Here is a 144179-nt window from a genome sequence, read left to right on the forward strand (position 1 = left end):
AATGACAATCTGCCCAAGGGTGAAGCATTTGGGTATTTTCAGTAATCCAAGCCTTATCTTCTAATTGCCCTCACCCTTAAACTTTTCCAGTCACTGTCCCGTGCCCAGGTGGGGTGCAGCATTCCCCATCCCACCTCATGTCCCAAACCCCTACTGATCCTTTGAGTCCTGAAAACAATGGAGCAATGCCTTTGCTGTTCACGAGCTGGCTGCTGTCTGTCCCCAGCTGCTGATCCTTGGTGGCCCTGGGAGTGTGGAGTGACCAGCACAGGCTGCAGATCCCCCGTGTGCCCCACAAAGGCGTGGCTGTGCTGGCAGGAGCATCCCGGGCAGCAAACCCTGCAGGGACAGTGCGTGCTGAACCACAGCTCCTCAGGCTCCTCTGGGGACACTGTCCTGCTGGGGACACTGTCCTGCTGGGGACACTGTCCTGCACATTGTCCTGCTGGGGACACTGTCCTGCTGGGGACACTGTCCTGCACGTTGTCCTGCCGGGAGGGCCCCGTGCTGCTCGCCAGCCTTGGGGAGCCCCTGGAGCCCCCCAGGCTCCCCACAGCCCCAGCAGGAGCCCGAACCCCCTGGTGTCTGTGCAGCCCCCAGCAGCGAGGTGACACCTGGGGTGACCCCTGAGCCCCCAGCCCCAGTGCCACCGTAACAAAGCAGGAGCCCCCTGGGACCCTGCTGAGCACCCCACAGCACGGGGCCATCCCAGAGCCCCGTCACAGCCACTGCCACCCCCAGGGACACCCAGCACCTGCTGCACTGGGCTCTGCTGCCAAAACCTTCAGCTGCACAGCCCCAAACTTCCCAGCATGTTGCCACACACCCCATCCCTGTCCCCTGTCCCACACCCCAGCCCTGCCCAGCCCAGCTCAGTGCCCTGGGTTTGGTTTCCTTCATTGCCAGCCCTGCAGGGCCGCCCAGAGGAGCTGACTCTTGCAGCTCCAGGCTCCCAGTCCTGCTGGTTACTCAGGAATGCTGCTGGGGGCTGGAGGTGAGGAACCTAAAGGCACTCTGCTCTTTCACTCCCCTACAGCATGTGCTTTAGACAGGTGGGTGCGCTGCCACTGGAAAGGACTTTCTTCCAGGCACGAGAAGACAAGGATGTTTGTAGTGATAGCATAGTCAATAAAACAGGGAGATTTGGGATCAGGAAACTCACAACCTGTGCTTCAATAACCCTTTTGTAGACATAACACCGTATTCTGGACCCAAAGTGCATGGGCAGCTGATATAATATCAGATTTATTCACTTATTATCACTATAACTGCACTGAGTGACATCCATGTGTTCAGTTTAATGGAGAACTTCCCATTCCTTCCCTCATTCTGGCCCACTCCCCACATTTTCTGCCAGTCTTTCCCAGCTGTGGCCTAATTACAATGAACCTAGAGTGCTTGATTTATATTTATTTCCCTCTCTTATCTCTTTTATTCATGGTTTTACCTTTACCAAAGTGTTGCCATCATTTGGAGACTCTCATCAAATCTTGATTTCCTAAGGACCACCTAAAGTGGTTTTCAGCTCTTCTCATCACAATGATATGAAAAGCAGATTCTTTTGGGGGTGATATCGTTTTCTCTGTCTATTGTCTTGTCAGCTAAATTCTTACAGGACAGATTAAAATCTTCAGCTTCCTTTAGGAAAAGGGATAGTATATAAGACTTCCTTAAGTGCTCCTGTGTGTGTCTGCCTGCCAATAATGAAATAATGATAAAACACCTTCAGCAGTGCTTCACTCCTCTCCTAAAGCCCTTTGCCCACCAGAACACCAGCAGCTTCCAGCCCAGCTCATGGTTGATCCCTAGCATGGTTGATAACAGGCCTTGTAGCAGGTGATGGTTATGACAATAAATGACAGAGATGATGGGTATAAAACAGAATGACCCCTCAGTGGCCCTGCTCTTGGGAACAGAGGTGCTTCTTTCCACGCCCTGAGCAGAAGCAGTTCCCATTCCCTGGGAGTGAGACCCATCCCCAGCCCCAGCTTTCCTCTGGCTGTGAACATTCCCTCCTTTCCCTTCCCTTCCTCCCTGGTCTCCAGCAGCCCAGCATGCTCTGCCACCTCCCTCTTTTCCAGACCCTGAGTTCCTGCAAGTTTGGGCTGAGGTAACTGGTTTCAGCTCCCAGGAGCTCTGGGGCAGCACAAACAAGCCAGGGGAGCTGCTCTCAGAGGCTGAAGGACACAGCAGCCCTCCATTCCCCGTGCTGCACACACTGAGCTCAATCACAGCCTAATATGCATTGTAAACAGAATTTCTCCCTTCTGCTACCCTTGCACAGCATGAGAAAACCCCCCAAGGAACCCATTTACCTCTAGTTTGGGACATCCCTTTCACCAAAACCTCTCCAGGCAACATTTTTCCATGGTAAACACCAGTCTGGCCACCACACATCCCATTTCTCTTATCCAAGGTCCCCTTTTTCTTCTTTTTAGTCCTTCAGTAATGGACTTCTGGCATTTCTGAGTAGGTTGAGGACACGAAGTCACTTCTCACACAGCAATATTGCAATGGCTGCAGGGCTGAACTGTGTTGGCTCCTGGCTTGTCAGCTGGTGCCAGGAAACAGTGACCTGAAAAAACCTCCCCTGTAAACCTCCTACAGGATCAGGGAGGATGGGTAAGTCTTCTCTTTTCACTAATTTTCTAACAAAAATAACCAATGGAAAGCATTTAATTCCACAGTTCAACTTGCCACATCACAAGCTGTTTGCTTCTCATTCTTCTGAGGCTATCAGAAAATCATTCATTTTTCTTTGGCATTTCCAAGTGAATAAGAATAAAAGGACCATCACAAAAGAAAAATGACAACATGGACAGGAGTAGCCAGCACCAAAATGGAATCCCTGGTTTAATTTTGTGAGACTCATCAAAAAGAATCATCTCTTTTTCCCAGTATTGCTGTTTCTTCAGACAAAACCAAGGGAAAAGGTCTGGCATGGCTGCAGAAACTGAAGTCAGACTCTACTGTGGGCACTCCAAACAATAAACACCTAAAAGCAAAGGGAAAAACGAAGGCACATAAACCCAGAGAACAATCCCTGGCTTTTGGCTATTCCTCTGACTCTCCCATATTCAGAAAAATAACTCCACCCTCTCCATGGGGCTTAGGTTGGCAGGAACCCCCCGAGTGTAGAACAGGGTATTCTGCACTCATCTGGCTGGGAGGACAGGCAGCTCACATCACCAATCTGGGGCACATGACCAGCCCTGCACAAAGCAGCTGAGGGGAGCAGACGTGGCCTCCTAACAAACACAAAGCCAATCTGCACTTAATGAGTTTAGGGCGACCTCTGAAGTACAAAGTTGCTTCTCAGTGGCCTAGTGCAGATTTCAGTGCAATTAAAAATCTGCAAGTCACAGGAAACCCAGAAAAACACAAATTGCTATGCACAGTCAAAGAGCCAGATCCACTTGTACTAGAAACCACATTGTATTTTACATTTATGTGATTTATTTCATTCCTTAGCCGTATCATGAGCCTATAAAAACCTTTTCATTAAATTAATGCTCTGTCTCCTTTTCCATGATGTGCCTGATTAAAATGCCACTATATACTTTCCTCCCCGCTTTCTTAAAGGCCTAATCCCATAATACTTTATAAAGATCTTATGTGGAGATTGAGCTCTTTTTTTCCCCCAAACCTTTCATCTTATTCAGTTTGATTAGGGTCATGGGGCCAGGCTCATCCCAAGCATAATTCCACTGGAGTCAAAAGAGCCACTGCACTGATCAGAGCAGACCTCGGAAGCAAACATTTGGTGCCCTACATTTGGCAACACAAAAGGATAATGTTGTATTTATTCCCTTTTCAGTCTGAACCACACTGTGATAGATAATTCGAGATGCTAATGAGTCAGACAGCTTTTCACAAGAGCAAATACCCCAGATATAACACACTCCTCAAATTATCTCCCTGTTCTTCATCCTTTCTCCAGACCTTCCAGCCACTGCAGTGAACGCTTTGGATGTTTGCTGCTTCAGCTCTCAGGATGGAAATTATCTCTTGCAAGTAGTTTCAACCAATCCAGCTGAGACTAAGCACCTGGAATCTCCCTGTGTACACAAAAGGCAGAATTCACCAATATCATCTTAAAGATCTTTGTTTTCCTACCAACCATGCAGCAATTTCACAGTAACTTACAACTGATTAAAGTTGTCCTACATGCACGAACTCTGCTAGCTGTAATTTGAAATAAAGTTACCTAAGGACAAAACTCACTGAACTATTAAAGATCAACAGTGTATATATATATATATATATATATATATATATATATATGTATATTTTCATTTTCCCACCCAGAAACATTTGCAGAGTGCTGTAAATTCTGTCCTGTTTAACAAGGAGGCCTCGTACACAGGGGCTTCACTGAAAATCTAAGGCTCTTCCTCATTTGGAATGAAAATGAAAAAAAATGGAAGCTTAAAGGAAGAAGGGATAAGAAAACTGTGAAAGGCCTTGGAGCTGCATTGTGTCCAAACTGCAAATATTTATAATTTTTATGTCATCCTATAAAACCTGGATGTTGCAATCCATTCTATTTAACGTCCTCTTTTAGGAGGTTGATAGCCCCCATTCACTTCACAAACTCCAGGTTTACTGCTTTCCCATTCTGCTAATAATAAAAAGGTGCCACAGATAATTAAAAACAAACTCAGTTCCAGCACTCATTAGAGAAGAAAATATGAACTTCTGAAAAGCTGTCATATACAATAAAGCAGTGTTATCTGCCTAGAATTACTACATTGATTTCAAATAGATAAGTCTTGAGAACAAAATCCACCAAAATGCAGTTAAATTAATTGCTGTTTTACAAAGGGGAGCTTAAAAATGGAGTAATTAATTGACCTACTGCTTGTGACAATTTCCCTGTAGTTAACAATCACTCCTGCAGAAGATGAAAAAACAGCCCTGTTTCATTTGCAAAGAGGTGAATCAAATCAGTGCAAACTAACACTGCCAGTGCTTCTGTGACAGGGGAATTTTACAGGAGAAAATAATGAATATCCATGAAACGGGGTGAATTCACTTTTATCTCTGCAAGTTCACTGCACCCAGCAGCATTATTTCAAATTAAGACTGGGGTTCTCCCAGTGCCCTGACATTGGGAATATTTAGCCCTGGGCTCCCAGTTACCTGGTGGAAAACAGTATAATTTGAAATTAATTGGAAAAGTCATCTTAGTAGTGGAGATTCAAAAAAATATATGGGTTTATTCACTATAGGGACATTTTATTTACTTGTTCATTACTCTGAAACAGATTGTGCAAAATACCTTGAAACAGGGTTTATTAACGTAGCTGCAATTGCCTGATTTGTCATGCACAGAATTCCTAATAATTTAAACTAATTCTAAAAAAAGCCCCAGACAAACAAACAAGAGATTGCACTCATATTCCAAAGACCACTAGAGTCTGCAAAAATATCCAGGCACATTGTGCAAGTGCTGCTTAGAATGTACATAAGGCACAGAGGGAATATTGGGGTCCATTGGGATTTGGGAAGAGGAACACGTGGGTGGCAGTGCCCCACAGAAGAAATGAAATAATGACAAATTCTGACCAGGTCACCACCCATGGAAAGGGCACTGCAAGCCTGAATGTCAGATTTCCATGGCAATGCTGGGTTAGGAACAGGGGAAACACCCCACACACAGGATGTGGGCACACAAAATTCCCTGTCAGAACGGAGACCTCTGTCCTGTCCCTGCCCTTCCTGGGCATCCCCAACACTCAGCTGGGATTTTGGCTGCTCCTCAGCATTGACTGATTTTGGAAAACGGGAACTGACTGCAGTGTAGCTCTTCCTAAGGTGTAATTATTCCAAATCAGCATAAACTGGACCATTCCCTTCCCACTGTGTTACCAAAACTCCTGCTCACTGCAGTTCATCTGCTCCCACACTGCTGCTCACTGCCCTCAGCTCCTCTGGGTTTTCTTGTCACTCTTGAAGTATTTGATGGCTCAGAGGAGTTCTGAGCCATCTACAAAGTTGGACATTTCAGTGTCCGCTTCAGTCTCCAGATTATCAGGGAAAAAACAAACCTATTTTTTCCACTTGCCAGAGGGCAGGTCTGGATGGGATACTGGGAATTAGGAATTGTTCCCTGTGAGGGTGGGCAGCCCTGGCACAGGTGCCCAGAGCAGCTGTGGCTGCCCCTGGATCCCTGGCAGTGCCCAAGGCCAGGTTGGACACTGGGGCTGGAGCAGCCTGGGACAGTGGGAGGTGTCCCTGCCATGCAGGGGTCGCACTGGAGGTATTTGAGGGCCTTCCAAACCCAAACCCTTCTGTGACCCTCACTTTGCATTAGACAGCCTCTGGCAGCAGGACACAGACTCTTCCCAAGCCAAGCAGTGACCATTGCAGTCCTTGTTTCATCTACACTGAGGGCAACTGACTTTTTAATTTTTATTCAACCTTTGGTACACAAAATCACAACCTTTTAAAAATGTAAATATATTACATGCCCACTGAACCTTTTTCGCTCTTATCCCTTATGGAGATCTTCATCCAACTCCAGCAGCCACAGAAGAGAATTTCCCCCAATAGAAGCAAACCTTATCCTAGCAGACCACATTTATTCCTGTGCTCAGGGATTTTATCCTTTAGGTGAGCCCCTGCACCTCCCCAGGGAGTGAAATTGTGCTTATCAGTCCTTTGTCCCCCTCTGGGACCCCACCTCCAGCCTGCCTTGAAGCTTCAATGGGCGTGCCAAAAATATTAGGACTGGAGTCAGCATGGGTGGAAATTCTGGTTTGGAGCCAGCTTTAAGAGCAGATTTCAGAAATACAGCCTTTGTAAAATGCCTCCTCATATTTGTAAAAGAAAGTAGGAGCAGACTATTCTTTGTTTAATGTAATTTTTCTTGCAATTTATAAGCACCAAAAGATTTCAGATCAAAAGTGGACCCTATAAAATTTCACAGGTGTGAGAAAAATACAAGGTGTGAACACCTTATAAGTGTGGGGAAAATTCTCTAGGTGCTGTGGGTTTATCCCTTCAAAATATTTTTATTTCTATGAACAAGGACACTTGAAATTCTCCCAGTTTCTATGAGCCCTTTCAGTGCTGTGTCAAGGCTTTTGATGACATCCTGATTCATTGTTGAAGAGATATCAATGTGTGATTTTTTTGTAATGTAATTCAATAAATTTGACTAGTAGTGACTCATTAATATAAAATATCATCAAATTCTCTTTTAAAAAGTGTAATTTGGGGGTCCTGGTAGATGTTTGGGGGCTTATTGGTTTTGACTTTTTAAAAAAAGTTGAAGTCCACAAATATGTGAAAAAATGTATGAAAACATCCCAAAGTACAATCAAACTTATATTTTCACATTTGAATATTCCATTATTCATTCCTCCCTTCCACACTGGTTTATGAAATGATGCCAGTGGATTTTACTTGAGGAGAGTTATTCCAATACCTGGATACAATGTGATCCCTTTTGATGGGCAATGGTTGGGGAATATGCACCCCCAGATCAGATCATTCAGTCAAACACAAACCTCAGAGATTGCTCCAGCTCAGGATTCATTGCACCCACTCGAGGCAGACAAAATATATTTTAGCATTGCTTCTGACAGATGAAAATAGAGCAAACAAAAAGGATCAGATTGCAGCTAACAACATGCAAAATTAAAGAATATAACAATTTTAAACTTTTATGGGAGTGCTGATTAGCTTTTGTTCTAAAAGCTGCAAAGAGATTTTGCTGTTAATCTCGTTACTCATCCACCCAGCAAAGAGAAGCAGGGTGCCTCAGGAGCTCCCCCCCCACAGGATCACAGCCACTGCACCAATGCTGCTTGGCAAAAATGCCTCTTTGTTTTAAGTGGCCAGAATCAAACAGTAAGAAACTCAAATTATCTCTAAAGGCATCGATGACTGTGTAAGCTGATTATAATAAAGTGTGTCCTATGCATTTTCCATTTGAAGGTTAAATTCTCAATTAATTTTTCAGCTTGTTGCCATCTCAGCTGAGTGTGGTTGCTAATTGCAGTGAAACAATAGTTTCCAAAAGCTTTGAATTCATGTGCTGGATTTCAGACACAGCCAGAGATCCCTGAGAGTGCTGCAGCACAAACCAGAACCACTGCAAAAACCCCAAATTCAAACACCAACACAACTCCCCAGATTTTTTTTTTTTTTTTTAAATTCTGGAAATGTAAGAATTTGTTATTCTTGTTTATGTTTATCCCATCTTTTTCAGACTCATTTATTTTTTTCTTTTGAAAGCGAAAGACTTCAATAGCCAACATCTTAAATACTCTTCCACAAAATGTGTAGAGAATAAAGAGAATGCACAAAGCAATATTTCAAATCTGAGTACCTGAATTAATGTTATCTACAAATAATAGGTTTAAAAATCAAATGTACTGTAAACCCAGAATTAATTAGCATCCTACTGATGAAGAATATTCCAGAACATACTTTTCTTTGTTAAAAGCCTTTTAATAGCTGCCTACTGCACCTTTCACAGTTTTATGCCAGTGAGCATCACAAATGGATGGTAAAAAATTTCTTCTTTCTCTTGGTATTAAAAAATTCCAAATACCCACAAAAATATCTATATTCTCTCCAGATTCAAACTCCTTCTCACCCTACATTTCATCCAGGGCAGAAGCAGCTCTGGACCATGAGAACTCCAGGGTTGTTCTGTCACTCCCTGAGGTTTTGCTGAGCCTGTCTAAATACATCCTTTGGGTCATCAATGTCAATAGGGAATAGTGACAAAACAGCTTCAAACCTGATGGCATCCTAGGAGGAAAGATTGTTTTTGAGAAATCACAAATTCTGATGGAACCTTCCCTGCTCAAGGCTGGAGCCCAGAAGAAAAGCAGCCAGCTTAATTCAAGTATCTTACAAAAGCAAAAAAAAATAACATTTCCATGGCAGCACAACTAAATAATTTCATAAGCTACAGGTACAAGTGAGGCAGCTTGGAATGTTGTCTTTTGTCAGTCAAAGTGACAAAGTTGAGGCCTAAAAATCTAACATCTAACACAGCTGGGTCCATCCAGCTGCCCGGAGCTTCCGGCTCTGCCTGCTCAGAACAATTCTCACGATTCTCACCTGCAGAGTTGCAGCCCCTGAAATGGGCTCTGTCCATCTTTAAATCAAACGACAGGTGAACAGACTGCAACCTGCCAAACAAACAGCATTTGAATAGACTTCAGATATGTTCATTTCTCCCCGCCTCACCAGAGCACAGGCGCAGAACTCTTAAATCTGAAATCTCTTCTCACAGATATCCTGCGAGTCAGTCAAAACGGGTAAACTGAGGCACAGAGTGCCGGAGGGATTTGGGGCGGACCAGGATGGAAAGTTCTGCCTCAGGGTGGGTTTTCCCAAGTTCCAAAGGATCATTCTAGCCCAAAATTTGTCCCCTCTGTCCCCTGGGCACCAAACCTCCACGCACTGACCCCAACCACCACTTCCAGTGGACATAAAGAGATTACAGCTAAAAAATATACAATAAATGAGTCTGTAGAGGGCTGTTAATTAACCTAGGGAGCCTTCAGCTATGCTGGGTTTTTTGAGAGGAGTTGGGGGCTTTTTTAGTTTCCAAATTACATAATTTCTTTACATTTAGACAATCTGTATGAAATTCTGTTGCTAACTCACCAGTGTTAATGAGGGAAGACATTCACACTTTTTTAAAGCTGACATCTTTATTATTCCTTTATTTACTCAAATACAGTGAGGAGGCAAAGAAAAAAACATAAGCACATATAAAGAGTACAAAAGAAGGATGAAAAAATCTAGGAGTTAAAAAAAACACATTTAAAAGATTGCAAGGCAGGGAGAGTGGGAAAAATTGCCTAAAAATAGTATATCACATGAGGTAATTTATATCCAAAGGTGGATTATAATTTTGGATTTTACATCACCTAAGGATTGAGTTTGCTCTTAAAACCCACCAGCTCTCCTGTATGTGGAAAGGTTCCTCAATGTCAAGCCATTAATCTTGTGACCCTTAAATCATTTCTTGGTTTAAAACTGTGAAGAGAGACCTTCACTCAAGCACCGTTGCAATCAATGGAGAAAGCATTAATCACCTAAGAAGTGGTGTTTTGAGACTCGTGAAATTGAAATGAATCACGATATGAAAAAATGCAATTATTTTTGAGGGCTTTGTTTTGTTAATATCCAGTCACTCAATCTGCTCTCTCTGCCTGTGTGTTTTGGGGAGAGGGAGGGGTGCCAGGGCTGTTTGGTGCTGGTGCCTGCTCCCTCCATCCTGCCCTGCACAACTCCCTTTCCCACCCTTATCTTCCCAGCCAGCACCTCAGCTCCGTCCCACACGCAAACAAGCCTGAGCTCCCCATGGCACACCAAGATGATTATCTGTCCTGTGAGTGATTTTGTTTTTGTCTGAAGAGGCTCTGCTTTCCTCAGAGACCCACTAAAACAAGCATTCGACCTTGGAACAAATAAAGAATTCACTTGCTGACTATTTATTGACCTATTAGCTTTGAAAGGCTAATTTATCTAATAGGTCTGGATCCTGCAAAGGACTCCATAAATTGATGTTCTGAGGAATGTGCCAGTGAACCAGTTTGCAAGTATGGTTTGGGACAAGAGTAAAAGCCAGCTGAGGATTTCTGCAACTCCCCTTCTCTGGGGGAAGCAAAGCAGCTCAGGCCAAAATAAACATTGACTTCCCAGCAGCCAGACCAGAGCATCACATGGGACATCAGTCAAGTATATTATTGAGCCTGGAGAGCTGCATAAATACAGGCTAGCAGAGCTACCCAAATGTGATGGCCCTGACACACACATTTGAAAACCACTTGCAGAAAACTGTTCAGATTTTTACCACTTGTACTGATGGTAAATAACACAAAAGCTTTATGGAAAGGGAGAGCTCAATTATTTTGAATAAAGTATTGTTTTACATCCCATAAAGTCACGAACTTGTTGGCAAAGTGGCAAAGGAAGGTGTTGGGTTTTGTCTGGAGCAGAACCATCAGGCCGTAAAAAGGAGAATTTTTGATTTCTGTTGTGGTGGTGATTTTGTTGGGCAAACATGACGAGTTCCTGGCTCCCTTCCCTCCATGATGCCTGACTCCTGACAGACAGGGCTTTCCTTCCAGGCTGCCAGGTTTCCCTGGGCTCCCCAGAGGGGATTTCAGTGCACACAGCCTGTCCCTACCCAGTTTCCAGGAGTTCTGCCTGTGAGTGTCCAGCTGCAGCTGCCAGGGCAGGGAGCAGCTCAGCAGCTCTGCAGGAACAGCCCGGGAGCATCTCCAGGACGCGCCGTGTCCTGTGCCCGAGCACCACCGGAGAATCTCCTTCCCAGGAAATAAACACCTCTGAAGAAATGCTCAGATTGCAAACTCAGACTGAACAAATGATGCCCTCAGCTGGGAGCTCTAAAGGCTGCTGGCCAGCACAGTGGCACCAAATTCCCAGGTAGGGACGCACAGGAATCTCTTGTCAGAATTCTGAGCTCTCAAAGGATGCAAAGGCATCAGAGAGGCCACCTGCACCACCCCTCCAACCCCAAAGCAGCAAAGAAGCAAAAGAAACAACCACAACAAAAGGAAATAAATTATTTCTGTCACTATTAAATCAGTCTGCCCACAGACCTGGGATAACCTAAATTCCCCCCAGGAGACAAGAAGATCTTTGGAATAGGATGAAACTTCAGCCAAATGCCAGCCAGGAAATTGTGACACCACCAAGGCCAGAAGCCCCTTCAGCCACAGGAGCTGTGGGGGAAGCTGGGTGGTTTTGGGGGGTTTGATCCCCTCCCACTGTAAGACTTCAAACTGGTTGCTCCAAAACAAACATTACAGGTGGCTTGAATATGAAAGCCAAGAATGGAAACTACCATAAACTTAGATGATGATGAACTTAGAAATTATAAATTTGGAAAGAATGGTCATTGCTGTCTAGTAGAAAAATTCAGATTTGATGACAAATATCACTAACGCCTTGCACTGTAAAAAAATTCAATAATTTGGTGGGGTTTAGAGTGTTAAAAGCAGCTTTTAAAGTAGTTTTGGTATATGTAAAGTTCATTTGCCTGAAGATGTCGGGTTCTATGTAGAAAATTTCAAAGAAAATGCAAAAGTACATAATTTTGTTAGTTCTCCTCCTGGCTAGGCCTTCTACCATACAGGGACTAAATTTCCCCTCTGCTACAAAATTAACCAAAGGAACTCCAGCTGAATCCTGCAGTCATTTTTCATCCTAATCTTCTGTGAAGAGCTTTCCTCATGGCTCAGCTTCCAGGGTGTCAATTGGAAACCCTCCTCTCTAAACAGCCTTGATTTAATGGGACAGAAATCTGACTGCGAGCTCCAAACACAGAGCCCCTGATCTGCTACAGATGTTTTCACCTAATGCTTTTGAAATCCATTCATTTAAAAATATTTAGATTTCAGTTCTTTAGAAGAGGCAAATTAGCACACATGCAACTAGAGAAGTACTTTTGCTATAGAGACCAAAGCAGTATTTACAAAATAATGTACATATTTGTCCTCATTTTTTGATAAACATCCCCCTTTTCTTTTAGATAGTGCTCAATAAATTCTTACCCTCCTCTGGCTGAAAATCCCTCCCTTTCATTCAAGGTCTGTGTACTAACCTGGATATTGCTGTCAGAGCTTACCAGGGATTTATAGAAGGCCACATTACATTCCCAGAGAGCTGCAGTTTCTAATTTCATTTACACATCACAAAGTCCCCCATGCTAAAGAGCAGCACAGAGAACTAGAGGCCAAATCTGGTCACTGAACTAAATGTTTATCTTCTGCTAATTATTTTCAAATGACATGTAATGGAAATAATTTATTTGTTGGCCTATTTTTATCTCATTAGCAACACTTGTAATTTCAATTAGGTTAATTAAGTAAAGTTCCACCAGCCAGTCAGCCTCAATCTTTTATTCCTTGCAAATTTTGCTCCTTCTCTGACGAGCCAAGCAGAGTTTTGTTGTTGGGGTGGTGATAGTTGTTTTGTTAAACAGAGGGATTTGCTAAAGCCTGGTGGGGCCGGTTCAGTCATCAAATGAGAAATGCAATTGAGAAGAAGGAAAAGGTAAAAGGTGTGAGTAGAAGAAACCCACAGGGGAAGAAATTAAGTGAGAGATCACCAAAAAGAGGAAATTGCTCATGGTGACTCCACTGGGTGAAGGATGCTGGGTCTTACATAAGCCAAAACCTAACTTTTAGCAAGATGTTTTGCTTTACATTGAGGGCAGACTGGAACCTGTAGCACAAACAATTCCAGCTCTGACTGGAATTCTTTCATTCTGTTCATTTCCTTCTCTGAATAATTTATAGTGCTAACTTGTTTTGTTCTCTGAATTTATTACTCAAAGTCCTGTTTGGTAAGAATTGCCACTGCATGGGAAGGCACTGAAGATCAGCTGGAGAGAGAAGCAAGGGGCTGCTTTAGGCTGCAGGCTCCAAACCTCAGCTGCAGAGCAGAAATAATGATCTCACTGCTTGCCACAGAGCTGGGGGAGTTCAGTGTTACTTTGATATGTGACATTATTCCACATACACATAATGAGTAACAAGCACAAAAATAAAAATAAAAATAAAAAAAAAAAAAAAAAAAAAAGAGCAATAACACTTAGATAGTGATTAGATACTTTATTTAGAGGTGTTTTTTTCAGACTAATACCTGGTATAACATGAATTTCACCAAAGCCACCTTCAAACAGGGATTAAAGCAGCAAAGCCTATTTGTGTGTAGTTCTATAATGAGTGTACAGCAGCAGCTTATGCATTTTAAGGTCACACTTTCACACTGGAAACCCTACAGCAGATCTGACATGTTCATGTGATTAAAGCAGGATAATAAGGACAATAATTTAAAAAATAATAGCCTATTCACTACTCTGGGTGTGTGCAAAAAATTTAGTCTTGAACACAAGCCCTGCACGCTGTACAAAAGTCCTTGTTAAAGACATTAAAGACATTAAAGATATTAAAGTGTATTTCAAGAACTGCTTATTGATTGGCTTCCACAATACACCCAATTCTGTACATTTCTGCACAAGTACATCTAAAAAAAAAATACTTTTGAAAGAAAATGTTGAAACAAAGAGGCATTTTTTCCTTTGGCTCTTTTCTTAGACTGTGAAAGCTGTAGCCATGCAAATATCCAGCTGCCTTTATTTTTAATAAGCACTTACATGGGGATAACTTGGTACTGCTGAGAAACTTCAGACAGCTCTTGGAACAGATGGAAGATTTACAGTACCTGAACATTGCTAAATACTATTCTTAATACTGATCTGAATTGTAATTCTCATTTTCATACCAACCAGGTAAACCTGAATTAATTTTATTCTACTCAGTGATTAATTACTAGACCAGAATTCAGCTTTTATTTATCTTGAGCTTTTTATCCATTTCTAAATTGAAAAACCTCCACTGAAGACTATGCTTATCTACGACATAGACCATTTAACAAAACAAATAATAAGAACTGATATTTTATCTTAGCAGCTCCTGAAAATTTTCTAAACATTCTTAGGATGACACATCAATTCCATTTTCATCACCTCATCTTGAAGCATAAGAGCATCACAGGTACAATTATTTGCTTTCTTGATGGTATTTTCTCTTCTGTCACGGTGCTGTGATGAGTTCAGACACTCAGGAATAAGGAATTTTAAATCCAGAGGAAAATCAGTGATGAAGTTGTGGTGAGGGGGGATATTCTGGAACGATCCCACCCTCCACACAGAGCCTCAGCACCGTGGGTGCATCTCAGCAGGACAGGATAATCCTTTCTTTGGGATCCATTCCAAATTTACAATATCATGTAACTCGGAACAGAACTGTAGCCCTGGGGATTATCTCAAGGGATTTGATTGAAATTAACTTTTCTAGAGAAACCCCTTAGCATTCTTTGGGACTCAAACATAAGCCAGCCTTATTTCCCACACCTCTCACCTCATATTTCTCTGTGCTCCTAATAGTCTGGCATTAAATGCTCTACAAAGGAGGAATAGCAACCTAGACATGGGATTTTTAATTTTGCTAATGCTCAGTCACAGCCCAAAAGACCAAAAATGCTTTATTTGATGCCACTGTATCCTCACTGAGCTTTTTCAAGGACTGTGCCCCAAGGAATATAATGGACTTCTAACACATTTGTTAGAAATATAGAAAATTCCAGGATTTTCCCTCTGTGCTTTGTGGAAAACCATATTCTAGCATGGGGGGAAAGGATTGGGGGTGCTATCTTTCTCTACCTCCTTTTTTCAGTGCAACATAGAGTGGTTTTATAGGTGAATTAATGCAGTTACTCCCCTTTGACAAAAGTAGAGCAGCAATTTAACAAACAAATAATATGCCAGTACTTGTGAAATAGAACTACCTATTGGACCTCCAAAACAAGCATGATAAAAACCAAGTCTCTCATGAAAAAGTATCATAAATGGCACAATTTCTTTATTTTCAAGTAGTTCTAACCCTGACTACAAATATAGGGGCCAAATATTTATATCACACAAAAGATCAGGGGAATTTTTTTCCTTAAACTGATGCTGACTGGTTCAGGTGAGTCTTAACTCTGCCAAAAATCTGAAATTAAGTTGGGCCCTACAAAAGCTTGGACCAGCTGATAAAAACATAGATAAACACAGAAATAAAAAACAACAAATGCTGAGCCTCAACTCAAAAGTTCCAAGAATATTCAAGCATCTCATTTAGGTATAAATTTAGATTTTTAACTCTTTCTTTCCTTGCTCTTTGCTGGTCTCTTCCTTTGCACAGCAGATGGTTCAAACAGAAGATACAACTCCTGAGTCCTGTTGTCAGTTGCTCAGACTGTAGGAAAAAACCCTTTGGCCTTTCAAAGTAGTCTGAAATGTGCACATGAGCAGAGATGAATCAATATATTTCTCAAGCCCATGTCATTAAAATACTCAGCCATTTCTTGCTCTCCTTATCAAATGTTAATTATTGACACACAAATACCTTCAGCCAGGGATGCTCTTCAGGATGGCTCAGGGTTGATTCACTCAATACTCCTTTTGGTAAGAAATATTTCAGTGGAATGCTTATTATCTGAGGAATTTCAATTATTTTGATAATAGGAATTTTAATTATTTTCATAAGAATTTGTTTTCCTTTGAGTGGCATGTGAAGAAAGCATGTTTGGGTTTCTTATATTTATGACTTCTTAAAGGTTTTATTCTTATGTCAGTAAGGCTTAAAACTTTCCCATTATCTGGTGTTCTGACACTGAACTTCTGAAAAATGTTAAATGGTTTTAACAATGCCAAATAAATGCATTCTCACAAAAACATACGCAAAAGCAGTAATTTTTAATGGTATTATTATGTAAAAACATCACACTACTCATCAACATTTTAAGAGCTCATTGAAATAATGAAGTGGCTCCAGTTATTTCCATTAAAAGGTTTATAAATAATATCTGCTGTTTGGTGCATTAGGAGAACATAGCTGGGTAATAATTGAAATGTCAATACATCTTCCTGGTGAAGGTTTCTACTTCTGAAAGAAGCATCTGGCTTCCTGTAGGAAGGACATGGAATTCCCACCTCGTGCTCCCTTCCACTGCTCATGATTTGAACAGTGGAGCAAAGCAATTCTTGCCATTCCCACTCAATTGTTTCTCCAATAGTAAATAGAACCACCTGCAAGGAAAAAACCCTTTTTCCCAATCACTCACTAAATACAATCTCTTTAAAGACACACACAACCTTAGAGCTCTTTTGCCTGATTTTTCTTCCCTTTTTCATTTTGACTCATTGGCAATCTAAGAAAGGGGGAGCAAACATGGCAAAGATAACTCAGACATGAAGCTGCTCCAACAGCATAATAAAATGATGAAGTGTCAGGTCCATCACCTCTATTGTTGTGAGTAGGCTCCTCATTATCCTGAAATCTTTCCTTGCAAAGAGTTTCCAGTTACATAACGGGATTTTTCATCAGCAATTTAGGACATTGTGGAGAAAAAGAAGAGCTTTCAGAGGCTGCTGTCTCTGGCTGTTCCATGATGCATCTTCTCCTCTTCATTGAGCACATTCTCCTTCGGAGTCCCGTGGACACTCTGTGGAACTGGAATGATGATTATGGAACTGGAATGATGATTGTTTTCTGTCAGAGACTCAGAGACAAAGAAAAAATCTGGGATGGAATTTTCCACAGCAAATTTGAAAGAGTAGGAAAGAAGTTTAATCCCACACACCAAGCTGCCTTGCTGTCCCATCAGTGTCCTTCTGCACCCAGGTGAATGGTAAGGATTTTTATGGTAAAAGCACATTGACCTTAATCCTCCTCAGCTCCTCCTCTTTGCCCAGCTGACTCAAAGTTCTGTCTGATGCTACTGAAGAGTTTATGAATTCCTGGTTTTCACTGCTTTCTCCTGGAGCCAAACCTCTCAGGTGCTGATGAATCAGAGGACATCCTGTGAAAACCAGGTCTGATTGAAGTCTTCTTCAGTCTCAGACATGCTGAGCAGATAAGGGCATTTTACTCCCTGAAAACTGATGAGATTTTTCAAAATATGCCAAAATGAAGTACCCTGTATTTTTTTGATACCTAATCAAAGTTGCACATCAAAGTTTGCAAAAGAGATGAATACATAGGGAGGGGAAAGAGGGTTTATTATTTAATAGAGTATAAAGGTCTCTTAAGTCTTTCTCTACATCAAAATCTGTCAGATGGTTTTAAAAATGAGATCTTACATGGCTGATGTCCTGATCAAAAATTCAGAACAGCATTTAAACATGAATGTCTGCAATGGCACAACACAGAAACCACGCAGGTAGATTTATTTGCTATTATTGCTGCATTTCTGTTCTCTGAGTGGGATCCATAACAGGAAAAGTCACAACAGAAAAATTCATCAGGACCCAGCACACTGGTGTGAGTCCAGTCCTTACTGCTGTTGATAAGACAAAAATTTGGTTTCAAGTATTCTTATGCAAATTTCCTCTGCATGAAAGAGTTTTCAATGAATGTAAATCTGGCACTGCTATCAGTGAAAGTGGCTTGAAATGGATCTTTCCCACCTAGAAAACAGATGGCACCACAATGGCATGGATGGGAATGGAAAAGAAAGGAAAACAACAAGAAAGCCAAAGAGATTTGGGTAGAAAAGCAGTGATTTGAAGAGAGGCAGAAGCCCTTGGCAAACAGAGCTTGGCGTTTGAGGCCAAGGCATAGAAAGGCAGGGAATCTGTGCTGCAGCACAGCCCTGGAGCTGGGACTGCACAGGAGCTCCCACACACACCTGGCACACCCTGAGCTGCTCTCAGCACAGCCCTCACCCACCTCTCCCCCTGCCCTGCTGCAGGGCCGGCCTGACCCGGGCGGTGCCCAGCACAGGGGGCACTCGGGTCTGCAGGACACCACCGCCCACGCTGCAAAGCCCTTCTCTTCAGAGCTAAACGCACGAGCAGGGTTTGGCTCATCTGGCAGATGTGTGCAGGTGTATCCTGAAAAGTGTCCAGAAGCATCCTAAGAAGTGTCCAGAAGCATCCTAAAAAGTGATGCTTCCCCATTCCCACTGCCCCTCTCTGCTGCGCTTCTACCAACAGAGAAGGGTTTGAACAGAGGGAGCTGCACCCAGATCTCAACAAAATTTTCATTAGTTCAATGGCTTTATAAATAAATTACAAGTGGAAATGTTAGGACTATCAATGAAATGTATTCCATCTTTTTATTTTTAAGAAATGCACAATTTTTTTCCTCCTCCAAACTAATTAGGCAGACAACCCATGCTGCAAGGTACAGCTGCTTTCCTGACACCTCTGAGTTCAGCTGACTCTGAGCTCCATTTGCTTGAACCCTGTCCACACTTGTTTCAATGGCAGCAGCCTGCAAACACAGAAAAATACCCACTTTAATTAACTTTTACCTCTTTCCAGGGGGTGTTAAAAGAAAACCAAGAACTATTACAGAGACAAAGTGAGCGAGCCTTCCAGGCAGTGAAGGCTATTACATTCAATTGTTTGGCAACACTTCTATTCAAGACTAACAATTTCAGAGACTTATGTTCCTAATAGAGCAGGCTAAAACTCTTCTGATGAACAATTTGCCATCAAAAACTGCTGATTTTCTGGATCAAAATGTTCTCTGGGAATGTTTACTCCACTAAAACTTGTGACAAGCAGGCAGGCTGGCTGGAGGGCTGGCAGCTTGGCTTGGAAGGCTGCCTGGGAGCTGGGCTGGAAGAGAGAGGCAGGCTGCCTGCCCGGTGTGTCCTGCCCAGAGCTGCTCCCTCCTCACACAGGTCACACACATTATGCAGTATAATCATTTTTATTAGTGAATTTGTCAACATTTCTAAGCAGAAAACACAATAGATCAATCAAATGCAGTGTGTTTCAAAATGTACTTTGGTACATTTGGCATGAAGATTCTTTTTTTTTTTTTTTTTTTTTTTGTGAAAAGTAGCTTAAATATTTTCTGGTGTGAAGTACTTATATTTTTGTTCTAATTCAAAGCAATAATAAAAAAACCCAAGTGAAACATTGGAGCTTCTGCAAAATGGGAGGTCCTGGTTTCAACCCCACAAACTACTCCATATTCCCAAAGAAAACCATATTAAGCTATGGTCTACAGACAGAATTTGAAGACAGTTGCTGCACAGTATTACGTTTACTTTTCCAATAATGCAAGGAATTGGTTAATTTGTCAAAGCTTAAGGATTTACAGAAAGGGTTACTCTCTTTTCTTATTCATTCTAAGCTGATTTACTATCTTAAAAAGTGAACTGTTACCTTTAAAATTACCGTAGCTGACACTGGCAGGACTTGGAAAACCCAGATTCTGGTTGGGGAGTTAAAAGGCCTTTGTTTCTACCTCATATTTTCTCCCTTATTTACAATATATATATAGTATTATATAGACATATATTGTATACATATATTTATAAAATTAATACATATGCTGCCAGGAACTAACTTCTATCTCCAAAATCCTGACCACACTTCAAACTATAGTAATTATAACTTGAATTAATGAAAAACTTGTAGACGTTGCCCTCACTAGAATAATCATTCTTAAAATTTCCAGTGAACTAAAAGAAGTTATTGTGACTTAATTTTCTTGAAAACTTTCAGGGAAAGTCTGGTTTTGGTTGGTTTTTGGGGGGCTTGTTTGTTTTTGGTTTTGTTTGTTTGTTTTTGGGGATTATTTTGTAGGTGTTTTTTTGTTGTTGTTTGGTTTGGTTTGGGTTGGTTTTTTGGTTTTTCTTTATGGCACTGGAATCACATATAGGTTTTGGACATTCTGTATTTTGGACATGAGATATATTTAAACTTTATTGTTCTGTACAGGCCACAGCCATGAACACACAGAACAGAACCCAGAGAATTCACAGATTTGCTACCCAAGATATTTTACACCACTGGTGAGTTGTTTCTACGAGAAATAAAATGTCTTTTACCAGTTTGACACCACCATTTTGAACATCTCCACAAACATTCAGCAGCAGCAGTAGAAACCTGGGTTTGAAGTACTAAAAGCTGACTTAGAACTAGTGAACATCTGTTTGTCTGGGGCTCCTTCTGTTCTGAAAACCCCTGATTTCCATGATCTCCAGAAGTCACATTTGTGTTCACAGCATTTAAAAATAGCTTTTTCCTTGCCCCACGCAGCAGCTTTGCTCCATGCATTGCAAATCCTAAATTTAGCAGCCATGAATTCACGTGGAGATGGAAAGGTGACACAAGCACAGTGATGCCAGCAGGACATATAGATTAGGGACTATTTATAGACCAAAAAACCCAATAAACCCTTGCCAATATTGCCTGACCCACAAGGGAAGGACAAACCTGAAATTTCTTTGTCTGTTATTTCCACATAAAACCTGAAATAAATTCTACCCCTGCAGTACCCAATTACCATGGAAAATACAATATGCACTGCTGATACAAGGGCTCTGCTGTGTGAGAAATATTAAAAAGATCAGGAATAACAGAAATAAAACACCTACTTGACAGAACTCCCATTGCAAGGAGTGGTGTAGGTGATTGACATAGGTGGTTCACCCAGCTCAACTTAGAGCCATAAAAATTACAAGACAGAACTCCTAAATTAGGCATTTAAGCCTGCAGGTAAAAAGGTAAATATTCTATTCCCTCTTAGTGTCACCTTCCTTTGAGTCAATATTGATTCAAGCTTCCTATCACAACTGTTTTTGTTTTATAAAATAAAGCCACCTCTGGAGTTAATCACAACCAGGCTTTCGAAACCTGAAGAAGAAATGCCATGAACATTTCAAACACCAAAAGATTCCATAAAACTCAGTTTGTGCTGGGTTTCCACCACACTTGATATCCTCGATTTCCTAGTAGGAACCCTATGTGTGACTTTACAGGGGACTCTTTAACAGCTTCCACGGGAGGCAAACACAAAATCCCAGCTTCCTGTTTTCATTCCTGGACCCCACCTGGGCAGATAAAGAATAAGTTTCTGGTCAGAAAACCAACACCCAACTGAGCTGTTGTGCAAACCTTCCAGTGGAGCACATGGCATGGCCAACATCTGCTTTGTGGATGAAGCTCAACCACAATTACAGGATGAGGCCTCAGCCTCTCACGTGAGGGTTTTCTTTGGGTGTAACCACTGCAGGATAAAAAGATGTGACAGAGCTGGCTTACCTTCTCACTGGTGGGAACTTTTGCTCAGGCAGAAACAGGATTTCTCCAAAGCCCTAAAAGGCCAAATGTTCCTTTCTTCACTCATGTGAGGGAAGAGATGACATTTGAGATTTTTTTGGACTAAAGAAAGCAGAATTTACCTAAAAGGCATCCACTTTAAAAACTGTTAAGTTTTTCCTCCTCCCCACTCCATCCCCCAAAACCGTTTTACACCTAAGGATCTCCAGCTACCTGCAGCAGACCCTCACCTCATCGAAATCACCACAGTCCCTACAAACATAACCTGAACTGATATAAATCACCATGGTCCATACAAACATCACCTCAGCTGATATAAATCACCATGGTTCATACAAACAAACAGGATTCTGAACTTGCCATCAAGTGCAGATCTGCCACAAAACTTGCCCAGATTTAAATCTTGTCCTGGAAAACTCAGGAATTATTTGGAAAATTTGTTAGATAAAGGTGTCTAGCAATGCTCCATAAGTTTATAATTCTGCACTTTGCAACACAATTCCCAGCCATAAGTAGAGTTGACAATGACCTTTGGTGAGAAGAGTTCATGATAAATCCATTGGCTGAGTTACCTGGGAGATTCTCTCCCCTGCAGCTTTAAAAGAAAGGGGTTTCTGCCCTGCACACCATTAGCTGAAGAGATACAGAGTCTTTAAATATTGGAAATGACATGAAGGAAACAAAATCAATCAAACAAAACCAGATTTAGCACCCAGGGCAGCCCACAGGGCAGTGCCAGCTTTCAGAACTGAGACAGTGAACTTCTAGAGTTGTACTGTTTAAACTGCACAGGGAGCTCTTGTGGGTCTCTGTCTTCTCTTAATCAAATATAAGTTTTACTGACTCATTACTGCCAATTAGGAAAGATTTGCCTTTAAAAATGTATTGAATGATGGAGAACAACACAAACTCTTATGAAGCACAATATTAGATGTCAGACTCTCAAGTAAACTCAGAGAATGGATAAACAAGAGTAAATATTCACGTTTTCCATCAACTGTGTGAGATCATCAGAGCCTCTAAGCTTTGCTTATCACTGAGGAAGCATTTTCTTCAACCCACAGATTCAGGGCTCTGACCTGAACTCCTTTCCCTAGGAAGCAAGGAGCACATGGGGGATTCAGGGGTGTTCCCCTGAATTGCTGTAATCATCATCACATTTCAAAGTCAGCCACTATGCAAACCTCACCCAGAATCACAGAATCATGGAGTTGTTTGGGTTGGGAGGGACCTTAAAGCCCCTTCAGTACCACCCCTGCATGGCAGGGACACCTTCCACTGTCCCAGGCTGCTCCAGCCCCAGTGTCCAACCTGGCCTTGGGCACTGCCAGGGATCCAGGGGCAGCCACAGCTGCTCTGGGCACCTGGGCCAGGGCTGCCCACCCTGCCAGGGAACAATTCCTAATTCCCAGTATCCCATCCAGCCCTGCCCTCTGGCACTGGGAGCCATTCCCCCTTGCCCTGTGCCCCTTTGCAGGCTCCTGTAAGAGTCCCTCAGGCCTGCCTGGCACAGGGGATTTTTCTGATTACAGCTGCCTTGCTCACCTGTCCTAATACAAAACACCCACATTAAATACCTGTAACCCTAAAATCTTTAAAGGCAGATTTTCTTCTTTCATGTTCCCCTGAACAAGCTTCACTGTCCCATTAACAGAGATGTTTTATTTTCTAATGGTGTTTCTTCCATGGAGTGTTTTTTGTTGCTGTTGGGTTTAAAAAACAAAACCAACCCAAGTTCAGTTACAATTTTGACTAAATATCATTAAACATTACGGTCTTGTTTCTGGCATTTAAAATGCTTGGGTTAACATGAAGTTTGGCCTGTTGAAGCCCATTGTATCTGAAGGACCCCCAGTGTTCACAGCTAGGCTTTTAACACACAAATTCTCAGACTCACATAGAATTATTTTATTTGCACATTACCTAAACTGCACCTTTAACATTTTAGACTGGATTTTATTGCTGTATGACATACAGTGACAGAGAGACTTGACCAACTACATCCCAGATAACCAGAGAAAAACCTTTCCTTTTTTTTGCCCACTCAAACATCTTTTTATTCCCCCATCCCTCCCTAGTCCATGACTTTTAGAAGTCCCACTAAAAGGAACAACTCAGGAACTTTCTGAGAATCCATTTTCTATGGCAGGAGAAAAAAACAAACAAACAAACAACCCCGTATTTAAAAATCAGATTTGAAAAAAGATAACCTAGAAATGTAGCTATGGACAGCACTTTTGTCTGCAAAATTCTTCAGGCTCAAAGAAACTTCCAGGCAGAAGTTAAGCCTGAACAAGGAGCAGCCCAGCAGATAGGTCAGGATATGACCCCACTTCCTGGCAGGAATTAGAAGCAGCATTCTAACATTTGAAGCCTCAATCAGTTGGTTTATTGACTTTCTGTGGCTTTCATTATCTGCCTTTTCACTGATAGATAAATGAAATTAAAGGCTTATTTTATCTTGATGTAGAATAAAAACAATTTAGGGCTTATCAGAAATCTTGGCTTTCAGCCAGCAAGTATTCTCTGAATTAGCTGACAGGATGATGTGAGTATTACTTGTTATCTTTATACTTTTTAAAGTTAACTCTTTCTACAAAAATATTGTCATCAACCAAACAACCAAAACAAAATAATAAAAAAATTAAAAATCCAAATTCCCTATTTATATGATTATTCTGCATACACATCCTCAAATCCTTGCTGGGAAAAAAAAATAATTCAATCTTCCTTACTTAGAAAAGCAGTGCCAGCAATGTTGATGAACATGTGTGCAGATGCTGTAGTAGTTCTTGTTCATAAGGGCCATTTCCAAAATCAAATCCATGCCCTGGGCATGGAGTTTCTTTCCTTTATCCAACATCATCACCCTCCCAATATTAGTGACAAGTCACATAAAGATTCCTGGTGATGTTAAAGGGCTTCTCAAGAGCAACCCACAATTTATAAGAGCATTAAGCTGATCTTTAGAGTGTGTTTGTGGAGTGCAAATGCAAATGGGGTTGTTGCTAATGTTTCATAATGTCCCATATTTCAGCAGGCAGCCCCAGCCCGTGAATTTCCCATGCACCACAAACGCTCTGCACTAATGAAAATGAGGCAGAGGAAGCTCATAAGTCTCTTGTTTGTGTTCTAGCACAAAACCAAATCTCAGCATTTGCAAAACCCCCAGAAGCACAGCTACTAAGATGTATTTATTATCAAGGAGTGTTATTTGTTCCATAATTTAACACTGAAGCTGCATTTCTAAGGGCAAGCCCTGTTTTTTCAGTGGTTGCCTCCTCTGCCGCAGCTCCCTCTGAACAGGAATCTGTTTCTCTGAAGTGTCACATCCCACAGCACAGCTGGGATGAAAACCTTCCTGACATTCTCAGGAAAAACAGGCAAAGAAAGGGGTGAAAATCTGCACTAAAAGGTTCCTTATCTATCTATCATTAAAAAATAATATACATGGCCCAAAAAACCTTATGTGTCTATACAAACCCTTCTGTACAGCTCCAGCCCTCCTCAGGTGCAACTGGAGCTCCAAGGAAAAGACTTTCTAATATTGAAACACCAATGCAGAGAATTGTCAGGGGCTGAACAAAACAGGCTGTAAAGGGTAGGGACTCAACTGCCCCCAAATTCATGGCAGTGGGGAAGGCTGGTTACCTTGACCTTTTTGAGGTTTTTACTATTTTTTAAATTCTCTTTCAAGCAATGACTATTCCATTGAGCAGTAGCTTGAAATTGAAAAAGTACACAAGAAATAACATGTATAGGAACACCCAGCTCTGGCTGCAGATGTTTCCCCCCACATTTCCTGGGACTCATCCTCAGTGGCTTTCTACAGGCTTTAAAAAGCAGAAACAATATTGTCCTCCAAACCAATTTTAGCTTCAAAATTTTCCACAGTTTCCTGGCTACTCTCTGCCTAATCTGCTCCCTGTGTCGAGCTGGTGATTCAGTTCGTACCTCCTAGGGTATGAGCAGGACAGAAAACCCTGCTGTGGAATCAGGGGTGGATATGCATTTCTAAGGAGTTTATATTCAGAAGGAAAAAAAATGTCATCCTTTAAGCCATCCTTTGATCAATTTATTCTCCAAGCACTCTGAGTAAATTTATCTGACCTTCCTGTTAATTTTGTCAAACAATATTTTCATCTGACAATGGCTGCGCTCTTCTGATTATTTCATCCTCTGGAGTCAAATCTTGTGATCTTCCTACAGAAAAGTCTCATATGGGATTCTGAGAGTGTTTGTCCCTACAAGCATTCCAGAATTCTACTTAAAATAAAAGAAGAAGCTGCATCACAAACATTACCATAGAAATAAAATGCCACCGACAGAGTTATTAGTGAGAATGAAAAGGAAAAGCTAATTCATAAAGATAACTCCCAGTCTTCAGTCTGTAACAGACACAATTCTAATAGAATAGAAACCGTTTTTATTAAGCACTGAACAAACCATCAAAATAATATTACTGTGTCCTTTATTTAAACAGGGGCCACCATAATTGAGATGAAGCTCCAATAAAGAGCCTGACTCTGCAGCCTTCATAGACATTCAAGAACACCTCCTTTGAATTTGTCACATATTTTCATATCATCCCTGATTTCCTTTTGCCCAACCACCCCATATTGTCTGCATGGCATCCTCTCCATTCACTGCAAATGAAAATGTGATCCCAATAAGTCATCAGGACTGGGAGCAGCAGACCTTATCTAGAAGCTATTTTCCAGCAAGGCAGCATTGTGCTCTCTTTGTTTTAATCTCCTCTGGTATATTAAAAAATATCCTGCTTTCCTCAAGGAGGAGAAACAACTCCTACCACATAATAGTCTGAGATGCAGACATGTCTAAATTAAGGGCACAGGAGCTGTGATGAAGCTTTGTTCTCCCTCCTGCAGCTTTTCCCATCTGCAGCTTTGGAGAAACAACAGCTCAACGGAAGAACTGGGAGCAAGACCCAGACTAAATTCTGCTCTTGTTTCAGATTGTGCTCTGCCTTGAGCATCTTCAGGATGCCATAAATTCATCCTAATAATCACCTTGTCCCTGAGCCTTGCTGCAAATTCCAGGAAGCTCCACATCCCCAGTCCTCTGCAGAAGAGCCTTTACTTCATTTCTTGAATTTCCAAGCTAAACTGCTATCTTGGCATGACTAGGATAACATATCAAACAATGAGAACAAAACAAGTCCACAACAGAGAAATGTTCTCCATCTACTTATATCTATGCTGACAAAGTCAATTTTAACTTGGAAATGAACATTTGAAAGACTCTCTAATGGCCAGAAAGTTCAGCTTTTGATTGGATTTCTCTGAATGCATTAGATACATTAATCTGTAGATTAATATATAATAGATATATAATATATATTTGCCACATCTTAAGTATTTAATTACCCCAAATCATTGGCAAAAAACCATTCAGCTTCTCAGTAACAGCAGAACTAAAAAATCTCCCTGATTTAACAATGCTGGTGGACAAGTCTTTCTGTTCTCACCCACTGTTGAACAAGTGCATTAAGTCTCCAGTTTTACCACTGGATAAAGGGAAAAAAAATGAAGAAACCAAGGAAAAAGAGCAATATACACTATTTTATACATTTGGGAAAGGTAATTCTTTAATCTTGAACACTTCAAATTTGCATTTGGACTTAAATATTTTGCTCTTGTTAAGTATTTTCAAATAATTCTTGTTTGGCACAAACAAGTTTCAAAAGAAGGGCAAAATGAAGATATGTTTATAATGGTTCAAATTTCATCCCACGGTGGCCCCCATAACATGTAATCCCTCAGACACTGTCATTTCAAGGTGCTCATAAATATGAACAGGGAGATCCAAAAGCCCTTTTAGCCTTTTTTTTTTTTTTTTTTTTTTTTGACATATCCAGGAATCAAGCAAAGATAAATGCAGACAGAAAAGAAGCTTTTAAATTTTTACTCCCCCACCAGTCCCTGGTTTGATCATCACTGTACCAGAAGACAATACCCTGTAAAGCACATTTTCCTTTTGGGAGCCTGCAAGTTCAGGACTTTTTAGAAAAAGAGAGGCAACTGAGCCCCTGATTCTTCAAAGCTTTCTCCAGACTGGCTGTTTTAGTACCTCCTGCTACGTGAAATTATAAACAGAGATGAGTTCCCCAAATCCTTTATTGTAGCAACACTTCCACAGTGATTTAAAAATAAAATAAAAATAAAATCATAAAAGTTCCCAAGTAAAACACAGATGTGTGATACCCAAATTCTTATATAGTCTTGAAGTGCCTGAGAATGAAATTTTTATCACTCTCCATTAGATCTTGTATAACAATGCTGGCTTCTGCAGAGGACCCCATTAGATTTTTCTCCCACTCATGATGAGAGCACATCAATGGAAACTTCCAGGCTGAGACAGAGAAGTGCCCTGCCCAGACCCTGTTTGCAGTGCCCAGAGATCTTCCTCATCATCAACTCTATAAAACTGAAACAGCAGACAGAAAAAAATCTTGTATGGAAAAATGAGAACAGGATCCAATGATCCTTTGTGATGAAACCTGTATTTGTTCTGTAGGTGTGTGAAGCACCACAGATAATATTTTTTTTTTCCTTTTCTTTCATAGCTATGCATATTAATCTATTAAAATCTGAGCAAGCTGAGGAACAGCTGGGTGGTTAAAGAGGATCAGTGTTCATGGAGCAGGAGCAGTTTGAGCTCTCTGGGCAGGGCTGGCTTGCAGCAGCCAGGCTGCAGGACATGGGAGCAGCCAGAGCTCCTGGGGGTGCTGCCTTGGGATGGGGCTGCCCAGGGCTCCCAGGCTGCTCCACACCCGGTTAAACCCACCCAGCCCTCACAGACAGCCCCTGGCCCCTCTGTGTCCCCCCACACAGTGGTACTGGCACTTGGACACCAAAGCCAAACCAGGGAAAAAATATAAATACCAGTGTCAGAGCCTGCTCTTCTCAACCTGGGGAGTGCCCAGCACAGCTTGAGTCCCACTGAGGTCAGCAGTTCAGGGAGCACAGCTTTCATCGTTTCTGTCAAAAACCAAAGTGGGGAAGTGAACATGAAAAAACCCAACTTTCTGACTCCTTTCCATGCTGCCAGGGAATGGCTAATGGCTAAATGTTGAGGATTTTTTCTCTGTGCCACAGAATTCTCCCCACACTCACCTTCTTTTAAAAAGCTGGGAAACACAATTATATTACTATTTCTTAAGACTTTAAGTCATAGAAGAAAACTCATATCAAAGTTTCATAAATCCATATGATATTTTGAACAAAAACCTCCAATTTTATGCTGTTCCTTCTCATTTATGTTGTCAGATGTAGCGTGGCATTAGGCTTAAAAGGTAGACAATACAGGCAACACAGGAAGCAAGAAAAGCAATTAAATTTTGTGTGTTTACAAGTGAAAGTCTGCTGTAAATAACCATGTCAAGTAGATCTTGCTGTGGGTAGGTGGGATCTGAATACTGAGAACTAATGGAAGAAATGGCAATCAGCAACATACTGCACAGGGCAGAGCTGGAATGAGAAAAAACTAGATTTAGCCAAGCTGGAGGATGCATAAAAATAATAAAAAAGAGAGAAACAACAAAAAGTAAAGAAACACTGATAAGATGAATTGGGGAATGTAGAAGGTGATGGGGCAAGAGAAGAGGTCACCATTCTGTGGTTTTTCCTGCTGCTCTGGATTTCCTCTACACTTTTTCTATATTCTGCAAATGTTTGATTCCTCATTTATGAAGTCAGGTGCAGCAGTCTGCTCACACAGGCAGCACTGACCCTGGAACAGCCAGGCTGGAGGACCTCCCACCTCCACCAGGAGCTTTACTCTCCAGGGGGAGAAGTGGTGTGCACACACCCTGCCAAGCCTGAGGAGAAGAGCAAAGAACCCCTACAGCTTGTCCTGCACAGAGCTCAAAGGTTCCCACAGGGCTGGGGGCATTTCCTCCTAAGGCTCCTCATCCACAGATATTCCTTTCTCCCAGGCCATGCCAGTGATGAAGATCCTGTTACCCTGCCAGTCTCCACCACACAAGCAGTGGGAATGTCAGGATGTAAATATGTACAAATGTCAGGTATAAATATGTACAGATGCTAGATGTAAATATGTGCACACATCACTGTGCAATCCTGACAGCATTCCTGTGAAACCCTCAAGGAGAAGTCCCAGCAGACTTAAATCCAATTGTTCTGTCATTCCCACTCCTCTTCCTTTGGAGAAGAGAGCATCTGATCAGGGATAAGAGTGGACTTTTTAAAGGTAAGGAAAATATAAAGTAATATGAAATATCCAGTGCCAAAAGGAGCCAGACTGCAAGTTCTGTACTGATAGTCTGGCTTGGCATTTAGAGATAATACAATAACACAAACAGCAGCATTCATTGCTAAATGTTTTGTCAGTAGATTCATTTAAAATCAGCACATTTTGGTTTTTTTTTAATACTCATAAGGGCTTTCATAGCATAAAAGACCCTTCTAGTTCTACTCAAATCTTGCACTGCCTGATAAAAAAATCTCACCATGAGAGAGAGTTGGCCACAGCTCATTCTCTAATCATTGCCCTGGCATTAAGAGTAGTGAGAAATCAATTATAATCACTGCTAAATAAGGGGGTCACTATCAATATGCTCAGAGCCTTGACAGAAATGTGTTAAGAGCTCGATTGTTAAATATAATTTCATAAGGATATCTTTCCCGTGATCTGTATAAATGTGAGAAGGAAAATAATTGATGTGGGAAAGTGTAAAATTATGAATAAAAATTAGGTTTATTTAACAATTCCCAATATAGCATCCTCCCTGCAGTTAAGGTACTGTCCACAGCTGAAGAGAGAAGATCACTGGAAGCTTTGCAGTCAGTCTGATGAGGCTGCAAATACAAATAATCCAGCAGGTTTGGGGTCCAATATAAACACCCCAAAATGTGTGTTTAAAGCATCACACAGTTTTGTCTAGTTCAACTTGATGGACAAGTGACCATTTGGCTATTTCAACTTGAGGTTTTGTTTTCTAAAGTTTCATTAAAATATAGACTGTTTTTACCCTATAATTATGCACAAATATCATCTACTGCTGAATAAAAAGGGCAGCTGAAAAGTACAAAACAATTTTGTCCTTTTCCCCCCCTCTCATGCTCCCTCCTCAGCCTCTGTCTCGTGTTTGCTGTTAAGTCTCCTCAGATGTCAGGCTCTAATCATCTCCCCTCTGGAATACTCACCCTGAAATCCATATGATTTCACTGGTAAATTCTGGTTTAGTTCATCCTACTGTTTACAAAGTCCTTAAAAAAAGACTATCTGACAATAATTCTACAATACAAAAAACTGTGCCAGGTGCCAACAGTACCATCAATAGGAAAATAAATCAGGTTATTTCAATATCCATCTTATATTTTGCTGATATTCAATTGGAAATTTGAAGTCTCGAACCTGTTGGCATTCAAAAATGCACCTTCAGAAGAAAACAACAAAACTGAAGGAATTCTAAAGAAATATAACCCAAGGGCTTTACTTCACTTCAAATTTTTGTCCACCATACAGTGTGTAGTGTTGGTAGAGTTTGGGGCTTTTGGGGCTTGGTTTTAGATTTCCAACTACATATCCAGATTATAAACTGAGCCAGCAGCAAAAAAAGTAGTCCTATATTTTAAGGAACAGGATTTCCTTGTATATCTGCATGGACGCTGACCCACAGGAACCATGAGAAAGCCTGGATCATAAGGATGGTTTCTCTTTCTGCCCTCCCAGTAAATATTTTTCCTCAATATATGCCCCAGTACATCCACACTGAGCATTTTTTCCCCCCTATTAATGCCATACACACGGCTCCTGCTCAAACTCAGCTCCTTGCTTTTTCCAGGCATTCTCAGAAGAGAAATCCCAGTTCAGAACAACCTTAAGGTGCTTTCTCATACTCCTAAACAACAGAAATGCTTCCCTCAGCTCTGCTGCTCCGCTCCTACATATATTCTTGATGTCTCTAGCTACAACTTCATTTATAGAAGTGCCCATCCTCCAAAGCTGGCAATTGAATTGTGAATAGCAGCTCCAAAGGTCTCCTGAGAGAAGCAGGGCAGAAGCAGCAGAAGCTGTCCTGCTCTTATAATTCTGCCTCTAGAGCAATCAGGATCTGGAAGCACTAATTCACACAGTTCCTCCTGCCTGAGGGAACAGCAGAACACTTCTGTGCTGCTTGGCACCTCAGCCTGGAGGTTTGTCTGGGTTTATTCTGCAGAGGAATGCTGCTCGCTGGGTGTGTGAGAGCACTGGGCAGGTGGAATGTTCTGTGCAGCAGGAGGCTCCAGGCAGGGGAAAGGTGCCACAGAACCACACCGGAAGCATTGAGTGCTGGCTTTCCTTGGATTTCTTTCCAGACATCTGTATTTCATCTCTACAGACAAGAATTGTCTCATCTGCCCTTGACAAGACATAAATTAAGACACACTGCAAACATTTTCTATTTAAATAATGGCAGAGATTCTCATTTCAAAGGACATTCCATCTTCCCTTACAAAACATTAGCATATGCTTCTTAAGTGCTCCTGAAATAAAATTTGTATCACCACAGTCATGTGGCATTACTCTGCCTGCAAAAGCTGTTCTCAGCTGCCTCCCAGTAAAGGCTTGAACCAGAATTTCCTGTTTTGCAAGTGTTTTCTCTCTAAGGTGGATGATTTTACCTCTCACTCCTCCCAGAAATTACAAGACAATCTAAAAACATCCTCCACTCCTGTTTGTGCTGGGAGAATCTCTTTTACACCAGCCCTCCTTCCAAACAGGAAAGCAGCATAAATTCCATAAACAGAAGGGAACAAATTCCTGGGTTCTTCTCAATAAATAAATACAAGATTTGATTTTTCATCGGCCTTAAAAATAGAATTATTTTTAGCATGCTTATTAAAAGCAGTGAATTAGTAGAACAAAAATGAAGGAATTATGTGGACATTATAAATTTTTGTTTACAAGCCCTAATTAATACCAGTAATTCTTGACAAGTTATTGTGTCTCAGCTTGCAGAGCCCCTGACCTTGGCCCTGCAATGTCAGAACCACCATCCCCAGAAGAATGTGACCTTTTGTATTTGGCTTTAAATTACCCAGTGTTTCACCTTCCCAGGATACAGCTGGCTTGATTAAATAAAGGTATTCATATTCATAATATTACTTTAAGAGGCAGGGATAAACCAAACCATTTCTATACTTTCAGACTAGTCTCTATTCTACTGATATTCCAATAATAGCTCCTGTGGGCTCGAATTAAACTCCTATTTCCACACCAGCTCTTTAGGAGAGATTCTGTTTCCATACATTGCAGAATTATGCAACTATAATTAATTTAAATCTTAAATAAATAGGCTTAATTTCTGAGTCTTATAAGCAAGCAAGAGCACATTATTTACCACACTGTTCAGCAATAAATGGAAATACACTCAGATTCTGGTGACTGATTTAGGACTTTAACAATTCCATAAAGAATAGAATATTCACTTAAAATAGGCAATGTCCCTTGGGTTTTTGTGCCAAACATTGATATGGAGTGGCCCTGCTACAAAAACAGCAATGCTGAGCAGAGATCCCCCCCAAATTTAGGTTCAATCACACTTGAGTGGTTGAAAAAGAGCCTTGCTATTTAAATGTGATAAAAAGGAGGGGGACAAGGGGGAAGGAGCAAGTGAGAAACACAACAGTAGTTAAGGCAGGATCCATTTGGGAACAGAAAATCATATTTCTTTAGAAACAGTGATTTTGTGCTGCAGATTCAACCTTGATGGGGGAGTTCTGTAGGAGTCAGAGTTAATAAACAGGAGTTTCATTGGGAAGACAAGACATGGAGCCCCAAGAGCCCAGGACATGAGAAATGTTCCCCTTTATCTACCACACACCCCATGGATTTCTGCAGATCCACATAAAACTCCTGCATTTCCTGAGTTGCTCCACTGACAGGGCTCTGCCCATATTGATTAGGGATAAAATTTTGCAAGGACAGCCAGCAGAATTCAACAAACATAAATCAAATCAGCAGGGCTGCTTCTGATCCAGGGGAAAGATTCCTACTGAGCCCATTTGGCCACTAATAGGACCCTGTGTCAGCCAGACAACGCCTTGATTTCATGCTCCTATAATGAATAAATACATCAAATTCAGTCCTTTGTGGGGCCGGGCTGCTGCCTAAGCACACCTTTTCCACTCTACAATCTGGGGTGATATATTTACCTTCAGACATTGTTTTTCCTAAATAGCCATTGTGTAAAAACCCGACCAACAACTGTTATCACGTTGTTCCATAAAGTCCCTGCAATACCAAGGTTCAATTTCAAACATATCAGCACAATGAGTGAAAAAGTTTATTCCAAACTTGACTGGTGAGCAGGGCATGGTTTTGAGGACACTCCAAGCAGAATGAAGGTCTCAAGGATTCTGGAATGTTCCAGTTCCAAAGTGAACATTCCTAATGAGCACTTCTCCTCAGGAGCACACACAGAGTAAGCCCAGGGCCGGGGAAGACTCCACCACACTTCCACTCAGACACGCAAACAACTCTTTCTTGAATGATAATGACCTCAGCTCAACAAATCACAGTTATTGCACAAAAATAATCCAACCAAAAAATAAAAAACAAACTAAGCAATGCACCAGACAGAACAAATAACTGCTCATCTTGCTGGGAACTTCAATGTCCAAACCTCTGCCTTTTCTAACCTGGACTTACTATTTTGCTGTTAAACAACTTAGTTTTCACTTTTATTCTTTTAGTCCAGATGGATTGCAGGCTTGGCTAACAACATAAACCTGGTTAATCAACTTTCATGCCATATTTATGTTGCAACAGGGAGGTGTTACTGCAGTCTGCAGTTTACCAATGCATACTGTGGAACAGAGCCAGTGCTTTATGTACCCTTCAAATTGCAAGCTGCAGTCCACTTTGGCACCAGTGACCCCAAATCGGCTACTGACAACCAGCTCTTGTCTTTGCTGAATACAGATTCAGTTAAATTTAATTAAAACAAAACAGAAAAGGAAAAAAGAAAGAAAAAAAGGGGGAAAAAAAGAATATAAACCAAAAACCAACCAAGCAAAACAAACACACAAAAAAATCCAACCCCACCCCTCCAGAAACTATATTTCACTTTTGAAAATTATGAATTTTCAAACCTACCCACTTTCTTGTGACAGAGAAACCAGTTAAAAATCAAGAAATTTGTATTTCCTAATTTGTTTGTTTTGCCATCACTACCCCATCCTTAGAGCAAGCTTTTGGCCAAATAAAGAACTCCTTTTACAGATGCTGCAGCGTAGGTGAGACTCTATTTGTCATGTTATGATGGAGCTGCTTTGGTTTTACTGGAGTTATTTCCCACAGCAAGCTGAAGGGGTTGCAAGGCAAAAAAAAAAAAAAAAAAAAAAAAAAAACCACAACCTGTCAACACCTGTTCTGGCATCCTGTGTTTCCTAAATCATTCATGGACATTTATGGCAGCAAGGAACTTGGTAATTAAAACTCACATTCGATGGCTGTTCAGAAAAGTCAAGGATCTGATACAAAGGACAATTAATAGCCCATACTTGAACCACACCAATTACACAGAGCTGGCAATTAACATTATTACTCATAAATTAAAATGGGCAATGTGTTTTGTCTAACATAAGCAAGGAGGGGAAGAAGGGGGAATGATTTATGTTCCAGTTCTGCTGCTCCCCATCAGCCAGGCCTTGGCAGCAGCCCAGTTCAGCCCAGTTCCCCACACCCCAAAGGCCACTCCAGTGGGGTTGGACCAATTCAATCCAATCAGCTTTGCTCTCAATGGCTCTTTTCTCCCACACATGAAACCTGGACAACACCAACCTCTCCCAAATGGTGTTTGGGGTTTGTTTTCCTTCTTTTTTTTTTTCTTTTCTTTTTTTTTTTTTTTTAACAGGAATTTTTTATGTGGTTTAGCAAGGTTTTGGGTTTTTCTTTTTTTTTTTTTTTTTTTTTTTTTCACAATGCAGCTTAGCATAAATCAATCCTATGGAGATTTTATGTAGTATGCAACTTTGATGGTATTTAGATTAATAACAGTAAAATATGAAGGTTTAATACAATATAAGGTTATTTATCATAAACCAAATGTAGTTTATTTCATTAGCTTGAAATACAGAGGCAATTGATACTTGCCACCATTGGCACTGCAGATTTTTCTCACAGGAAGAAATATTCTGCCATCCCCAATGATAAAAAATAAAACTAGCATCCTATTTATAGTTTAAAAATAGTTGTTGCATAGGAGGCTATACATCCACAATCATGACTAAGTATTATTTACAGGTGTCCTGGATTAATTTGATTTTAAGGAAAATGGGAAGGCATTAAAAAACCGGAAAAATCTGAGGTGGTGACATCATCTGAATTGCCTGAAAATTTGGAAACTCCAGTGGGCTCCAGCATCAGGGGTTTAGCAGAGAGCAGACAATTACAAGGTACTTTTAGTCACATGGTTCTGAACCTAGAGAGAGAGTTATCTACAAATTGCTTAAACCCCTTCCTACAGTAGCAGTTCCTGAAATTTTATTTTCCTATTCTTTTCCTTCCTCCATCAATTTCTTATGTTGCACTTTTCAAAGCCAGCCAAGGCCAGGTCATAGTGTCTCACCAGCTAATACAAAATTTAGAATATTTTACTGCAACAACAAATCTTGGCCTTTCAGATGTCAAAGATGCACTCATTTATACCAACCTTGCCATTTTCATAGCTAGACTACTTTTCTGGTATTACATTATGTTTCAGTTAATACCTTTAAAGTACTTCTTCATTTCTTCATAGAGCCTTTTAAAACAATTAATTTTAAAAAAATGTTTCTGAGAGTTACAGTCCAGTCTGAGTAACAAACCCAGCTGCTGTGGTGCCTCCTTGGAGCAGGTTCTCAGGCTGACATGGTGTTCAGAACTGCTACAATTTTAAGGAAATTTGCAGTCATTTTGGGGCAGTAATGCAATGTCTAAACCCTCTGACATAAGCAATAACCCTGGAAAGCTTGAAAAGGATGAGAGCAGTGTTGATTTAATCAAGGGGGAAGGTCTGCTTTGCAGAAATCCTGTGCTGAGCCCAGAGCCGATTTGTCCAGCACACACAGCCCAGGACAGTGGGACTGGGCTGAGGCACAGCCCTGCTCCCTCTTCAGCTGTCACTCAGGGGAAGGGACACAAATCTCCAGCTAGGGAAAACCTCCACTGCAGCACGTCTGTGTGATTCATTCAGGACCAAAACAAGCACATTAAATATGCATTTATTACTAAAACAAAAGGTGCTTTTATCAGAGTTTAAGTGATGATTCCAAAACAAGTTGGACACCGCAGCCACACAGAGCAGCACCTTTGTTTCAGGGTATGAAGTCACACCAGTTCAGCCCCAAACAGGGACAAGATTATTAAATATTTCCTAAAATCCCTTACCTTCCCTGCTAGCCACACTGTTCTGCTTTGCTCTGTTTCTGTCTGTCACTGCTGTTTTTTCCCCCATTGGTGTTCCACCCTTCTTCTGTGTCTCTCCTTAAAAACACAACAACAACAAAAAAAATCTTTCTTAATTGAAACTTGGTATTTCCACATCATTTCATATTTCAACCTCAGAACAACCTCTGAGCATTGCTCTCTTCCTTTTGTCATTGGTTGAGACATTCAGCTGCTTGCCAGACTGTTTTTGCCAAGCACCAGTAATAATAATAAAAGTATTGATTCCTTTTTATTAATAACTCAGGATAAGGGCAGAGTGCAGAATATTCATCTCAACTTCCAACAGGCACCCAGCTCTAGGCAGAATGCACTGAACTCTATTTGAGTAGTTCTCAGGTCACATTTCTAACTGATCCATAAGCTTTGGCATAACACAACCCAGCTGCAAATAGGTCAGACCAAAGCTGAACAGCTACCCACATCAGCTTTTCCTGTTAATATGTCAATAGTCATAAACCAAAGAATTTCAGCTATATACAACTACTTATTACCAAAAGCACCTTCAATAAAAGTGATGTTTAAATCATTGATTTATTTAAAACAAACTTAGCTAAGACTGTTAAATCTGTCTCTAAGTTATTGTATCATGTTTTATAGTCCTTGCCTTGACATCAGTGTCACTGATAGGCTCTAACTATGTTTTATATTCTGAGACCACAAAATTTGTAAATTTAGTATTTGTCTCTTTATCTTGAGTCTGTCTTTTTTGAGAACCTCACACAGCCCTTAAGAAATACTATATAAGGTCACAGCCATTTTCAAATACAAACTCTGTTTTAGAAGTCCAACATATGGGCATGGGGAGGGTTTTCCTGACTTTTCTCTGCTCCTGCTCCCCCTGGGTCTCAGTATCACAGCCATCCCAACCTCCAGCCCCTTTGGAACAATCATCACTTCCATTATCTATCCCTGACAGGGATCACAGGTAGGCAGCCAGGATTTCTTTCACCCTTTTAACCAACAAACTCAACTAGAAAAGAAAATCACACTCCAAACCTCTGCTTCATTGCAAAGTGATGAAATTTTCCAGAGGATTACAGCCCCAGAGCCTATAATAACTCTTCCACTACTGCTGCTGGTATTCCATGCCATTTTTTTCCTCGTGGTAGGAAGTACAATTCACAGCAGTGGGACTACTTTGAATGAGGCATCTATTCCTAGCAGGGTCTGCACAAAGCCAATGGTCACTTTTAGTCCTTTCTATGTCCTAAGTTTTTATTATCTATCTGTCTAGCTAACAAGAAGGGAAAAAATAAATTGGGAAAGGAGTAAAACCCAATGTTTTAGGATTTAAGCCACCATTAAATAACAGAAATTAGGAGTCAATCTTCCATTTCAGTAGAAAGTCCCCTGTTCCATATTCTCACAGCAACACTTTGGAACCTGTCCCTAAAGCACAGCTTCCTCTCCTCAGCATCAGACATAGCTGATTACATATCAAAAGACACTTCCAAGGAGCCCTAAATAATGCCAGAATTTTTACAGCCCATGTCTTCTCAACATCAAACACATGAATGTCATAGAGAGACCCACAGGTTTAAGACACTTAGTTTGACAGAAAAAAAAAAATAAAATGGAGGCGGCTACACCTAAGTTGAGGCAAGAGCTGGTTAATTGAGACAGGAAAAGGATGAACTTCTAAGCACTCACCTACAGCTATGGAGGGCATTGTCTCACTGTTTGCCAGACAGTAGTGATATTGAGGGGGGTGGTTTTATGGGATTCAAATGTTGTTAAAGGATTCATAGCTGTAGTAGCACATAACGCTGGCTTCTGTTTGTGACTCAAGAGAAAAAACTCAGATTTTTCTGGGTGAGAAAATCTGCTTCTGGGTCAGAAGCAGCCTTGCCAAATGTTGGTGTTCATCACTCACCCCTCAGGTGTGGGAGATGAGTTCTCCAAACATACAGCTAAAATTCAGCCAGGAAACCCCTTTGCTGTATTTTGAAGCCCAAGGACCACAGAGTGTTTCCCAACAAGCCACACATCACATTTCCTGGGATGCAGTGTCTCCAGGTGCAGTTTCCCTGGCACAGCTCACCTTGGACATGGTGGATTTACAGCCATGGACAACCCTGGATTGCATGGCCCTTTCAGAGAAACAGAGAGCTCTGCACAGCCCCTGAGTGTTCCTTCTTAGGAAAGAACTGAAATTTAGGACATTTAAATGCCTTGTCAAACACAGCCTTCCTCCTACCCCTACCTCATGTATCTTTACAGATGCAGCCCAAGGCTGGGCTGCAGGCTAAGGTCCCTTCCCTCCCTGGGAGGGGCAGGGCAGGGCAGGGCAGGGCAGAGATGCTTTTTAGACAGAATTCCACCCCAAACCCCTCTGGACAGCGATTTCCAATTGGCCTCGAGCACAGCAGGGGAGCCTCTCTGCTCTATACTCTACATGCTCGGGCTAAGAACGATTGCTTAATAGTTTTCTTTCACCTCTCTGTTTAGGAGATGCAAGAGTGAGGGAAGACAAGGAAATCCTGCTTTCACTAAAATAAAATTATTTAAAGTTGTATCAAGGTTCATCCACATAAATTTAATGTTATCAATATTTTTTCACATGAGACTGCCCCCTGCTCATTCCTGTTCTTACCTCAATTAAAAAGCAACAGCAGGTAGAAAGCCAAAGGGCTTCAAACCCCAGGTTTTACTGTGACATGGCATCAGTTATCATATCTCTATAAGAAAAAAAAACAAACAAACCACATAGAATATTTTTCAGAATACATCATTCTCTCATTTGTTTTTTTTCCATAGCTGAAGAGCTTCCATGGACAAGCAGCCTTAAAATAGGTAAAAGAGATGCACCTTTAAAAAAAAAAAAAAAACTTTTTAAAAGAGATGCACATTGGTGTGTGTTTATAAGTTTTGTAAATGGGCACAGATTTCCTTTTACCCTGACTGTTAATGGCCAGGGTAGGGCTGCTAGCAATAAGTGCAGAGCAATGCTCAGGAAGGCAACAAGGACATTAAGCATTTCTATCTGTGGAAAAAGAGTCATAAAAAGGGATTCTAAGTCCCAATACCAGAACTATAAAGTATGGACTTAATTTGCTTCAGAGAGATTTGTTGTATAAATAGAGCCTGAAACATCAAACTCTACAGATCTTCTAAAATACTTGGAATGTCTAATCAGTAAATAATGTGGGTAACCAAACCTCTGCTCAATTTTTTTCTTTTTTTCCATATTTATACAGGATTTACTAGAGACTTTTGTATTCCTAAAATTGCTCAGCATCTTAAATGATTTCACAAATGAGCCCTCCTCCCAAAAACAACCCCACAAACACTTTAGTATAAAATCAGCAGCATTTTCAGAAGAAGTCATTCTATTCATATTATCTATAAATTACAGAAATATTGGCTTCATGTTCCCATGAAATGCACAAAATTGTACAAGAATGAAAACTCATGTCAGAATTCCACACACTCCCCTACTCTCCAGTATTAGCAAATACATTTGCTAATTTGGATATTTGAAAGTAGAAAGTGATGATGAATTAATTGAAAAGCGGGTTTAGGAACCCCTAATTGTCTAGGCCTTGTGTTTTGTGTCATTAATTTAATTTATTACAGACAAATACCTGTTAATACATGTAACTCATGTGGCACTCATGGAAACTCTGTAAAAGACCTCATCTGCTGTGATTTCCTGTAGAGACCATGATTCATTCTGGAACAAAACCAACTTAAATACTTTCTGCTTTCAGCTAAGAGAGGTTTCTGGCACGAGATGTTAAAACTGATTAGTTTTACTGCACCTCTAACCCTCTTCCTCAAACCAAAAAGTCCTCAAAATGCAAGATGCCACCTACAAACTTAGTTAAATATAATTAAAAAGCAAGACCCTCACCAATGAAGTTCCAACAGCAAAGTTTATATTTGACTGAAGGTCCCAATGCTAAGAGTTGTGGACTCCTCACATGGCCAAATACTTACCACAGAATTTAACAAGTATTCAGCTGCAGAGGAGTTATTGCACTCAGCCAAAAGCAAAAAGACAAGATGTAATGATTTGGCAGGGAACACACTCCGTTTGTACCTCATGGCATGGAATGTTATTAAAAATATTTTAACCACCACCTCCACCAGATTGCTTCTGAAAGCAGACTATAGAGCAGCACAAAACCTTTACATTTTTACACTCAGTAAACATTTAGGATCCCACACCCTCACACTTGTAAACTAAATATTCAGAACTCTTCCCTGGTCAAAAGCCCGTTTAAAACTTAGGACCTGCTGTCAGAGTTCCCAGGAGGAATTGTGGAGAGTCAGGAGCCATGAACCCCCAAAATTTGGCTCTATAATTACAAGGTCAGTGAGAAATGTTGCAAGGGGATCCTCAAAATCTTATTTCCATTTCACAGATGAGAAAACTAAGACTATACATGGAAGTGCTGAGGATGAAAGTCCACAGAAGGAAAAAAGCCCCAAGAGACAGAGACCTACTGGCAAACCCATCCTTTTTTTCAATTGATTGCTGGTTTTGTTTATATTTATTGTTGCTAACTCTGTCCTCACCACAAATAAACACATTCTCTTACTCCAGCTTTCCACAGGAAGGTCCACGTGCAACCCAAATCTCCCAAGGTTTCATCTACTAAAGACTAACACCAACATTGGAAGAAATATTTATTATTTTTTGTGTAGAACTTTCTAGTTTTGTAGTCTCTCTATCCCCTCTGATTACCTAAATAATACATTGTTTTATCTTTTTCAACATTTATGTTTCTTCTTAGTATTGAAAGAAGCTGAAATCCAGGGATTTCTAGGAAATATTTTTGCTCACATATAAGCATCTGTGCAGCCCCAGGTTTCAGCTGTAGCCCTGATGCTTTGGTTTTTCACATTTGATTAATAAATAAATACAATGTTTTCCTATCTGTAGTCAGAAAATATCTCCTGAGATGTGCAGCCACCCTGATGCAAAAATGAAACAAAAGAACTGGAAGTTTATTGTAAAGAGGTTCTGATTTTGGACTTGTGCATTCTCTCAGGTTTTAGAATGGCAATTTAACCCCCTGGACTCAATAAAATTTTAATGAATACATTACCGTGAACTAGTAAAAATACAAATATAATTTGACACAGATACCCATCAGTCTTTTGAGTCTTCATTTCAACCTATTTGTTGTACTGTGTAAATAGACTCAAGTGGAAAAACTAAATTCTGTGTTTAGTAACAATTCAGTAAAATATAAACACCTATTTAGAGATGTTTTAAAAGGACTTGAAATTTTAAAAATACAACTAATACAAATAAAATCATTTCTTCTTACATAAAACAAGTCAAAGGCAACTTCTCTTGCATAATTTATATCTTAGATATGCTCTGCATGCTTCTGGATTGGAACAAACAGCAAAAATGCCCAAAGGGGCATTTGGATTTCCCCCATTTGCTCAGAATTAAAATTCTTTGCAGCCTTTATAGTTTTTCAATAGCACTTAAAAATTATTTATAGCACCATTAAGAAACTTCATGGCAAGCTTACTTGATAAGTTCACAGCTCACAGCTTTAGTTTGGGGTTGTCAAACCTTGTCAAAATCCAGCATTCTTAATTTTGTATGAGGATCTATATTCTAAAAGGTTTTCTCAATAAAATTGGTAATCAGCAAGGTCTTCCTATTTCAACCACCAAAAACCCAATCCATTTTTAAGAATTACAAAAGCTGGCCTTAAAAATAAGTACCAAAGCACTTAAAATGGAAACCCAAGTATGTTTTGTGTTTGTGAAAGCAAATCAGAACAGGACACAGCTTCTACACTGAGAGAAACTCCTTGATATCCAGAAGAGAGAGCCAAGGAGCTGGGTCCTCCCGGACTCAGAGGCATCGCTGAGATGACCTTGCAGTGTGAGATTCCTTCAGCCGTGGGCTGAAGAGCAGTGAGCAGATGCAGTGCTTCAATCCCCAGCTGGATTCACACAGCTGCACTTGCTGGGTGCAGGAATGTGGCACCGTGGGCACTTCCCTCCCCAATAAAACAGCAGCCACTGCTTGGTGCCCAAACCCTCAGTGGCAGAAGCTGCTCATTTGTTGGGAAGGGTCCTTGGCCATGCATGGTTGGAAAATGCTTCAGCCTGGTGTCAGAAAAAGACTAAACACACCTTTTTTATTGAGTTTTTAAACCCTTCACATTCTTTTATACACATCTCAATTTGAGCTAGCTCTAGGTCCTATTCGAATATTCCACGTACATGAAAGGATAACAAAATAGTAAAAAAACAAAAAAAGAAAAACAAAACAAAACAAAACAAAGCAACATTGCTGCCTTCATTTTCAAATATCTTTGAACACTGATTTTTAGCTTGTACTCCTAAACCTAAATTTGAACTAAGGAAATGTTGCTAGGTACTCAGAGGTCTTCCTGCTTTACTAAGGACATGGATTTATTCAGGCTTTGGAGACACACTGATAGCCTGATATATATCCCAGTGTTTAGATTGTCTGAGACATTGTAGTACCATAAATGAAATAAAATTTCTCCTCCTGCATTCCATAAGAGACCTTTGTTTATGCCACTCTCATCGCCATTATTTGTAAGCCATATTACTTGCCGGATTAGTGACCCAGAAATAACTCTCTAAGAAAGAAACAAACCCACATTTCCAGAAAACAGCTTCCAGAAGCTTATCTTACCATTTCCTTGCATCATTTGATATGCTTGGCTGGACCACTGAATAAAAATAAATTATCACTTGAAGTTTGAAGGTGTACTTTTGTAGCAGATTAAAATTCATGCCTCTTTTCATTTGATTACTGCTTCAGGCTTTCTTTTTAGGCAGCTTCAAAAGGGAGAATATATATATATATACATATATGTATATATATATAGCGCTGAGCTGCCTTTTTAAGCTGGACAAATATGAGGTACGATGTGTTTCAAGGGAAACAAAAAAGGAGCACATTAAAAAATGTCACTTGTATAAAAAAAATAACTCCTGAAATAGACATTTCCATGTTTCCATGTTTTCAGGACAAATTCATTGCTATCATAAGCAAACCTCTTACATATTCTTCTTAAGTTTGCAGGAAAAGTAAGACATTTACAGCAAAATATCCCAATTGATTTCAAGTTTAAACATAATTTTGCTAAACATCTAAATAATTATTAGGATTTAATGATTTATGAATCCTAAACAGTCATAGATCTTATCAACAGAAAATTCATGATTTCATTATGATTCAGCAGAATTACCGAGAACCACTTACATTCTTCAACTTCATTCCTAATGTAATTCTGTGCATAATGTTTAGTCATCCAAGCCTACAGAGAGAAATTTGATCAAGCGAATGGGGACATAGTTTAGATACCTTCTGGAATCTTAATTTGTTTTGTTGGTGGTGGGAGTTCTCACTGTCACTGAGCTCCTGTCCTGCCTCTGACCCCACAGCAGAGCCCCAGGGTGGGTAAGGCTGGAGGGGCCCCGGGGCTGCTCTGGTGCCACCTCCCTGCTCCAGCAGGGCCAGCCCAGAGCACAGGGCCCAGCAGTGTCCGTGTGGCTCTGCAATATCCCCAGGAGGAGACTCCACAGCCTCTCTGCTCCACCTGCTCAGGGCTGGCACTGCCCAGGGCAGGAGTTCTGCCTCCTGGGCAGGGGCAGCTCCTGGGCTCAGCCCTGCCCGTGGCTCTGGGGCCGTGGCTGGGCCTGGAGCAGAGCCTGGGCTGCTCTGCCCTCCTGCACACAGGGACAGCCAGGCCTGAGGACCCCTGTCAGCTGGGGCTCCTCTCCAGGCTGAGCAGCCCCAGCTCCCTCAGCCTTTCCTGGGCACCCAGATGCTCCAGGAGATCCTGGCCCTGCTGTGCTGAGGATCCAGAGCTGGACACAGCACCCAGAGGTGCCTCCAGGGCTGGGCACAGGGGCAGCATCACCCCTGACCTGCTGCCAAGGCTTTTCCCCATGCCCCAGGGCACCCTTGGCCTCCTTGGCCCCAGGACACTCTGCTGGCTCAGGGACAGCTCTGTGTCCCCCAGGACACCCCCAGGACACTCTGCTGGCTCAGGGACAGCTCTGTGTCCCCCAGGACACCCCCAGGACACTCTGCTGGCTCAGGGACAGCTCTGTGTCCCCCAGGACACCCCCAGGACACTCTGCTGGCTCAGGGACAGCTCTGTGTCCCCCAGCACCCCCAGGACACTCTGCTGGCTCAGGGACAGCTCTGTGTCCCCCAGCACCCCCAGGACACTCTGCTGGCTCAGGGACAGCTCTGTGTCCCCCAGGACACCCCCAGGACACTCTGCTGGCTCAGGGACAGCTCTGTGTCCCCCGGGACACCCCCAGGACACTCTGCTGGCTCAGGGACAGCTCTGTGTCCCCCAGCACCCCCAGCTCCTTCCCTGCAGAGCTGCTCCAGCTGGTCCCCCCAGTACTTTTGTTCCTCTGAATTTACCAAAATATCTCACTCCAGCAAAATATCTTTCCATAGAAACTTCTGTATCCATGGGTGTGAGAAACTCCTCCCATCAGCTCTTACATTAAAAGAACACACAATATTATATTTTAGAAATGTTTGGTCTCTACCCTACCTGCTTTAAAGACACATCCTACAGGGGCACAGAGCACTGTGCAAGACAACTGAGAACCAGAGTCAGCAACAAATTCTCTCAGAACAAATTGCAGCCCCAGTTTCACAATTAGGTTTTAGAAACAACTGGAAAAGCAGATAGGTCTGACCAGTAGGGATTCATGCATATTCAGCTAAGAATTAAGGTCTATCAGTAGCAAAAGAGATGAAAAATCCTGAAGGCTTGGCAACTGATAAATAGATTAAGAAGGCAAATTGTTTTAAAAATTCTAGGTGAATAATACTTTCAGAATTCTTTTATGCAATATTACTTTTAATGGCAGCTAATACAAAAATTATGCTTTTTCAGCAGTGCAGATGGAACTTTATCATTAAGCAGTTTTACAACATTTTCAGAAACAGACTTTAGAATTTCACACCAACATTGTATCACTATTACTGTAGACCTGTTTCTTTCTGTGCTCTACCAAAAAAGCCCCCCTAATAAAATAAATAAATAAAACCAATATCAACTTCTACCTCCATTCATTACTGGTTCAAGAAGACAGGAGTATTGTCTCTAATTTAAAGGACCCAAAATTTACAAGATCTTCAGAGGAATCACTTATTGGTGGCACAGATATCTTACATCCTCAGCAAGGGAACAGAAACATAACAGGGGGTACCAATAGTGCATTCTGGAACTTTTTGGCCAAACGACAAGCTTCATTTTGTCTGGTTTTACTGCTGGTATGTTTCCAGGAAAATATTTCGTGGGACACTGGTGCAGAAGTTCTAAGAGTTAGGCTGGAGGGGCCTGACCTTCAAAGCATTTTCATTTCAAGAGATGAAGTGCAACAGCCCCACAGTGAGAGACTGTGCAGAATTCCCACTGCTGCACATCTATCTGCAATTATGAACCACCCCCCCCACCCCAAAATGGATAAATGCCTTCAGAAAATCCAAACAGCATCATTTAAAAATAAAATTTAAAAATACCTGGGTAATTACCATGTTTCAATTCTCAGGAAAATAATCTGCCTTCAACAGAATCACCTGACAGGTGTTGCCATCTACAAAGTCCAGTGAAAAGAGGCTGTTTTCATGGACAAGATGCCTGATCCTGGGGTATTACAGCTGCCAATAGCACACAAAACTGCTCCTTAATTTAGCTGAGACCAATTCTTTTGTCTAGCAGGGAATCTCAGTATTATTTTCCTTTCATTTTCAAAATGATGTGTGAACCATCTGTTGTTTCATTGATAACTACTTATAAAATGTAATAACATGTTACTTAAATGTGAAGGCATTTACTACAACAATTCCAGGTCTGGCCAAATGAAATTCCCAATGCTGCAGCCATGGAACACGTGAGCAGGCATCACAAATCTAGAATCAACTCCCTACGCTGGCTTGTGCAAATAAGCTCAGAACAAACACAAAAGCCTCTGAAATTGAGAGATCCAAAGCAAACGAGGCTTTGGGATAACACCAGAGTCATTTAATGTTCTGATTTTATAAATGTTGAATAGCAGAACAGGGAGACAACTTACTCCTGACTAATGCATTATCCCAGGAGTAATGAGACAGAACTGACAGATGAGAAAGAAAGTCATGCTGGTATTTTCTACGGACACACTGCTTTTATTCTGAGTAAAAGAAAAATAACTATGCTTTCCAGGGAAAAGCCAGTGGTGTGGAACCATTTCCTAGGAAGGTTCAACCACAACAAAATAGTGACAAGACCCAAAAATCAACAAGGAAATCCTGAGAAACTGCTAAGACTGGTATCTAAAATGAATAAATTAATTTTACTAGGCTCAATAAAATTCTCTGCTCTGTACATCAGGCAGTCAGGACCTACTCCACTTGAGCTCATTAAAGATTTCTTTTGACTTCTGTGATCTTTGGTAGAAGAACTGAGATTTTTGTAACTATAAAAAGAAATCATCTCAGTTTGCACAGGTGCAAATTACAGTAAAAGGCAGGCAAAGAAAGAGGTAAAATGAAGACCTTAATGTATTATTTTATGGCATAAACAACAATTTAAAAGGTTAATCTAGTAGCACCATGCAGGTAGTCGTTAAATGAGACCTTCTCTGGGTTGCTGGAGGTGAAGAGCTCTGGGGAAAATCCAGAAACTGTCCCTATGTGCTGCTGGATCGCAGTTGTCACATTACAGGACAAACCTCCTTTCCCTGGCTCAAAAAGCACTGAACTCCTCTCTTTTGGTTCATGACCTTGAGAATGGTATCTCTGCACCAAAATATTTAACCTCGATAAATCACTTTTTTTATACACACCATACACATTTAGACTACATCCACTTGTTTGCTAGGCTCGTTGGAAGAGCTAGCTTAACATTTCTGTGAAAAAGTGAAAACCATCCAGTGATGCCCCTTTTGTCACGGTGCTGGTCTCCTCCCACAAGGACTCCCCAGCAGGAGGTGCTGGCTAAAACCTCACCCCAAATCTGTAGGCCAGACAATCCCCACAAAGATCCCCCAGTCCAGCGGTGGGCCAAGTGATGTCCAGCTACAGCAACTGACCCACATTTTTTCATCCTTCCTCTTTGCTGTCAGTGCACTTCTGTGAAACATCATGGTTGCCTTCACAGTCCTCTCTTCTTTCAGCTCCAGCTGAGCTTTGAATTTCCAAATTCTCTCCCTGCATGCCAAGGCAATGTCTCTGTGCTCTTCCAGGGTAACTCATCAGTGCTTCCACTTTGCCTGTGCCTTCTCCTTGAGTCTGAGCTCCTCACTCAGCCGCGCTGGCCTCCTTCTGTGCTTGCTTGACTTTCTAAACTCTGCAGCTCCCCATTTCCATGCTCTGAGGAGGCCGTCTGTGAATAAATACCAGGCAGCTATCCTGTGTCTGGCTCTCTGGGGCAGCCTTCCATTAAGCCTGCCAAGATGATCCCTGAGTAAGACAGAATTTGCTTCCCTAAAATCCAAGTTTGTGATATTTTTCTGACGTTGTCTGACAGGATTTAAAGTTCCAATCCTGTGCTTTCTGCAGGGAAGGATTGCTGTGCCCTTGATGGCCAGTTTTTCCTGGTTTTTGAGGAGAAGATTAAGCAGAATATTTCCTGTACTCAGTTCAGCATTCACCTGCCTTGAGAAATTCTCTTTTGCTGCACCCAAGCCTATTACCCAACAGATTCTGGGGCAGCTGGAGTCTCCCAGGAGTTCCAGACCCTGTGCTTTCCTGTACTTGTGAACACAAGAATTTATTTCACTCTCACTAATGTTTTATTCTCTGTCTCTACTGGCAACAGCACCACTAAATACACTTCCAAAGGTGGCAGTGCCACCACTTGTCCTGCTTGTCCCTGTGACTCTGTGCTCAGCTGGGGGCTGGACTGCCACACATGCCACCGCCTGAGACTTACAAGTGTAAGGTCCTACCAGCAGGAATGGGTGGAATTGATGGAGAACTGATAAAATGCAGTTTTATTTTCTATTAACTTTCACTGCTCATCTTCCCACTCTAATTGTTAGATGAGAGCTGAGCTCTGATATGGGATGCTTGGACTTAAAACCAAAATTCTTATCTCTTGATCCTCTAACACAGCACACCCAGGAGAGCATGTCACTTCATTTCAGTGCAGCTGCAAAATGGTGACAACAACAATTCAGGAAAATAAATCTGTAGGAAATTACTCCTGATGCTTTCAGAAGCAAAACAAACACTATTTACTCCCAAAATTTTAAAATAGCATAAGAGTCTTGGAAGCCTTTCCTGTTATTTTAGCTCAAATAAGGAATGTTTTTTTTTTTTTCTCACTGTTCTTATCCCTACAAAAAGTTGTAGTGACTTTTTCCTCCTTGATGCTTCAGCAGTGGAATTGAATGCAGATGGGACAAAGGCAGGTGCAACAGTGGGCAGTCCCTTTTAGCCTGATTTCCTGAGCTATGATCTCCCAGTCCAGGTTTTTTATATGGTTTACCAAACTGCCAAGAGTTTACAGTGGCAATGAGCTCCATTCACACAGTCCAGCCTCATTGTATCATTCTCTCGTTCTTAACCAGAGATGAATAAACACCCCTGGGTTTGGGGAACTGGACAAAGAAATATTCTTAACAACTTTGACACATGTATTTCACCTTTATGAAAGAGGCACCAGCAGTCACAAAGCCAAATCCCACTGAAATCCCCTTCTTGTGAGAAAGACAACTCCCTAAATACCAAGATATTTTCAGCTACCTTTACCTGAAGCTCCACAAATACCTGTGACAAATATTTTAAAACTCCTTATCCAATGGCAAAGGTGCTGTGCTGACAATCCCTTAGCTTTCCAACAAAGGACAATATTTACAGATCATCATCACCCCAGTCTAATAAAGTAACTCATAACTTATTGAAAGAAGCTTCAGTAAAGGACAAACATTAGAATCCAACTTTCTGGGAAAAAAAATCTATAACAAATAAAAAAAATTATCCCACATATCCACAAAAAATTCCTTTGTTGTCTTGGTTTCAAAATTGCTTATCATAAGAAAATATATTAAAACTGCCAGAGACTTGCAAAAAAATAAAGATCAAAGTAAAAAAAACTTTTATAATTTTAAGTTTAGATTAGAAAACTAATGTTTGGATCTCAGTATCCAATCAGTAATGTGCATCTGGTTATTTGATGCTAAATAGAGCATAAATCCCTTCCCTCAGTTTCCCAAAATTTCCATTCCTACTTGGATACTGTCACATGATGAGAAACCAAAATGTAGGGGTTCTTTTTTGGGTTTGGAGCCATTTGAATTGTGTTGGCTGGAAGAGTAGAAAAAGCAAAACATTTATGAGTAAAAAAAATCTGTATAGCTAAAATTTTCATTTCTAATGAAGTGAGGTATAAACACATTGGGAATATTAAGTTGGATTGTTTCTTTTAAAATAGCATATAAAGCTATTCCAAAACTTCATCACATTCTGATTTCTAGTCTAACTGTATTTATGCTTAATTTATATCTGGTTTATCTCATAGAATTATTGTTTTTAATTTCAAGTAATCCTTCTCCTAGTTTATTGCCTGTGGATTTTCAGAAACAGCAGCCATTTCCCCTCTCAACCTTTATTTTTCTGCCTAAACAATTCAAGACCTTTTTATCTGCTCAGATAAGACCAGTTCTTTATTTCCCTCTAACACTTGCAGGTCTTTTCCAAAAGTGCTCTTGTTTCCCTGCACTTTTCTGAATGACCATGCAACTACTAGCAATTAATTATTTCCTTAGAGAAGTTAATAAAATGTTCCAGTAACAAGAAAAATACCCAAAAGACAACTACATAACAAACCAAGAATTATCTACAGAGTTCACAAATCATGTTTGGAAACTCCATTCAGGCATAGGGTGTTAGGTTGTGGATTTTAGTGACATTGTCTAAGAAAATCTCAGAATACACCTAATTCTAGAATAACTGACAGTGTCAGCAAAGTTAAGCAAAAAAAAAAAAAATATGGGGAGGTGGTAGAAATTTGAAATTGAGAGAAAAAATCATCCATTACAATAAAACAAAAATCTATAAATCACATTCCTCATTTTTTTCTGGTTTTGATATATACAGAAAGTGATGGAAATTGATCTGCACCTTTCCCAAATCCTGTTATACAGCTTTGCTTTGAAAGCCAGTTTTTCTCTGGCTTAAATAAAGGGATTTAATCTCTGCATCTGCTTGGGCCGTTAATCTGGAGCAGTATTGCTTTCCTATATTCAGCCTCAGAACTCTCCAGTGATGCCAAAATCCCCAAAACTACAGCTCATTTTAGCAACAGCATCCAGGATCATTTACACCCCCTCCTCCCCACACACAGACCACGGCTGTAACTTTTATTTTGGAATTCAGTTTGTGATAGTCTGTACAGAACTCAAAGTGTTCTCAAGAAAGACTCTTTCACAGTAAAGACAGTGAGAGAGAGAAAGAAATAAAGGCTGAGGGAACAGGACAGCAAAAAGCAAAGGCAATGGCCATGCCTTGAATATTTTAACATTCTTTAGGAAGGTTTCATTATCATCACTATATATATTTATGGTACATGTGGTTTAAAAATAAGAGGGACAACACCTGAAGCAACAAATTTAAAAATTATCTGGATTGATTGTAAATAAGCAATGGAATATTTACAAACTTTGTCTTTTGGCTATCAACACAACTGTCACTTAATGTTCAATATTAAAGTGAAAAAAGGAAAGTTTTATAGAAGTTTAATCTACCCAGTATAAATCCCTGCAAGCAGATATCAATCACTGGGACCTTCCTGCTCTTAAATATCTGCATGCATGTGTGTTTTTATGTAAAAATAAATAAAGGCGCTCAATAGTCTAATTCCTATTCAAACATTACTTGGAATTCTGTTTTGCAAGGATCAAGGATCAGTATCCTATGAATGTATTTAATTCACATTTGTAAATACTCCTTGAAATTTTAGGATTAACCAGATAGCCCTCAGAACTTGATTAGAAAAGAATGATCTTGAATTTTTTCCCTAGGGTGAGGTAAAACAGTGTGTAGGATCAGGAGCAGTTCCTTTCCAGCATGTAAAGTTCCAGGTGTATCCTCCAGCACACCTCAGCACAGCTCCAAGCCAGCCATGACTCAGAAATGTAACAGCTAACTCAGAAAGGGGGAAAGAGAATTAATAAAACATCTTTTTAGCCTTGTGGAAGAAGGCTCCAGTAACATTTCTTAAGTGCCCCATACAGAGCTTGGCAAAGGAGTTTTAAAAGACCCTGGTATTGTGAGCCAACAGAAGATGGCACATCCCTGACCCCCTAAACCCACCCCTACTGCAGCAGTGCCACCTCTCACCCTGTGAGATCCTATCCTGCTTTGCTGTGAGTGTTATATGAACCATCTGAGAATTAAGATTATTTTTCTTCTGCTATTGGTTCGTTCTGGAAAAAGTAGCTCCCCATATAATTGCTGGGATTTTGTCTATAGGGCAGGAGTCCAGAGGCAGGGTAAAATATGTGCACGTTTGCTACACATTCTGCACAGTTCCCTGTGCAACTACAATGGAAAAGGGGTTTGAGATAGGATTTCCCTTTAAGGAGGAAAATAATGTGGATATTCTATTGCTTAACAGAACAGGACTCTGAAATTTCATATGAGCCAAGACTCTAAAATTCACACAAGACAAGAGCACAGCGGTCCCAGTAACAGACTGTGAGGATAACACTACTCTTCTACTTGATGAAAATTACTTAGGCATTATGATCTGTGCTGTATGAACTTCTGCCAGACAGTTCTGTGCAAATTAAACTGTAAAAGTTATGCCTTAATTAAGCTACATTCTTTTCCACTGGTCTGCTTGCCATGAGCCTCAGACAGCACATTTGTTTGTCTCTAATCCTGAGCTTGGTCTGACACAGCTCAGGTACCCTGAGCATCTCTGCCCATTCAGCAGGTGTGCAGCAAAGACAAACAACAGCTTCATCTTAATTTTCAGAAACATTCTATGGCTGCAAAACACATTTTTCAAAAGAACTTCCCATTGTTTAACAGCCTGTATGAGTATTAGTAAGTTAAGATTAAGAAAAGGTGAATGAAGAAAATATATTTTAATTAACATTGATTAAAATTAGGACGCAAAGCAAGCACATGAATATGAATTACAATTCCTAAGCAGAAGAATCGTCCTTTGTAAAGTACAAGTAACATGCACAGAAAAATATTACAAGAGAAACACATATCCCACCTCAGCTATTATGCAAAGTTAAGGCCATGAAAGTAACCTTTTTAGTTTGTTATGCCTTCCTAATTCAATTAAATGAGAACAAAACCAAGATGAGGATTATATTTGCAAAGATATTTAGCATCATTAACAGTGTCTGCCAGGGAGCTTTTCTCCCTTTTTTTTTTATTTCCTGAAAGAGAAAAAAGATCATGGCCTTTGAAACTCTGTATTTTTGTAAAGCAGAAAGAAAAGCACTTAAAAGTAAAAGCCTGTACAACAAAATTTCAACTCATAAACAGTTTATGAATTCCATGGGTGAGTAGCTCATCTGACATGACCTTTATTTTCTACACCAGCATTAACTTGTGTTGCCAAAGAAAAGATGAAAAAAAGTCAATATTTTCAGAGCACCCGTTTAGCACTGACACAATTTTTTGTCATTTTTTTGTTGCTAAAACCCAAAATATAAACTTGCTGTCCTCCGATGATGTGTCCTCAAAAGGACTGATTTTCATTAACTTCAGGGAATTTTAGCCCTTCAGGGGTACAGCACACAAGGCTCTGACAACGTTTGGGTGCACAGGGAACTGTTTACAAACACAGGCAGGCAGCTCCTGCGAAGGCAAACTGCCTGAAGTGCTCCAAGGTGAAAGAGCAGAACCAGCCCTTCCCTGGAACCCCTGGGCATGAGAGCAGCCTCCCCCAGCTGCAGCACACGCCTGGGAGCACAGCACTGAAACAGAGCTGTACCCGTGTGTGAGCACAGGATGCTGCGTGCCAGCCTCAGGTGCACCTGCAACCAGTTGTGGGAGCAAAGAAACTCCCATGGAAGATGCAGAAACTTTGGAAAAAAACAACCAACAAACCAAAAAACAAACAATACAGAAAGTGGCAGAAAAAAAAAACAAAGAAAAAAGATCTTTGATTTCTACCCTTAATCAAAGAACTAATTGCAAGTCTAAATGGGAAGCAATATATCTTTATTTCCACCATTTTCCTGCTAAGGTTCCATGCAGGAGCATCTCTCTGCATATCCCGTCGGCAGCAGCAGCACATTGTGCACAGACAGCTCTGCTGTCAGTTCCTGCACAGGAATCACCACAAACTCTCACTTTCCTTTTATTACTGTCACTGCATTTTCCCATTTGTTTAAGATTCTAGTAGAAAACATATTTATAACCCAGATACTTCAAATAAGTGACACTGCATTTCTATTCCTAGAGAACAGAGACAAGTAAGACGCATCAAAGAATTTCCCTTCCTGTTATTTGCTGTTGTGTCTCTTCACTCTGATGCTCCGTTCCCCCCAAGCAGGCTGCATGTTATATAATGCTGTGGGTTTGATAATGCTGCAAACAATCTGCAGCAACATCATAAAACCTGGTCAAGCAAATCTGTTCCTCAGCAGTTCAGTACCAGGCTAGTGACACTGCTCCCCCCACCCACACCCAAAAATATCTTCTAAAATGTCTGATGGATACTTAACCTTCCCTTGCCATTCTTGGATTACAAGCTAAAGAATGATTGCCTGTTATTTTATGTAAAAGTGCAGTAACTAGCAGGACAAAACTCTTCTGCCTTTTCATGATTGATTTGACTGCAAAGCATCTCTAGAGACTTGCCAGCAGAGTGTCCTGGGGGTGCTGGGGGACACAGAGCTGTCCCTGAGCCAGCAGAGTGTCCTGGGGGTGTCCTGGGGGACACAGAGCTGTCCCTGAGCCAGCAGAGTGTCCTGGGGGTGTCCTGGGGGACACAGAGCTGTCCCTGAGCCAGCAGAGTGTCCTAGGGGTGCTGGGGGACACAGAGCTGTCCCTGAGCCAGCAGAGTGTCCTGGGGGTGTCCTGGGGGACACAGAGCTGTCCCTGAGCCAGCAGAGTGCCCTGGGGGTGTCCTGGGGGACACAGAGCTGTCCCTGAGCCAGCAGAGTGTCCTGGGGGTGTCCTGGGGGACACAGAGCTGTCCCTGAGCCAGCAGAGTGTCCTGGGGGTGTCCTGGGGGACACAGAGCTGTCCCTGAGCCAGCAGAGTGTCCTGGGGGTGCTGGGGGACACAGAGCTGTCCCTGAGCCAGCAGAGTGTCCTGGGGGTGCTGGGGGACACAGAGCTGTCCCTGAGCCAGCAGAGTGTCCTGGGGGTGTCCTGGGGGACACAGAGCTGTCCCTGAGCCAGCAGAGTGTCCTGGGGGTGTCCTGGGGGACACAGAGCTGTCCCTGAGCCAGCAGAGTGTCCTGGGGGTGTCCTGGGGGACACAGAGCTGTCCCTGAGCCAGCAGAGTGTCCTGGGGGTGTCCTGGGGGACACAGAGCTGTCCCTGAGCCAGCAGAGTGTCCTGGGGGTGCTGGGGGACACAGAGCTGTCCCTGAGCCAGCAGAGTGTCCTGGGGGTGCTGGGGGACACAGAGCTGTCCCTGAGCCAGCAGAGTGTCCTGGGGGTGCTGGGGGACACAGAGCTGTCCCTGAGCCAGCAGAGTGTCCTGGGGGACACAGAGCTGTCCCTGAGCCAGCAGAGTGTCCTGGGGGTGTCCTGGGGGACACAGAGCTGTCCCTGAGCCAGCAGAGTGTCCTGGGGGTGTCCTGGGGGACACAGAGCTGTCCCTGAGCCAGCAGAGTGTCCTGGGGGTGTCCTGGGGGACACAGAGCTGTCCCTGAGCCAGCAGAGTGTCCTGGGGCCAAGGAGGCCAAGGGTGCCCTGGGGCATGGGGAAAAGCCTTGGCAGCAGGTCAGGGGTGATGCTGCCCCTGTGCCCAGCCCTGGAGGCACCTCTGGGTGCTGTGTCCAGCTCTGGATCCTCAGCACAGCAGAGCCAGGAGCTCCTGGAGCACCTGGGTGCCCAGGAAAGGCTGAGGGAGCTGGGGCTGCTCAGCCTGGAGAGGAGCCCCAGCTGACAGGAGCCCTCAGGCCTGGCTGTCCCTGTGTGCAGGAGGGCAGAGCAGCCCAGGCTCTGCTCCAGGCCCAGCCATGGCCCCAGAGCCACGGGCAGGGCTGAGCCCAGGAGCTGCCCCTGCCCAGGAGGCAGAACTCCTGCCCTGGGCAGTGCCAGCCCTGAGCAGGTGGAGCAGAGAGGCTGTGGAGTCTCCTCCTGGGGATATTGCAGAGCCACACGGACACTGCTGGGCCCTGTGCTCTGGGCTGGCCCTGCTGGAGCAGGGAGGTGGCACCAGAGCAGCCCCGGGGCCCCTCCAGCCTTACCCACCCTGGGGCTCTGTGATTCTAACACTTGCCGACTAAAATTTCCTTCCCAGTGCTGGTGGAAATCTGTTCCAAACTCCTTATTCCAGTTCACACTGCCTGCAGCTCTTCAGGACACAGAAGGATCCAAGCTCAGCCCAGGATACCCAGCTGAGGCTCTGGGAAGAGCAGGATGCTGTTGACTGCTTGACAAGCCCTACTCTGCATCACCCCACTCCCTTCCCTGTGCTTTCTCCTCATTCACTGAAGGCATTTGTCTGCTGAGCAAATCGAGGCTGACAGGGAAGGTCACTGTGCCCAATTGTGAGTCTCAGCATACAAATGTGCCTGTTAGCTCCCCAAACAGTGACCGTGTCCTATTATTGATAAAGCCTTGAAAAGACTCTAATGCATCTTCATTTCTGAAAACAACTGCCTTCAAGGTTGCTCCAAGAAAATAAGCAGCCACAATGCTGAAGAATTCTCCAAGTTGGCATTCTCCCGAAGATTAAAAGATAATAACACTTCTATTAGAATCACTCTGCTACGCTGTATTGATCTCATCAGGGAGGCCACTGCAGGTCTAATATGAACAGAGCAGTTTTAGAATTAATCAAGGGAGTTTTTATTATGGTTCATAGGGCTCCTCATTCAAATGGCATCGTTTGCAATATTTATGGCCCAGATTGGTTGCCATTATTAAGTGCAAGTGTGCCACATGGTGTCTGGCCTGCTGTGTTAAAACACAAAGTCATTCTTCAAAAGTAAATCTTATCTAAACTATGCACAAAAAGCCAATTACTTTTTGATTTACATTTTAATTTTACATTCAGCTTTCCCCTTATATACAAACCTCTTACTTAATCTTTGTTTTGGATTAACTAGCACAGGCATACAAGGTACACTCCATAGTTTTAAGTAGACTGTTACAGCATATTAATGCACTCCACTCAAAAAGATGTATTTGGTCAGTGGCAAGGTGCACTCACAGAGTGAGAGAAGCAAATGAAAAGCTGGAAGAAATAGAGCACCCTGCAAAGTGGACCGGCCACTGATCTTCAAGACAAAACACACTCATTAAGACTCTCAACTTAGACTGTGCACTTGAAAATGAAAAAGGTGTTTGTCAGTGTCAGAACAAGCCCTCAGTGACCAGATCCAGCAGTGATTTAAGGCAGAGCTCTTTCATTTCCACGTTCCTTGCTTTGCTGGTTTGTTTTTTTAATCTTCTTTGCCACTGCTTCAGCCAAGCTCAGGTTTCAGTCCAGAGCATTCCTGTTTGCCTGATCCCACCATCATTTTCCTGCCATGAGGGTGACAGAAGTTGAATCTCAGCAAAGGTGAATGAGCAAATGCAGTCCTGATGCTAAGTTAATAATTAAAGGCCTGGGAAAATATGAGAGAGGGGTTCTGGGGTTCATTTTGGGTTTGGTTTGTTTCTTTTAAACCAGAAATAACTTCAGAGAGTATGTTAAAGTATGATGAAAATTTTTGTCCTTACTCTCAGATTTTATTTAGTTTTTAGTGAATTTTGGGCAAGAAACTGCACTGACCATATAAGGAATGTCCACAACAATTTCTCATTAAGCCTAATCCTTAACCTATAATAAAATGAATAAAATTGCTTGTATGAACATCTCTGTTGACTTTAAAATCTATCATATTCTCTTAACTCTATTTGAAAACAAGTCATTATTATGACAGTCACTTAATTTGAGGGACTAATTATATGTGGCAAGCATATACCTAAATGCCTTGAAGGGTGGAAAAACAATTAATGAACTTAGAGAAAATTGTATTTATCTGCTTAGTCAATGCAATAAAACAGGTCTGCTCATGCTTTTTTCTCCTCACAGCACAAGGTAGAAAGCAGCCTCCCAAATTATTAAGACTGCAAAGGATATTCACTTACAAGGGATAGATACTGTCTTAGGTTGCAAATGCAAGTTGTGGTCAGGGGTGTGTATTCAATTGCCATCTGTTAGAGGTGGGGCTGTTATCTTCTGTTAATGGTCAACCTCTTCAAACCAGATGGGGTAGTTTTGTATAAACAGTTTTGTATAAACTCTTCCTTGACCCAACTTCCCTCCAGGAGATCTCTTCTGTCTGTGGGCCATTGAGTCTCACTGCATGATAAAAGTACATCATCCCACTGGGAGATGCTCCACCCAGGGGGAGGAGCCAAGCATTCCTACCTGGATACAATCTGAGAATCGGAACACCACAGTAGCCTTTGCCCACTGCATTCCCAGAGGAGCAGCTTCCTTCCCCCTGCATTCCCAGAGGAGCCCAGGCCCATCTCCCCCAGCCCTGGAGCTCCAGAGGAAAACTCCCCCCTTGTGCAGGATCCTGCTCCAGCTGAAGCAAAGCTGGCACTGCAGGAGGGATGAGCCACCCTGGGATGGGGCTGAGCCACCTCCCTGACACACAGGGGCTCAGGGCCTGCTCTGACTCTGGCAGTGGTTTGTTTTGTATTACTGGATTTTAATTTTTATTTTTCCTAAAAAAGAACTGTTATTCCTGCTCCCCTATCTTTGCCTGAGAGCCCCCTAACTTCAAAATTATTATAATTCAGAGGGAGGGAGGTGACATTTCTCATTTCAAGGAAGGCTCCTGCCTTTCAAATCCTGTCTTTTCAAACCAAGACATACACTTACAAGGGATATACTTTTATAAGGGATATTCACTTACAAAGGATGTAAAAGCTCTTAATTAGATAGAAAAACCAAAGCCAAGTTGTGCTGAGAATCACCTGGTCTCCAATCCCCACCTGGTCCCAGCATTCCCTGTTTCAGAGTGACTTTAACCATGGTATCATACACTTGAATACACACACATATATTTAGTTCCATCTTGCACCTATTCCAACACATTCAACTTCCATAAACACCTGTCCCAATGAATTCTTTGCTAACAGAGACACCAACACACCTAATTTCATCCTGATGGCCAACTGCAGTTTATCACAACATGCTGGGAAAGCTGTTTGCTTCTGCTTTCTGTATATTCTGCATTTAGTGTGGAAAATAAATATATTCATATTCATCATATTCATAACTTTGTTGATCACTGCACTTTAAAGACAGCAAAATCAAAACCAAGATTGGAATATACCTCCCTCCTCTCACAACATCCTAGGAATCCACTTACACTCCTATTTTGATAGCTAGTGAAAAATAATTGTTTGGAGTTTTGGGTTTTTTTTAAAGCAACTACCTATCTACTGTGCAGCAGAACTCTGCAAATGAACTCTTGGATCACAGCACCACCTTATCTACTCCTCTTTACCAGCCAAATAACATATTGACTATCATTCTCACCTCTGACAGATCTAACACAAGTCTCCCAGAGTGAAAGATTAGGAAGTTAATCCATTTTGAAGCCTTGCTGCAAGATATTAGTGCTTTCAAAAACAAAAGTGATGGATGAATATTATTCAGGTCAAATAGAATCAGAGTTCTAAGAAGAGCTAGCCAGGTTTCAGTTCCAAGAAACAATGCATGATAAAATCAAGCCATGAGATAGGGCATCAAATGGGAATTCAAACACATTTATTCCTAGTTGAGGGAGATATTTTCACTTCATAATTGATTTAATACTAGAATGAAGTTTTCAGCAAGTCTATTCAAAATTTACTATAGGACACTTTGGGAGAGATGGCTCTGATACCATCTCTATTTTCAGTATCATTCTTTAATTTCATTTTCAGTAATTTGCAACCTCTCCTGCATGGATGTTCCTACACACACCATGTGTTTGTATATCCTGATACACACACATATAAATGCAATCCATTTTCCACAGCCTTCTGAAATCCTCCAAGTGCTGCATTCAACACCTCAAGTTCATATTTCAGGCTCTGTTGAATTTATATATTTTTTTTAAGTAAAAATGCCTATGCAATACTGTTCAAGTGGTTGTCATTAATTATACACTTGAATTTATGTCATAATTTAGTGTGCACTTGAGAACAGTAATTCAGATTCACATAGATTTGGTTCCTCAGCTAAAGGGAATGAGACTAATTGATACAATAATAGGGTAAATCTTTGGCTGGCCAAGATGGGAATCCCCAAACAGAAATAACCAGAAAACATTTCTAGAGGGTATCAGAAAACACTGAATAGATAGAAACTCTCCTGAAAATATAAAGCAGGGCAGCATGAGGCAAATCACCTAGTTCCACCCAAGATTCAAGCATTCTCTGTGCTTTTACATGTATTTAAGGAGTTCAGTAGAGATTTAAGGTGTACAGGACCTGGGAGCCACTGCTATGCTTCCTGCAGCTTCTTAAAGGAAGAAGGGAAAACAGGGAAAGAAGAAGGCAGGAGTTCCTAAAGAACAGACAAAAGAAATACTACCAGCCAAATGTTTGTATTGCACCAAATTGTAAAAAATGTTGCCTTGAAATTAAATATATTTCATGTAAAATAAAGAAATCAGCAACCAAAAATCCCAACCCGAAGTTTAATTCCTAGAAAAGGCAACTATAAAACTAAACAAGTATGTCCTAATTTTCCCTTGAGGTTATTCTCTAGATAAAATAGTAAGGAACTGTAGAACAATTATAGAAGCCCCTCTTCAAAGTCCTTCCTCAGAAATTCTGAGTCAGTTCTGATAACTGTTCTCTAGAATGATTTCCAAATCACCAACCAAAAATCAGTTTCAGTCAGAAGCTGATAGGCAATATCCACCCCTCACAGACATGTTTTTATTTTACTGTTAATGTAAAATAAAGTAAAATCATTTCTACTGAAAGAAGAAGGAGCTTAACAGTAGTAGCTGTTTAAGTATGGCAGATAAGCACAGCTTAGCCAGACAACATAAAACAGCACAAGGTGATTGTTATGTGGGATCCCTGTTGGAGGCAGGGAGGACACAACCTCTCAGAAATCCATACAACAGCAACAGTTTATTGTGGAAGGTTCTTTATACAGGGGGTTTGAAACTCCAGCTTTAAACACCCTGGTTGAGATCTCTCTCTGCCCAGATCTCTGGCCTGTGGTGTGCCTGGATCTAGGCTTGAACAGGCTTGGCTGAGGGTCCCCTGTACAGGTTTGAATCCAGTCTATCTGGGGACTTGTTCCTGTGACAGATTATGAACTTCCTTCTGGCATAATTGTGACCTCAGAACCACAGGTAACAGCATCCTGCTATGAGGAATTACTGACAATTCATCCTCCTATTCCTGTCAGGAATTACTGACAGCACAATGCTGTTTAAGAAGGAACAGATTCAAGATACGTTTCCAACTCTCAGCAAAGCTTGCTAGTTCAAGTCTCGTGGCAAAATAACCCAGATTCCCAATCCAAACTGAGTCACAGAATTCAGAACAAATGTCTCCCCTGACCTTTGCAGCTGCCGCAGGAGCGAGCGTGGTTTGCTCAGTGCCCCACAGCCTCCATGGCTGAGTCCCTTGGGGCACGGGCTGCATCTGCAGCTGGCACAGAGTCCCAGGGGATCAGAGCTGCTGGTGGCACTGCCAGACGGGCAGTGACAGGCAGCAGGGGCACAGGGATGTGGCGGTGCCATGCTCAGGTTTGTCACCTGACAGTGTCAACCTCAGCAGCCCTGCAGCTGCCACCTGCTCAGCCTGGCACAGACCCCTGGGCAGCTCATGGACAGCTATGAGCCAGGGGCACAGGCACGGGGACAGGGACATGGGCAGGGACACAGGGACACAGGGACACAAGGACAGGGACACAGGGACAGGCACTTCCCTACTGCCATTTGCCCTCCCCAGCACCACACCCCTCTCCTGGGGTACTTGCAGGTCCCACAACAGACACGCTGGAAAACACCAACCCTGCACAGAAATACAAAGAGTTAAGGTTAAATCTCACATGCAGAGTTATTCCCCATTTTCTTCCCAATTCTGTTTCAAAGCAAATACAAAATACAGTACTAGAGTATTACGTGCACACAGCACATTAGTCCGTGAGTTAGTTTGTTTTAATTTTGCGGGAAAAAATCCCACAACATAAAGCTGGCTTCAAAGTCAAAGGCCACTTTTATATTTGGAAGAAATCCCTGGAATAAGTTGTCTCCAGTCAACTGATGATGAACCATTTCAGAAAAATAATTTTAAACTGTCAGTGATCTGCTTATTACATGCTTGACTAATTCCTTGAACAGAGAAAAGCCCCACATGACTGCAGAACAGATAGAGGAGACGGATGATATATGGATTCTCTTTCTATAGAATCCAATTGCTGGTTTCTATAAATATGAAAATATATTTTTGTGATACTAGCAATGGCAAAACATGACTTAGCCTTCTGCTCTGTTTGAAAATGCAAAGGTTTTTTCACAGTGAGAAGAAGCCTGGAATGTGCTTTGGATGCAAAGATGAACTAATGCCTCAAATCCCTACAGTGCAAGTCTGATTATAAATTTCTAACTCCCATTTAGGGTTTTAATATGGCAGAGATTCACTGGGAATACATGGACTGAGATTCATTTTCATTTTCCTACTGGGAGATGTTTACTGCAAAGAAGCTCAACTTTTTGTATTGTACATTGATATTCTCCCTAATTATTTTTATACCCCACGCCCTCATGAATTCCCTGTGATCTCTGTCGAGGGACCACATCTAAAACCCAGCCATCTTAATCTTTTAGATCAAAGTGTGGACTGAATAGACTCAAAGTTAAATTATGGGATAAACTATTTTCAAAGTTAGAATCATAAATAATAGGCAGGAAATGAGTAGCAGTGGGAGATTACAGAGCACCTTTCAACTGGAGAACAGGAGATTTTGTTTAGAGTGCTCCTTGTTAACAGAGCCATGGGTGAGTACCACCTGGTTTAGTGCCCAGGTAACAGGACATCTTTAGATGGGGGAGTGGAGTACTTGGGGATGGGCTGGGGTTACTTAGACTTTACAAACTCACAGAAACTTTCAAATCCCTAAATGGGAGTTAGAAATTTATAATCAGACTTACACTATGGGGATTTGAGGCCTTAGGTCATCATTGCTTCCAAGGCACATTCCAGGCTTTTTCTCAATGTGAAGAACCTTTTCATTTTCAAATTTTTTTTCCTCAGCTTGGCTTAGAAGCTGGATACACGTTTATTTAGGCTGCCTGGCTGCCTGTTCACTTTCCAGGGCAGAAATGCACCTGCAAAGCTGTTGGACTGCTCAGGAAACCCTTCCTGCAGCTCCATGGCCAGGAGCAGAGCCCAGGTCAGTGCACCAGAGGATCTGCCCACCACCTCCACACACCAAGCAGAGCAGCAGGGGCACCACCTCTACACCTGCAGGAAGGCACTCTCTACCCAAACTGCTCAGCAATCCCTCCCCAGCTTTCCCAAGCCCACAGGTGTGCCCAGCACAGCTCAGGTTTGGCTTATCTGAGGCCACCAAACCCACCAAGTTCACCACCCTCAGTATTTATCCCAGCTGAACATTGGGACGTTTGACACCAAACGCACCCAGTCCTCACCACCTGTAGTAGAGCTGCACTATTTCTACCAGACACAGCCTTTGTGGTGCTGCTGGAATTATTAGATCTCTATAATCTCCCCAATTTACTCCTAAACCACCCCTACTTCAGAAGGCAAGGACCATATAATAACACACATTTCTAATCACAAGAGATGGGAAAATTGTTCTATTCCACCTCCTGTCCCTAACAAGGGCATCACACTTTCTGAATTTCAGCTGCTCCTGTTTCTCTGGCATGATGAGAGGCACTCACACCCCAGAAATGCTGGGCCTAGTCAGTGCCTAGCTGCATATGTCGAATTACCCACTGCCAATTCAGACTGGTTTAATTCCTTTCATCAGGAGTGGTGAATCACTTCTCTTAGCATATGGTTACACATCACGTGTCTAACTCTGCTTCTGCCCTCTGAAAAATTATCTGAGGAGGGATTTACTGAAGTTTTAGGTATGGAAAAATTCAGCAGTGAAAATTATTGATGCTCACTATTATCTGTTTGCATACAGAGTCGGCAGGCTGGGCAGGGAATGTTCACATAGCAGTGCTGGATTAGTATTTTTAAACTCTTTCTATTATGATTTAACCACTTGAAGCTGCTGGAAGCAGAGTTTCTGTCACAGCTGTTAATGCAAGAGGCATTAGGGAAAATCCCTGCTGTGCAGGTGTGCAAAAATGTTCACACATTAATAGTGAGATTTCACTTTTCATCAGCATTGTGTACAACCCCAAATCCTCATTTTTATTCTGCTCAGCTAGATAAGAAACATTAAAGGGGAGAAGTTTGGATTGTTTTTGGGTTTTTTCTCATTTATTTTAGTCCTTTCTAAAGACCAGAATCCTGCAGTCTACCCAAACTGAGCAGCACGGTTTTCCCTCAAGTTTTTCCATTAAAGCGAATGCAGCCACTTGCAGAGCAGGGCTATTCAAAAAGAGCAATGGTATCAATGCAGCTCTATCAATGCATGATCACAAAGCCATTAACAAGATCCTTAAAAAAAGAAGAAAGTGTCATTGTCAGAAGCTGAAATGGATTGGACGCAACACTGTTAAAAACTACTCTTGGTCAAGGCAGTGAGCAAATTAGTTTCATGATTTAAAATAAAAATTAAGTTAACTGACTTCCAGACAACATGAATCAAGAAAAAAATCGACTTAAAATTAAGTTTTGTCTTCTCTGCAGCTGAAAATTAATTCTGATCGAGGCAAGATGAGGATTCATGGTTTAAAAATCATTCTAGAATGTTGACACTTGCCATGTCTTACTTTGAACAGTTCCTCTCTAATTAACCTAAAATAACTCCTGTGCAGAGATGCTCTTACATGGCTCACAAAGGAAACACTCCAAAAACGGTAATGATTTTCAAATTCATTGATAAGTATTATGTCCTTCACTTATTTTTCATGTTCCTGCATCTCTATTCTGAGTGATTGTTTCATTGATGCCAATAAAAATTAGCATATTATTACCATGAATCAAGTATTTTCGTTGCCTTGACAATGCTGCCCTTCAGTTCTGTAAACACTTGAAAATGAAAAAGTTCCAAACTATAAGCAATAGGTCTAAAAAACCCTCCCACCACCCAAATCCAAATATATTTTACTTGTGCAGAATATGAAAGCAAGGTAACTCTCATTGTACTCTTCCAGCGCCTAAAGGGATCCTACAAGGGGGATGAAAAGGGCCTTTGGACAAAGGATGGAGGGACAGGACACAGGGAATGGCTCCCAGTGCCACAGGGCAGGGCTGGATGGGATATTGGGAATGAGGAATTGTTCCCTGGCAGGGTGGGCAGCCCTGGCCCAGGTGCCCAGAGCAGCTGTGGCTGCCCCTGGATCCCTGGCAGTGCCCAAGGCCAGGTTGGACACTGGGGCTGGAGCAGCCTGGGACAGTGGAAGGTGTCCCTGCCATGGCAGGGGTGGCACCCGGTGGGATTTAAGGTCCCTTCCAACCCAAATAATTCTGTGATTCTATAGATAACTGCAAAACCTGGTTTCAGAATATCTCTGTATACTGAATATTTGGGTGTGTCTCTGCACTGATTAATGTGCTAAATTGCTTCACCTGTCCCAGAGCCATCTGCAGCTCTGTTGGCTTCAAAGACCACTCAAAGCATCCCTATCAAGGAACATGGGACATTTCATTTCCTGCAAACAGACTCCAATTTAACAAAGCTGAAAACTGCAGGGGAAATGCTGAAACAATTTGCTTTTTAAAAACATTCTACTCTGGATTTAAATACAAAATTCCTATGATAAACTCCATGGTTCATTGCAAGGTGCTAGCATGCATCTCTTAAACTCACTTGGTCTGTGGGTCCAACTGATATGTAAAATAGGCCCATTGCTGCTTACAAATCCACATCTGGCAGAACTGTGAGTTAGAAAATTATTTTCTATTTGAATTTAAAATAGACAAGAAAAAAAATTAAAATTAATCAGAGTAGAAATGAGATAATTGCCCAAATTTAGCTACTACTCAATGGATTTATTATAACTTTGGTCTGGAGAATTTCTAAAAGTGCAAAGTTACAGCACCAGTGAAAGATAAAAATTGGGGATGTTTCAACAGTGCTGCTCAGAAAATAGAGCTTCTGAACAGCAGCAGGGCTTGGATTTCTGGTGCAGGAGAGAGGCACTGAATCCCTGGCTTCCTGGGAGTGCCGCTCTTTGACAGTCCCATGCTTGATTATACTCATTTTCTACTTCAGCAAGCAGCAAAATTTTATGAGATCCACCCCCATAGATGTTTGTTCCCTGACAATCTGGTGTACAGTTACAGAAGTTGCTAAATATGATTATTGCCTGGGAAGCACGGAGAAAACAGAAATATTTTAATCCAATATGCTAATCCCAGTGATTCCCCTTCTGTCCCCCACCAGCAACAATGCTATACAAAGTACTGCCACTCAAACCCCACAAACAGGGAAGCACAAAGCAGTAAATTAAGTTAATGAACAGAAAATTATTTAGCTATATTTGAAGATAGCAAGTGGATAATATTGCTTTATGTTTTGCTCCAACAGAAGGTGGATTTTTGTCTCTTTTAAGCAGAGGGCAGCAGGTTTGTAATTACCCAGCTGCAAATGGGGCACAAGTGTCTTCTCCTGTTGGAACCCAAAGCTTAATACCTGTAGTCACAAATGCCTCAAAATGCACCGGATACAAAATCATTTTTGGTGCAATTCCTTCATTCATTTTTTCTGTGTCTCTGTTTCAGTCTGTTCTCATCTTGTAAATGAGATTATTCCCTTTTTTTCCTGTTTGGCCCCTCAGAGTAATTTAACTGGGAGCAAAGCACTGTGCCCCTGCCCTGCCTCCCCCCCAGTTATTTTTGATAAATCTGAGGCATTCAGCCCCTGCATCAGGCAGGTATGTCTGTCAGGGATCCTTTTCCCTGCTGCATGGAATTGCATCCTTTCATTAGCAAATGTTGCCAAACAAAGCAATTCTCCACAACTTCTCATTTCCAGGCATATTATAGGGCTACATCTTAGACCAGCTTTCCTGTTATAGATTTAAATTGAATCTGCCTCACTGAGTTGTCCCATTCTGGGCTGATGACAAAACCTCAGCTATCCATATGCCTAATTGCGCTCATAAATGGAGCTTTAGCAGGCTGTGGTGGTGATGGTGCTACAGTTGCTCTTTATGGAATTGTTCTCTAATTCCCTTTTTTCCTAGCCTGAAATATTTTTTCCTGGGACTTGCACATTCTGATGGAGAATGGTATTTTTCATGAAATGTACTTGGCCTGGAGACAGCAGCAGAAGGGAGAGGAAAAGCAAGTGAGAAATAATCAAATAAGGGAAGGAAAAGGTAGCTGTGTACCCAGCCTGGGAGGAAATCATCCCAAGCATGACAGCAGCCACAGCCAAGCCCCACAAAAGGGGCAGCAAGGCTCCAAGCACCCAAGAAGCCATCTGGGCTCATTCATCTCATCACAAACTCCTTCCAGACAAACCTCACCTGCCAAACTCCCTGCTGGGCCAGGGCAGCACCCAGGGAGCGGCTGGAGCTGGGCAGGGCAGGCTCAGGCTGCAGAGCAGGGAAAGGTTCTGCTTCCCCCAGAGGTGCTGGCACTGCCCAGGCTGCCCAGGGAACGGGCACGGCCCCGAGGCTGCCGCAGCTCCAGGAGCCTTTGGACACCAGGGATGGACAGGGGGGATTGTTGGGGGTCAGCAGGGACAGGGGCTGGATCCATGATCCTGGGGGGATTGTTGGGGCTCTGGGCAGGGACAGGGGCTGGATCCATGATCCTGGGGGGATTGTTGGGGGTCAGCAGGGACAGGGGCTGGATCCATGATCCTGGGGGGATTGTTGAGGGTCTGGGCAGGGACAGGGGCTGGATCCATGATCCTGGGGGAATTGTTGGGGGTCTGGGCAGGGACAGGAGCTGGATCCATGATCCTGGGGGGATTGTTGGGGTCTGGGCAGGGACAGGGGCTGGATCCATGATCCTGGGGGGATTGTTGGGGGTCAGCAGGGACAGGGGCTGGATCCATGATCCTGGGGGGATTGTTGGGGGTCAGCAGGGACAGGAGCTGGATCCATGGTCCTGGGGGGATTGTTGGGGGCCAGCAGGGACAGGGGCTGGATCCATGATCCTGGTGGATGTTCCAGCTCAGGACATTCCATGCTTCAGACAATCTTTGCTCATGAAGTGATTCCTTTAAGGTAAATTATCCACATTGGTATAATTTGATGGGGAAATGTACAAATTTATATGTGCACCAAAACTTTCAGGACATATCATTTGTGATTTCTTAATATTCATTGACATGAAAATCCCCCTGGACTTGTTGCTTGCTTTTTGAGTCTTTTCCCTAGTGTACACACAAGCTGTGAAATCGCCCAGAAAATTCCTTACAGCAATATTTGGACTGATGCTTTGAAATTACATTCTCATTTCAAACAGGACTCAAATTTAAGTTTAAAATGGCAACAAAAGTTTAACAAATAAAGAAATCAATGACTTGCTTAAACTATTGTGGGTCAAATTAACATAATACTTAACAGAAAACATAAAATCATTAAGTAGAAAAATTCTTGGTTTTGGTAGGGGAAGACAATCTGGGAAGATATTATTTCTCACTAACTGAAGTGGAAATGATAGAGTGGCTCAAAACACTTTATGAATATTATTTCATAAACACTCTTGTGAAAGAGCTCACACCCTTGAAAAGCAGTCTTCAAATCAAAATTGTTACTGAATTGCTTCACCTGGTTAGAATGATGCTTACAAAACTTTCAAAATATTTTAAAAACCCAAACAACATTGTCCTTTCTTTGTCTCTCATCTGTCTTTACTCCCTCATCCTCACTACAGCAATATGGAATTTTATCAGTTTGGGTGTAAATACGTTCCTTATGGGTGATGAATTCCTCCAGCACTAATGGTCTTTGGAATATTTCTGAAACTATGGCTGTGGCAGATCTGAGAGGATCCCATTCCTCTCCCCCAGTACCACTCTGCCAGAGGGGATTGGCCAGTCCTGTCCTGCAAGTTTAAATAGGAATTTTATCAAAACTCCCCTTTTCAGGGTATTACAGCCCAGCTGACAGGATGGTTATTCTGATATTTACAGGCTGGTTCAAGCCCCCAGCCTGTCACTGCCACTGTGAGCAGCCCAAGGACGTGATCCCAGCAAGGCCTGGGTGCCTCAGGGACAATTCTGTGCTCATTTATAAGCTGGTCAATGGGCTTAAAGGCACTCAGACATGCATTAAAATCTGTCTGAGATAGGAGCTTGAAGTTAATTTTCAATTGATTCTGTCTTGCAAATGCCACTTAAATAAGAACCTCGGTCTTTTTCTTTTTCCCCCTTTTTTCTTCTTCCTCCAGAAGGCAGAAGCTTAATTAGGAGGATGCCATTCTGCTTTGCTTCTCCCAAAGAATGTAACTGCCACATTCCAATAATCATTTTTACATGCGGACCACACTTGAAGTGACTTGAAGAATTTAATTCCCTACAAAAGAATGATGTAATACATTTCACAAGCTAGACTGTAAAACCACTAAGTATTATTGTTCACCTCAGCCTATTTCACCTTGCAGATTTAATGCATTTCTACTGAGAAAGAACAGGTTAGGGAGAGTCAATTCCACAGTTTTAATACATGAGCAAAAAAAGAGAAAAATTACTACAGCCCGAGAGGTGGAACCGTATTGATTTTGCTGTTTTTGCTGTTTTTCACAAGAGTGCAATATCAATTCTGTTTGCAATTATTTTGCATTACTAATCAGCTCATTACCAGTCAGTCAGACAATGTTAGTTTATGCTACAATACACTCGTGGGTCATTTGCCAATAGCAATAAAATTTCACAACGTACCTGGTGAAATTTCGTGTCACTCACGATACCTGTGGAGGCTCATCTGCAGATCTGCTTTATTGGGGATGAAAAAGCTACCAGAGACAGTAAAAGCACGGTGCACATGAGGAAATATGACATTTGAAAAGGAGGAAACGTCTGCTGGAGTGGAAATTCAGCAGCTGAAAAGCAACAAGGAACATCCAGTTAAAGGGGCTTAAATTGAATAACTATTCAAGCAGCAGTGTGGCTTTAGCAGGAATAATATATAAGATAAAATGTGGGTCCATAACATGCAAAACACAGGCACAGCTGCTGGAATTGTTTTATTTAATCAAAATACTGAGTCTGTTAGCAGTAAAAATGTGGCCTGTGACACTGCAAGGGCCACATGGCTACAGTATATTACAAAAATATAACCAGCGTGGTTGGGAAAATTTAAACTTTCTTCATAAATGTATAATCCTTATACACCATTTGGTTTGGAAGCTTTGGGCACACTTTAAATATGCTGGAATTTTCTGTTTTGTATTCCTGCAGTATTATTTTCTCCATAAGAAAATACGGAGCTTTCAGCAGAAAGATATTCTTTAGAATGCAAAGAAACAAGTAAAAATAAGTATATTGGGTCTTTCCTTATTTCTATAATCCATAAAACTTATGAAAAACCAGTCTTGTGAAATTTATTTCAACCAATGGCACAGAATATGAAGCGGAAGGACAAACAGTCCCCTGCACAACTCTATTAGAAAATAAAATTTATGTATATATGTAAATACTCTCCCCTAAATATCTGTTAGGATTGCAGAGTCCTTTTGGCATGGAGTTCATATTTATAATTTTCAAGAAGAATTATTTTCAAAGTTGACAGTAAAACTTACTCTCTGTTCTCTTCCATGTATGTTGAAAACCTTAATTACTTGCTTCAGAATGTATTATTTTTTCTTCAACATTTCTAATTCGGTTCCTAGTATGATAACTATCTTTTGAGAAGCAATTATTATATATTTCTCCTTATTACCTGCTCAGTTTTATTTATTGCTCTATACTGAATTTGCTTTGTAAATGAACCTCATTGCTGTAGGACTTTGTTGTTTTCCAAATAATTTATCTTTATGAGACCACTCTGAGTCAGAAAGGTGCTAATACAGAGATTAAAGTAAAAAATGAGCACCAGGCTATCCAAGACACCTCAAGTAAGAGGGCAACATGCTTTTCCCAGTGAGTAGAAGTCCATGAAAACCAAGAACTTTCAGTAATACATAAAATGTCTCAAGGCAAGTTTGAACCCCCAAAACTTCTAACATACACACACACAGATTGGGACACCTGAGATTCCTCCCAGACAAATTCCTCCCTTTTTTCCCCAACAATCTGCCCTTGCAGTGGCCATCCTGCTCTTGAGGAGTTCTTTCCCACGTTCTGAGAGAAGATTGAGGTTTAGTGGGCAGCACTAAGAGTTGCCAAAGCCAAACCCTGGCAAGTTCGAAACCTCAGCTGAAAACAACAGGGAACATGTTTCTAGAAAACCCCCACAAACACATGTTTGAAAAAATTAAATCATTTCTTTCTCTGGCTTGATCCTAAATGTATGTCTGCATGTAAAGGAGTCCACTCAGGTAAGGTTTTCCAGAGTGGCTCAAGCTAAGGCTCATTCCCAAGCAGATGAAGATGGATATTCATCAGGGAATCCCGTGTGGGCCCAGTCAAGGGCATTCCTCAGCACAGGCTGTGGCAGCTTGTTAGAACCACAGAGCTGCCTGCCAACAACCTTGGAGCTATTATGGGAGTGTGTAACAACTTCAGGTTTCATGCTGAAGTGCCACGGCTTTATTTCAGTCCTTCTCCCAGCTCTTTTATTACTTTTCCAGGCTCTTCATTTCCCTATCCTGAGTGAGATGCACTGAGGAACATCCTCAGTTTTCCATCAACTGAAGCAATTTGGATGCCAAAACCACTCACCCAGGTTCAAAGAAGCCTCAAAAGAAGAGGCAGATCACATCTTTTCCATCTGACACTGGGCTATTTTGGCCTTCAGACTGAGGCACTCAACAGAAAAGCTGAAGAACGATGTTTCTCATCAGGCATTTTTTGGAATTTCTGGTTGTGCTCCTGCTGCTATGAAGATGTACTTCTATTGTGCCCTGTGAGACTGCAACTGCATGCTTTACAATACTGTTATATATTTTAATACTGTGATATTATCTGCTAGATATCATCCTTATTAGACACTAGACAGAGCATTTATCACACTTAAATGCTTCACAGTTCCCAACCCCAAGTGTATTTTTATTAATGTATACAGGTGATAAGAAATACAGAGTACAGCAGAAATTCAATTGAGAACCTACATTACCACCCATTTCAGAGTTCCTAATATTTGTATCCATTGTGAGAGGTGATTTGCCCTGAAATGAAATGTTTATCTTGGCTAGCCCTACCTCACAGCAGTAGCCCTTCTAAACACCCCTTGAAAATACTTCCAGATATTATCTGGCTCATATTCCTCCTTCCCCTGTTAGATTCTAAACAAAGATTTGTTCTTCCTATTCATGCTCAGTGTGGACAGACTCCTTGTATGAGGAATTCCTGTCCTGGACATTGTACCCTGCGAGAGGCACCCTGCTGTTTTCCTAACCCCGGGCTCCATCCAGCGCCGCGGCACCGAGGGGCTCCCCGAAACAGCCCAGCTCCCCCAGGAGAGGGGAGCAGCATACAGGAACATGTATTTTAACCTTGTTTATGCTCAATAGTCACAGAGAGAGAGTCAACAAGCAATCCACAGAAGCCTCATATAATATTATCCCTCTCTCTTCCTTTTAAGCAATTGACTTGAATTCCATCTTTGCACAGAACTTAAACATTCAGTGACCCTGCTGCATGAAAAATGCTTTTCAAAGGCTCTCTGCAATGCTATGAGAGCTGAAAAATTACATTTACTGTGGAAATACATCTGCTTGCTAATCCTAGTGGGCCAGGAACACCCACACTTACCAAATATGCATAAGAAAATAAAGACTTTTTTCCTCACAGAATTTCTCAGTAAATAATACATTTGTAATTTTCCAGTTTTACTCTCTTGGACCTGATTTCTCTCTCCATCTCCCTTGCACTGTAAATTTGCAGTACACATCTGGAATTTAAAAGGCACAGGATACACCAGACACGGTTTCTTACTCATCTTCCCAACTTCCTGCTTGTATGGCACAGCCTTGAACTTTCCATAGCACCATAGCAATAAAACAGTACAACAAAAACACAAGAAAAAATGAAATTCATTCCAGATCTATGAAAAAGCTCATTTTAACTTTTTTATAATTCATTAACTGGAAACGCAAAGTTGGTCAGGTGCAACACTAACAAGACTTCTCTCTACAGCAACCACAGCACATCAGCACACTTTAGCTTGATCCATGATGGCTTACATGGTCAAAAATAATATTTTTCATAATCAAAATAAAGACTAAACTCAGCAAACAAACTCCCTGGGCAGTGGCATTTCCCTCTACTGTAAGCCTAGGATAAAAAAGGGGAAAATTAATTTTTTGTTGAGAGGTGTCCACGTGGTGATTCAGTTTTAAATAAATTGCTCTGTCACAGCAGCCTCAGCAGCACAATCCTTCAGCAGGGACAGCACAGCTGGGCACAAAAGGACAGGCTGTGATCACACACCAAGCACACCCCGAAGAGGCTGAAATGGAGATGGAGGAGATTACAGAGACAATTCCCAAAACATTCAGCCATGCATCCCCAAAGTCCCTCATACTAAGTTGCCATGGGACAAGGAAGAGCTCCCAGGACAGAAATAATGGTTGAGACTTCTCCAGGGGGAGGAGGAGCACTACAGCAGCCTGGGCCAGTCAGCAGCACTCCCAGGGATCAGGGAAAAGGACTGGATGGGGAGCAAAGCTCCTGAGAAGTTCCTGAGAAATCACCAAGGGTAGTGGGCATGGAATTGCAGAAAGCCCTCCCAGTCCCCCATGAATGTGCTATAAAGCCCTTGGCATTCAAACAGATCATTCAACATTCCAGAATGACAAAAAGAGAAAGCAAAGTCTTAGAAATTGTAAGAGGAAAACCTACTGAATATGCAGTCACATCCCAACAACTGTTTATGGTTTTGTTTCCCCATCCCCAAAAGGTTCTGGATTCCCTGGACACACAGAAAGGTGCAGAGAAGGGCAGCAAGGACAAGGGAAGCTGGGGAAGTTTCAGTGTTTTGCAAAACAACTACATGTGTACATGTGAATGTATGTCCAGAATTAACACAAATACCTCACTTCCTCACACAGAAGTGGTACATTGTGCTCCTGGATTTTAGGAATGTTAAAAAAATATCCAAAAATCCATTAAATTAGCAAACTAAAAATCTGCCAAGTGCCTTTAAACACAGCCACACAGAAAATCCAGTGCTGAAGGACAACACACCAGAGTCTGGGAGGCCTTTCTGGGGAATCATCACTCCATTTGTATCCTGCCCTCCCACAAGAGAGGAGGAAGCTGTGAGAGGGCAGGAAGCCTTTGGTGGAACACACAGCTGGCAAGGTTACAAATGCTCCAGCTCCCCAAGTGCCAATCCAGACAATCCTTATTGTTTCTCCTTAATTCATTTTGTGAGAATTCAAGAAACCCATTTGCACAATTAAGGGTGGTTTCACGTTTCCCATTCTGTTTTCATTTACCATTCATATGTTCACATATCTGTGCAGGCAGGGCTGCCCACTCCTTACCCAAGGAAGTGGAAAAATGGGAGGTCTCAAGCAATTAGCCGAGGTACTCTGCCAGTGCTTAAATGAACCATCTGCTCCAAGGTATGCAAGAGCAGCCTGCCTGGAGCCGCAAGGCAGCTCCACAATATCCAGCCACACTCTGGAAAGGTTCTGGCTGCAGATGTTTCAGCATTAAGCCCAAAAAGGGCACCAGCACCAGCCTCATCTGCCACACACAGATGAGGCTGGCCAGAGGCTCCCTTTGGCTTGTGGGGATCTGGGGTTTAGTAGAGTGGGGATGGAAATGAACACACAGAACACCCAGAACAGGGTGGGGAAAGCCACGCCAAAAAGTTTTCTGAATGCATTGTGCAAAAGGAGATGAAAATTTAAAGGTCAAGACAGTGGAATGAACAATATTTCACTATGGCACAAAGGAATTCTTGAATGAAGAAATGTGGCCTTTGCTGCTCAACTACAGCTTTAATCTGGGATGGAAAGGGCAAGCCAGGGAAAAGACTGGGGTTTTGTCTCCCCAAAACCAGACCTAAAGCGTGGCCACCTCCTGCACCCAGTTCCAGGAGTGTTTTGTTAGTACATGGCTGACATGTGTACAGGCCAAGACTGAAGATGATCATTAGAACTGCTCATTAGACAAAAGGCTACTAGGAGAATGATAATTAATCACTTGGCATTGATTGAAATTCTTGATGAAATGAAGCATGAGCTGTTGAAAAATAATTGAATGTAATCACAAAATCCATGAATCATTCATAGAAAGCACATTTATTAAACCAGAATTCATAAGTAAGATATTTTGTCTGGCTGTTTTTCTCCTCTTTGGATCCTGTCCTGTTGGATGAACAGGCAGCTGTTCCTCCAGCACAGCTCCACAGAGCAGACAACAGGCAAACATCCCATGCAAGAGCAGAACAGCAGTTCTGATAGCTGACTTATAACCAAACTCAAAGAGCTTTTGTAAACCAAAAACCTAAAACCATGTATTTCACATTAAGGAGAATTCAGGAAAACCAAATTGGCTTTGTGCTAAAAAACATTAAAATCTTAGCAGCCTTCTAAAAGAGTGAGCAAGATTTTCATTCTAAAGGTGAAAAAATTTAGAATTAAATCAGGATATACCTGGCAACTCTTTCTCAATACCAGTTTCTAAGGAAAAAATAAATAATGCAATGTCACAATTTCAAAAGTCTTGTCAGAAGTGTCCCTTTGGACACAGAAATTCAGTTGCTGGTAGTTTTATTTAAATTTTAAATCTATCATTAACTAAACACAGATAAAGCCAACATGAATAAACTCCCAGTAAAAAAAACTGCCGACCATATTATCATGGAACAAATATTTAAGAACTGAGATTGGGTTCAAAGGGAACCTCATTTTCTGAAGATTTCAATAAAATAATTTTTTATAAATTCTGCTTTTAAATGTCCTAAGTAACAATCAGTTCAACCATTATATGAATTGAATTAATTCCCCCTAACACTGATTGATATTTAAGTAAACATGAACTTTGCCCTGAGAGAAGCTAAAATATTTATATAACAGGGAAAATTGCAACCAGCTAATCCCAAATGTTAGATTAGATAAAAATACGTCTTTAATCATGTAACTTTATATTTAGCAAACTAAAAACCCCAAATGTTTTAATAGAATTTCAAAGAGAAATTCACTGCCAAAAATCCAAAATGCGAACAGAAAAGGTGCTGATTTATGTGTTAAAATCACAAAAAAATTTTATCAGAATGGCTGAAGCACACAAATATTTCTGCTGCAGTGGATGATTTTTGCCACAAAAAATCTTTCTCATCCTGCTTCTCACATTCCCTGAGAGCAGGAGCAGCACACAAAGCCAGGAAAACAATTCCCCCTACAAACACTAGGCACAACTGCGATTATGGGTGGGACTAAGGCTGGCAGTGACTGAAACCATCTTTATTTCTGCCATTCCTCCTGCACGAAGAAGCACCTTCTCCATGGGGCAAGGGCACCCACAGGGAGTGGGACAAAGCCCTGAATTGCTGCCACTGATGCCAGCCCAGGCAGGACGGGGAAATCCCAGAGCACAACCTCTGATGTGCACGAGCACCACTGATCATCCACCAGAATGCAGAGAACTGCCTGCTCCTGCTGCAAAAACCCTGTGCAAGAATCCCCGTGAATGACAAAATATGGCTGTTCTAAGTGCCAGCTGAAAGAGTGGGGAGGAGGGGAAGGCACATCTGGACAAACTTGTGGAGCACAGGACTCCCCAGGCACAGCATCCCCTCTGCACTGCTCCCAAGGCAAGGACGTGGCCAAGAACTCTGCCAGGACTGAGATAAACTGGCTGTGCTCTCACAATCCCTGGCTGTTCTCTTCACTGGGCCATCGTCCTCTGCCAGAGCAAAAAGACTTAGACTTAAAAGGAGAAAGACTTTAAGAAGTCCCAAGCTTACACATTACAAAGGAAAAAGCATTGGGCAGGGTTTAATTATTAAATTAAATACAAATCCCACCATCATAAATTCATTTCAAAGACAGCTGAGCCCTACAGAGGTAGCACTGACCTACTAAAACAAACTTTTGGAGCAAAATCTAATTTTTGCATCATTATATTTCTGCTGCTGAGCTGCACACCCCCTCACATACCCTCTCAGATATGCACACAAACCCTTAAACAGTCAAATATTACCATGACATTATTTGAATAGGATGCTCAGAATACATCTAAATGAATTCTTAATATGTGATACCCAGAGAACTTAACAAGTGGACTGTTAATTTTCCTACAAGAATCAATGAAGTGATGCCACTGAACTAATTTTGGGGAGACTTGAGGGGACTCCACTGCTTTTATGGCATCACCAAAAGAGCCACGATGGCAGCAGAAACAGTGCAGCAGCTGCTGGAATTTGGGTGGTTTTCAGCCATTTCTGTGAGCAGAATGATGTGACACAGGGACTTTTGCCCCCCTGACAGAGCATCTGCAGCAGGGACGGGCTCAGCCTGCGTGCTACAGATAAAGACAATACAAATGAAAGCTCCAGGAATAACCTCGTGGAGAATTTTATCAAATAGACTTTGTTTCCATGCATTATTTATCCACATCTACATTTCAGTGAAAATGGCCTCATTTGAGTTAATTGATGCTTTCCTAGGGGTATTTGTTAGAAATCAGTACTGCACATCCCCTGGTTTATGTTTTATTTGTAGCTTTGTGTCATCACAGGTACCCAATAATTATAAGTTCAGCTATTTAAGGCAAATAAATTGCAAATAAAGACTTCATTTACTTATTTCAATCATCAAATAAATGTCGCAGGCATTTTTTGCACAAGTTTGAGTAAAAAATGTACTGCTTTTTTGGTCCTTCCCCTGCTATTATTTCTGAACCAGTGCATTTAAGATGGAGTGTCCCACAGTGTTAAAAAAACAAAGTGAGATAGCTCAGAAATTAAAAATTTAACTTGTGAAAGATGCTACTATAACTGGAATTCATAAGGATTCATTAAAAGTCCTCATAAAGTTCTGTTAGTATTGCAACAGCTATTCCTTCTCTTCCTCATCAGTGATCCCCCTTCACTTGCACAGTGTTTTATTAAACAAAGCAGCCCAGTTTTGTAGGGAAAAGCCCCTGACAGGCCTCCTTGTCCAGGCTTAATGGACCCTGTGCCACCCCACTGCTTAACCCCTCTCAAATTCCCTTCCTGTCCCATCACATGCCAAAGATTAATGTTTTTCCCCATGTTTTGAGTTCATCCAAGCCAGAGATGAAGGTGCAAAGGGATTTGTTCCCATTTCTGGCCAATTGTATCTGATGTTCCTCAAGTGAAAAGCCTCAGGAATGTCCAGCATAGCTCAGTTGAGCCAATTTGTTATCTCTGGTCATGTAGCAGGGGAAAGGAGGCAGCACTGATTATGCTTAAGGAATGATTGTTGCAAAATTAGAGCTCCTAAACGTCAAATTAAGGCCAGACAGAAGTAAAAGAACAAATCTGTGCTTGCAGCTTTAGAGAAGCCCACGTGAGAATGAAGAGATGGACTCACACGTGCCTTGTGTCCATGACTGTGCTCTGATTTCACACCGTGCTGCCCTGGAGGCTGCAGGTGCCCTCAGCTTGGCTGGGGAGAGCCAGGAATCTGTGGGGGCTTGGCTCAGCCTGGGGGAGCACAGGAGGGAGCAGGGGCAGCCCAGAGCTCAGCCCCTCCTGGGGGACAGCCCTGGGGCACAGCAGAGCTGGGCTGGGCTGGGCTGGGCTGGGCAGGGAGGAGAAGCTCAGGGGTGTGGGAATCCAGGGCTTCCCTCTGGCTGCCCTGGCAGGTCTGGGACCCTGGCAGGGGTAGGGAACCCCCCTGGACAGAGCCCCCAGAGACACTGTCTGTGATCTCTGTCCATGGAAAAGAGTTTTCAATATTACAGGATCAATTACAAGCTCTGAGTGTTTGATATCAATAATAATTAGTGTGGCACGGGTGCAAAAGTAGAATTTTAGGATTCTAGATTAGGGGTTCAAAGGGGACAAGATGGAGGAAATTGGGTGTGCCTTGTCCTTTTTCTCCTTCTTCATGCCCTCCATGTTTCACTGTGGTGTTGGCATTTTTCTGTTGGTTCAGGCTGGGGACACACTGTCCAACGTAGGTGACAGATATTGGCACGTTATTGTAAATCCAGCCCAGGGAGTTTCTGGTATTTAATGTTTGTAACATCCCACTGAGGGCAGAGCCCCACACGCTGCCTTGCAGGACAGAGCTGGGCAGGGCAGCAGAACATGCTAAACAGAATAAACAACCTTGGAAACAGCACAGACCAATTATGGCTTCTTCTTTGGCAACGGGGCAGAAAGACAGAGACTTTCTACATCTCGGGATCATCAATAGCACAGATCCCGACTAGGGGGAGGGAGGGATTTTATTTGCAGCAGGAGCACCCAGCCTTTAGTGTAGGGCACAGGGCTTGGGTACATTGTGTGTGGTTTCACAGCTGCCACAGGTGGGTTCATCCCAGCTGGAGATTTAATGGGTAAAGAGTGCTCTGGCAGGAGATGGCAACGGCACAATGGCTCTGCATGATCCTGCAGGTGGCAAAATACTCTGCATTGTTTCCACCTGCCCTCCTCACAGCAAACACGCTGCCTGTGCCTGCCTTGCTGCTTTGCCCTCCTCCCTCCTTTCTAAGCTCCCAGAGCTGTGGAATTCTGGAAGGTTACCTCCCAAATCTCCCAGTACAGCACCATCTTCTCCCTCATGCTCTAAAATGCAACATTCTAAGAGCAGGAAAGAATGCTGCTCTGCTGGTATTATTTGCAGCCTAACAATGGATGTTTGGACATGAATGGATCTTCTGGAGCAGCACACAATGCCTTCTGTGAAAGCTTTATGTGAATAAGATGACAAACTCCCATGTGTGCTTCCAGCAGCCCAGCCTGTCCCAGTGAGGGTGGCTGCCACAAACCTCCCTGGTCCCCTGACTTCAGGGCCAGGGTGGTGAAAAGAAAAAGGAGCGGGGACGTTGGAGCTGCACAGAAAAGAACTTTAAAAAGGGTGAAACAATAAACACGGAGAAGCCGTGCACAGCACGAGGGGCAGGATCCAAAGACCTGAAACAAAGGGGAATTAACAACAACCCAAGTAACACCTGGGGGTGGAACATTCTAGAACTACAACCATAGGGAAGTAGAACTTGGATGAATTAACATAACAACCCTAAAGGCTTATGGGAGAACTCACAGGCTCGCCCTAAGTTAAACAAATGATTCCTAGGGCTTGAAACAATTGCGTGGGTCTTTTGGGGTAAAATCCAGCTGATTTTGAATCACAGTTGGACCAATTTCCACATTATCCTGTCTGCTTTGTCTTCACAGCATCCTATGGCTGTCATTTTCCATACAGAGCAAAGAAGATTCAGAGCTGTTTCCGTGTTTGTGTCTCTAAAAGGGATGAGGTTCATGATAAACACCATACATTTCACTTGCACACAAGTTAGGGAGAGGCTGTGCTGCTTTGTTTTTCAGGCTGTACCTAACCCTTGGAGGGATGTTTTCCTTTCCTGGTCCGAGACTGGAACACCACAGAACACTGTCCCACTGCAAAATTACTACCCTGCCTTATCAGGACTTTTTTTTTCCTTGCCCTTTTAAACTTTGGAGCAGCTCTCAGGGTGCTCTGCCCAAATACAGGCAGGATTCTGCCTGTGGTAGTGGGAATGAGCTGAGGAAGGATTTCCTGCCCAACCTTCCCACAGCTCCTGTGCTGCACAGCCACTGCAGGTGCTGCAGGAGCTGCATCCACACTTCCTGCAGCTGGGAATGCTGCTGCCTCCTGGGCAGGGCAAGGGGACGAATTCTGCCTCAAACCAGGACCCAGGGATGGAATAAAGGAATTGTACTGTTGCTGAAGGTTATCTGCATTCCCTTTAGCTCGAGTACCATTCAGTATCATCTTTAGGGACTCCTACAAACTGGGAAAGTATCTCATTTTACAAAGCTGATTCTGGTCATATTGCAACATTTATAAAGGGAGTGAGGAAACAAAGAAGTGACCCCTGAATTCAGCAACATAACAAACATTACTCTTCTGTAAACAGGGGCAAAAACTTCCATAAGGCTCACCACATCAGTATCCAAGGGGTTACTGTTTTTCCCCCTTTTTAATTTGAAAAAGAAATGGAAAATAGTCTTCTTACAGTCCACAGATTCCAAATCAGAAAAATAAGTTCAATACTATTCATACAGATACACATTTGCCTCAAAAAGCAGAGAATGCATTCCTGATGATAGCAAATCAGAAATAGAAAATAAAAAGTCTAATTCTGAACTTGTTCCCTTTATAAATAAATTGCAAGAAGATAATGCATTTCTCCTATATTTTCTAGGGGAAGCAATGCAGCTCCCAGCAAAGCAATGAAAGCTGCAATATTAAACTTGCTGCTTACTCATCAATTTTCATATGAGAGCCTCATTGGCAAGAGGCCCAGGCACAGAGAGGATGCTATTGTAATCACTATTTCTACCCCAAACAATGTTGACTATTTAATTATTAAAGTATTTCTTTCTAAGTAGTTATTTTCAATCATTAGGTCTGACAGTACTGAGAGAAGTCCTCTGTGCACAGGTTTGCTCAAAAAAAGGTTCATCACTGAAAAATAACTTCAATTTTCACGTTTTAAGCTAGCTGTGTCCTTAAATACAAATTCAGTTCCTGTGCTAGCAAGAAGCTGATATGAAGCATTGAACTTGTTATCAGGCAATGAAAAAGCTGAAGTTCCACATCTCGTTCCCAATTTCAGTCATATTTTCTCTCACATTGCATTTTTCATTCCCCAGTTAAGTGAGGCAAACAATATTGAGAGTATTCAAAAGGTTTGGAAAACTATTTCTGTTTGTGAAAATTGGTATTTGGTTTTGCCTGACAACCCTGTGTGGTTTGGTGATAGGCAGGAGAAAAGAGAATTAAATGCACCAATATGCTATTAATTGACAAAAGACTTTGCTTTCTGTGCTTTCTGTACCTGCCAGATAATTTTAAATCTGGGATCCATGCATATAGTCAACATGGAAAGTGAAGTTTTTAAGCATCTAAAAATGCTTTAGGCTTGCTCCCATCCTGCTGCCTGGTCAGTGTTGGAGGTGCTGCTCCTGTTCAGGGACAGCAAAAGGCCCCTCAGTGCATCCCTTGCTCTAAACCCAAGCAGGACATGCAGCCAAGGACCACGAGCAGTCTCCAGAACAATTTAGATCTGTGGCAAAGAACTCAGGCTGCAATGCCTCTGGAGTGTCAAGAATCTTATTCCTTCAGTGCATTCAAGTATTAAATTAGTTCAGCCTCTGAAGGTAGTGGCCACTGTCTTTACAAGAAAATATATCATTTCAGCAAACTCCACTGTTGCCAAAGAGCCTCATTTATCCTGATATTAATCTGGAATAGACTCCTCATTTCAGGCCTCCCTGGACTGAGCAATTCCAGTAACTAACTCAGCTCCTGAACCATTTTGGGTATTTGGGGGTGATTCAACGACAGCTGACCAATGTCCAAAGCTCACAGCATTTTAAAAACCCCTCACTCAGCTGTGCTGCAGCAACAATCAGAGTAAGAAATAAAAGCTCTAGGCACTCTTATTAGCGCATATATTATAATTACTACATTTGCAAAGGGTTTAAGCTTATCTCAAGCTGTCAACTCTTGCCTTTTGTGTCATTGTGCATTCTGCTGTGCGAGCCTGTGCAGTTGGGCAATGCCAGGCACACAACATCAATCCTGAATAAACAGGAGGTCACAGCACTCACGTCCTCAGAGCTATTATAGAAATTGCAGGCTTCATCCCATCTCAAATCCCAGAGCTCACTTAAAAGCTCCAACCATATAATTAAATGTAGGGCAGCTTAAAAGTGGACAATTCTTTTCAGGCTTTGCACAGCGCTCCTCGGTGAAGCCTTCAGCAATTCTGCTCTTTTATCTCTGAGGGCTGACAGATGGTTGTCAAAACCAGGGGCTTCCTGGCAAAAAGTTTTAAGGCAGAGAAAAAGGTACAACAGTGTAGGAGGAGATACTTAAAAGAGAATAAATCTCTAGCTTTCTTTCTTCAAAGCTAAAATCCCTCCCCTGCCTCAGACACACTGAGGATGTTTGACCCAGGGTAACTCTTCTGTAGTCTAATGGCCTTACACCAACGAGTATTTTGACCCAAACTGCTTGAAGACATGCCTGGAAAAATAACCTATTTTGCTCACCGTTCTGCTGCACAGAGGGAAATCTTTGTTGTCACTCCCTCCAGCTCTCACATCCTAAGCTTTGTGTAGGAACTCTCCCCTGCTTCCTTCAGCCCCAGCAATGGCTCCTCACAAGGGCAGGCTGGAGGAGCCTGTCCTTTGCTGCCATGGATTCCACTCTCAGATTATTGCTGCCAGTGCTGGAAGAGCCTGGCTGGGCCCCGGGGTCCTGCCACGGTTCCTCCTCTCCTCACAACGGAGAGGAGCCATCCCAAAAAATCCATTTCCTGCCTGGGGCAGGTGTGCTCGCACAGGGCCCCACTCCCCCTGCCTGCCTGGGCAGCTCGGTGGCACGCAGGGCACTCAGGGAACTTTCTGCAAGGAAAACTCCTGGGACATGAAGGGGAGAGGGGGAACACAAGGAGGAAAATGGAGCCCTGGCATATGGGGAGAAGCAGCCTGCTCAGGACCAGGCACGCTGGGGTGTGGCTTCATAAAGCAAGCCCAGCTTGTTTCTCACAGGTTATTCCTTTTCAACTCAGATCTGTTTTCATCTCGATGGAACTTGTCTTTTTTCCACTTAGCACAACTATATCAACTTATACAATAAGTGAAATCATATTCATTTGCCATTCTTCAATATACAAATTTAAGTATGTTTAATAATTTTAGTCATTAAACTGTTCTTGAAATTGCTTTAGTGTGAGCAGACTACGCTCATTTAAATTCCCTTTTACAGTAACCTATACTCTTTTTTTATCTTTCAAAGGAAAAAGCCCAATGCGTTCTTAGTGTTAAGTATTCAGATATTCATTATCAATCTATTCTAGGAGACATCTACACATCTTTTGTTGTGAAATCAAATCATAATTTAATTACCAAAGATTAAAGACTGCCTAATCTAGCTGTAATTTTTTTTTTTTTTTAAGTCAGTGTAAAAACCAGTGAGACACTGCACCATTGAGTGAGAGAATCCAATCCATGGCAATAACTAAGAAACATGATTCAAACTGAAACAACAAAAACCATTGAAGTGGACACCTGTCTCATAATTAGACAAGTTTTCTATTTCAGATGTTTTATTATTATGCAGTAGGAAAAATACATTTTCTACCCAGTTTAGCATTCAGCTAATTTTCAGGCCAAAGGGAAAAAAAAAAAAAAAAAAAGACAAAACGAAACACACCCAAACCACCAAAGTCCTTTGTACTGGACAATTTTCATTTCCACAAGGAATTTCCATGTAACTCCAGTACTTAAGACTTTTAGGGGCATCAGATTATCCAAGATATGAGCTATAGCCAAGAATCCACGTTTAGGCATTTGTTTCTCACCCCCCTTTGCTCCCTCCCTTTTTGCAGTGCATGGCTCTCCTTCCCCAACACTTTCACTGCAGCCAAATATGCTCTGGATCCCCTGCTACCACAATGACTAATCCACATTTTTTTCTGTATCACTAAAAGCAAATTCCATGTTTTCCATGTATATGGGCATGATGCAAACCTCTCATGTCATCAACAGGATGATACAACCCAAATTCACACCAACTGCAGCTTGACTTTTTGATTCTTAATATAAATGTCTCTTATTCATGCAGACAGATGCAACTTGAGGAAGACTTCATTCCCACATCTGTGTCCAGGACTTTGAAGGGAGGTGTGCAAACAAGGGATAGATCTGTGCAGCATTTATCTCACTCTCAGAGTAGCCTGACAGTCAGATCCATCCATAATAAACCAGTACAGCAAGCTCTGCATTGCCCAGAATTCCTGGGAATCCTGCAGACAAAAAGTCCAGAGTCCAGTCCAATGTTGCTGGCAGCAGGACAAACACACTCCTGCCAGAGCCAGGGGGATTGCTGAGTAAGAGAAAGAGGAACATCTTACCCTGCTACTGCAACAGGTTTGGGCAACTTTTGTTACTTTAAAATTAGATGCCATCTCCCTGCTCTCCTCTTCTTTTTTTCATATCAGTACTAAAACACAACATGGAGTTTTCAGCTTCCTTGGGCTCAGCACAGTTGCATAGCCACTGCCACATGTGGGACACCTGAGGTGACACCTCACACCTTCAGCCTCTGATACAGAGATGAGACATGGGATGCAAGGTTGGAGCAGGGATTTCTGCTGGCTCCAGAGGAAAAGAGCCAGTTCCTGGCTTTCCACAAGTTGAACAACTCCATCCATTCCCCACCTCTGAGCACCCCACTCTGCTGTCTGCCACTTAGTCCTGACCACCCTCCTTTCCTCAGTCACACATTGAATGGAACTAAATAAGCTCATGTTTTCTTGATTCCCAGCTGGGAGGTTCTTTCTTCTTCCAAGCACCTCGAATTATACATAATTCCAGCCATAATTCCGGGCAGCCCTTCCCGATAACAAAAACCCCTGTGGATATTGAGGTGAAGACATCCTGTGCACTGTGCTGCACTTCTGCTCCTGCACACAGCCACTGCTGAGCAGGGCAGGGCAGAGCTGCCAGCGTGGAGCTGGAGCTGGGACAGCTCAGCCAGGCCAAAGGGGAACAGGCATTTACTGATGCTATTGCACAGCAAATATTGAAACCTTGAGAGGAATACACAGGTCAAAGGCAGTAAAGCAGGACCAGTGTTCTGTTCACCCCTCTGGCACAGATGAACAGGACTTTCTCAGGAGGTACATTACCTGTACACTCAGCAAACACCCCTGGGCAGGCCTTTCAGAAAGCAGCTCCTCCTTTAATAAAGCAATTATCCAAATTCAAATCATCACCCATCCCTTCCAAGTTATTTTTACCTCTGGAGACATAAACGATGAAAACTTCCCAGCACTGTTTGCAAATACTGAGCTTGAATTTCCAAGTTAGGCACCAGTCCATGGAAACAAACCAGTGCAGAACAGAAATCCTTGTGATGTATCCAAACATCCTGCAGGCAGCAGGTGTCCTCTCAACTGGTGTAGCATCATTCACACACTTAAAAGAAAAAACCTTCTCATGTAGTGGATATGGGCAGCAATTTAAAACAGTGGTTCTGTCACTGCTCACATGCTGCTCACCCTGCACTTAATAGCCACAGGCACCTGGAAAAACTCAGAACACTCCAGTATTTGGGAATATAAGTGAGATGGAAGCTGGGTAAGCCAGAAGAAGTAACAGCTGATATTAATCTTCATTCTGATTCCCAGGGAATTAATATTGAAGAATGTGTGTTACTAAGATTTGCTAATTTGGGATTTCTTCTTGTCTTAGTCCTTCACTGTTCTTCAAGTATCTTTGGAAAAAGACATATTCTTCCTGTAAGAATTTAACATCTTTGTTTCAGCACGGAGCTGAAATTATCACAAGGGCAGTAAATTAAAGTCTTAGATTTTTGAAAATCAGAAGGGAAAACCTGGATTTAGTAGCAAGAGACAAATCTCTTCTTGCCTCCCTCACCTTTATTTATTTCTTTTAAGAGAGAGCAGACTCTCCAATAGTCTGTCTTTCCTGTTCTATTTACAGAACAGGGTTGGTCTCTCCAGGCTCATTCCTTTGGCATTCTCCTTGGGACACACTACAGCTGGCAGGATAGAAATCTCATTAGGAAAATATTTCATTTTATGGAAATGAAAATTCAGATGCATAGAAGCACAAACATGAGCTGTATCTGTATTCCAGCAGCCAAACAGTCTTCAAGGAAACCTCTGAACCAGAGTAATAAAGGTAAATGAAAATGGATTTAGGAACCAATATTTATTTTTTCCAGAACTCTTGAGATTCTTTTTGAAGACAAAGCAGCATTTTAATTTAAATTATTAATTAACATCTTGCATGTGACAACTCTGTTCCAAAATCTGGGGTGTCTGGTAGAGCCCAGTTATGTTTCCTCTGACTGCTCCTATCACTTAATCTCTTGGAATCTTCTTCAAAACACTGGGAATTGATGATCTCAGGAAACTGGTTTAGCATTAAGTGTCAACAGCAGAAAGATTAAATTATGATTAGGTAAACATAAACAAATCAGAGACTCCTCTGCAGCAGTGGCTGCTGTGCCTGCCTGCCTGCCAATTTGCAATCAATTTTTCAGTAATCTCCCTGGGCTTTTTTGCAATTTTCCTGACACACACCTGGCGTGGGCTGCAGCTCTGAGCCTGCTGGGCAGTGCTTGTGTCACCTCCAACAAACTCCACGTGCTTTTCCTGCTAACATCAGCTCGAGAGGGAGTTCTGAGAGCACCCCCAGCTCCCACTGATCTGCACCCAGGCAAAGCCAGTGGCAAACTCAGGTGAAAAAGGACTGCAGTTTCTCCAGGAGGAAGGAATTATGCAAGCCCTTCCCCTGGACTCCATTTCAGCAGCACATGAGATATATTGCAAATTATTCAGCGTTCATTCCCCAGAAGATAAAGAATGGAACTTTCATGGTGCAAAAACCCACGGAATTATTTCTGTTCTGTATATATGGTACAAACAAAATGGTTGCCAGCTGCATTATTGATTTTATACCTAGCACAGGATCATGGAATGCTTTAGGGACCTTGGAGATCATCACGTTCAGACTCCCTCCATGGGCACAGCAAAGGGAAAACTTCATGGAACTCTCTCAGGGAAAGCAAAAGAGAAAACTACAGAAATTTAGTGACCCTAAACAACTGCACTGGAAGAAAGGATCCATTCTGAAAGGGCACAGAGTTGGGAGGATGATTTCCATGGAGTCTCAATTTATTCTATTTTCACTTTCTGTGGTCTACTTCCAATCCTCTTGCTTAGAACCCCAGACATTTCAGTAGTTTCTGTTTCTCAACATCAAGGAAAAAACTTCTATGATTCTACATTAAAGTTCTGGTAAACTTGTGTTTCAATCATCACAGGGAGAAACTTAATTTATTCCCAGGCCAAAAGGAGCACAGGGTGCACTCAGTGCATTAAAGTTCCCTAAAATGGGCTCCATATCCAGCTCTGCAGGAGCCTATTGATCACTGCCAATAAATGACCGCTGAGTCTCCAGTTAATTCTTCAATGCAGCAAAAGCAAGTGTTCTTGTCACCAAGAGAAGACTTCTCCTGCACCCCTCCATCTAAAGAGCAAAGCACAAAAGTCTGGTCACAAATTATATTTGAAGAAGAAAAGGAAAATATCTACTTCCAACAGAGAGGAATTTCTATTTTTTGTTTAAAAGACTATTCACTAAATTTCTGTTACAAATATTAATACAGCCTAGTATGGCTAGTAATAAAATTATTCTTATAGAATATAATTTTTAGAAATATATTTTTAGAAATAATGAGCCATATATAGTCAAAGTGAAAATATACAAAATTAAGATAGATTGTTTTCAAACTATAAAAAAATGTTGAAAATGAAAACTCAAAGTCAAGATTCCATTGATCAGCCAACATTCTGAAGTTTCTGCTTCAATAAGGTCTGTGGATGGCACCACCCTGAGAGTTTTAAGAAGCCACCAAAGAGTCCTGCTCAAATTAACATTAACCTTAGTCCAGCTGTGCCTTACTGTGGCCAAGCTGGGCTCATGCCAGTCAGTGCTACAAATTAAAAACCTCATGGACCCTTCCCAGCACAAAACAAACACAGCAGACAAGTTCAATATAAAGGATCAAATTAGGAAATTCACATTCTTGAATAGTATTAAACATTCCTCTTTAACACTGTGCAGTCACTGGCATTCCCCAGAACAGGGGGATGGATTGGAGAGCAGAGACAACCAGCACTGTTTTTTTTCTGGTATTAAAGGATAACTTTAAATACTCAGAAGAAACAAAACACTGGAACTGGAACAACCTTCAGTATTTGGATTTAAGCAATATTAAGTGACAAACTCAGTACTTATCATTCTTTTTTTCCTGCTCTAATACCAGCGTGACTGACATTTTTCCATTTCCATAGCGTCAAGTCTGTAATGCTTAAAATATCTTGTGAAATACAGTGCTCAGCTTTGTCAACCCTGAGTTATCAGCATACAGGGAAAATAATGCCTGTGTCATCAGCAACCTTGTGTGTCACCCAAGGGTAAAATATCCTGCATTCTTCCTTTTCTCCACCTGCTTGATAAATTAAAAAACACAGGCACTGCTCATCAGTTTCCCAGAATTATTTCTCTCACCTTTATGGATTTGCTCAAGAGTGAGAATGAATATGAGATATTTGTGTGCTGCAACCCAACCTGCCCCAGCTGGATCCACCTGGACATCTCTTGCTGCTGGGACACATTACAGGTACAGACTGGCACCATTTGTTTTTTCACAGCAGAGTAAAAAAGATTCCTTTGTGAGCTAACAGATAATTCCGCCCCCTTTTCCCTGGAGAGAAAGTGTGAGAATGCCATCCCTGCTAAAGGCTGCTTTCCCAAGCCTAAGTGCTTTAGGCTGCATTTTCCCTCACCTTTTGCTAGAGGATGCAGACGGCTGGAACAACAGGAGGAGGAGGAAAAATTAAAGAGAAAATTAAAAGAAAAATATCATTTTCCTCCCCAAAATTCTCATTTAACCTTCATGCAGAGGGAGAGGCCTGTGGGAGGCTTGTGCAGCACGGTGTTCCACAGCCAGCAGCTCATCCTGGAGCACAGACCTGCAGTGCCACACAGCCTCCCCTGCAACTCAAACCTAAACTGCTCTGGGGCAGGGTTAGCTTGGACATGGGGAGGAATTTCTTCCTAGGAAGGGTGATCCAATGTTGGAATGAGCTGCCCAGGGAGGTTTGCAGTCCCCATCCCTGGAGGTGTCCCAGGAAGGGCTGGACGTGGCACTCAGAGCTCTGGGCTGGGGACAGGGTGGGGATCGGGCACAGCTGGCACTCCATGGCCTCCAAGGTTTTTTCTAATTTAAATGGTTCTGTGATCCTGGAACACAGCTAAGAGCCTGAAGACTGAAAATGTTTCTCTCACATGGAAACAGGATGTTTTAGAATGTTTTACTCAGCCCTTAGAAGGGCTGAGTGCACTGAGCTCCTGGAGACTTCAAATCACAAGTAACTGAGGCCATCCTTTCTCCTTCTCCTTCTCCTTCTCCTTCTCCTTCTCCTTCTCCTTCTTTCTCCTTCTCCTTCTCCTCATTTTCTCCTTCTTCTTCTTTCTTCTTCTTCTACTTCTTCTTCTTCTTCTTCTTCTTCTTCTTCTTCTTCTTCTTCTTCTTCTTCTTCTTCTTCTTCTTCTTCTCCTTCTTTGTTTTCTTGTTTGTTGTTTTCTTTATAGTCTTCATCTTCTTTGCCTTTTTTTTTGTTTTCATTTTGGGGTTTCCTAGGTTTTGGGGATTTTTTGTTGTTTTTTATTTATAGTGCTGCACTAATCTTGTTTTCCCTCATTTTCACAAAAATTCTACTTCTCTGCATTGCTATTCACTACGATTTGCCATATGACGACAAATAAACTGTCAAACCACCTGATACCAGTAGAACATCTCCTAATTTTTTTTAAAACTTTCTTAAATTGTGTGGAAAGTATTTAAAAACTAAAAAGCCTAATAACATTCTCTTCCTTTGAGTCTTCAATCCCCCATAAACTTCCTCAGCCTCTTCTCCTCCCTGTGTACCTCAGAACAGTTTCCTCTGTTCAGAGCAGAAAATTACGTATGGGAAGGGAGCCTTGTGCATCTTGAACTGTGACCAATATAATTCCCTTCTTTCCCTCTCTCCCTTTCCACCAAGTGCAGCTGGAAGTGCATCCTAAATGTACAAATGCATCAGGAAAAATAATTCCTTGTGTTGTTCACACATGCTGGGCACAGCTACCTCCACTGAGTTTTATTTCTGCCTGACAAAGGAAGGTGGAAGCACATTCCTAGAGCAAGCATCCTCTGAACACCTGAATGCTGCATTACCAAATCTGTGTGGCACACCCATCCTGGGGACACCAGTGACTGATTGCCACTGAGATGAAGGAAGATAATGTGACACTGCTTGTTTCAGCACAACCAAAAATGCATTTTAAGAAGATTGGTAGGAAAAGAAGCACCTTGAAACATCATGGGAGGAATTAAATACTCCTCTCCCAGCAGCATTAGGTAAATAATAATGAAAGCTGAATAACAAAGTAATTATTGCTAGTGAAATTAAAATATATCTACAGGTACCATGTCTGTTTCAAAGGCCCAGGTGTTATAATTTTTCCTTACTGAATTCAGACTGCTTTAATTTTTGTTAGCTGACAGCCTAAGACAGCTTTAATGCTTGTAGTGCATTGAAAAAGATTTTTGCAACATGTACAAAAAGGCCATCCTATCCAAACTCCAGGCATGCTCTCATCATCTCATTCAGCCCTTGACAGCTCAATTTCCCACTTTTTATATAAGCTATCTATAATTTCACAACATAAATGTAAGTTATAAGCGTTTTTTTTTTAAAGACTTTGCACAGAATGAGGATCCCCATATGGCACGCTGCAATGCACATCTATTCCGTTTATTGCTTCCAGCCCAGCCAAGGAGAGATTTTCTAAGAGCAAAGAAGGTTACAAATTGCCAGTGAAAACCCAAGATAATATTTTCAGGAATTCCTTAACAAAACAATAAAAAAAATTTTCAAGATGGAAAGATGTCGAAGTTCATGAAAGGTTTATCACAGTGTCAGGTGAGAACAGGAAAACAAATTGTGGACAAAAGGAATCCCAAATGAAGCCTGAACTAAATCCCTGTCCCATGGCTCAGCAGCTGCCTGTCCTCACCAGGTGACATTTGAGTTCTGTTTTAGCTGGGAGAGGCAAAGGGGGAGTGACACACACATCAAATGGAGCAGGAACACCCAAGCCTGGCTTGCAGCTCTGGGTTCCACCAACTGAAGAACCCAAAGCATCAGCCAAGATCAGGGGGTGCAGGCAGCAGCTCCTCCCCTGTCTGCAGGAGCACAGCATCCCTGGCACTCTGCAAGCACCAGGAGCTGGGAAAAACAAGGAAAATCTTTAGAGCCTCAGCCCCTGCTGAGCCCCAAAAGCCTCCCAAAGCTTCTGCAGCCCAGCAGCTGTGCAGGACGTTCATCTTATTGCAGTCAGTCTCAGGGGAGCACGCTTCATTTCAGTCCCTGAAGTTAACACCATTAGAAGATACATTTCCTTGATGATTAAAAATTAACCACAGAAGTATTTCAAAGCTTTTGAAATAACTCCGAACTAATGAAGGACTAATTGCTTCACTACATGTCTTCATATAATAATGTATAAAAAATTGGTGTCAACTGTCTTGTGTCAACTCCTGCATCAGTTAATTACATGTTTGCCATCAGTCATCCACAGTCACAATTAAAACAGGAGAATATTGTTATAATTAGTTTTCTTGTTTAAAGAAAGAGACAACTGAAGGAAGTGTTAAAACTTGGTTTACCTTTTTTGTTGTTGCTAAGCTGCCACAGTCATCAGCACCATTTTAGGAATCAGCTCCATGCACAGCTGGCTGATGGGAATTAAATCTCTGAGTCTTGATTCACCTTGAGAAAACTCTCAGATTTTGCAAATGTAAGTTCACAAATTCCAGTTTGTTCTCTCTTAGTTTTTGTAATATCATGAACAATATTTATCAGATTAAATACACTGAAATTTCTTGTGGATAAAAGTCTAACACATGAAATTAAGCAGGCAACCACTGCCTCTGTTATCATGGAAATAAAGTAGGACTGGAGAGGAGGAGCCTTCATCCCCCCTGACTGATGGGGGAAATCTGCATATCAGAAGTTTGAAATCAGATGTAGCAACTGCCCAAATGTCATTTGAGCCCTATATTGTGAGCAAATTCCATGGGAACACCTCCACTGAATTCCCTGAGTTTCTTACACAAAGAACTAGCCTGATTTTAAAAGCTGGTTTGCTTTGTTGGGTTTTGGTTATTTTTTTTAAACCAAGTATGAATACATCACAGCATCTCTATCTCAGAAGCTTCCTGAATACAAATAAGCAATTTCAAGGAAAAAAACAAAAACAAAAACAAAACCCTGGTCTTTTAGAATTAGAGCTGCTGCTCTCTGGTTCCAAACTGAAGTTACGGCTGCAACAAGGCTGGAAGTCAAACCCAGCTGACATTAAACAGGTAAAGCAAGACAGAGAGAACACCAGGAGCTATTCCAGAGTCAAGGGATATGGCAAGGCAGTATCATGGACTTTAAGCATTCCCTCCCAACCTTTCAGAAAATGAAATGTTGTAAACAAAATAGAACAAAACGTATACAGAACGCAAAAATCACTACCACTACCACAATAAATGCATGCACATCTAAAAATATAGATATTTATCTGTTGGGCCAAACCTATTTTTCTCAGAAATACCTTACTCTAAAATTGTTTCTGCAGAAGAGATTTGGGACCAAAACTGGGGAAGGTGTAATTTTGATATTAAATGAATTAGAAACTGGATATCAAAAATCTCCTGACACAATATTTTCAGTATTTTTAAACACAAGAGCTTATATTTATTTCCACTTTCCCTAAGGATGAGCATGACCAGCACAAGAACACAACAACAGCAGACAAGAACAGCATTTCACTGGCAAAGCTAACTTAGTTTTTTGGGTCCCTCTAACAAACATTTCTGCCTTTGCTATATTAAAATACAACTGCCACACAGAATTTCTGAACTAAATCTTGGCAGTTACCCTTTAAAAAAACCAAAAAACCAAAACAACAACAACAATGAAACAAACAAAGAAATCCACCTTCATTACAGTATCCTCCCTCCCCTGAAAGACCACCTGGAAAACTAAATGGAAGAGAAGAGAGGACACCTGGAAGGTGTCCTGGAACTCCAGGAGCCTTGAGCCCCACTAGAGGCAGGATTTGTAGGATAAATGACTTTGTAGGACACGCTCTGGTCCCCACACACCTGGCAGAGCTCAGAGCCTTCCATGGCCCCAGCCCAGCCCTGCCCCTCTGCAAGGGATATGGCTGCAGGAGCAGCCTGGTCAGGCCATAGAGCAGCCAGCTGGGCATGCCAGCATTGCAGCCAGCCCTGCACACAGCAGTGCAGCCGGCCCTGCACACACAGCAGAGCAGCCAGCAGTGCACACAGCAGTGCAGCCAGCCCTGTACACAGCAGTGCAGCCAGCCCTGCACACACAGCAGTGCAGCCAGCCCTGTACACAGCAGTGCAGCCAGCAGTGCACACACAGCAGAGCAGCCAGCCCTGCACACAGCAGTGCAGCCAGCCCTGCACACACAGCAGTGCAGCCGGCCCTGCACACACAGCAGAGCAGCCAGCCCTGCACACACAGCAGTGCAGCCAGCAGTGCACACAGCAGTGCAGCCAGCCCTGCACACAGCAGTGCAGCCCAGCTCAGCCCTGCTGGGCCAGCTCTGGGCAAACCCTTCCTGCAGCTCTGAGCGTGTCCTGGCACTCGGGGCTGAGCTGGGCACAGGGATGCCCCGGCCGGGATCAGTCCCGGGGGCATCTCTCACCTCACAAGCAGCTCTTGCTCCTGAGAGATTCTTGCTCCTCAGACCTCTGGAGAGTGAATCCTTTCCAGCTGTGATGAAATTCTCTGGAATGGGCATGAAAAGGAGCAACAAACAATGGATGGGATGGGATGGGATGGGATGGGATGGGATGGGATGGGATGGGATGGGATGGGATGGGATGGGATGGGATGGGATGGACAGCTCAGCCTGCTCTGATGGACACCCGAATCATGAAACCATTGTTCACACAAACACAATTTTTTGCCTTCCCCCACATCCACATGACAGAGCTGCTCTCCACAGCCAGGACTAAAGCCTCTGGAGCAACAGTGGGAGCCTCTCCATGCCAGCACACACACCCCAAACACCTCTGCAAACACATCAGCAAGCAGAGCCTGTATCACATTTTAACCCATCCCCACTTGAAATCCAGAAAAAGTAACTTGATTGCCACTTGCACATGGAGAACTTGGTGGGTATTGCTTCCACAGGACTGCAGCACAGCCAGTCCATTCTAACACCATGCCATTTCACCACCACCTGAAGCATACTAGCTGCTTAGATGCCATTTCTTGTTGAAAATGAATTTAAAACTTTCAAAAAGGATGGGAAAAAAATCATCACAGTGTGGAGAATGCCAGAATCAGGCCAGGGGAAATCCTAGGTGTAGCAAGTGAGGATACGACAGCTTCAGGCACTTGCATCCCTCAGCCCACTCCTGGTCGTTGTCTAACATAGTCTTGTTGAAGTAAGGCTTCAAAATCAGAAATATTATTAGGAAAGTTGTTTAAAGTGCTCCTCTCAGCCTTCCATCGTGTTTTAAAATGCTTCTCTGAAGAAAAGTGTTTAAAAAAATCACGAAGAAGCTTTAAACACTAAACATTGTCTCTATTTAGAGTTACAAATTATTCATTTTACCGCCAAAACTGTACATTCACTGTGAAGGTACAGTACATAAATCACTATGAAATATGGTTTTTCTTTGCAAGGCTGAAATTCAGTAATTTGAATCGCTTTTAGGAAAATATGCCAGTTTTTCTTAGTAGAGCCCCAAAGGAAATGCCATTTTAAAGTTTCTATACAAAGATCTGTCACCCTGGCTGGGATTTGTGCTTGCATGAAGCACTGAGGGTGTTAATTCCCCAAGGGAGCAGGAGAAATCCTGCTGTTGGTTCTACTGCTGAAGATGGGACAGTCCAGAATGGAATTTCACACAAAATACATTGACGACAATTGTCTGTTGGAAGGATCTAAACAGAGGAAACTTCTTGGATAAAAACCTCTGATGGCTGATATTGCAACACTGAAGCTGAGGAGAGTTTTGACATTTTCATTTATGAACCCAAAGTCAGATGATTCTTCTTTTTCTCTCCCTTTTTTGGATTTTTTTTTTCTTTTATATCATGCAACTCATAGAAGTTGTGCCAACAAGAACTGCCAAAAAAGTGTGCTGAACCAGTACAGACTCTACAGAGAGCCCTGGAAACTGTAAATACATTAATCAAAATGGGTTTTATAAGCTGAGAATGTATAATTGAGGGAGGGAAGAACAGAAAAATTGAATGCCTTTGTTCATTGCTTGACAAGTTAAGAACTTCGTGCCACCACAGCCAAAAGGCCAGAGATGAATCAATCTTTATTTAAAAAAAAAAAAAAAAAAAAAAAAAAGACACTATTGCTATCTTTATAGAACCGAAGCAATGTTAATAGCTTATGCCATTGTGCTGAAAAGTGGAATAGAACAGATTTAAAAATCAGACAAACACACAGCTCCAGTGTCGCCAGGAGCAGGCACAGGGCAGCTCTGGGCTCCAGGGCTCGGGGATTTTCAGTCTGTGCCATCCCCTGCTGCCCTGAGCCAGGGCTGCTTGGGCAGGGGAAGGGTTTCCAGTGCTCCCAGTGCCACTGCATCCTCAGCTGCTGCCCTGGGAAAGCCACAGCAGGAGGAGAATGAAAATCAAAGCTTTTACTCTGGAGCCCATGGAATAAACCACTTTAAACTGACATCCAGCGCTTCCACCAGCAGAATTTCCTTGGATTGCAAGGCCTTACTCCATCTAGTTCCCAGTAACATGAATTTAACTTGAATTTAATAACTATCTCTGATTGAAGAAAGAGAGAAACAAATACACACAGAGAGATTTAATAAATTAAGCTGGAAACAACCCCAAAAATAATTCAGTTCACAGAAGTGGGAAAGAAAAAAAAAAAGAGAAAATACATGAATCATTTAATGTCAAGTATAAGAACAGTGAGATGAAGTTGTTTAAAAATAGATCTAAGATGGATAATTCAACTAGCCAGCTTAAAAATCCTAATAGTCAATAAATACAATAGTTGATTCAGCTTGCTCTGCTTTTAATTAGTAAGTCCTTTCAAGTGATGATCACCAAACAGGCACTGGAATTTCCTGTGTATTTCCTCTGAGAACAGCTCAAAGAGCTGTTTATTGCTAAGGAACAATTTGGTAACTAGAGCTCAAAATATGCAATAAAATTAAAAGTTGTGATTAGATAAAACACAAATATACACCATCTTAAATGTCATCTTTCCCCCACCAAAAAAGCAGAAACCGCCTAAAAAACCAAGCCTGCCCTATATTTTGTAGTTATTTATATACCTGACTGAATCTGCTGTCACAGGTTTGGAGTTATTTTTCCTCAAGAAACATCTACCTCCTGATATTTGAAATCACCATTTACAAGTAAAAGTCCTTGGTGTCGAGGCATAGAATGTCAAAAAACTGCTGTAAATATTAAATGCTAATTTTCATGTCCTCCTGTAAAAACTAAAAATATCATCAGTAAATATATCATTTGAGGTTTATCAGTCCAGCCCTGGTCCTTTCTGCAGAAGAGGAGTCACTGGCCAAATCCTCATCCTCCTGAATTCATTAAGGATTTGGAGGTTGATTGCAGTAGGAACAGGGGGCCATAATTTCTTTACTCCAGTTTTACTGATAGTCTTTGCATGCACAGGATTTGGCCTGTGTTCCAAATTTCCAGCTTCTCAGTGCTCAGGACAGTTCATTCCATGTACATTGACCCAGTAGCACACATTGAACCAACTTTTGCCTTGATCTTCTGGAATAAGATGCTCAATTCGTGATGGGAACAAGGTTTCTTTTGCATCAAAATTTAGAGAGCTGCAGGGCCCTGCTGTGAGCTCAACCCTCTGTGTGCCCACTGTAAGGTCCTGGCACTTCCTGCAGCAGGAAAATAACCCCAAAACCAGCCCTCAACTGCAGCTCTGCATCATTCCCCATTCCAGAAATTCACCCTCATCCTCCTCCTTAATAAATAAATAACGAACTGCATAGAACTTGAATATGAAATTACAAAGTGAACACTACACTACTTAAGGGACATTTATTCATATACATTTAAGGTTACTGTGAGAGCAGGCACGGGTGGCACCAGGACAGTCCCAGTTTATTTGACTAACAAATTCTCCTTTTCACAGCAAGGCATATTCGCTTCCAGCAGAGATACATTTAAAAAAGTCTGGATGTGACATAGCTGTTGCCCTCAGGTGCAATTCCTTAACCTTTATGAACTGCAAGACGTGAAGCTAGGATTGCTATTCTGCAATTAAAATAATTGTAAAATACCGTGTGCACACAAAGAAATAGCTCAAGGTTACAAGGGCAAGCTAAGATTTTTCTAATTCTTAACCTTTAAGACCTAACTTTCAAATAACTTGTAAGGCTGCAAAGTAGTTTTTAAACCTTGATATTACGAAGATAAAAGACTTTTCCTAACATGTACTTAGAGTTGGCAAAATACCTATATACAAGCTTATCTCCAACAGCACTGGTTAGAGATGGGATGCTGGACATTATTTGAACGCTGCTGTATCCTGCAGATAAGTGTTGGCAAAAGTGATCAGATCCCAGCTCCGAGTCCCAGATGAATTTTGAGATGAGGACTCTGGAGCACAATGCCCAGAAGGGGCTGGGCCGTGTGGTGCTGACGAGTGTCAGACATGGACTCACGCACCATGGCTGGGATTAAAGGGCACTGCCCCAGCCAGCTGCTGCCTCAGTTCCCAACTCTGGGTTTCCAGAACTCTGCTTCTTGAAGTGTTTGATAACCTCTCCAGTGTGTGAAAAGGAGATGCTTTGGGCTTGGCAAGAGGCAGCAGTGATGAGGATAAGGTGCTGAATTACCACTCGGGTGGCACTGGGGGAATGGCAAAGGAGCTGCAGCTCATGCTCCTGCTCAGATGGCAGGGACAGGAGCATGCACATCCCATGCAGCTGAGTGAGGAACAGAGCCAGGAAAAGGGGCTGTGGTGTTCACTCCCTCCCAGCAAGGGAGAAGAGCTCAGTTTTAATTCTCAGGCTGAAACAGCTGAGTGAGGTGAACATCCAAGAGCAGAGCTAAGGAGTGCCAGGGCTCAGGCACACATCCCCATCTCCCTCACTGGGGCTGTGCTGGGGAAAACAGCACACTCAGAGATCCAGAATGGGAATGATCCAGTAAAAATAACCCATCAAAAACATAACAGTCAGGCACCTCCTTGATGTTTACAGCAGCTCTCCTTGCACTACCAGCAAGGGCAGAGGGCAGAGACAGTGCGAGAAGGGAGAGCAGGGCCATGGCTGCCAGAACTTCCATCAGGAGTTATTTTTCCCAGTGGATCTGGTAATCCTGTCTGGAACCATTATATTTCAATTATATTTCTTAAAGAACATAATTTTGATAGTTTTTTCTCATGATGACTCAGGACCAAACTCCTGACTGTAAGTTTTCTTTCACCTGTGCTTTTAGATCTCACATGGTTATATTCAAACCTAAATATCCCAGAACAGGAACAGTCTGAAACCAAGCACACCAGTTCAAACAAAATCTGGTTAGGAGATCTTTCCCACTTGTTCCTGCTTAACATCAAGGAATGTATTTTTTTTATAAAATGTTTTGAGGTCATATATATATATATATATATATATATATATATATATATATATAAAATTGAATAAACCACCATAGAGGAGTTTAAGGAATTATCATCTCACCATCCTAGAGGTGTAGAAGTTAAAGCAATTTCTTAATTCCCCTCTCAGACATACTTTTTGGAAGTACCTTCTGTTTTGGAGGTTCTAATCCAGCCCGGGGTGCCTGCTGGCAGCCCTTGAGCAGGTCACTCGGGTCAGTGCTGGGACTCCCAGCAGTGCAAGCAGCCAGGGGCTGCTGTTCCTTCCCTCCCCAGGCAAGGGAGCCCAGGCCCGGGCACTCCTGGTTGCAGGCACAGCCCCGGCGAGTGCCGGGTGAATCTGCCTTCAGCTGCCACAGCCCCAGCTCCGAGCTGGCCCTGGGCCTCTCCCTGCAGCTCAGCGTGGCTGTGGATGTGCTCTCCCGAAAAAGGACGGGCAGGGCTGGTCTCGTTTCCCTCCCCACACTGCTCAGAACTGAGCAGACACCTCCTGACACTCTGTGTGTGTTTCCTTCCAACACTGCCAGGGAGCGAGAACTCCGCAGTGGGTCTGAGAGGTTCAAGATAAGTTCATTAAGCCAATTTGTTAATCATCTCCATGAACTGTGCTCTCATTTCTTATGAGGATTTGTGTAATAGATTTTATAAAACCTTAATGAAAATCTAATTAGAGCCAAAAGTCTTGGAAAGATTTCAATTTTTTTCCTTCTTTCTCCTCCTCCTATTTTTCCCTCCCTTTTAATTATGAATTGGAGGAATGGACAAAAAGGGATGGTAAAGGATGGGACAGTAACAAAGAAAGCTGCAGATCAAGCTTCAATCTTCCAGCATTTTTTTTTATATTCATGTGCATCCACAGCAGGGAAGTTGATACATTTTGTGCTGTTTCTCTGCACTGATATTGCACTGCAGGAATGGCTGTGATGGGACATGCACAAGAGTCACAGCACCCGAGTCTCACAGCTCTCCTTCAAACAGGTCAGTGTTCCACCACGTGAGCTCGCTGAATAAATAAAAATGTCACTTTTCAAAGATGCATTTCAAGGATGACACTCCACAGCTCTGGCCTCAACAGCTGAGGATCTGTGCCTTCCAAAACCATCTTAGTCATTCCTCCTTTTCTCCAGCCACAGACTCTGCACCAGGTTTTTGGGGGATATCCAAGCAGGCAAACACAGCCTGAGGATCCCAGACTCATTGCTGTGGGACACACATCACGAAAATCATCAGACTGGGCAAGCTGGGGTAGATGGTCCTGCCCATGGCAGGGGTGGGGACAAGATGACTTTGAGATCCCTCCCAACCCAAACCATGCTGTGATTCTATTTGTACAGGTGATTCTACATAGTGGAAAGAGACAAAACTGCTGATTTCACCTCAAGAAAAAAAAAATCAGTGACAAATTCAGTCATTAAGACATTGATTTTGCAAAACACCAGTATTTTGTAACTGATTTAAGTATCAGTTCACAACATGATTCACCAATGCACATGTGTATGCCAGGAGATAAAATTACTTCAAATATTTGCAGATTTCATGTAAATATGGAGAGGAAATGGGTTCTATATAACATAGTTCTACGTGTCATTGTACCCAGAAGTAGAGGCACAAACTAACTCTTTTCTAACTCTTTCCTCTTTCCCTTTATAACTTTCCTCTCATACATTTCTAAACATGCAAACACAAAGAGTCTTAAGGAACACAAATTGATTTGGGACTTTTGGGCTTATTTTTTTCTCTTCCCCCCCAAACGTACATCTGTGTGATACAGAGCTCTGTCACTTGTTTTATTTTCTTTGGAAGGTTTATTCCCCACCTCCCTGAAAAAGCCAGGTTTTCAGCAAGTTTTTATGATTAAGAAGCTACGAAGTAGACTCTTCAAAATATCCAAACATGCATTTAGAAACAAATACAGCAACATTACTATTGCTTATTATTAAATATAAGAAACTAGAGAGAAAACTGCCAGGCTTTACATCCCCCTAAACAATATGCAAGATGTCAAAGACCCTGAGGGACCAAAATAATTAAATCAATTTGTCCTATGATTCAATAGAAACAAATGACAAACAGTTTCAGCTGAAAGGAACAAATGCACCGACAAGGAAGCAAATCCTGAGGTCTTTGTTCAGTCTTAATCTGGCAGCTCCTGCTGAGATCCACTGACTTTGCTGGAGATGCAGGGAGCTGCAACTGAGCTGGGCTGGGAGGATTTTCCCCGTGAATAGATTCCAAGGAGGAGCATCACAGACACAGAGCTGGTGTCAGGCAGGATGATGCAGCGACTGCAAGCCAACAGTGGAACCCTGGCATGTAAAAAGTGATGCTATTTAGGTCACAGCACTGAGGATGTAAAATAAGCATGATTATCTGAGTCCTGTTAGATCTCAGCCTGTGTTTGGGAGCAGCAGGCCTGGGAGATGGACAGATCAGAGGGACCTCAGAGAAAAGCATCTCAGATGATAAAAGCATTGGAAAATAAAAACTGTGCTCTGAGAAAATGCCACAACTTAAGGAAACTTTACAAAGACAATGAATGGGAAAAAGTAAGGAAATTGCTGCAACTAAGTTGTCAGGGTTCAGCTTGATACAAAATTATTTTCTAAGCCATTTCCAGCACAAAAAGTCGCTCATGTCATGTTGGCAAATATACTAGTATATATAAAGCATACAAAAATATTCATCTGCTGCCCAAAGTATCTCAGTTCAGTTGTAAACTTGCAAATTAAGACTAGTTGGTGTTAATCTGTCCTGTCCCATCCAATCCACCAATTACATGGATGGAGCAACACAGCATTTTTCTGGAAATAATCCTACAGAATACCAAGTGCAGTAGACTGGAGCCTACTAACCTCCCTCCACTTTAAAATCATAGAATCATTTGGGTTGGAAAGCACCAACCAAGACCATCAAGTTCAACCATTAACCCAGCACTGCCAAGGCTAACCCATGTCCCCAGGTGCAACATCCACGTGGCTTTAATCCCTCAGGGATGGGGACTCCACCCCTGCCCTGGGCAGCTGTGCCAGGCTGGAGAACCCTTTCTGTGAGGAAATTGTTCCCAAAATCCACCCTGAGCCTGCCCTGGGCCAGCCTGGGGCCGTTCCCTCTGCTCCTGTCCCTGTTCCTGGAGCACAGCCCGACCCCCCGGCTGTCCCCTCCTGGCAGGAGCTGTGCAGAGCCACAAGGGCCCTGAACCTCCTTTGCTCCAGGCTGAGCCCCCCCAGGTCCCTCAGCCCCTCCTGGGCTCAGCCCCTTCCCAGCTCTGTTCCCTTCTCTCTGTTATGCTTTCCAGGTTTTTAAGATTTACAAAACCTCAGAAGTTTAAAACTCCTTTGAGCTCATTTTTGAATCTCAAGAATGAATAGACCCCTTATGGCAGAGCAATATTTGAGTGCTGGAAAAACAGAGCTTTACATTTACCCAATATTTGAGTGCTGGAAATACAGAGCTTTACATTTACCCTCATCAGTTTTGGTGTGCTTAACCCATTAAAGCAGCCATGCTAAAAGGGGCCATCCAAAATGTCCCTCAGAGCCCTGGCAGCTCCGAGCTGCAGTCCTTCTAATCACACACAGGAAAACAGGAGGGAGGGACCCAAGAGGGAAGAATTAGATCAGGAGCAGCATCCCACTGACATGGCAATGCTTTGCTGAGCTCTCACAAAGAGCTCTGCAGAGCTGCACTGCAGAGCAAAGCACAGAGGCTCTTCCCAGGAATGAAAATGAAGTGATGTGGCTGTGCAATAAGGAAGCTTTCGAATGAGGAGGGGGAAAACAGGGCACTGAATCCAAACAAAGTCAGTCTGCATTAAGGCACACATTTTAAGTGTCAGGGCAAGCAACCAGTGGCAAACTACCAAGAGAGATGACTGGAGGACTTCATGACATGATTTCCTTATTTTCTCCCCTCAAGCAGAGTTGGAAACTCACACACAAATGTCCAGCCGGGCTGAACAGAGCAATAACTTACAGAGGAAGTCATATAAGAAGTGATAATAAATTTTCTGCATCCTTCTGGCCTCAATACTTACTACCCTAAATTAAAAATGTATTTGATGCTGTGCTGCAGGTCTGGAAAATGTAGTTTTTGTTACATTGGCTGCAAGCATAGGGAAGTGTCATATTGCTTTTTAAGTGCCCTTTCAGCTGAATACAGGAACATAACTTGGTGTGGGAGGCAAATTGAGAACACTGCAATATGCATGATAGGAATAAACAGCAGCTGTCTCCACACACACCAAGCCCACCACCAAATTCAGTCCAAGATCCCAGGCTGCCCCCTCTCCCTCTTAGGATTTGCTTCCTGCGTGTGGCAGCGTGGAATGAGGAGGTGCTGGGGGGCACAGTGCTCGCACAGCACAAGCAAAACTCTTCTTGCCCTAGGTATAGATGAGAAATTGTGCTATTTACGCTGTGGGGATGACACAGAAGCCATTGTTGTGGTCTATTTTAGGGGCTATTTTAGGATATGTGCAAGCCCAGCGTAACTTCTCCATGGCCAGACTTTGCTGCTTTACAGAACTCGAAGGGCTGAAGTTGGTTGCACCTTTTCCCAGAGTTTCAGAAAGCATTCTGTTTGTTTTGTGCAGACTCTGTTGGTACCCACAGTGGGATTTGAATTATCAGTGCTAAATCTCTCTTTTTGTGGGGCAGGCCCAGGGCAGAGGGCTGAGGAGCCCAGGGAATGCAATCTGCTCTCCTGCTGGGCTGCACCGGGGCTGCTCTGGCCACAGAGCCCAGCCCAGCCCAGCCCAGCCCAGCCCAGAGCCCAGCCCAGCCCAGCCCAGAGCCCAGCCCAGAGCCCAGTCCAGCCCAGCCCAGAGCCCAGCCCAGAGCCCAGCCCAGCCCAGCCCAGCCCAGCCCAGAGCCCAGCCCAGCCCAGCCCAGAGCCCAGCCCAGCCCAGCCCAGCCCAGAGCCCAGCCCAGCCCAGAGCCCAGCCCAGCCCAGCCCAGCCCAGAGCCCAGCCCAGCCCAGCCCAGAGCCCAGCCCAGCCCAGCCCAGAGCCCAGCCCAGAGCCCAGCCCAGAGCCCAGCCCAGCCCAGCCCAGCCCAGAGCCCAGCCCAGCCCAGCCCAGCCCAGCCCAGCCCAGAGCCCAGCCCAGCCCAGCCCAGCCCAGCCCAGAGCCCAGCCCAGAGCCCAGCCCAGCCCAGCCCAGCCCAGCCCAGCCCAGCCCAGCCCAGAGCCCAGCCCAGAGCCCAGCCCAGAGCCCAGCCCAGCCCAGAGCCCAGCCCAGCCCAGAGCCCAGCCCAGAGCCCAGCCCAGAGCCCAGCCCAGAGCCCAGCCCAGCCCAGCCCAGCCCAGCCCAGAGCCCAGCCCAGAGCCCAGCCCAGCCCAGAGCCCAGCCCAGAGCCCAGCCCAGCCCAGAGCCCAGCCCAGAGCCCAGCCCAGCCCAGCCCAGCCCAGAGCCCAGCCCAGCCCAGCCCAGAGCCCAGCCCAGAGCCCAGCCCAGAGCCCAGCCCAGAGCCCAGCCCAGCCCAGCCCAGAGCCCAGCCCAGCCCAGCCCAGCCCAGAGCCCAGCCCAGCCCAGAGCCCAGCCCAGCCCAGAGCCCAGCCCAGAGCCCAGCCCAGCCCAGCCCAGCCCAGCCCAGCCCAGTCCAGCCCAGCCCAGCCCAGCCCAGCCCAGAGCCCAGCCCAGAGCCCAGCCCAGCCCAGAGCCCAGCCCAGAGCCCAGCCCAGCCCAGCCCAGCCCAGCCCAGAGCCCAGCCCAGCCCAGAGCCCAGCCCAGAGCCCAGCCCAGCCCAGAGCCCAGCCCAGCCCAGCCCAGCCCAGCCCAGAGCCCAGCCCAGAGCCCAGCCCAGCCCAGAGCCCAGCCCAGCCCAGCCCAGCCCAGAGCCCAGCCCAGCCCAGCCCAGCCCAGAGCCCAGCCCAGAGCCCAGCCCAGCCCAGCCCAGAGCCCAGCCCAGCCCAGCCCAGCCCAGCCCAGCCCAGCCCAGAGCCAGCTCTGTGCAGCTCCTGCCCTGCCTGGGCTGTGAGAAGAGCAGAAGGAGCAGGGCTGGCTCCTGGTGCAGGCTCAGCAGCTCCGAGGTCAGGAAAGCCCTGCCAGAGGCCGGAGCTCTGCCGCCCATCGTGCTCATGGGGCTCCTCGCTGCTCCTTGTGGGGTCAGAGGCAAAACACTCCTGCTCTGATTTGTCTTTTGGAGCAGTTCTGGGAGAAGGTCCAAGGATTCTTGTGACAATATTTTGTATTTGCAAAGGCACAATTCAGAGGATCTGCACCCCAGTTTCTACCTACGGTGTGACAGGCTCACAATCCCACAGCTCGTGTCCCCACGTCACTGAGGGACAGAATAAGAAGTCCCAGTTTTACACTCCTAAAGGGAAATCTGTGTTTGAAACTTCCCCATAATCATTTTCAAGATTGGAATGAAGTCCATTTTAAGCTAAAGCTGACCTAGGCCTGCGAGCTGTGATCAGCCCTGGTGTACACATCTTTTGAAACTATTTTCTCCTTTTCAGTAAAGACCTTTGCCAAAAAAACAGGTGTTCCACATTTCCTGGGGATGCAAATTAACAATTTCACAGTTTCTTTAACATTTCAAGTGCAAAACCAAAGGCTTGGATCCAGGGAAATATTTATTTCATTATTTTATTTTTACCACCAAATAAAATTTTACAAATTATTACCCATAAACATCTCCCCTATAATAAGCAGGACTTAACTACATCATGTCTTCTGATAAATCTTGCAAGATCAAAAAAAAAAAAAAATCTCAATTATTAAGATTCTGAAAAGCAGCTTAGATTTGTGCTGTCTTTTGCAATACATTTTAATTTTAAGAACTATCTTACCTATGTGCATTCATGTATCATGGATATTTTGCTTCCACATTTTTCAGTCTGCTGCAAATTAGCAAAATAATCCTACACAGAGGACCCACACAGATCCAAACCAGACAGAAACATCAGTGAAAATGTGGGGAAAGTTTGACTTGCATTTTCTCCAGTCAAAAAATATTAATATTTAAAAATAAAAATTAGAATTATGTGCATTTATGCACTGTGATTTCAGTAATTCAGCACTAGAAAGGCAAAGGGCCAAGTAATCAACATTACTGCTGCTTGCCACTATTCCCAGAAGCAACATCACACAATGTTACCAGTTGCTACTTGATTAAGTTATTTTAAAGATTACCTGCTGGTACAGTATCTGCCCATTATTCACAAGATATTTCAGGTAACATATGATGAATATTTCAGTAGCTTTTTGTTTGCTTTTTGTTTTTTTGGGGTTTTTTTTGCATGTCAGAAGTTTCTTGGAAAATTCTCTTGACAAATTTTAAGTATTTGGTACTGCAGTGTGTCTGTGCTAAGTGCACCTTAAGAAAAAGCTTAGAAATAAACCTACTTAAAAAAAAGAAAAACCACCAGAATAAATAGAAACAAATCAAACAAAAACAAACCAAACAAAAACAAAACCCCCAAAAAAACAAAACCAAAACAAAACAAAAACACACTACCACAACAATAAGAACACCAAAAACGAAACCAACAACAACAAAATAAACCACACCAGAGAAACCAAACACAAAAGCAATCACTGAATTAATCCCAAAAAATCTTCTCAAAATTGCTTTCAATAGCAGGAAACCTGCCTGTTGTACTTCAGGAGCCCTAATCTCTGTAGGTCAGATGGGGTTTTCTAGCAGTTTGAAATGAGCTTCTCAAACTTGAAGAACTGGAAAACAATTTGCTGCAAATAAGGGAAAACGCAGGATGAAAAAGGCATAGAAGCTAGAAAACTGTACTTTGGTTTTTTCTGTTACCAATATTGTATTAACTCAATGAAAATGTGTTCAAACAGCAGAAATGAGATGGGGCACAGCAGTGAAAGTCAGCTCTGTGTGGACACGTCACTGGGGCCACTTTTAAAGCCTCATTTTTAGGTGTCACTGATCTGGTTCCAGGTTCTCTCTGGAACCTCTGAGGACGGGAGGAGCCCCTGCACAGGAAGGATCAGTCAGATCCAGGAGTTCACAGTATTATTACATTTCCAATTTCTGTCCAAGTGCAAGCGTGTGATCCCATACCCTTTGGATTTCAAAAAGCCATTACATTGACTCAAACCCCAAGAAGGCAGATTAAATACAAATAACATAGTGTTTTAACACAGCTCTGAAGGAGGGCAAAAGGGTCTTGAAATATGTTGGTTTTGGTTGTTCCACCTGTCACTCAAAGCCCTGAGGAGAACAGCAAAGCTCACACGAGGATGGTGCTGCAAGTACAGAGACATCAGTGCAGCAACTGCTCAGGTCTGCTAACAAACCTGGCAGGAGGGAAGGCAGAGAACACCTCTGAACTGCAAAATGTCATGGAAATATGAAAAGCACTTCCACAAATCCCTCTCCTCTAGTTAGAAGCGGCCCTGGTGACTCTCACATCACAATTCGTTGTGGGTTCACTCTGCTGCTTGATGGATTTAGCAAATTTTGGTGCAGTACAATCTTTTTGACCTCATAACAAAATTAGGACCTAATTTTATTTCATTTATCTTTTTTTGTTCTTAATTTTCAGGCAGCTGTTGCAGTTTTCCAGCAGACAATTTTCTTTGCCAACAGATCAGTGCTTTAACCAGTGGAATCTGCTGCTCCAGCAGGGAACAAGCAGAACAAAGGGACAGAACTGCAGAGTGTCTCTGGGCCACTTTGACCCAGCTGGAGAAAGACATCTCTGCACAATCCCTGGGGTGCTCTGAAGCACATTTACTCTCTCAGACATGTCCTTTTCCTTGGGGAGCCACCACTCCTCATGGAATCCTCCTGAGCAGGAAGGACCCTGCTCACACCCTTTCTGCACCACTCGGGATCTCCTGGGAGCTCGGCAGCACCAGCTGCCCTTTTTCCCTAAAACACTGATTAGAATTGCATCTGAACTTGTAATCCATAAAGATAAAATAGATGCAACAAATAAAGCAAAGGAAAAATTGGACCGAACAGAGACTACAAAAAGGAGGAGGTGCTCAGCACTCTGTGCACAATCAAAAAGCTCTGTGGGGTTCCAAATTATGTTCACTGGGGTTGATCCCTGAGCAATCCTGTGACTGAGCACATATTAAAGAAACATAAGCAGATAATAATTGTTGGCAGAATTTTTCCGAGAGAGATTTCAGGAGGTTGTGGGTTTGGGAGGTAAGGTCCGTGGCATTTAATTTTCACCAATTTTGTTGTCAGGAAGTTTTACACAACAGTGTATCACGTGTTATATTCTATAACAAAAACTTCCAGATATTTTTATTTCTAGAGCAGACACTACCAACTTTGATAAAGAAAGCAGCAGGAATGGGAGATATTGGAATGCTGTACCCATCCAGTCAGAAGCCCTTTCAGGATGAGATTTTAAAGGAGTTGAGGAAAGTTAATCAGAGTATCAGCAAATGCTAAGGAGAATTCTGCATGGGTGGGAGAAAACACGGGAGCAGAACACCCCAGTGCTAGCACCTCTTTCCTGGGAGTTTTGCACCAGTAAACCCACAGCAATGCAGCAGGTAAAATATTGCAGTCAAAGCAGATAAAGCTGAAAACTGCATGAAGGGATTCTGGTGGGCAGGAAGAATGTGTACATCTGATATCGTGATCACCCTGCTCAAGATCTTCCCTGTAGCGACTGTTGCAAACAGTGGGGAATGTACAGACATACAAAACAACTGCTAATTCCCCACCTCTCACAGCCCTCAGATTCTGCACCGCCTCCTCCCTCACCACTGAGGTCTCAATCCATTGCTGCCCTTTCCCCTTCCCACCCCCACTCCCTGCACCCCTCAGCACCCTCAGGTTTGTCCCCATCCCTCTGAGGAGCCCTGATCTGGGGGCAGTGCTGCCCTCGCCCTTCACCTCTGCTGCTGACTCCCGGCAGGGACAAATGACCCCTTAAAAACCAGGATCCCAAAAGGCAAAAGCAAAACCAAACCTGTGGCCACAACCCCCCAGATGGGTAATAATTAGCACTGACTCCATGATTGCAGAAGGGTGATCAATCGCTTTATTCTCTTATACTGTGCTCTGCTATACTCCGCTATTCTTATTAAGAAACTCATCACTCTTGCAGACAGTCCCATGCAGACAGACCAGACTGGTCAATTGTCGGAACTCAAAATGTCCCTCAGACATTTTTGGATGTTCCAGGTCCAGGTCAGAAGCATTTGAGACCCTGGCAGGCAGCTGCAAACAGCTGTGATTTTGGGTTTGAGCCATGGAATGATTTACCAACCTTGCAGGAAGAACAAGAAGTCACAAAAGTTTAGATTTGATAGTAGATGTAGTCACAAAGCAGAGGGAAGAATTTTTGAGTCCTGTACAGGGGGGTTTTGGTTTTGTACATGGGGGTCAGAGGTTTTAAGATGGAGGGATCTAGGCTGCCCTGTCCTCCCTCTCTCTTCTTCCTTACCTCCATGTTCTTGGTGATGTTGGCACTCACAAATTGGTTTAGAGTAGAAAATCACCATTTAATATAGGTAATAGGCATTGGGGAAAACTGTAACCATGTAACATGTAATGTACCATATAAAAGATAGAAAAGCACAATTTAATATAGGTAATAGGCATTGGGGAAAAACTGTAACCATGTAACACGTAATGTACCATATAAAAGAGAGCAGCAGCCCTGGGTGGGAGAGAAGAAGCAGTCGGGAGTCAGAGAGGATGTCAGGGTGTGTGTGTGCCTCTGCCTGAGCTGTGAGCAAACCACAGCAGCTCAATAAGAAAATCTTTTAGATAACTTGCAATAAACTGCCTTGAGACCGAACAACAGATACTGCTGAGCCTTTCTTTGGAAGCTCAGGCTGGAGGAGAGACTTTTCCACCACACGGAGCCACCCGACCCAGGGTGAGCTGCAGCTGTCAATCAATCCAAACACCTTCACCAGTGACCAGTCAGGAAATCCCTTTGTTTACCCTTTGGTAAACAAACATCCATAACACATTCCACGTGTGCACAGCGACAGGTGCAGCAAGTGGAGGTAAGAATTGTTCCTCACTCTTTTCTCTGATCTGCTCACAGCCTTCCCCAGGACAATGCCTGGGAAGCTGTGCCTGCTGCTCTCTGTGGTGGGGCTGCTGCCACACAAACCCAGCCCATTCCGAGTGGAGCTCCTGCAGCTCCTGCAGCCTGGCAGAGCCCTGCTGCTCAGGGAACCCTTTCTGAGCACCTGCAGCCTCACACCAGGGTCACTCCCACTGCCAGGACACCTTTCCCTGCTGAGGTGCAGCTGCAGCAGTGCTGGCACTGCTCACAGGGTGTAGGATATTAAACATGAATAGCTGAGAAATTTATGAGATTTAAACTTGAGGCTGAAAAGCTATTGGTTGGTTCTGGGTGCTTGGTAGCCACTACAACTCCTTTTGTGATTAATTCTAGCAATAACTTACTTTTAGGATCATCTGACATAAATGCCTTGGCTGCTACAATATTAAATAGGAGATAAATCCAGGGAAATATATTTGTTACGAAATCTTTTCTTTTTTTAAAATCATCTTTATAATATTGCCAGATGAAGATCTCAATTTGGAAAGCATTGACACATCTGCAAATTTTATCATTTTTGTCAGGACACAGCAAAAGAAATTTATGATTCCTGAAACCATTTTTTGATAGCCATGTACTATATTTTCAGAAATTTTCCAGGTAGCACACATTAAGGCTGACATTTTACAGCTGCTTCACAATGTGAGCAGAATTCCAAAAGGGAATTAGCTGCAGCCGTCACAACTGGGGCCCTGCTCATCAAGGACAACTCTTGTGTGCTCGTGCCCAGTGCTCTCAGACGTCGTAATTGAACAATCCAAAGGTGGCCACACAGCTTTGTACCCCCCTAGAGACTCACCAGCCACACAGAAACTACAGCTACAATGAATTCAGGCCAGACTCTATCACAGGGAGCAGCGAGAGGAAACTTCAGTCCCAAAGCAAACAAGAAGTCCCTCTAGGCACTGCCTCACCTGTTTTCACCTCTTTACCAGAGATTTTTTCCTAGCTACATCATCTTCAGAGCCCCCAAGCACAGCGGTGCCTTCCCTCCCTTGGTGTGCTGACACCTGGAATTCAAGGTTCAGATTTAGGAATGGAGCAGAACCCCCTGCCCTGAGCACAGGAGAGCAGCAAAGGCTCCGGGAGTCCCCTGGGAGCTCAGAGCACACAGAGCAGACACAGCATCACAGCCAGCCAGCACACAGGGGCTTGAGGCAGAGTCTGGAGGCACAAGCTTGGAGCAAAACATCCGAGAGCTTTGACCTTCTCAAGCTGGAGAGGCTGAAGGATATTGCTAATTGTAGGTGACTGTAGCTCTGCTGAAGTCCAGCTTGATGAAATCCCCTGAAAACTGGGGAAGGGATGGTCTGAAACTCCCACCCTGCAACAAGAGGTGAGCGGCAGAGGTGACGTTTGGCTTTGGGTGCTTTAAAGCACAGCAGTGGGGCTTCCCAGAGGATACTGCAGACCAAGGGGACTGGCCAGCACTTTGTCCAGCTGTCTAAGAATTTATGCAATCGCAATGCCAGCACCTCCCTTCCCAATGCCTGCACCTCCCTTCCCAATGCCTTTCCAGTTTGCTTGACAACACTAAAAAAATCTAGAAACCCTACATACCTTAACAAAAGAGATGGTTCTAACAAACCCTGAATCCTACAACATTCAGATAGATGGTAATGATACACATCTATCTGAATTGCTATTTGCTGTTCCACAGAGATAATAGGCCGAAGAGAGAGAATTGGATAAAAAAAGAGAGATATTGCATGTATAATTAATAGCTCAAAGCAATTTCTTGTTCAGAGATGGCAAGTGCAGAGGAAGGTTTATTAGGAGAAATTACTGAGGCAGAAACACCACAATGATTGAGGAAATTTTTGGTTTGCATCCCCTACTTCAGAGATAACAAGAAATGAAATAGGTAAGGAAAGGTGTCTTACACACATTTTTTTATTCTCTCATCTATATTTATTATGTAAAAATAAGCAATATTATTAAAATTTAACATTTTTGTTTCTTAATGCATCAAGAGATCAGTTGGTTTATTATGACAATGCAGTAAGCCAGATTTTAAGGAAAATTGAGTTTCTTTGTTTAGGCTGCAATAAGAGGTAACTGAAGTGTGAACTGCTGACAAAACATGGCCCAAGCCCTGCTCTTGTAAATAGTTTTTGCTGTTAAATTCAGACTCCAAATTAAATGGTCTGTTCCCAGTAGAGACCGGTCTGAATGACCTGAGGGGGAGGGTGTGTTCAAGCTGTTGTTACCTCAGGTTCTGAAAGCTACCCTCTTTTAATTGAATGTTCAACATGGACTAAAATAAACAAGCATATTTATTTGATTTCAGTGCAACTACTGAACATGATACTTTGAAATCTTCACTTGGTGTTTGGCTACAACATTCAAGTGAGTGAACAGCAAAATTCAAGAGCCAAAGTTTCACTGCTCAGAGTTTTTCTGAGGAATGTGGATGGGATCAGCTGCCAGTACACAACTACACACAAAGATAATAAATTCCTTTTTTTCCCAAAGATTAAATCTTTTTCTGAGATAGTAAGCACTAAGAACTGTTAATCTGTTTAATTTAAAGGACTGGAAAGGAAAATAAGGACACTTGACTCCTTTAATTAAAATAAAAGCATAAAAACAAATAAAAAAGCAACACCTTGACAATCTAACCAACCAAATTAAAAAAAAAAAAAAAAAACACAACAAAACAACCCAACAAGCCAAACCACAGCAAGGGGTTTGTGCTAACTATCATATGATAAACAGATAAACAGAAAGTGTTGCAAACTGACCCAAATCTGCGGGGGAAATGCCCTCCACCTTGTTTTGAATAGTCTTAAGAGCTCTCAGATCTAAAGAATCTATTTCATTTCAGTTTATGAAGATAAGTCAGTCCTTTGCATGTCTTTAATAAGATGAGAATTCACCAACACTGTCATTTAGTAATAAATTAATTTTAATCTCTCTCAAACTCCATGAGCAAGTTTATAGCCATCACTGATCACTCTAGAACTCCTACATTTTGTCACTAACATGCAGGCAATAAATAATATTGAACATCCAGAACATTCTCCTAATTAGAGCTGAGAAGAAAAAGCCATTGTAAAGTCCTCTTGCTGTAAAAGGAGAAGGAATACAATTACTTTGTCCATAAATAAATGGCCCCACCCAACTCAGGGGCCAACATCCCTGGCACATTTTGGTTTTCACACTGCAGTGTGTGTTTTACTCGCTGTGCTAAACTCTGTCAGCTCTGCCCTGGTTTCTGGCCAAGCACCGGTGGCTGGGTCAGAACAGCTCTGGAGGTGTAAAGAAAACCCTCTCCCAGGGAGTCCCAGGGATGCCCAACACCCCCAGCAGGAGCCCCCACATGGACAGAAGGCAGAGGGCTCAGACCTCCTGAGCTGGCTGGGAGTGGAGCAGTTCTGACCCTTGACCTGGGAGCCGAGGTGACACTGGTGATCCCAGCAGGGTTTTCCAGCAGCCCTGACTGCCAGGACAGCTCCCAGCACTGGCCACCCCACCCAGAACTGCAGCTCCTTTCAGCTGAGAGTGAGACTTGAGCACCCACCTTTTCACCATTTCCTGGCAAGTCCCTACATGACCCTGGCCAGCAGTCAGGCATCCCTGAACGAAACGGTTCTTTCCTGATCAAGCAAATGTACATTGGTAAAATCCTGTGGCACCAGAGCAATCTGAGCCAGCACCGCCTACCTGTTCCTGAACTTCCAACCTGCTGCCTGGGGCACAGAGACATCTCGGTGAGGGGGAGGAGGATGACTGGTGTAAGCACAGCCCTCGGTGGCCTCAGGGATTCGCTGGCTTGTGGCTTATTGCTGGGTACTGGGGGTGGTTGGATGAACAACTTTGTTAAGAGAACCTCTGAGAAAACAGGTTAAATCCACTGACCCCTGCAGTGCTTGGAGCAGAGCTGGACCCAGTTTGCAGACAGGTAACACAGGGATGTCAGATGGGGACAGAACATGACACCAAGGGGTGGCCCAAGGACAAGAGAAGGATTAGCCCTGCAGAGGCACAGTCTGGGGGTCAGTAACAACTCACAACACAGCAAAATTGTGGCCAAGGATCCCTTGAGAATACACACATTTCTACCAGTAAATAAAATGTACAGAAATGCTTGGCTATCCAAGCATTAAGTGTGTAAAATCCTAGTTATTCATTGAACAGTAGATTTTGACCTTATATGCAGAATAAGTTGTGTTCATCCATTTTTAATGCAGAACAGTCCTTGCACTCTCTTCTGTGTCCTACAGAGTGCTGGGGGCACTCTGCTCTACTCCTGGCAAAGGTCAATTAATTAAAATTAGTCACAGTCACAGATCACAGTCACAGACCTTTCTGAGTTGGAAGGGACCCACAAGGATCATCGAGTCCAGAGCTGTCCCACACAGGCTTGAACCCAACCCCCTGGTGTCATTAGCACCACGCTCAAATTTAACTTTTTCTGATTTTTCTGTTATGTCTGTCCTGCAGGTCTTTTTCTGTTGTTTGTCTGTGGTTTGGATTTGTGGGGTTTTTAAAGGAATGGGTAAAATTTGACTTCCCATGGAAGGAGATGGTGAACCTTTGTGTGCAAATAGTTAAGGACAGATAGGTTACATGGTCTGGATTTCACTCTCACATATCCCATAGAGAGAGTAAGTCACCAGGGGTCCTGTACCACAGAGCAGAGCTTTCACTGACCCAACAGAACCTCCCTTGCCTCCCCTGACTTGTGATAGTTGTTCTTCTCAGACACCAGATGAGTGGAGACACAGCACAGAAACAAAGCAGAAGAAACCTCAATAATCAGGAACATTTCTACAGCTTGGTTGAGAGCCACCCATATGTACTTTTTACATTCTTGGCAGGATCCTTTATTCAGAGTGCAAGCACTTCTACTTTCTCTTCCCAGGGTCTCCAGATGTCACCTCCCTTCCCTAGTTCTCAGCTCTCCATCACCCTCACAACTGCAGCTAAACTGCAGCAGCAAATTAATGACTCAGCTGTGCTTCCACCACTGCTCAGAGCACAGTGCTGGACAGAAGGGACATTTTCAGCACTGAACAAAGATTCCCCTCACAAAGAACTGTACGTGCACCACCGCTCCTCCAAACACAGTCCAGGTTCTGAACAGCACCAAATGTTTAAGTAAGAATAGCAGCCCCTGTGCCCACTGTGCACAAAATGCCCTTCCAGTTCTAAGGACACAACAGGGCATATGCTCTTAATTGCAGACAAAGGTTTGTGTGAGAGCACACCTACACCTTTGCCTTGAAGTTATTCTGAATTGTGGTTTGAGCCCAGGTCTGCAGGTATTCGATGTGGGATCAGAAGAGAGCAAAAAATGCTGCTTCCTTCTGTCCTGTCCAGTGTTCTTCAGTGTGAGGGGCACTGTATTCTCTTTATGGCACCTGCAGTACTTCCCATCACCAGAGCAGACCAGGCTTCTCAAATCTTGCACAGAGCTTATCAAGGGGTCTCCTTGTGGTTCCAGCCTGCTCTGTACAGATACGTGAGCCAAACTCTGATTGACTCTTTTCATAAAGAGCCAGTCTTTGGTTACACCTTGTATTTTTAATGTTTCCCAAGTCCTTAATGGACAGAAATGTGTGTGAAAGTCTCTGGATGAAAGTAAAACCAGCAGTTCAGACCCTTGAAAGCATTCACCAATTTGGAAACTGAATCCTCCTACAAAGAGCTCAGTGTGAAAATACCCATTTCCTTAGCTGAAAGCCACTTCTGACACCACCTCACCTGTCCCTAACTCTCACAAAACTCTGGTATTAGTAGCACAGCACTTTAAATAATCATGGGTATTGCTTGCCTGAGATCTGGAGCATGCATCCCTTCTTTGCTGAAGCTGTGGAGTGCATCAGCTGAGCAGGAAAATGCCTCTGATCTCTGCTCACAGCCTGGATGTGCTGGTGCATTTCCAGGCACAGGGCAGTTCTAAATCCAAGTCTGGATCCCTTAAACACAAACCAACACCATGCTTTTGAACTGTCAACTGATTCAAATGCAGCTGCTGAAAATTTCATGTTGTAGGCAAGCTGTATCACAAAGTGGCTGGAGACCACTGGTCCTGAATTATTTGAAGCAGAGTGAATAATAGAAGAGGTTTCATCTGGTTACCCCAGTTCAGCAGAGATCAAATGCCTGTAAATGTAGCCCAATCTGCTCAAAGACTGATTCCTACCTGCCTGCAGTGGAGACTGACCAACAGAGAGAAGTGCCTCTCTGCAGGACTCACTCCTGCAGATACTCAGTTTTACTTTAAACCTCTTCAGTTCTGACTGGGGAAAAAAGAAACATTAGCACTGCCGAGTGCTTTAGGTGGAACAGTAGTTTAAAGAAAAAAAAAAAGCCAACAAAACAAAATCTTCCACAAACCTCATATACCCCACTGCAACGTGGGGCCTGACTTGCAAGGGACAGCCAGTTTTGGTGCCTCTCCATCCCCCAGGAGCAGCTGGGGGGCCCAGGGCAGCCCCTCCTCTCCTGCAGCTCTGCACCACAGCTGGCGCAGGCACAGCCAAACCCCTCTTGCTGTGGACGAGCCTTCCACCTCAGCAGACTTACCAGCAAAGGTACAGAGAATGTCAGAGGCCTGCCAAATGTCTGTAGGATTTATGGCACTGGTCCTTCCCATCCATTTACATCCCAGACATCTGTTTAGTTGGAGAGTCATGGCTTGATGAATTCGTTTATTATTTCAGATGCATTCAAAAATAGGATAATTGGCATTTTACATTGTAACTATTCACCAGCTTGACATTACCATGCATTTTAATTAACATGAATACCTAAAGCTTGGGATTGAAGAGAGAGATAAGTCATATTAAAGTCTATAACTGTCATCCTTCAGTTCAAATTCAGACACAGAACAAAACTAGACATGTGAATCAACGCTGGCGTTTCAACAGCATTGGTTAAAGGGAACAGGGCTGGTGCAGTGTTTTTAAAGAGGCTTTCACTAAATTCAAAAGCAGTGTTCAGCCCTCTTTGAAATAATCTTAGGTCAAGCACAGTGCCTGTGGACATTACCTGAGCCCTGCTGAACTCGACTTTAAGCACTAATGTCAGCAGTAGGGCCAGAGCCAGCCCCTGTGCCCACAGCCCCAGCATGGGGGGCTCACCAGGGCTGGCTGAGCCTGGGCTGCCCCACTGACACCAGGGATGGAACCAGACCAAACCCCAGCACCACCCCTGCACCTAAAAGAACTCTGCGTATCCTCCAATAACGGACAGGTTTGGATTTCTCCAAAGGAGCACTGTCCACATGCTGCAGGCACAGGATGTTTACATCTTGTGTTAAAGTTGCCCTGAGTTAGTGTTCCTCCGAGAAATCCAAGTAAATCTTTTAGGAAACCCTTAATCTTTCTCCCACTGACAGTGCCATTGCACTCTGGATAGTTTTTCTCCCTCAATAACTGTTCCAAGCACAAATCCACCTCCTACTTGCTAAGTTTGGCTCCAATTTGTGCTCTGTAACAATCTTTAAAGATAGCTTGATAACCATGCCAGTTAAACATCAGAGGAGAAAGATGCACATGCCCTCATCTACAGTTCACTATTTAAAGGGGAGAAATAATTCTTAAAATATAAATTTTAAATAGCAAAATAAAGAATTTTTTTGATATTAAGAGTGTGTTGTGCCATTATTAAGTTTTTCATGGAAATGTAATATACTGGAGGTAAACTATAAACCTATGGAAAGGAAAACATCCAGTGGTGGCTGTACTAAATTTTCCATGGAAACACTATTATATTAATAAATTCAGATATAAATTCGATGCTTAGCAGGTTATTAAAACATATAAGTGAGTAAATAGAATTAAACAAACACCAAATTTGCACTGAGAGTGACAGGGAGGAAAGAAGATCGAGGTGGCTCCTTTTAGATTAGGACTGTAAGTTGGTAATGAGACTGCAGAACAACTCTGGCAGTCTGTGCTGTGATGAGTGGGCTCTGCCATGCCCAGAATTCCAGTTTTCCCTTCAGCTTGTCCCACACGCACCTCCCAGCTGCCCATCCACACAGGGTTCCCCCATGTCAGAGCACTCTTACACCACTAGTTTGGGGAACTCACCACTGAATTCAGCCATTGTGATGCTGGAAGGATAATTACAGAAATAAGTACTTCCAAACACACCAAAATCTGTCTCTGAGAAGCACAGGAGTGCAGGCCAGGAGGGGTTTATGAAGCAGGAGCAGAATCCCAATCCCCCACCCCCTCCCATCCTCCAGCCCCATGCCTGTTCCACAGCAGCCCTGCCCATCCTCACTCCCTGGTGCCTTCTCCAAAAATCTGGTTTGATCCAATTTCTGATCCTGAAATCCCACTTAACCCAAAGAAGCTCGAGCTGGGCAGGGCAGAGCCATGAGTCAGGCTGGGCTGTGGCAGCAGCAGGGTCTCACCCTGGGCACATGCTTACTCTAATCACTGCTTCCCACGGCAATAAATGAGGTTTATTTATTATTTATTAATGGCTTTCACCATTAGGAAATGTTCATCAGGGTAGACACCCTCCTTCCCTAGAGGAAGAACATAGAAGGAATATTTTCCTGCCTTTTCTCTTGCAATAAAGATTTATTATCCAGTGACATAATCACAATGCTGTAGCTCCAACAGCCCTGACCTTTTAATGTTTTTTATTTTCTGCTCTAAATTCCAGGTTAGCTGTCCCTGAGCCAAGGGTGGTTTCTTTTGCTTTCAGAGATTTTCAGACTTGTTATTATCCATTCTGCTCCCAGTTCTGTTCAATAAGAGTGCAAATCACTTGTGGGCAGCAAGTTGGTGGAGAGCAAGATAAAACCCGCTCTCCAAGGCTGATTATTGCTGGAAGATGCTGTTAATGAGGATCTGACTCTCTGGGCACTGGCTGGGCTTTAAATGTTTGCTTCCACTTCTTTCTCCAAATGGCTAAATCATCATAGCAGCAGTGAATGCAAACTGCAGGGACAGGGATACAAACACCTTCTCAAGGGACATCTGAGGACGGAAGAGCAGCTATGAAATCCTGGGGGTTTTATTTCCCACCTGAAGGGAAGTCTGAGCACAGCCTCATCATACCCCAACACAAACCCCACGCAGCCTTAGCATGAAAATAACTTTAAAAATGACAACAGAAAGCAAATGCTACTAGTGGAAAACAGGTGAGGTTTTCCTCCTAGTCAAACAAACAATGACAAATAACCCACATTTACAAGCATTTTTTAAAAAGCTTATCAGGTAGAAGCCCTGTGCATTTTGGAGTAGTGCAAATGGAGTTCTTCCACTAAATTTTTCCAGTCAGTCAGTTCAAATCTAGAACATCTCCTGCAGTCCAGATGGAAACCTCACCACCAAGTGACAGCAAAATCTGGGAGCAAAGAGGTTGTCATTGCTGCTTACATCAAGGCCAGCAGAAGGCTAGCAGTTTGCTCACTTCCCAGTTAATTTGCCCGGAGCCACGGGCTGTCAGGGAAGTCACTGCTCTCGTGGCAGCAGCCGTGGTCCCCAAAGCCCGGGCTCAGAGGCACAGAACAGCCCAGCTGCCAGGGCTCCAGCCCTCTGCTGGCACCAAAGGCTGAAGGAAAGCTCCTGCCCCAAGCAAGGCTCACTGCCCCTTCTCCCAGCTGTTTCACAGCTCAGGGGGTCTTGGGGCTCCCCAGGTGTACATGGCATCACCTGGATTAAGAGCCAGGAAACAGAGTGGAGCTGTCTTAGCACGCGGCTCACACTAAGGCCAAAATCAATTTTTTTTCTTTTACAATTCAGAAGACTCTAGTCCACTGCTTTGAGCTATGTATTTTATTAACATTTAATTTTAACATTGTATATTTTATTACATTTTACTTAAATGTTACACCAGAAGGTTACACTTCCCACAGACCAAATGAAGCCTCAAATTAGCAACCTCCTGTTAGTATTTACCATGACTGTGGTGTTCTCTCATCAGGAAAGACCCGGAGGTAAAACCCTGCTCATTACGAAAGAGGGAAGCTGGGCAGGAATTGTTCCCTGGCAGGGTGGGCAGCCCTGGCCCAGGTGCCCAGAGCAGCTGTGGCTGCCCCTGGATCCCTGGCAGTGCCCAAGGCCAGGCTGGACACTGGGGCTGGAGCAGCCTGGGACAGGGGAAGGTGTCCCTGCCACGCAGGGCTGGAAAAAGGTCTGCAAGGCCTCTCCCACCCAGATCATTCTACAGCTCTTTGATTCTGTGCAATTCAATCCTAAATCACAATAGAAGCTGAACAATGAATATTTATTTAATGATCTACTGACCTTAGCTGGTATTTACTTTCTGTCCACACCTTAAATAATAAGTACAACAGACCACTATCCTCCAACTAAATTTGGCTTAAAACATCCTCAGTGGATCTGCATGTGTTGGGACAGACCCCCAGAGAAAGGCCTGCAATGCACAGCCTCGGGAGCTTTCAGCACCAGAGATACAGATATTTATTTCTCCTCATGCTATTTTTTGCTGCTTTGTTTACATCTCTCTCTATTGCAGGAAAGAGTTGGCTAAATTGGCCATCCTAACACTATAGATAACTTGTGGAAATGCAACATATTGCCTTCCTTTAAATTGGAATGTTTATTAAAATTAATATAATTTGAAATTTTATAATTTTAAATTCTAATAGTGATGCTGTGCACTGAGTAATTGAATGAGAATTGCTATTACACAGAGCTTGCCATCAGCACAAAATCTGTGCACTCCCAGCTCCCAGTCCAGGCTGGAATCTCCATCCCTGCAAGCTCCAGGTCAGGTGGCAAAGTGGCCTCTGCAGAGCCAGGAGGCTCCTGTGGAAGCTGCCATCTCTGCCCTAAAGCAGGTGTTTTCCTAAGGAAACGAGGAAAGGGCTGGGCTGGAGCACTTCCCTCTTCCACCATCCTGGAGCTCCTCAGGCTTTGGCTTCCTTCAGCTCTGCCCTTCACTCCTGCCCTGTGCTGTCCCAAGTGTTATTTCTGATCTTGAAACCCCAAAGAAGTTGGAAGTCCCAAATGGGGATGAAACCAGGTCATTTAATCTCAGCTCTTTTGTTTTGGCCAAACATGTAAATTCTAACAGCCTGAAAGGAATTTTCAGTGCATCCAGCTTAAAATTATCCAGCTGTGTTTCCATTCAGGGCAGCACTCAGATATTTCAGCAAAACTGGTATTTGTTGGCACTTATATGGAAATTATTTTTGAGATGCCTGAACCCCTTGTCTGCATAGTAGTGTGTGAAACATTAAATGAACTTTCTCTCATCCCACCAAAATCTAACAGCGTTCTTCAGTCACCTCCCTCAGACTTCACTTTTAAACAACCGATGCTTTCCACAGAAGCAGAACAGGATGCTGGAAAACTCCTTTCAGCACATGCCAGGTTCTGCTGGATATATTAAAGCCCTACAAAGTCAAATTATTTGATTAGCATGTTATTATAATTATTATTCAGTTTATTTGTGTATTTTCAAAGAGCAGTTTGGATGTTACTTCACTTTTTTTCCTACGTGTGCCAGACCAAAATTTTGCCCATGAATAAGAATAAGAATAAGAATAAGAATAAGAACAATAGCCACAAACATATTTCATCATCTCCAAGCCCAGAAAAACAAAGTGGAGTGATTTCCACAGGAAGAAAAGCTCAAACATTTTGGAGCATCCAGCACTTCTCTTAAAGCCAAAAATACAATACCTCAGATCACTGACCCATTTACCAAAAATGGTATCAAATTAATATGAGCACAAAAATGCCCTCACTCCCACAGCACATTTTTTCCAGGTTGACACAGCAGATTAAGCACAAATTCACTTAGCCCACTGTTCTATCAATACAGCAATTATTACACACAGCAGGAATTTAATCACTCTCCTGATCTGCTCAGGCTGTGCCCACCACTTGTTGAGCTGAATTCCACCCCGGCCACACACCAGGAGCAGGTCCTGGCCCTCCCTCCCTTCCCCAGCCTGCTCAGCCAGGCAGCCAAGAGGCAACCGAGGCTCACAGGAAGCTTTTAATCATTTTAGAAAGCCCGGTAAAAGGGAATTTCTGTATGGGCAAACACACCCCTGCAGTCTGTCTGGCAAATTTTACTCTACCAGCAGACAAAGGAAATGTAGATATGAACCCTGAGACTAAGAGTGTCATTTAGTTCTTTCATTTATCAAAAGAAGTCTCTTCAGTAAACATCCATCTGTAAGAGCAATTAAAACTCCAAATAACTAATGCAAATATGGCTCTTACATAGCTAAATAGTCAAGTGTTCTGGTCTCATTTTCAGATCAGATTTGTCTCCAGTCCTTCAACACCAGAAGAGATTTAGGAAATCTATGTAAGTTTTTATGGAGAAAAGATCACTGTCCCTTAAAATCTTTGGATGTCTTCTGTGTAATAGACATATGCAGGTATGTCTCTTTTCATTTCCAGCACCCTGAGTCCCCAAAAAATCAGAAAAGTCTGTGTTTCTAAACGTGGAGTTTCCTATACAGTCGGAAATAATGAAAAAAAGAAAACCCTCAGAAAAATGGATCATTAACTCCCAGCAGGATAAATACGTCATTGCATGAAAATAAATTATGGGAGTGACAAACGGGATTTGTACCTGCTTATCTACACTAAATAATTTCTGTTTATTATCACAAAACAAAAGAAAATAATTCCACAGACAATAACTACAGAAACCCAGCCCAGAACTGGGTGTATCACCCAGAGCTGTCTCCCACAGAAAAGACCAGAAGCACAAAAAGCATTATGAAGTTCTAAATACAAACACTGGATCTTTTCCTGGTGTAAATTATTGACTCTGAAGAGCTTCAACAGCTGCAGAGCAGCCTCAGTGTAATGAAATTCTGCCAAGTGAGACCCACTGAAATGCTAACCAATAAATATAGATTTATCAAATCACAGCTGAAGAATTACTGGTTTTGACAAAGGGATATCAAGGGTGATTTCGCTGCTGCTTGATGCTGAAGAAGACACCTCTGCAAGGTGAACATGCCAACACTGCATTTGCCTGGCATCCTGCTGGCTGTTCTCCACCCCGTGCTGGCCTCCTGTTTTGGGGTTTGCACGAGGTCATTTCTACCCAAGCACAGAGCTTACAAGTCCCTGGTAAAACTCTGCTCTGCTTGGCTGTGCTCCAGCAGCATCTCATCTTATTTACTTGGAAGCTGCTGCAGTGCTCTCTGTTTCTCTTGGAAACAGAACCCTTTTCATTCTTCCTCTTGATCCTACAGGTAGGGTTCTGAGCAGTGGAACTGTGGCATACAAAAAGCATCCCTCAGACCTCAAGAGAGACCCTGCCTGCAAAGCGGGGCTGCAAAGCCCAGCTCCTGCTCAAGAGATCTGCAGGAGCTTGCTCTGCTTTCCAACATGGTGTTAATTAAAACACCAGATTAAGGCTGCTCCGGTTCAGTTAATTGATTGTAGATATCCTTTCAGAATGAGCTTTAGAGGCTATATTGCATTTCATAATAATGACTGGAAAATTTTAAGGTGCCGATCTGGTAAAAATATGCATATATATGTATCCATGAATATGAAAACCATCCTAAATGCATTACCATAGCTGCTGTTTATGAAATAGGAACCACTTGAAATGGTAAAATAATGAAAATCCAAGTGCAAATCAAGCGTTGCTCCTCTTTACGCAGTCCTGAAAGGTACACCCTCAGTGTATCAATCATCCCCCCATAAACACTTAGAAGTGCAGATCCATAATCAGTAATGACTTGTGGAAATTCTGAAGTAGCCCTCCTGAGTGCATCCTTCTGTAACTATGCCTTGGGGCCATGATAATCAGTGTGAGCAGCACAGAACAGATTTAAGAGCTTTCATCTTGAAGCTGATTTATATTCTTGTACTTATGTACATTTCCTCCCCAGGTCTGCATCACCCTGTGCTAGAGTGCCACGGGAAAGCATTTCTCCAGAATTCCCACCAGAGAACCCCTCCATCTCCAAGAAAGCCTTCCAAAAATGCATCAAAAAGCAGAGGACAATCTGAGGACACTCTTGACTTGTTTTATCCTCCTCATTTCCCTGAGAGGTTGCCCTGAGACCACACTCACATAATTCTTTCACTACACAAGGGGAAAAAAGAAACCCTTACTGCACAATAATTTATAATAAATCACTCATGAACCCATCAACTTAATCTTCATTACAATCTATTGCTACAAAGATTTCTATAGTCTGACAGAAGACTTACTGAGTATAAAGGTTTGCCTTAGGGGCTGAATGTAATCAGAGAGGGACAGAATAAAAACACAATGGGCTTGTTACTACTGCTATATAAAAACACATGAGGAACTCTTAATAATGGGGAACTCATGGGAAAAGATGGATTTCTCTTACTCACTTTTCCCAGGACTGAAAGACCTTGCCCCATTCAATTCATTTTTCACAGGGATATTCCCACTGATTTGGGGGAGACATCTGGTTTGGGCTGTGGAAAGTTTGTATTCCTCAACAACCGCTTTTTGCAAAGTCCAGGAGAATTTAATACAGTTAATCAGGGAGACTGGAGAATGATCAAATGATCTGAAACTGAAAAATGACCTGTTCCTTATTCCTTCAGTAAAAATACCTCTTAAAAAACCCCAAAGCCACCACAACAGAGAAATAGACAGGTGGATAAAAAATAATTCTGGTGCTTTTGGAAGAGAAGCCTTTCTTCCCTTCTGCAAGTCACACTCCCTGACCAAGCCAGGTCCAAACAGTGAGGGAAAGAAAAGCTGCTCCTGACTGACAGATCACACTCTGGAAAAGCAGTACAATACTTCCCTCTCCAGTACCTGAGGACTTAGATTTATGGGTTTTTAACCTTATTCTCATGTCCTGTCTTTTTAACCTGACAAATACAGTAAAACACTGGTTGTGTAGCCCATACTCTATTTGCAGCATGGAATAACTCCTACATTGACTGCACTGGAGTGATGCCAGCCCCAGGAATCACAGGCAGGGGCTGAGTCCCAGTGAATGCAAGTGTGTGCAATGCCTGGGCAATGCACAGTGATGGGGCCCTGGGTCTCTCCACTCAGACCCAATGCAGGACAATGCTCAATGCTGTGGCTGCAGCCCTGCACAGCCCTGGCTCCCCCATCCCTGGTGCTGGGCTGCCTTCCCAGCACTTCTGGAGAGCCCTGTGCCCCCAGGAGCCCTCCTGCTCACAGCGCTCAGCTCACTGCACTCAGTAATCCTGCCAAACCCTGCCTGGGAATGGTGCTGGTGCTGGGGAGGAGTTTGGTGTGAGCTGCTTCACCAGAGAGAAATCCCCCAGCAGAGGGTGGGAAAAGGCCTTGCCAGAGCATCCCTGGCCAGACTGAGCCCAGCCACAGACACTCAGCCTTGTGAGTGAATGGCACACCGAGTGCAACTCATTTTAATGCTCCACAAAGCAGGAGACTGGTCTTTTCAGAGCACAAAGCGGGATGCAGCATGAACGAGCCTGAAAACAAACAAAGGAAACTGGAGACTGGGCAATAGTGTTTATCAGGGGAAACAGGGAAAGCAAGAAAACAAAATCCAACTGCCTGGAGAATGAGGCTGCCTGAAGCAGGCTACCTTTCTGACTCCTGTCTGCTACACAAAGATCAGAGTTTCTGTTGGTTTCGTGCTGCTGCTGACTCAGAGGGCCGGACACACCACATCAGCTGCAGCTTTGGGGATAAACTGCCTGCTAAAATACATTCTGCAACACACTGGAGAGTGAGAAGCAATGATGATTTCTCTCCTGCCCATTGCCAGATGGGCTCAGGCTCTCCCCTGGTGTTCTTACCCATGCAATGACAGCAGGGCAGGTGTCAGTCCTGGGCTGTCCTACAGCCCCAGTGACAAGGTTCATTTTCCAAATGGCCTTACAGCTGATCAGTTATTTGCAAGGGACCATCCTGTCCTTTACAGTCCTGTGCCACGGAGAGAATTTCATCCACTGAAGTATTTTTGTTATGCAGAAAACAGGCCAATACATTACCATTCACACAGACACTTGAGTTGGCACACGTATATCCAAACAGATTTTTTCTTAGATTTAGCTCTCAAATTCTGTTGCCCCACCCATTAAATTCCATTGATTTCTTCTCCCACTCAATCTACCATTTTCTGAATGCTTCTGAGCTGTTTCACAAGGAAATAAAAAAAAAAAACACTGTTAGTTTTCACGCCTCTGAACTTTCTACAACTCCCTTCATAAAAGTGTTCAACTTATTCATCCTCAGATTTTTATTTTTTCAGATTCTGTGCCGCATGCCCAGCCTGACCTGTGGCTGCCCAGCTCTGGGGCCGGGCAGGCCTCATGTCCTGGCCTGGCATCCATCTCTGGGCTTGCTTCTGCTCCCCCTTCCCCCCACACTCGTTATCTTGCCATGGATTGAGCATTTCTTGGAATGCATCGTCTCGTTGCTATCTGTCAGCCCAGGCTGCCTTCTGCTGAAGACATATGGAGAGGCATTCTTTCTCCTTGAGGGGTGACCAAGCAGGCACAGATTTCAGAGCAAACTCTCCTCAGCAAAAACGGGAATTGCGCGGCTGCAGGAAATTGCACAAGCCCAGACAAAAGCATTTCTCCCCGCTGACCCAAACAATCTTTGCTGGGGCTGGTGACTGATATTGCTCCTTAAAACAGTTTTTTCATCATCAGTTCCTGCTAATGAAGCTGGCCTGCTGGAGTGCGGGCCGCCAGGGCAGCTGAGCTCCGTCTGCAGCTGGAATGCGGCTCCGAGGGGTGTGAGACCAAAGACAGCCAAAGCCCAGGAATTCTGCTGCTCTGCCAACAGCCCGAGCCAGCCAGCTGCTAATCTGCTCCTCAAGATACCACGGTCACATCGATAGCATTCAGAATTCCATTAACCCAGGAGATTTCAGCCACTTGTCCCTTCCACCTCACAAATAAAAGTAAATGAGATCAACTTTCTCCTCACATATTCCTCTCACCGCCTTTGTCATGCTTCAGGACTGTTTCTTGTCTGATTCATTAAAGTGCCTTGATGCACAACGGATTAAGTACTTAAATAAATAGTTTGCTTTTCCTCCAAATTGCAAAAGTGATTTCAATTTTTTAAGCTGTTAGCAGAAAACATTTTAAAAAGATAAACATGCCATTCTTTGTGCAAATACAGAATATTTTTTCATGGCCCAACTTTCCATAAAAAATAAGGACAAAAGTTGTAAAAAAGAAAAAAACCAGTTTGAATTCTTGCTTTGAAAGACATAGCAAGAGTTTCAGATCCAATGGACACAAGGCTGAGCTCCTCAGAGCCAGACTGGCAGCTCAGCCACGTGTTTTTCATCACCCGCTGCAGGAAAGGGGTTCTGCTGGAGGGAGCAGCCCCTGCCTGCGTGGGCTGAGAGCACCCTTGGGAGAGGAGAGGAGCAGCTCTCACACTGAGCTCACTGCAGGCCCAGCTACCAGCATGGATCAGCCCCGTTCCAGCAGGAATCTCTTGCCTGGCAGAGTCTGCCTGGGGAAACAATACAGGAATATTTGCTTAGACACTGCTTATTTTAGTATGAAACACGCTGGTCAAACATTTCCCTTATGTTATTTTCATGCCCCAGGGCAGTCTCAGATGGGGATTGATGTCATTTTCTTGAAATATTTGCTGTAAAATAAAAGCTGCTTGTTTTTCAGCCAAGGAAATTCAGCCTAGGAAATAGAGAGAGGCTGAACTTGGCATTTTCTCCCGTGGGCAGCACATCCTGGCCCTGGCTGCACTTCCCAGCTGGGTTTGCCCTGCAGCCCGGCCACAACTCCAGAGTCACACGTGTGACTTCTGGAGTGCTTGGAGCCTAAGGCAGAAGCCAATCACTCTGGGCTCCCTGCAGAGCTAAAAGAGAGAAACCACCATCTCAAACAGGTACTTCAGCCCATGGGAACAACTGACCAGGCTTATTTTTGCCATCACCTTCACAGAGCAATTGGACTCCTAATTTGGGAGACTTATAAATGTGTTTAAGATTAGACAAAATTAAATCCCTAAAGCCAGCCCAAATCAAGCACCAGAGAAGCCAACATTAGGCCCCTGTGACCACAGAGGGACCTCTTTGTTGAAATAAATCTTTCTGCATAAATGTGTAAGGTCAATAGGAATCATTGGATAAAGATCCAATTTCTCCTTTTATAATCCCAGATGAAGTTAAATCTCTTTTTCAAGTTTACCCTCCCTTGCTGCTGGGTGTCCCAGCTAATTGCATTTTCCCTGACAGAAGCACCTGGCTCCTGCCCTGCTGGGCTCAGGACAGCTCCAGGGCCCCACAGCCTTGCTCTGACACTGACATCCTCCTGCATCCTCCTGCATCCAGCTCAGGGTACGCAGGGCCCACATCAGGTAGCTGCTTCCAGCTGACAGCTTCCAGACACAGCCAAGCACTTTATATTAAATAAATTAATAAAAATATAATGCCAAAATGTGCATTGTAATGAGTTATAGGTGCAGTTCAAGCCTCACAATTCCATCTGCATCTGCTCAGGGCTGTTTGCCCAGAGGATTTTGTCAGTCCTTCCTCACTGACTCTGGCAGGTGCTGCCACTGTCAAAGTGCCTCTGTGCTTTGGGCTGTCCTCAAACTAGGGCTGAGAACAATTCCTCACCACTTTCTCCAAAGATCAGGTTTTTTTAAAAAGTGATAAATTCTCACCTCTCAGAAAAGGTTGGAATTTTAAATGCATTATCAGTAGCTTACACCTGCACGTTTCATTTCAGAAAGACCACTAAAATACCAGAAGAAGCATTTCTAAGTGTTAGTAGAGAGAGACAGAACCCCAGGAATGAAGGGATGGAGGAAACTTTTTTCCCTGATAGCCTGAGTAATGAGCTGTCCGTTTTGCAGAGAGAAAATGAAACTTCAGGATGGGAAATGCAAAGTAGATTCACAGGTGCATTAAAAGAATTCAAAGCCTATTTCAGGTGAAGGAACACAAATAACAATTAGAGAGGAGGACAAAAGCTTGAGCATGTGAAACTAAGCAGTGATTCCTCACAGTACATCTCAGAATGTTTCTATATTTTTAGCTCAGAAATGTCCTAATCCAGGTACAGCTGGTACATTTAGTGACACCCATAGATCTTCCTATTTTATTTTTTTATTATCTTAGGTTACCTTTGCCAAACATTTCTAAAGCATTCATGGCCATTTTCTCCCTCTCTAAATAGCTAGAAAAGCAAGCACTTTTTTACCTCCATCATAGTAGACAAAAAATCCTAGGAATTTAATTTGACAGAGTCTCACAGGTGTGAAGGGTCACTTTCCATGCTACTGACTAGATGGGAGAGACAAATCCAAGAGAAAAAAAATGGTGGATATTTCTCTTTTCTGCCAACAAATGGGCAGTCTAGGAAAGCAGAGATCTCCTGTAGTAGCAGTACAGAAAAGGTCCAGTAACTTGATGAGAAGGAATTAATTAAAGCAATGATACAGAAAATGGGCAAGAGTATTGTGAACTGATAGAAACCAATCATTACCTGATAAATCAGCATGAAAAACCATAAAGGTTACTCAGCCCAAACATAACCTGGGAAAACAGAGTTTTCCTAAAGAACAGAAGGGCACTGATACAGAACTGGATTATTGGGGGTGCAAGAGGGACAACCATCACCTATCCCATGGAACTGCAGAGGGGATTTCAGGGTCAGGCAGAATGGAATGAAATGAAATAATGAAATGAAATGAAATGAAATGAAATGAAATGAAATGAAATGAAATGAAATGAAATGAAATGCAGCCAGACATTCAAGGGACCACCCTGATGGTTTAACAAAGGATCCCAAATTTAAGAAGATGCAAAGGAAGCACATTAACCAAGAATGCAGTGCTAGGAAGATTTCCTCCATGGTATTTCTGCAGAATTTACAGTAGTTTTATGTTGGCTTCTTTTTTTTTTTTTTTTTTTTTTTATTAAAAAAGAGGGTAAAATGGGCAAAACAGTGATTTTTCCCTAACCCTTTAGAGTCATCAGTGTGTTCTGGAATACAGCTCTTGCTCTGCATAATTCCAGCAATTCAGAGAGATGCCGTGCTGAGGCCTTTCTCATCTCCCCTTTCCCTCTAATTAGACAATATTTTAAAAGCACTTCCCAGTATTAATGGTGACACGAGAGCCTGGCCATGGAGCCTGCCCATGCACATGCAGCACAGTGGCCCTGTGACCCTGCTGCTCCCTCTGGCAGGAGATGTGGCCCTTTGCAAAGGCTGCACCCAAATCACAAGGAAAACGTGATTGAGCTCCTCGGGGCCTGGAGCCGATTGCAGTTTATGACTTGAGAAAGCTCTGAAAGCTCCAGACACTTCCTCAGAGGTCACCATCCCATCCATCCACTGCAGCACAGCTTTTGTTTGTTTAACTCTCCTCGTATGTTTTACATTCCTTGTTTGTCAGCCATGAAAGCTACTTGGATAACCAAGAATTGTGTGGCAATTTCCCAACATCAGCCAGGTTCCAGGAAATCCCCAGGTTTTGCTCAAACTCCACCATGGCAAAGCTGCAGCTGCACGTGGGGTTTATTAATGCAGAGCAGACGGAGTGCCCTGCGCTGCGCTGATCGCTGCAGGGGCTGCACGGGCGAGCAGAGACGCAGCTCTCACTGAAACACAGCCAGACGTGGTCACTCCCTGCTCACCAGAGGGCATGCACAGCTGCTGCGCTGCAGCCTGCAGCCCTGCTGTGCAGGCAACACGCCCGGGGCTTTGCAGCCTACCCTGCACCAGTGCCAGGCTGCATTTCTGTGTGTCAGAGCTGCATTTGTGTGTGCCAGGCTGCATTGCTATGTGTCAGAGCTGCATTTCTCTGTGCCAGGCTGCATTTCTCTGTGTCAGGCTGCATTTCTGTGTGTCAGGGCTGCATTCTTCTGTGCCAGGGCTGCATTTCTGTGTGCCAGGCTGCATTTCTGTGTGTCAGGGCTGCATTTCTGTGTGCCAGGGCAGCATTTCTCGGTGCCAGGCTGCATTTCTCTGTGTGAGGGCAGCACAGGGATGCATTTCTCTGTGTACCAGGCTGCATTTCTGTGTGCCAGGGTAGTGCAGGGCTGCATTTCTCTGTGTCAGGGCAGCGCTGTTTCCTCTGGTGCATTGGCATTCCCAGGGCAGTGAGGTCAGTCCCGAGCAGCAGAGCCCGGGGCTCTCCCTGTGTTTGACAGCCCAGGCTGGGCTCCTCCAGCCCGGCCTTGGGGCAGAGCCCAGCTGCCAGGGAGGGAGACTGATCTCAATAAATGATAAACCCATGCTCACTAAATGCTAATACTTGCACATCAATTAGAGCAGGGCAGAGATGGAATGACACACGATGTCTGCTAACAAAGACTTGCAAAATATTACTCTCAAAGGCTTCATTTCCTTTTTTGATACCCTTAGAATAATATTTGCTTCCTCGAGACTGAAACATCTGAGTCCAGGGCAGGGACATTCAATCACACAAGTAGTTTTGACAACATTCATTCAGACTATTTCTATGAATGCAAACAAATTTCAGGAGTGCACTGAGGCTGTGACAAAGGTGTGTTTGCCTTCTTCCTGATTTCTGGTTTATATAGTCATTAATATATAAATTTAAAAGAAGAGTAGTAAGGTCCAAAAGGATTGGATGGAAGACTGAGAACACCACAGGTCAATTACAGTAGGACACAACATCCCCACATCCAAGCAGCTCTGCTTCTCCAAAGAGCTCCCCTCGCTGTTCTTGCAGAGATTGTGATCACTGCAGAGCTGAGCAGGGAAGGTTGTTTCCTCCTTGAAAGGTGTTTTTCCAACATCTGCCTTCAAGACGGTTGGATTACTTTTTCCTTTTTTTCCTTCGTGGTAAATCCTGAACTGTCACCCAGACACAAGTACCTAAATGAAGCTTCAATGCAACTGGAGATCAAAAATGTTTTCCCCCTCAAAAAATAAAGTCCTTAAGAAAATGGAAATAATGGTTTTCTACTTTTATCTTTGCAGAGAGACAAGACTTGAGGCTGTCAACTCGGTATAAACCGCCAGCATCCCCTCAAACAGCCCATTTTCACCCCATTTCCTCACACTTCTTAAAAAAAGTGTTAAGTAAGATTTTGGCTTTCTGTTCACAGGAATGATAGGCCATGTATCTTCATTCAAATTTATCTCAGTTTGTTTTTTAGTCTAAGGAGCAAGTTCTTGAGAATAAATGTTAATTTCAGCCCACTTCAGCAGGGAAGTTAAGATATTAATAAGTTAAATTAAGCCAGAAAGATATTCAGACCTACACACAAACTAGCTGCCAGAAAAAGATACGTGTCTCTTCTTCCCCACACTGAGAATTTATTATTTTCAGCAAAAATCTTTTCAATAATCCCTCTCTTCTAAAAATACTCTATTTAAATATTCCCCCCCCCCCCCCCCCCAGAGACCCAATTCTGTACAGACTAAGCCCCATCTCTCAGTCGAGTGGCACTGAGGTGTTGATACCAAGTTAACCCACCCTCGAAGAGACTCCCATTTCCCATTCTGTTTAGAATTCTGCAGGGTAGCTTCAGTTCTCCAAAGCAAACACCTTGGACTTACAGAAACCACTTATTAACAAACAAATGCATTATCATGGAAATACAGCTTCCCTTTGCCTCCACCCAGCATTTCCCAGGGTGCTCCTGAATCTCCCAAGAGGTGTAAATATTCCTCAGCAAACCGGGGGGTGTTTAAAACCCTTCAGCAAGTACCATGAAAATAAGACTCAAACAAGCAAAAGATGAGCTGCCACAGAGGCAGGAGGAGCCAGGCTTTCCATGCCAGTCAGGAATTCTCTGTCACTGAGGAGTTTGCTGAGGTAACCTCGGTGCTGTACAAGTCCAGGCTGGCATTAGGTAAATGAATTTTTAGATTTCAGCTGACCGCAGGGTGCTTGGCCAGCATGCAAAGGTCAATGTGTGCCTGCAGGTCAGCATGCTCCTCAAGGCTTGGAAACCTCCTCTGGACGTGCTGAAAGGCCTGAGATAGTCACAGCTCACACCAGCGAGGCTCTCACTCCCTCTCCTTGCTGTGCAGCAGGCAAGCTCGCTGAACTGACCCCAATAAATATTTTCATTTCTAGAAACAAAGGCAGGACTCCAGGCAGCAGCAGCCACGCACCCTGAGCAGAGGGGCACTAGGAATGGAGCACACCGCGTTTGTCCCCTGGCTGTGCCACAAACCCGGCACCTCTAACTGCTGCAAACCTCTGGTTCTTCACTCAACAAACACCTGCCCTCCTTCTGGTGTCAGCAAACCCTCCACCTCTAACTGTGTACACACCCTTGCACCTCTTTAATTGTGTTAACAAACCTTCACACCTCTTTAACTGTGCTAACAAACCCTTGTCCTTCTTAATTGTGTTAATAAAGCCTTGAGCCTCTTTAGCTTTGCTACAAACCCTTGCACCTCTCCAACTGTGCTAACAAACCTTTGCACCTCTTTGTGCTAAAAAACATCGTCCCTCTTTATTGTGTTAACAAACCCCTGTCTCTCCTTAATTGTGCTCACAAACACCTCTTAATTGTGTTGCAAAATCTCCTCCCTCTTCGATTGTGTTAACAACCTTTGTCCCTCTTCATTGTGTTAACAAACATTTCCCCTCTTGAATTGTGCTAACAAAGCCTGGTCCTTCTTTGGCTGTGCTCACAAACCCGTAAAAAAAAAAAAAAATATATATATATATATATGTAAATATATAAAAACTAGTTTCTTTATATTCACACGCTTTATATAAAATAAAATAAAAATTAGGGTGCTAATTAATAAGTTAATATAAAAAGTAAAATATTGTTATGTGTAGTAGATATAATTTGCGCCACTTCTAATATAATATATGTGATATTAAATATTTGTTAAAATATACATGTTTGTATTAAGAGTCCTCCCCACCCTCACAAGCAAAACCTCGTATATATTAAAACCCAATTTACACATAAAAAGATGTAGCTCAGCCAAGAGATGAGCTCTGTCTAGAGAGATACAAAGACCCCAAGCACTAATCATCCTGTAAACGACACGAGATGGATCTCATGGAAATCCTTAGGCAGATACATGTAAATGCATTGTTCCCGTAAACTTCATCAAGGGATTCACCAACTCCAGACACTAAATTGTTCTTCTTCATAATTAAAAAAAAAAAAAATCTTTTTAACCTATAAACTCCAAATTAAAAAAACCTAACTGCCAAAATATTAGCCTCAGGCAGAATTTTCCCTATAAAAACCGCTTGTGCCAAGATAGAGGTGTGTGGGCATAAAAGAAAACCTCTGCTGAGGCTGACCTCTTTACTACACACCCAAGCTCAGCTCTGTTCTTTCTTTATAGCTAACTAGATAAAATTTAATTACAAAATAAATATTTTATTTTTTCATTTTAATTTAGCTAAACAAATTTTCATTTATAACAAACTTGGGACTGCTGACAAGCCCAAGTGACACTCAGTGACACACCTTGAGCAATATCAGGTCCAAGCAAGTGGAACTGAAGAGCCACAGCCCCTCGGGCACTGGGCAGCCCTCACTGCTCACATCACCTCTGTATCACCTCTGACAACAAGGGCAAGCGCTTCTAAAACAGAAAATTAAAATGCTCACTACAGGTAACTAAAGACCACAGGCTGAAACTAAGAAAATTATGGTAAGGTTAAACAGCTGATATGAGTTACTCAGAGTTTATGTGCAGGGTTAGTAGCTGAATTTTAAAGTGATGCTCCAACACCTGAAAAGATAAAGGAACTGCTCCTGAGATTAAAAGGTACAGCTGGAAGGGCAAGTGTGAAACGTTTATACCTCATAGTTTTGGTGGAGAAAAAAAAAAATAGGAAATATATGAGATTAAGAAAGCAAATCATCATGCAAGGACAAGAAATTGGTTATATTTTGTGCTGGGCAAAGGATGATATAAAATGGTCTGTCTGGCACACAGCACAAAGAAGTTTCACCCTGATCCAGGCAGTGGAACTAAGGCAAGGTAACCAGCTGAAAGTGAAGTTCACATGCAGATTATGAAGAAAAACATTTAATCATAATTCCTCCCTTTTCCCCTCTATTCCCTGCCCCCAGTCTGGACTTAGAGGAGAAAACTGTAATTTTATCAGAAGCTTTCTGAGAAAAAAAAAGTTTTCTCTGAAATGTATATTATATATATAATAAAGTGATGTTAGAATAGACACACTATATACCCTGTTAGAAGAGCTATAGCTGTAGAACGGCTCTCAGATTTCAACTGTATGACCCAGCCAAAGACTTACGTGCTCTCTTGTATGCCCTACCTCAGAGATTTCATCAATTTCTGAATTATTACATTCTTCTTGTGTTTTGCCTGTCTCCCTCATGCCACCATTGGCATGTGCTTTAGGAAAAAGAGAAATAGAAAGCTCCCCAAAAAGGACTCCTAAAGGATGGAAACCCCCCAGCTGTAGGGAATACAAGCAGATTCCAGAGACCTATCATAGCAGAGCTTGGAAATAAGGGGGAAGATGCTCAGTGCCCAGTTATTTTTGGTCTGAAATACGGGTATTGCTGCCCCAGCAGCTTTGGGGTTCATTCAGCAGCAAACAGGGGTGGGAGGAAGTTCATTGTCTGTGCATGTTAGGCTGAGAATTCACTTGCAAGGGAAGAGAGATTTCACAGGAAAGGCTGGATGGGAGCCCTGGAGATTTGGGTTCTGTTCTTGTCTCTCTCAGAGCCCCTTGAGCAGCTCCTTAGGCAAGACACGACCCCGATGCCTCAGCATTCTAGCTTTTATATTTTCCATCTATTTGTAATCCTGCAGCTCTTCATGTAGAACTCCAAACTCCATATCCAGTGCCAGCTGCTGCTTCCCCATTTTGGTCAGACACAATTCCTCTCCAGGCTGGGAACCAAGGACCCCTCACGGCCTCCGCCCTGAGAGATGGAAGCAAAAGTTAGTTGGGGAGGCACACTTGGGGTAAATGAGTTCATTAGCTGAAGCTGTAATTGGGGAATTAACCCCCAATGTGCAAATGGACCAAACTTACACAAGTGTGCAAACCTGTGACCCGTGGTCCATTTTGGGTGAACCCCTGGGGGAGGGCTCTGCCTGAAATGTGCCTGAAGGCCCTTCAGTAAATGGAACTGCTTTTTATCCCCTTAATTCTGTCTGCCCTCTGGTTTTAGGTAGCCCCAAAAGGCACCAGCCCTGCCTGGAAATGGCAGCAATATTTTCCATCCTCTGCATTCCTGCAGCACATCCCTAAGGACAGGGAGGGCTCCCACCCCCAGCACCTGCCAGGGCCATGCCCTGCTCCCCCCTGGGCAGTGCAGAACAGCCCCCGAGCACCCATGGGATATCCCCCAGCATCCTCCCTCCCCAGACAAACCCTGCAGGCAGCAGCTCCACTTATCCTGCCCTGGAAATCCCACAGGTTGGTGGATCTAGAGTTGCATTTCCCAATCATGAGTCCTCTCACTGAACCATACCTTTGATAAAATTCCTCAGCCCCTGGAGGAACACTCAGGCAGGACTGGCAGTGAAGAGCCTCTGTGTGCAAGCAAGCAGAGTTGAGTTAACCCTGAAGAATATGAATTATCTTCCCCATGTTGTGTCCTCATTAGTCAGGCTCACTAAATATTATTCTCAATAATACATTGAAAATTGGAAAGAGCATAAATAGATTGGATTTCATGTGAGGCTGAGCACCAGAGGAGTTGCACTATTAATCTTATTCCACAAAAATGTGAATTTGGACCTGACACCCCACATCCATCGGTCAAAAGCAGCAGCCATTCATCACTGTAAGCAATGGCAGTTGAGCCCCAAGTTCACATACAGGCAGAACTCCCTGGGAAAGTGTTTATTCTGTGCTGAAAATGGGGATTGGCACAAAAGAAAAGCTATTTAAAGATATACACACGCAGGAATAAATATAATAAAATTTAATATAATTATAGTAAATATAATAAAATTAATCCTGACCTCATCTTCTACTAGCTACCATTGTTTTCTCCTATCTTGTGGTCTAAAAGTTGGATTGGGCCTTATAACTTTATTAATTGCTATTTGAAAAGACATTCTAAGCCTCTTAACCTGAGTGCAAAAGAGCACAAAAAGTGTCCTTCAAACTTGAGGAAGAGATGACTTTGTAAATATGAAAGGTTCTAAAATTACATTCTGTCACAGAGCTCAAATAAATCTAGATAGAACTACCATATTTCAAGACTTAAAGAAGGATATAATTCCATTTTAAGCACAGAAAATACATGTTGATATTTTCATATCTCACAGATCCAGGTGTGTGTGGATCTGTACCACATTCAAGATATTTTTCCCATACAGGGCTGATTTTTCAGTGCATGCTACATGTTCATCAGCACGTTTGAAATCACAAATAATGATAATAAAAAAATCCCTCTATTAGAAGTCTGTTCAAACATTGTCAACAAGCTCTGGGGTCATTTAATGCAATGTGTACATACAACTAAAGAGCATTATTTGCATTTTAGAGTAAAAGCATTCTAAGAGGATTCCTCAGCTTTTGGTTACACAATAGATTTAATGTTCTATCTGTCCATAGGATGTGTTATGAAATTGCAGAGATATCACTGCAAATGAACTCCAGAGAAACGCAGGAGAAGGCAACAGCTGAAGGAAGCTGTTGCATTATAGATTTACTTCTGTTGTTGCTTTTGTTTGTTTGTTTGTTTGCATTTTACAAAGAGAAACCAAATGTTTTGGAAAATTTTAAATTCTACAAAAACAAAGTAATTTACTTTCACATTCCAGTTTTGAATGGGAATGAGTTTCGGAAAACCTGAAAAATCTCTATAAGGTAGAATTTCAGGTCTCCACAGAGCTCTGCTGACGTATATGTTTGTTCAAATACATGACATTTAACTGGCACTTTGCTGTGTTTTTCTTGCAAAAACTTCAAACCATTTTTTGGGAACTGAACTTATTGAAGGTTGGCAAGATGCAGATCTGAGCCCTGAGGCACCTTTATGCAGAGGTGTTGTTTCCAGGTTGCTTTTGTTTGGGTTTTGTTAGGGATTGGTTGGGGTTTTTTATAAACACCATATATTGCAAATATCATATAATCACTGGCTTTTAAATATTAACAATAATTGCTTCATTTTCCCTTTAGTACTGTTTAGAAATTATAAATTAAGCTGATCTATCCCACAGGAGTCCTAAAATCTAACAAAAACCTCCTTCAGAATCCCATGTTCACAGGAGAGTGACACAGAGATCCTAAGTGAATTTACAGAAACTCTTTATGAGCCATTTTCTCAATGCTAAAGCTAAGAAAGTGGTGAGGAGGAATTTTAAAATCTAGTTCATATTTTAGGTTTAAAATATCCTCCTGAAAGAAGGGGTCAGGGGAAGAAAAGAGGGAATTTCTGTGAGCAAAGAGTGTCTGCAGCTGCTCAAAAATGAAGAATGAGCAGGATGGAGATTTCCCTTCCCTCTTTCTCCTTCACTCACAGTCCTTGCCACCTCTGGGGTTGTCCAAGCAAGCAGTGCACCAAATCTCACTGAAATTCAGAAAAAGTCCAAAATGATGGAAAGAGAATCTGAGATTTTATTTATTGTATTTTCAAAGCCCAGGGAAAGCACAGCTGGGAGGAAACACTTGGATAAATTCCCAATACCATACCTAGGACAATTCCTAGAGCAGTGTGATCACCAATTCAGTCAGAAGCAGCAGCTGAAAATTGATTTGGCAACAAAACATCTGAAGAACAGACCAGAAAGCTCAAACATCCCTCTCTGATCCCACAAATTCTACATCCAGAAAGCTCAACCATCCCTCTTTGGTCCCAGAAATCCCACACCCAGAAAGCTCAACCATCCCTCTGTGATCCCACAAATTCTACATCCAGAAAGCTCAACCATCCCCCTGATCCCACAAATCCCACACCCCAGCTCTTGCCCTAAAACCCAGTAACTCAACCACGCTTCCCAACACTCCCAGGTTTTATATCTCTGATACATCACACACAGAGAAGAAATCACAGCTGCAAAAATTTCTTATTAATGAGAAATTACCTCCATAAATACAGTGCTGAAACAACAGAAAAGCTGGAGTTTTGTCAGCCAGGACAAGTGAAAGGACTTGATTTCTGTGTTGAGGTTTTTATTGATGGGGAAAACCCACCAGAGCCTCTTATTGCAAGGTTTAGTGCTATTTCAGATGCAATGTGTTATGGGATTCTTTGTGATTAGTTTTTCTGTAGTTCAAGATGAGACATTATCTGGAATGTATGACTACCCAGCTTTGACACCATTTTTACTTTCAATGCTATGCTGTTTAATGTTTGCTTCATCCTGATTTTAAGTAATCATGTAGGAATGCATCCTTTTATTAACTTTATATTTACTTTGGATTAGAAAAAAAAAAAGGAGAAACATTACATTGCAGTCTGGGAATTAGGATAATACTCAGAAAATTTTCAGTTTAAATATAATAGTAATTTAACTTGTTATTAAAAATTGTTGTGAGGGACAGTTGCACTTGAAGCTTTTTCAGAAATTCCAGAAAAGCAAGGCTCCCAATTGCTCTAAATCAACCAGTCAAAATGAGACCAAAAATCTGTGAAAATCCCCAGTTTGGTGTCCAAGCAGGGCTCTGACTCAGCAGAACATCCCCAGCCCTGCCCTGCCATTTGTGCAGCTTGTCATGCATTAGAGCCACTAAGTGGATTAAATGCCTCCTTTATTTGTTCATCATGGTCAGGCAATTTATTCTGTAAAGAATCTTCATCAAAAAAGGGAAACTAGAATTTTATCTCTGAAGAAAAATTCAGGAGAAAATCGTGAAGAGGGACACACAAAGACAGAAAACCCAATTCAACCACAAAAAAAAAAAACAACCCATGTTTTGAAGAACCACCCCATGAAAAGGGCTCCCCAATACTCCTAATCTTTTTAGCTCATCATTCCAATGATGTGATGGCTACTGACTACCTCATTTTGGAACTATATATGCATGTGTATGGGAAGGAAATGAGAAAGCTCTTGTTTAAGGGAGGTGCGACAATGAACCCACAATGACCCTACCAAATGCACTGACCTACAAACAATATTTTTTTTTCCAACTGATTGAAACTTATAAGGCAAAAAATACATGAAAGAAGCTACTAGAAACTTAGAAACTAAGAGAAAAGGGTAATTTGCAACAGGTTTGTAATACAGCAACATTAGCTAAATTGACAGATTTAAAGTTGGGTTAGTCTATGCAGCCCAAAAGAGCCAAGCCTGAAGCCCAATAGGTTACTTCACATTGCTGTAAAATAAAGTAAAAGGGGGGGAAATAATAATAAAAAAATCTTGTTCATGAAGTTATATCTCCCTGAGGTTTTTATCATTCAAACCAAACTTTGCAATCAGTGATTAATCAGCTGCAAGGCAAAGAACTCACCTAACTAAAGCCCTGCCTGAGATATACCAGTGTGGGGATCAACCCTTGCTGGGATGGTAAAAAAATGACACGTGGGGGACAGAAAGAATGGCTGAATATTGGCAATCTCCTGCCAGGCTGCACTTCCCACTAAGCTGTGACTTCACGGCGGTGTGACAGTGCCACAGAGGTTCCTGCCCTCCCTCCCTCCCTCTGCCTGCCTCGGGCAGGCTGGGCTGCACAGGATGCCTGGCAGAGCGGGCAGCTCCAGCTCCCGCAGCACCCCCAGAGCTCCAGCTGCACTTCTGCCTGCTCCAAGGTGCAGGCTCTGTTTGCCACAGGGGACACCAGGTGCTGCTCCCTGGCACGGGACAGTGACCTCAGCCTGTGCTGGTGGGCAGGGCTGTCACACTGTCTGTCACACTGTCTGTCACACCCCAGCATCCCCAGCCCTGGCAGAGACAGAAATGCCTCCCAGGCTCTTCCCAGTGCCCCAGCACTGCCAGGTCCTAGGAGTACCAGTTCCAGGTTAAACTTCCAGCTGTCTCTTTCCTGACTACAGGAAAGGTCATTTTTTACAAAGTTTCATATTTCACAAGCAATGCTGCTCTAGATGAGAATGAGCCTGGGCACGCTGAGGATGCCCCTCTGCCCAGCCACCCCCTGCAAACAGCAGCAGCAGCAAAGGACGTGCCAGCCCCAGGCTGAGGAGTGTCAGAGCTGCAGTGTTTCACAAAAGGGAGTTTGAGGCAGGAGAGATCACTGAGACACCCTCGAGACAGGGATCATTTGGTGTCACAGCGCCAGCACATCACCCTTCCATCAGGGAGGAAGAGAATTAAACACTTGTTAAGCATAGAGAGGTCAAATAGAAATGTGGATTTTCACACTGCCATCGTCCCTGACCTTTACTGCTCGTACAAGACTTAAGGAAAGAACATTTTCTCTTCAATATTGATAAGGCAGGCCTAACAAAAGCTCAGAAAAGCTCATGAATACAAGGCCTATTATTAAGGATAAGTCCAGTCAGGAGAGGGGAGGTTTTTCTGAGAGCTGCAGCAGGGCTGGGAGCTCTTGTGTGTTCTGAAATACAATGGCCAGCTGCAGCTCAGCTACTCCCTCATCACCTCACTGATGGGAAAAATAGAACACAATTCAAAATGACAATATTCCTAATAGCAAATACAGGAAATAAAACCCACAGACCCTTGGAATGCCAGAGCTGTACAGTAAATGCACACAAAAAAACACCTTGTGCCAGGGAAGTCACTCACACTGTCCAGTTGTCCAGCCTGGAAACCTCTGCAGGAGAGCCTTGGCTGTCACTATCTGTGTCAGGATGCCAGGGAAAGAACTCACTATTTTCCACCACTTTTGGAGATTAGCCTTTTTTTCTTTGAGTGTTCCACTAATTGTTTTTTCCTCACTTGCATCAGCAGGAGGGAGACCCAATTATAGCTTCAGCTTCAATTTGCAATAACCTCCTTTTTAAATAGCCCGAGTCACCTTTTCACCTTTTATTACAGAGATAGCACCAAGGTCTGATAGAGAAATAGTGCAAATCCAAAATTCGATTTCTCAGAAATGGGATTTTATAATTGTTGGTCACTTTCCTTGATTTAATTTAAATCACATTTACATCCTAATAGGACTTAGAAGAAATTATTTCACAGACATAGTTTTCCATATGTAGCTCTAGTCTTCCAACAGCATATAAACTATCTCCTATTTCTGCTGATTAAAATATTACTTCTTCCTCTCTCCAGAAGCCCCAGCACCACTGAATCTATTGTCACTCACCAAAAGTAATTTTGTTTAATACCTAAGTAGGCCATCTATCCTTGGGCAGGCAGGCTACTAACCTTGAGAGCTGCTGTGGGAGGTGACTGATGTGCACTGGGTGCACAGAGAGGAACAAACTGCAGCAGGATTTAGTTGGAGGAAACTCCCAAGACACTATTAATTATGATTTCAAAAAGACAGCTCTCACTTCCACCTGGCAAATGCAATTATGCAATAGAAGGGAAGTTCAACAAAACAAACAACAGCTCAGACCAGCAGCTGACAGAGCGACGTGCACTGTCTGCTTTAAATATGTTTGGGGAGCACAGCAGTAAATCAAAGCCAAGAGCTCATTCATTTTGGGAGCCTGAGCCACCAGGACACAGCGCAGTTTGCACTTGGAAAACAATCCTATAATCAGTCAAAAGCATAAAAAATATTTTAAAATATGTTCTGTAAGCTGAATCGTGGAGAGAGCTGTTAAAAATAATTAATATATTGAAAAAAGATGTTTGCAAGCTTTGAAGGAAAATGAGCCTCACTGAACCCCACTCAGCACAAAGTCTTCCAACTGAGGATAAAACCCTCACTGTCCTCACCAGAGAAAAGCAAGGCTGGCAAGGGATAGGACTGACATTTTAGGATGCCAGAGGGACTAGCAGGACAGCGCCCTTGCTTTAGAGGAGGTAAAGCACTGAAATAATGGTAGAAGTTGGAAGATCACTGCTAGGATTGGCACCTCTTCACTGAGGTAAAACAAGTTTTTCACCTGCAGAGAATTTGGCTCTAAAATGGAAGACCCATTTCCAAAAGCTGTACATATTTTTAAACAAGTGATGAAAAGCACCAAGATGGTTCATCACTGGGATTTAGGCTTTCTTACAAAAGGCAAAAGTGACCCTAGTGCTTCCCCCTTGTGACTTTGACTGAATAATCTTGATTCTTCTCGCAGCAAGCCAGACTGCAGGATCAAGGGAACAGCAGAGTGTTCACAGAGGCAGAGCTGCCAGCCAGGCTCTGCACTCCCCTCCCAGGGCTGGGACCCTTCCTGAGCTCATCCCCAGCACTGCCCAGGCTGCACCTGCTGCTCCCCTCCCCAGAGCCCTGCCCTGCCTGCTGCAGCTCTCCTGGAGCAAGGCACTTTCTGATCTCAAATCACAGCTTCATTTCTGTAGTAAAACAGTAGCTATGAGGGAGTATTCAAAAGTATTTTAGAAGAGGAAAACCAGTACTTTAAACTAAAATTACAAACCCTAAAATCTA

Source organism: Lonchura striata, chromosome 13 (genome assembly GCF_046129695.1).
Source record: "Lonchura striata isolate bLonStr1 chromosome 13, bLonStr1.mat, whole genome shotgun sequence".
Lineage (NCBI taxonomy): Eukaryota > Metazoa > Chordata > Aves > Passeriformes > Estrildidae > Lonchura > Lonchura striata.